Source organism: Rana temporaria, chromosome 1, assembly GCF_905171775.1.
Source record: "Rana temporaria chromosome 1, aRanTem1.1, whole genome shotgun sequence".
Taxonomy (NCBI): Eukaryota; Metazoa; Chordata; class Amphibia; order Anura; family Ranidae; genus Rana; species Rana temporaria.
This window is the reverse complement of record NC_053489.1, coordinates 451,282,225-451,400,691: the sequence shown is the minus strand read 5'-3', so window position 1 is coordinate 451,400,691 and position 118,467 is coordinate 451,282,225. Positions and strand designations below refer to the sequence as shown.

General features: G+C 42.0%; 2 protein-coding genes across 6 annotated transcripts; both read right to left on the bottom strand.

Annotated features, from left to right (window-relative positions):
• Nucleotides 1-6,573: 6,573 nt before the first annotated feature.
• On the bottom strand, nucleotides 6,574-52,341 carry LOC120916712 (transmembrane protease serine 11F-like). 5 transcript variants are annotated; one of them, XM_040327680.1, is made up of 12 exons: nucleotides 52,247-52,341; nucleotides 48,976-49,106; nucleotides 46,390-46,526; nucleotides 43,744-43,811; nucleotides 40,709-40,860; nucleotides 37,975-38,013; nucleotides 26,146-26,202; nucleotides 21,648-21,704; nucleotides 11,852-12,020; nucleotides 9,301-9,560; nucleotides 9,051-9,196; nucleotides 6,574-7,491 (listed from the first exon to the last, which is right to left on the bottom strand). In XM_040327680.1, exons 1-12 carry the CDS (start codon nucleotides 52,261-52,263, stop codon nucleotides 7,330-7,332), a joined length of 1,395 nt encoding a protein of 464 aa, XP_040183614.1. In that variant the 5' UTR covers nucleotides 52,264-52,341; the 3' UTR covers nucleotides 6,574-7,329. The 5 variants fall into 5 exon arrangements, with proteins under 5 accessions (XP_040183614.1, XP_040183615.1, XP_040183616.1 ...); XM_040327681.1 differs by having other exon boundaries at nucleotides 26,161-26,202; XM_040327682.1 differs by lacking the exon at nucleotides 21,648-21,704.
• A 17,987-nt stretch (nucleotides 52,342-70,328) lies between these two features.
• LOC120916696 (transmembrane protease serine 11D-like) lies at nucleotides 70,329-101,019 on the bottom strand. The gene is made up of 10 exons (XM_040327679.1): nucleotides 100,805-101,019; nucleotides 90,257-90,381; nucleotides 88,384-88,508; nucleotides 87,758-87,825; nucleotides 82,293-82,447; nucleotides 80,541-80,579; nucleotides 78,605-78,770; nucleotides 75,307-75,566; nucleotides 74,185-74,327; nucleotides 70,329-70,611 (listed from the first exon to the last, which is right to left on the bottom strand). The coding sequence occupies exons 2-10, from the start codon at nucleotides 90,378-90,380 to the stop codon at nucleotides 70,453-70,455; spliced, it is 1,239 nt and encodes a 412-aa protein (XP_040183613.1). The 5' UTR covers nucleotide 90,381; nucleotides 100,805-101,019; the 3' UTR covers nucleotides 70,329-70,452.
• Between the last annotated feature and the right edge of the window lie 17,448 nt (nucleotides 101,020-118,467).

The following is a 118,467-nucleotide window of genomic DNA, read 5'->3' as shown; positions in this document are numbered from 1 at the left end:
GATTACAAAGTACAGTATACAGAATGAAGTGATGTGGAATAGGGAATGTACAGTACAGAGTACAGAATGATGCGATATGGAATAGGGAATGTACAGTACAGCGTACAGAATGAGGTTATGTGGAACAGGGAATGTACAGTACATCGTACAGAATGAGGTTATGTGAAAGAGATTCTTGAAGGAAGAGTGTCAGGTCCTTTCAATTTCCCTCCCTTTGCAAATTTCAGGGTTTCCCCGTTGGGGATTGTCCCTAAAAAAGACAAAATTTCCTTCAGGTTGATTCACCACTTGTCCTTCCCCAAAGGCCAATCTCTCAATGACCAAATTGATAGCAGTCTTTCCTCGGTGTGTTATTTTTCCTTTGAGGATGCATTAGCCAAACTTAGAACATTGGGTAAAGGGACCCTTATGGCAAAAGCAGACATAAAATCCGCTTTCCGTTTGCTACCTGTACATCCAGTTTGTTTTAATTCCCTGGGTTTTTTCTTTAATGACCAGTTTTATTTTGACAAGTGTTTACCCATGGGCTGTTCCCTATCTTGTTTTTTTTTCAAGTCTTTTTCATCTTTTTTAGAATGGGTGGTTAGTAGGGAAGCCAATTCAGGATTTTTGTTGCATTATCTAGATGATTTCTTATTTTTAGGCCCTTCAGGTTTCTTGGGGTGCTCTTTTTTATTGGATACTTTTTTCAAAGTGTGCAGTCATTTCGGCATTCCGCTTGCTATGGAAAAAACAGCCTGGCCCTCGACTTGTATTGAATTTCTAGGTATCACCATTGACTCTGAGCTATTGGAGTTTCGTTTACCGGAAGAAAAAATACTCAAGATTAGATCTTCACTATTGTCTGTGTTGAGAATGAAAAAAGTGTGTGTAAAAGACATGCAGTCTCTACTTGGGTTGTTGGCTTTTGCTTCCAGAATCATGCCGGTTGGTAAGGTTTTCTCCCGGAGACTGTACCTCGCTATCTCCGGTTTAAAATCCCCCTATTCGCATGTGAGGGTTACTCAGGACATGAAGGAAGATTTGTTAGTATGGCTACAATTTCTCACACATTTTAACGGTAGGACGGTTTTGCAGGAGGACTTTGTCTTAGACAAAGACTTCCTTCTATTCACTGATGCTGCTGGGTCCTGCGGTTTTTCTGCTATTTGGCAGTCTCAATGGTGTGCGAACCATTGGAGTTCCAATTGGCGTGCAAAAGGTTTTCTGAAGAATATTGTTTTACTGGAATTATTTCCAATCATGGTAGCCTTGGAGATATGGGGCCCCTTCTTTCAGAAAAAACTAATTTTGGTAAGAACTGACAATAAAGGGGTTATGTTTGCTATTAACTGTCTAACTTCAAAATCTCCGCCTGTCATTATCCTTTTGCGCCACATGATTTTTAAATGTTTGAGTCTTAATATTTGCTTTATGGGACTTAAATTGATGCCCGTTTCTGAATATATTGAACATTCTGTTGCTCCTTCAACCATGGCTGGATACCAACGGCCTGGTTCATGTGGCTGTCATTTATGGCCTCTACCCGAGAACCTATTGGTTCCTTTTCTGAACATTTAGTGTTGTTATTTTTACAGTCTTTGTTCATTAAACAGTATTCATGGTCTTATGTCCAGAAGACTCTAGCAGGCGTTTCATTTTTTCTAAAATTACACAATCAACCTTCTTGTTTTCAATTCTTTTCTGTTCAGCAGGCTCTGAAAGGGTATAAGAGGGATCATTTTCACAAAGATAGGCGTTTGCCCATCACCCCCCTTATTCTGGAGAAGCTTTGTTCAGTCGTTTCGGTTATTTGTTTTTCTAGTTTTGAGGCTATACTTTTTTGGGCGGTTTTTTCTTTGGCATTTTTTGTGGCTCTTAGGGTTTCAGAACTGAATATCATTCAAGCTTCTGATGTTTTCCTTTCAGCTACAATGGTTAGGATTTTTATTCGTCGTTCTAAAACTGATCAGTGTGGTAAGGGTGCGTGGATAAAGTTATTCTCCTGTTCTAATTCAGCTATTTGCCCGGTAGGTTTGCTACATTGTTATTCTCAGGTTAGGCCTTTAGGTTATAATAATTTCTTTATCCACGAATCTGGTGCCCCACTGACAAAATATCAATTCATTTGTGTTTTTAAAAAATGTTTGAAAAGCCTTAGATCTACAAGATTATCATCTTACATCGCATTCTTTCAGAATCGATGCTGCTACTGAAGCAGTTAAATTAGGATTAGACACTGATTTTATTAAAAAAGTGGGTAGATGGAAGTCGAACAGCTATCTTTTATATGTTCGCCCTAACCATTCTTTTTGATTCTTTATAGGTCATGCCAGAACGATATGGATCATTGGCCATTCTTTTGTTTATTGGGCACAACAAAGAGCTGCTGTCAGGAGTTATTCTTGTAATTTAGGTTTGGATCCCCTGCATTTTAAAGTTTTGTGGTTTGGTAAAAGGGGTATGGTGTGGTCTGCTTTGCTGCCAGAAGTTGGTAGGCTTCTTCAAAAGTTTTCCCCTCCTGATGAATTGATTATCCATCTAGGGGGTAACGATATAGGAAAATTCAAAATGTTGGACATTATTTTTACAATCAGGGATGATCTTCTTAGGCTTCAGTTATCTTTTTCTAACACAGTGATAATCTTTTCTGAAGTGGTGCAAAGGATGTGTTGGCTTTCCTTGCCTGTCAAGCACCCTTTTGAGAAGATTAGGCGCCGTATCAATAGAGCAGTTGCTAGGTTGCTGACTCCTTTGAATATTCTATCTTTTAGGCATTCTGAGTTGGAGGGCTTCGTTGGAGGTCTTTATAAGAAAGATGGGGTTCATTTATCCGGCATTGGTCTGGATATTTTTAATGCTAATTTGGGCACTTGCGTGGAAATGGCCAATCACCTGTCTTTTGGGTTATTTTGAAATCTGAAGTTTATACAGCCTGAGCCGTAGTGGCTGGGTTTGTTTAAGTGTTAATAAATGAATTTTATGAATTATATTGTCTTTAAACCAATAATAAAGCAGCTGCGACCTATTCATTCCATGCAAGTGTCAGTTTGTTATTCTTTTAAAGTTATTTATTAATTGTTAAGGGGTCCTGCCTGCTGTCCCATGATAGAAAAGGGGGAGAAGTTTCAATCCCCCCTTTTCCCATGGGAGAGCGGCAGGGCAGGTAGTTTCAAGGCTCCCCTTGAAGAGGCCTGCTCTGGATCTGCAAGGGTTGCCTGTCACGAGGCTTGGGAGAGCAGAAAACGTGACTTTCCCGGGCTTTCCTTGAAACATCTGGTGTCCACGAGGCCTGCACGTGATTTTCCGGGGCTTTTAGGGTTCTTTGGGCCCAGTACCGGTTCTAGCCAGTTAGGTCCAATGATAATTAGGGCTATAAAAGAGAGGGTTCCATGCAGCTGATCAGTCGCCTCAGAGAACAGGATTGTGGTGTCCCCCTCCCCCTTCCATGTGTATTATTTTTGTCGCGGCTGCAATTATGTGGTATTGTCACCTTTAAAAATATATATATATATATATATATATATTATAATAATACAAAGTATATTGGGCCAAATTCCCAAAAACGTAGCCTAACTTAAATTTCAGCAGTTAAGTTACACGGCCTTAAAATTTCTACCTAAGTGCCCGATCCACAAAGCACTTACCTAGAAATTACACGCCGTGTAAATTAAGTGCCTCCATCGCAAGGCGGTCCTCCTCTCCGGGGGGCGATTACTATTTAAATGAGGCGCGCTCCCGCGCCGGCCGTACTGCGCATGCGTGTGACGTAATTTTCCCGACGTGCAGCGCGCGAACGTAATTTACGCCGGGCTTTGTGGATTGCGACGGGACAATAAAGTTGCGCCGGGTGAAAAAAAAAATACGCGCCGGGAAAACAAAAAAAAAAAAGAAAAATTGACAGCGTCGCTCGGCATGCATTCCTGAGAGGGAGAACTCCATGCCAATTTTCAAAGAAAAAACCGGCATGGGTTCCCCCCCCAGGAGCATACCAGGCCCTTAGGTCTGGTATGGGTTGTAAGGAGACCCCCCCTACGCCGAAAATTCGACGTAGGGGGTCCCCCTACAATCCATACCAGACCCGTATCCAAAGCACGCTACCCGGCCGGTCAGGAAAGGGAGTGGGGACGAGCGAGCGCCTCCCCCCCCTCCTGAGCCGTGCCAGGCCGCATGCCCTCAACATGGGGGGGTTGGGTGCTCTGGGGCAGGGGGGCGCACTGCGGGCCCCCCCACCCCAGAGCACCCTGTCCCCATGTTGATGAGGACAGGACCTCTTCCCGACAACCCTTGCCGTTGGTTGTCGGGGTCTGCGGGCGGGGGCTTATCGGAATATGGGAGTCCCCTCAAATAAGGGGGCCCCCAGATACCGGCCCCCCACCCTAAGTGAATGGATATGGGGTACATCGTACCCCTACCCATTCACCTGGAAGCAAAGTGATAGTTATTAAACACACAACACAAGGGTTTTTAAAATCATTTATTAGTCTGCTCCGGAGGCCCCCCTGTCTTCTTTAGCTCTAATACCAGGGAGGGCTTCTTCTTCCGCTCTCCGGGGGGTCTTCTCCACTCTCTGGGGGGGCTTCTTCTTCCACTCTCCGGGGGGGGTCTTCTCCGCTCTCCGGGGGTCTTCTTCTATCTTCGCCACTCTCCGCTGTTGACTCGGCGCACCCCGGTTCTTCTGCAGCTGTCCGGTGCCTTCTCCTTCAGCGCTGGCTGCCTGCTATCTTCGTGTGTTAGCTCAATTACTAGCAGGCAGCCAGCGCGGTCTTCTGTGACGTCATGTTCTTCTCTTCTGTTCTTCTCCCCTCTTCCGATGTTGACACGACGCCTCTTCTCACTGCAATGATGGAAGCGCGCCTTGCATCCCATTTATATAGGCATCACCGTCCCATCATGCTCCGGTAGGTACCCACGTGGTGGGTGCACGTGGGTAGGCAGGCACCGGACAGCTGCAGAAGAACCGGGGTGCGCCGAGTCAACAGCGGAGAGCGGCGAAGATAGAAGAAGACCCCCGGAGAGCGGAGAAGACCCCCCCCGGAGAGTGGAAGAAGAAGCCCCCCCCGGAGAGCGGAGAAGACCCCCGGAGAGCGGAAGAAGAAGCCCTCCCTGGTATTAGAGCTAAAGAAGACAGGGGGGCCTCCGGAGCAGACTAATAAATGATTTTAAAAACCCTTGTGTTGTGTGTTTAATAACTATCACTTTGCCTCCAGGTGAATGGGTAGGGGTACGATGTACCCCGTATCCATTCACTTAGGGTGGGGGGCCGGTATCTGGGGGCCCCCTTATTTGAGGGGACTCCCAGATTCCAATAAGCCCCCGCCCGCAGACCCCGACAACCAACGACAAGGGTTGTCGGGAAGAGGTCCTGTCCTCATCAACATGGGGACAGGGTGCTCTGGGGTGGGGGGGCCCGCAGTGCGCCCCCCTGCCCCAGAGCACCCAACCCCCCCATGTTGAGGGCATGCGGCCTGGCACGGCTCAGGAGGGGGGGCGCTCGCTCGTCCCCACTCCCTTTCCTGACCGGCCGGGTAGCGTGCTTTGGATACGGGTCTGGTATGGATTGTAGGGGGACCCCCTACGTCGATTTTTCGGCGTAGGGGGGGTCTCCTTACAACCCATACCAGACCTAAGGGCCTGGTATGCTCCTGGGGGGGAACCCATGCCGGTTTTGATTTTACAAATTGCCGTGGAGTTCTCCCTCGGGAATGCATACCAAATGCCGTCGCTTGAATGGGCTTTTACATGGTGTGGCTAACTTTCCACATTGTAAAACCAGCCCTAGTTTTGCGCAAGCAAATCGGAACTTACGCAGAAATCACAATGCTGAAAAGCTTTGTGGATCTGCTTAAGTCCTCATTTGCATACTCAAAGCGGCATTTCAATGAGAAATGCCCCCAGCGGCGGATGCGGTACTGCATCCTAAGATCTGACAGTGTAAGTGTCTTACACATGTCAGATCTTCTGCCTAACTTTGGAAAAAGCCTTTTGAGGAAAAGTTAGGCACAGAGATAGGCAGGCTGAACAGCAGTTCCGCCTGCGTATCTCTTTTGAGAATTTGGCCCTATATGTCTGAAGGTGGACAAAATTTGTTATGACTCTATCTATTTGTTATGGTTTATTTTGAAATCTGAAGTTTATACAGCCTGAGCCGTAGTGGCTGGATTTGTTTAAGTGTTAATAAATGAATTTTATGAATTATATTGTCTTTAAACCAATAATAAAGCAGCTGCAGCCTATTCATTCAATGCAAGTGTCAGTTTGTTATTCTTTTAAAGTTATTTATTAATTGTTAAGGGGTCCTGCCTGCTGTCCCATGAGGTGATGTGGAATAGGGATGTACAGTACAGAGTACAGAATGAGGGTATGTGGAATAGAGAATGTACAGAACAGAGTACAGAATGAGGTGATGTGGAATAGAGAATGTACAGTACAGAGTACAGAATGAGGTGATGTGGAATAGGGATGTACAGTACAGAGTACAGAATGAGGTGATGTGGAATAGAGAATGTACAGAACAGTTTACAGAATGAGGCGAAATGGACTAGGGTATAGACTTTTCAGCAGTTTTACCAAAAACACAAATACAGCAGCATAACAATTTGCAATCAAATAATTTATTTTGGTAACAGAAATTTTACAAGCTGCCTGATTGCATGTATCCAGCTTCTAATGCAAGCCCAGTGTTACCCTAATAACCAATTGATGATATCAGTATTTTAGTGCAATGAAATCATAGTGCAGAAAAACATGACAGGGTCTTCTGCCCTCCCCACACTGAATACTTTATGTCCACTGAGACCTTACACAGCTATAAACATTTACTAACAAACTCCACGTTATGCACTAAGGTAATTGATATGTTCTTCTATTTTTGTTCAGCTTTTGGCCTGATACTGTTATTAGTTGATTAATTTTCTTATACCACAAGGTATAATAATAAATAAATATTTTGCATGTACAACATGAAATGTATAATTTGTAAGAAATCATCTGGTCTGGTCAACATCACACAATTAAAATGCTCTTTTATAGCAACTTTTCAAGTTATTTACATATGTAATGCAAGGGGAATTAAATAATGTAAACTAAGGCTATCAGTGAATAAAATTACAGAGTCACTAGTGCCAGGTATGGTAAAACACATGCCAAACTGAAATGTGATTCGACTTCATTGACTATTTCTTGTTTAAAAAGTTCAGTATCCAAACGTTGTGTCCTGAGTACTCAAGTTTAACTCCATGGTCACTCCTGTGACCTTGATGACACATATGTTTTGTTTGGCATGCTCATAAGGAAATAAGTTCTCTGTGAATCAGTTACAAAATTTAATTCGGCTAAAATTGGCAAGATTTATATCCCAGATTTCTGTGCAATCCAGTTGCGGAAATATGTGACCCTGGTGTAAACACCTGGTTTGTTTGCTATGGCGCAGCCGTATCCAAAGCTTACAATTCCAATGAGGGACCACCGGTTATTAGACTGTAGTGCCACAAGGGGGCCTCCAGAGTCTCCCTGCATTTAGGGAATAAAAGAGTAAAATTCATTAGTGCTTGTTATGCTTCAGTTTCAACGTGGAAAATGCTAAAGGCAAACTACACAAGTCCAAGGCAACACAAATAAAATCCATAAACACATGACAAATGTCTATATCAAACAATCTAGCCAGTGACTCTTAATAAGAGCTTAATTTACATTCAACTGAAGTGTTATAAGTGGGGATAAATAATGTAAATTTGTTATGTAGAATAAACCAGTACGGAAAATTCAAACTGAGCATATGATGAGATGCATAAGCAGAAGTATCCAAAGTGATCAGTAGGTTTAGAGTAGCCGTTTTCAACCAAAATTCGGTGAAACCCTGGGGTTTTTCCAGAGGTTTTCAGAGGTTGCTTGAGCAATTTGTGCCTTTAAAGCCTCGTACACACGCACGGTTTTCTCGGCAAGAAAGCTCTGCCATCAGTTTTCTTGCTGATTCTTGCCGAGTAAACTGTGCGTGTGTACGAGCCTTTGAGGTTTCTCATCAAGAAAACTGCTCAGAATCTAGACGAGAAAAATAGAGAACCTGCTCTCGTCGTGAGATTCTTGGCAGTGTTTTCCTGTGTATACTTACCTCTCCATGGAAACCCGCACATGCTCGAAATGACTTTGATGCATGCGCGGTAGCTTCCTAGGCATAGGTAGGGTGAAGCAAGATGGCGGCGACGGCATCGAATGTGACGAGCGCAAGCTCGTCGTAGTAGATGACGTTACCACGTTCGTGCCATTCAAAAGAACGGCGGTTCTTTTGAATGGTGTCTGTACACTCGGCTGGCAAGAGATTCTTGCCAGGAATCTCGTCAGGAAAAATAACCTTTTTTTCCTGACGAGAATCTGGACCGTGTGTCCAGGGCTTCAGAAAAAAAAATCCACATGATTATATGTAAAAAAATGTAAAACCATTTATCATTTTCCTTCCACTTTTTCACAATTATGTGCCACTTTGTGTTGGTCTATCACATAATCCTAATAAAATACTGAAGTCCGAAGATATAGACTGAAGGGGCTAACTAATCTGCTAACAAAGGAAGTTACCATTAGACACAGGATATCTTTTCGATTTCTGTCAAGATCAACGGGTAGTTTTTCACATAGATGTAGAAATATACTTTAATGGTTTCATGGATTTGGTATCAATGGTATGTTTAACCAACCAAATGGGTGCAAAATAAAAAGAAGTTAATTGCCAGGGTATAAATAAATTGTAACCATTTTGATTTGGTGGCCCTAAGTGACCCTATATTGTTTTCTGTCAATTTTCTAGTATTTGAGGCCCCCGAAAAATATGTTTCTTAGTAAAGCTTTTAATAAATGTTTTACCAATACGAAGACAATAATAGGGCTCCTATATGACCTAAAAATGCAGACAGAGCTTGAATTTGCTGTTGAGAAAGGAAAAGTCAGGAATGACCTCCTTTACTGTTGACTCATGAACCCAAGTAGGGTAAGAAAATTGACAGTGGCAATGGTGATGATTATCAAATCTTTATTCCTTTTACAAATATCTTAAGATGAACAAAATGCATGAAACTTACCTGACAAGAATCAATTTTCCCTTCAATATATCCAGCACATATCATTGATGGTTTTATTATGGCTCCATACATCTGAGAACTGCTGCATAAACTTGTACTTATTATCATCAGCTGAGCCTGTTGCAGAATAGAGGGCAAGCTTCCGCCTTTAAAAAAAACAAAAAAAAAAACACATTGTTTTCCAGCAAATATCCTAATATTGGTAGCAAGTAAAGGATAGATAATAATATGATATGTCAGTAGTACCAACCTCCATCTGTCAGTGTTCCCCATCCAGTGACATAACAGGAAGAATTGTCAGGAACGGCAGTCAGAGTATCTGCCAGACACACAGGTTGGATGTACTGAGTAAAGTACACTGGAGATGACAATTCTATCAAAGCAATATCATTAAATACTATTCCACTGGTGTAATTCTCATGGATAACTATAGTTCTGATGCTTAATCCAGATCCGGAGGTTAAATGATTTGTTCCTAAAATGACAGTCCATGCATTCACATCTTTGTTCCTGTGGAAATATACGTTTTACATTATATATTTTAAACTGTTTCTTAAATATGTTATTATTATGTTGATGTTATAAATATTACAACTTATAAAAAATAAAGTCTTATCAACCTTTATGTTAACACAAATATATTATTCAACGAGTAAGTGCAAAGATCCATAAGCCATAGAAGCCAACCAGATAACAGTTTGCTGCAATCAAACTAGTGGAGGAACTACTCATCTCAGTATGGTACATCTACATAGTTCCCAACTGTCCCTGATTTCGAGGAACTGTCCCTGATTCGGAGCAATGTCCCTCTTTCCCCCTCATTAGTCCCTCAATTTGGTCTGATCTACAGTATATAGATGTATATAAAATGCACTTTTTATCTATCAAAAAGTGTTTTCCAGTGCTAAACCTTTCATCCAATTTCTTAATTGCTATATTTGTAAATTCCAAGAGCTAATATAAAAGAGTAGTAGTAGTAAAAAAAGCTCTTGTGGGTTTAACCAATATCTTGTTTTTCTGTACAATTGTCCTTTAAGGGGGCATGGCAAGGGGTGTGTCCTATGCCTGCATACTTTTGCTGGTATGTGTTCCTCTTTCCCATCTCGAAAAGTTGGGAGGTATGCATCTAATCAGAGCAGGATTAAAGTCAAGTCTAGGTGAATGCAAAATCAGCTTGAAGAAGATGAAATGCAGGACAGAAGAATTTCAACTGCATGTTTCAATTAACTCTGCACCTTTTAATGAATTCTAAATGATCTCAGAAGTTCTCAATCTGATATCACAAAACAAAACAGAGGGTGCACCGGCCTAGTACATTATCCTCAACAGTAATCTTTAATTTGTAAAAAAATAGATAAGTATTATACTCACAAACTAAAGCCTCGTACACACGACCGAGGAACACGACGGGCGAAACACATAGTTTTGCTCGTCGAGTTCCTTGTTAGGCTGTCGAAAATGTCTCCATTGCCGTCGAGGAAAAAGAAGACATGCTCTCTTTTTGGCTCGACGAGATCCTCGACAGTTTCCTCGTCGAAAAATGTATACACGACCGGTTTCCTCGGCAAAAAAAAAACCCAGCAAGTTTCTTGCTGGTTTTTGCCGAGAAACTCGGTCGTGTGTACGAGGCTTCATAGATGTATCACAGTCTTTCATAAGACTTCATGCTTTTTGCAAAGTCCTTCCAGCATGTGACTCCTGCCTTACAACTAGCTGCATGGCCAGAAGGATGGTGGACTTGGCCATGCAGCTAGTTGTAAGGCTCTCCTGGAGGCAGGAGTCACGTGGGGGCAGGTCATCTATAATCTGTTAATCTGTAATGTGATATGTTATATCGTGAACCTAAAGCTACTGTTTTTATGAAAGACTGTAACACATCTGTCAGTTTGAGAGTATTTTAAATATTTTTACATATTAAAGATTACTATTGAGGATAATGCACTAGGCTGGTGCGCCCTCTGTTTTGTTTTATGATTGCAGTGCTCTTAGACTTCCCCAGTCTTGTGAGGGCAACAAGGCATAGCGCATCCAGGCAAGGCGGGACAGGAATATAGACAACTTACATTTTGTCAGGAAATGTCCTGCAGAAGGAATCTTGCTGCTGGTGCACGGCTGCGAGCGCCGGTGTGCATGCGTGCAAGTTTTGGTGCCAGATGTCCCATTTACAAACCTATTGTAAACAGTCAGTGCTGTCTGATCTGCAGCTTCCTGTGACCCCTGCTACCTGTAACCTGCTTTGAGATCCTGTTCCTGTGTTCTGAGCTGGCTTGTCTTTGACTATTCCTGCCTGCTGCCTGTACAAGACCCCGGCGTGTCCCTGACCTTGATCTTGCCTGCTCCTCTTGTTACTACGCTGTCCGCTTGTTGCCAACCAAGCTTGTACTCTGCCCTATCTCTGCCGCTGATCCTGTCCTGACTTGTCAAACCTGTGTGTGCCTGTGCCTATCTGTGCTCCAAACCCCTGAGAACTGATCCGCCATGCACTGCCTGCCATGCTGACCCAGCTCCTCTACTACCTGCTGTGCTGACCCAGCTCGTCTACTGCCTCCTGTGCTGACATCAAATCCCACTAGTCCTCATTCCTGTGGCATCAGGAACTCCGGAGCAACTCTCCTGACTACCTACCTACCATTCGGTACTCTCAGGTCCCCTGTCTGCTCTATTAGGGGCCACAAGTCAGATAAGCAAAATGTTATAATCTGTACAGAAATGTTTCTGTTTTAAATATCAATGCATCATGTTATTTGACCAGTTCAGAAGCAATTAGTAGCAAAGTAGTAGCACAGGATTTCATAACTTACGATTTAAAACAGTGAGCAGCGGTTGTTAGCCAGGTGTTGCTAATGAGAGACGCTCCACATACATGATTCCCATTTAAGTGCAGACTAGCCTGCCAGGGCCATGTACCCAAAGCTGCATCTGTTCCTCCGACTATTTTACTTGCTATTAAAGGGCCACCAACTCCGCAATCTGTTCATAAAGTGAAAAAAAAAATTGTAAGCAATATGTTTTTACAGTGATTACTAGCTTACACTGCCAACAAATTCTTGACACAAGTAGGGGTAACTATGGGCAAAATGAAAAATGACATCCATGATGCAGTCTGTCACTAGTAGCTGTGAGCCAAGTTTTTGGCTGAATTCAGCTCAGACTAAACTTGTGGGAAGCTGTCACGTGATAGCAGGCTACCCACCCAATCAGCTGTGGCCATGGAATTCCCCTGCATCTGCAGATAACATAAGGTCAGGGCTACTGGTGACATTGTTGACCTAATAAGGCCATATTTTTATAATGTCAATAACCAAGTATGGCCATGTGGCCATATTAAGTTAATTATGTCACCAGCATTCCACCCCGCTGCCGGCCAGCTATCATGTGCCATTTTCCTACAGATTCAGGCTGAACTGAGTTTAGCCAAACCTTTAGCTCATCCTTAGTCACCAGCACTTCACCTATTCATTTTTCCAGTGGATCCATTATTGTTCTACTCCTGACAAATACAGGCTATCACTAATTGTTTATTGCATAATTATCACCTGATTATAATATAACTGGCAACTTCTATACTGACCCCCAACAATATAACATTTAACAATGGATCTCTTTTCTGGTTTAACAACCTTGTCTAGGATATCAGAGATTAAAGTACCTAGAAGCTGTCAAACAGTGGGGTTCCCAAGTCCAGAAATTCTGTAGCCAAAAGTGTGAAATATTTGAAAAGAGGGTTAAAACATCTATCGGACTATTTTGCAGCCTTTATGCCTACTTGGGAAATTAACCCCCTTTAGTTGTCCTATTGACCATGGTCACTGACACAAAACGTGATTGGAAATTCAGACTATACTGTTGTCTTCGAAAAGGAGATGAGGGTAAATGTTTTAATAAGGACAAGGTTTAAGAGGCTTTTTCACCTCTCTTTAAAGACCTCTGTCTTTTCGTTGTATCTTTAAGACAAGAAGAAAAGGGAAATCCCTTCCCAATTGGACACAAATGTTACTTTTTTTTTTTTTTTTAGTCTTTTTTTAAGGTAAGCAGAGTGTACAAAATAGTATGATATCACATATATCAACCAACATCATATAATGATAGGCAAAAGTTATAACTTGTCAAAAAGGTCTATGTACATTAATGAGATAACCGGCAAGGTTCCTTTACAGTGGTATGAAAGAGCCCGAGATTGTGTTTCAAAGACTCCACAACAGCTACATTCTGCAATTCAACCTGAATAATGGAGGGAACTTCCAAACCAGGAAGAGGGTTAGTTTAATAGGACATATGTATACCATTAAATGAGATTGATAGGGAAAAAGTAAGATAATAACCTAAAGGGTAAAGCAAACGTAATCCCCATCGGCAGGTACCGAGCAATTGTAATTTAATGGACTATGCCTAAATAGTGTGTCCCTTATAGGGTGTGGCTCTCGGTCCTGGTTTCTCCCTACTCGATATACAATTGAAAAAACAGTTTTTGCTTTAGATACACGTTAAACATGTCTTTACTTCACACACATTTTCACTTTATACATTTGTCTGTCTCTTTTGGTCACTATCTTGCTGCTTTATGAACCATTTACAAATGATGTGAAACCAAAAGTGCAGCACCCAAGTGATCAAGAATGAATATAACAATCTTATAATCAAAAACCAAAGTGTAAATAATATACTTATAACAAAAATTACCAACAAAAGGGTGACTTTAAAATGTGCACGTGACTCTTCTTAGTGGTAAAAATAACTCCAACAGTTGTCCATGTGTATTATTCATCCAACTGTGCAAATATATCATCACATGTTGCTCCAAACCACCACCTTTGCACACTCCCCAGCTATTAAGCTGCATCAGAAAGGAAGCCAGGTTTGTTAGCACTGATAGGGCATCACAGTATGGCAATCCATCTGCATTGTAATCCTCTACTTGCACAGGGAGCTGCCAGCACCACCAATGTATCAAGCCTATGAGGAACGCTCACCACACCGGAGCAGTAGAAAAAGGTATATATAGTGTAGTAATTTATTTTTAAGTCAGCTTCTATCCATCCATTAAATCCATACACCAAAGTTTACAGATATAGCAGAGTGTAAACCCACCATGTGGAGACATTCATTTATTAAGATGACCACCGGTCTCAAAAATGGAAGCGGCAGCGTAATGTCAGCACGTAGCTCCTTCCAAAGCATTCTGTGCACATGCATGTCTTTAGGTGATAGAAGAGTCACATGTGTGTGGGACTTTCTATGAACATTTTAAAGTTACTTTTTTGTTGGTCATTTTTGTCATAAGTATTTACACTCTGGTTTTTGATTATAAGATTGTTATTCTTGATCACCTAGGCCAGGGGTGTCAAACTCAGTTTCATTGTGGGCCACATCAGCATTATGGTTGCCCTCAAAGGGCTGGCCGTATCTGTAAGACTAGATGTCCACCCCCCTTACATCAGATTTCTAGAGCACCCCATCCCATCATCACAAGTCAAAAGCCCCTGACCCTCACTTATATGACAGTGCACCCCCTCTTACCTGGTGCTGCTGCCAGGAAGAAGCTGGGGCCGAGAGGGGAAGCAGACAGTGCATGGTCTGGAGTAGCAATAAGGTGGGGGCAGAAACGGGGGGTCGAGGGGGTTCAAGAGCGGTGTGAGGGCCACATGAAATGGCCTGGAATGCCGGATTTGGCCCGTGGGCCTTGCGTTTGACACATGTGACCTAGGTGCTGCACTTTTGGTTTCACATTTCATTTTGGGGCTTGTATACTTACCTTACTTGCTAGCTGCCTAAGTATTGCACTTATATGATTTCATTTTTTGGGGGCTTTGCAAATGTCTAAACTCCCATTAAAGCGGTGTTCTGTCTGGGCAAAAAAATAAATACAAGTCAGCAGCTACAATATTGTAGCTGCTGACTTTTAATATATAGTCACTTAACTGTCCAGGGAGTCCACGATATCAGCACCCCAGCCGATTTTTGGATCAGCTGTCGGTGCTGCCACCGGCCATTCTTCGTAAGGGAAACCAGCAGTGAAGCCTTTCAGCTTCACAGCTGGATCCCTACTGCAAATGCACGAAATGCGCTACACTTAATTGGCCTGGCGGCGGAGGAAGGGGGACAATTTCCGACGGACGGCGCCACGACAAGACGGGAAGGGAAACTGTCAAAACCAGGTTACCCTGTTCTCCCCTACCCCCTGAAAGATGCCAAATGTGGCAACAGAGGGGGGAGGAGGAAGCAGATCAGTGGAAATTCCATGTTTGGGTGGAACTCCTCTTTAACTGCTTTAGTGTAAACAAGAAAGCTCTTGATAGGGACGGCTATGCAAAGAAATGAGGGTTGCCTCTTTAAATCCTCACTATTCAACCTAATCAAAGTCCTAAAATAGTCACAAGACTCATAGCTGTCATTAAAGAGTTATACGTCTAGAAATGGTAAAGATATTCAAATAACATGCTACTCTGAGAATCAAGATTGCAGTTTAACATTGAGCTTAAAAGGGAATTACTTTCAGCATTGCAGAAGAATTTTGTATGCAGAGTTACTTGTATACAGATAGTGATGTAATAAAAAGCATAGTCTGCTTCATACATATGAGTTTAGTTGTCAGTAGCATGGACCAGCTAGACATGTGCATTCGTTTTCGTCCGAATGCATTTTCGTCTGAATTTCAGGTATTTTCGTTATCGTTTCAACAAACAAAAACGAACGCACAGAATACGAAAACCAAAAGATCCGACATAAACAAATGCTTTATTTTCCTTTTCGTCGGTCGAATGTGCCTATTAGTTCAAGATTATTCTACATAGAGAGAAAAGATTTGACATTATAGAGAGAAAAGATTCGACATAGAGAGAAAAGATTCGACATAGAGAGAAAAGATTCGACATTATAGAGAGAAAAGATTCGACATTATAGAGAGAAAAGATTCGACATTATAGAGAGAAAAGATCGCTGCTGGAATTGGGTGGGGGAAGTAAAATAAAAATAATGATGATGATGAATGTTATTGGCTGATTGTAACCAAAGAGGAGGAGCAGTAAAATAGCTAGAACTAACTTGACATTTCAACATGAACAACGAAGATTTCGACAAAGCATCGAAAAACGTTGAATCTGTCATTGAAGGCTTATGGTGTCTGTTGATAGTTCTAAGAATATTTGACGGAGCAGCTAAACTGTACGACGCTGCAATCATACATTTCCGGTCAAATGCTCGGCCCATAGGCTATAGAAAAATTCTATTGTTGGCTGACTAGTAATAATAATTAATAAATATAATTATTACTAGTCATACAACATTAGAATTCTACTATAGCTTGTAGGGGGACCATTGGACCGGAAAAGTATGATTAAAGCGTCGTACAGTTTCGCTGCTCCGTCGAATCTTCTTTGAACATTCGACAGACAGTCAGACACCATAAGCCTTCAATGACAGATTCAACCTTAATTCGTTCTGATTTTCGGACTAATGCAATTTCCAATGAAAAACAAAATAAATAAAAAAAAATCTGGGGTAACTAAATAAATGTATTTTTCGGACGAAAACGAAAATCCGAAACAAAATTGTTCAGTGTGCACATGTCTACTTACAGCAAGATTTTCCCCAACTTTCCCTGCAAATGTATATCTTCTGTATAGTACATATTAGTGTTCTTGTTTTTTATTTTAAATGGTCAGCTGCACAGCTGCACAGCTGCACCTGTGTGGGGGGTCTTTTTATAAAAAACACTGGCTCCTTGATCCATCTATGTCCTTCCATAACGAGCTGCATATAAGAATTGTGCACCCTCTGGTGGCCAATCCAAGCAGTTCAAATTGAAAACATGTAGTGCACTCTTCCCTGCTCTAGCTGAAATCAATAGCAGCCAATCCAGGCCTTTCAAACTTTACGTGTACACAGTGTGCTTTCTCCAACTCTAGCTGGAGTGTGCAAAAATGCGAGTTACACATGTTTTCAGGCGTTTTTAAGGCCCTCACATTGAAACCTATGGTGGCTAAAAATGTACACCTCAAAGAAACTCATGTACTTTTTTGAGCTCTGGGTATCAAGCTTGCAGCAACAAGATGCTCACATGTCACTGGGCACGATTAAATATACTGGAAATCCTGTTGATGGGTTTCAAAGCCCGTTGGAAAATGTGCTTCAAAACACTCAGCTGTGAACCTATTACAACAGTAAAAGTATTTTGTAAATAATAGCAGCGTAAGTACCTGAATTTGACATGGTATCAGCCTCTAATGCCCCGTACACACGATCCGTTTTTTTCCTGGCCAAACTAACATCGGTATTCCGACTGAATGGAACTCGGATGGAACTCCGATGGAATTCCTCAGAAAAAAAGTCCGATGGGGGCATACACACGGTCGGAATTTCCAATGGAAAAAGTCTGTCTGACTTTTTCCATCGGAAATTCCGATCGTGTATACAGGGCTTTACTTTCCCTGCAATTCCATATGCTGTACAGCATAGCTGGAGTGTGAGAGTAGAAAGTAGCACAAGGAGCCAATCAGTTAATGTGATGACAAGAGTCATTCTGTATATTCATAAGCTCGATTTAAAGAAAGTGGGTTGAGCAATGCTGGCAATCAGTCTGATAACATCTAGCGTCAGAAAAAAAGTACTGCGGGGAAAATCTCTGCATTAGAAAATCTCTGCATTAGAGATGAGAAAATCTCTGCATTATTTTCTAATTGGCCCGGCGGCGGAGGAAGGGGGACAATTTCCGAGGGACGGCGCAACGGCAAGACGGGAAGGGTAACTGTCAAAAACAGGTTTCCCTGTTCTCCCCTCCCCCCTGAAAGATGCCAAATGTGGCAACCGAGGGGGAAGGAGGAAGCAGATCAGTGGAAGATACGCTGCTATTATTTGAGTGTTTTGAAGCTATTCATTTTTTATCTTGTTATTTTTGTCTGGAGTTCTGTTTTAAGAGTGTGACAGGAGCTGCAAAGTAAGTAGTGTATTTGAGATATGCAAACATTAAGAGATTTTTGCAGAATTTGTTTTCTTATTTATGATAATTACCTATCGCAATGAGTGGAATACACTAAAGCTGGCCATACAGAGCTACGTTTTTTCATTCATCCAGCCAGCTGAATGAAAAAAATTGAACCAATGTCCCTGCCACACATTTGAAGTGGATGAGGGAATCCCCCCTCTATGTCATTGTATTCTGACAGTGGGACTTCCGCCATAAGACACTGATCAGCACTAGTGCCTATAGACTGTATGCGTCGATCAAGCAAAAATATGCCAACAAGCCTGTTCAAATATTGACTTCTCATGAACAGAAACAACAATACATGGATTGAAATTTGTCCGGTTCCTACTGAACTGGCCAACTTCCAATCCATTTGTAGCCGACCTAACACTTCAGGCTTTACTCTCAGGTTTTAGCCACTCTGGTGTGAATTGGAAATCTATAAAATTAGTCTACAGTTCCGCTTCTAAATAATATGTGCCCATTCTAACTAATCTCTAATAGACCTGCTTTCCATATCAATATACATAATATCATCACTTAAATCTGATCTCCATTTTTCGAAATGTGTGAAATTTCAATAATAATTTGAACAAAGCTGGTCCAAATGAACTATTTATGCAGTCTCAGCTACATACAGTATACAGTGCTGTGTTCCGGCAGTGAGACAGGAAATTACCATCCCAATCCCAAAACAAGATCGAGTCAGCTGAGCACTACTCAGCCATTTACAGACGCTTTATAGTCTATGAATGAATACAAAGCTTTCTCTAATTGGCTGTGATGGAGAGGTGAGCGAATGACATTACGAATGCAGTTAGAGGAAGATTTGTATTCATTCATATAATACAAAGCTTGTTGTAAATGGCTAAGCTACCCTCAGCGTGAATCAATTTTGTTCCTGGAGTGGGGTGGGAGGTCCCCGTCCTGCTACCAGAACACAGAGCTGTATATTAAATGTAGCTGAGGCTACTTACAGTTTTTTTAGCGCTGACAGTAGCTCCATCTGTTGGCGAAGTAAATAGTTTAATTGGATCAGCTTGGTCCAAACAAATTTCACTAAACATGGTGATATGGAAATTGCATATTTCATATTTCCTTATTATTAGTTGTCTAGTTGCCTCACAAATATCTAATAAAGCTTCTAATATCTTGGTTATTCTAGTAACTTTTAGCTGACTCATGTCATTGGAATGTGATTGTAAGCTGACTCTATGGACAAGCCAGCCCCCTGTTCTTCAGGAGTTTATCATTTTCCTTAGAAGGTCATTTAGCTCTTAAGGTGGGCTTGACCTTTTTCTATATACAATATGCTAGATAGAACTTGTAGGGTTAGTCTCACACCAGAGCTTACAATCATACAATTGTCTGATCTGATCATCTGGCCATGCTGCATGTGCAGGAGGGACCCATGGCAGAAACAGCATCTTTAGTAAAGTATTCTTGTCATATATTCTTTATCTGTGTCTGTCAGTACTTTTAATAAATGTTATATTTATAAGTATTTGCACGATCTCTCTTTGCACATATCGAACACAATCCCAAAAATGTGACAAAACACATTCAGCTTTAACCATTGTTGTCATTAATATCAATGTAATTATTATTATCCTTTCCCCAATTACTTCAATTATAATGGCCAGAAGTTGCACTATAATTACTGTATACTTACCATTATAGTAGATCACCATATCACTGCAAAGTTGCCCAAAATGCTCTTCTGTACTAACATAAATACATGCTAATTAATCCTAAATGTGTACATTACTGGATATGCATATGATCTAAAAATGCTAGTTGCTTGACCAACATGGTCACCCATAGGCTTCCAATCACTGACGTGGACCAAATATGCAGATCTGGAATTGTGACTTCTCTTTCTGCATTGCTCCAGGCCATTGACTGACTGTACTAAAGCCACAGACAGCTAGACAACTACGTACAGGGAGTGCAGAATTATTAGGCAAGTTGTATTTTTGAGGATTAATTTTATTATTGAACAACAACCATGTTCTCAATGAACCCAAAAAACTCATTAATATCAAAGCTGAATATTTTTGGAAGTAGTTTTTAGTTTGTTTTTCGTTTTAGCTATTTTAGGGGGATATCTGTGTGTGCAGGTGACTATTACTGTGCATAATTATTAGGCAACTTAACAAAAAAAAATATATACCCATTTCAATTATTTATTTTTACCAGTGAAACCAATATAACATCTCAACATTCACAAATATACATTTCTGACATTCAAAAACAAAACAAAAACAAATCAGTGACCAATATAGCGACCTTTCTTTGCAAGGACACTCAAAAGCCTGCCATCCATGGATTCTGTCAGTGTTTTGATCTGTTCACCATCAACATTGCGTGCAGCAGCAACCACAGCCTCCCAGACACTGTTCAGAGAGGTGTATCGGTTTCCCTCCTTGTAAATCTCACATTTGATGATGGACCACAGGTTCTCAATGGGGTTCAGATCAGGTGAACAAGGAGGCCATGTCATTAGTTTTTCTTCTTTTATACCCTTTATTGCCAGCCACGCTGTGGAGTACTTGGACGCGTGTGATGGAGCATTGTCCTGCATGAAAATCATGTTTTTCTTGAAGGATGCAGACTTCTTCCTGTACCACTGCTTGAAGAAGGTGTCTTCCAGAAACTGGCAGTAGGACTGGGAGTTGAGCTTGACTCCTTCCTCAACCCGAAAAGGCCCCACAAGCTCATCTTTGATGATACCAGCCCAAACCAGTACTCCACCTCCACCTTGCTGGCGTCTGAGTCGGACTGGAGCTCTCTGCCCTTTACCAATCCAGCCACGGGTCCATCCATCTGACCCATCAAGACTCACTCTCATTTCATCAGTCCATAAAACCTTAGAAAAATCAGTCTTGAGATATTTCTTGGCCCAGTCTTGACGTTTCAGCTTGTGTGTCTTGTTCAGTGGTGGTCGTCTTTCAGCCTTTCTTACCTTGGCCATGTCTCTGAGTATTGCACACCTTGTGCTTTTGGGCACTCCAGTGATGTTGCAGCTCTGAAATATGGCCAAACTGGTGGCAAGTGGCATCTTGGCAGCTGCACGCTTGACTTTTCTCAGTTCGTGGGCAGTTATTTTGCGCCTTGGTTTTTTCACACGCTTCTTGCGACCCTGTTGACTATTTCGAATGAAAAGCTTGATTGTTCGATGATCACGCTTCAGAAGCTTTGCAATTTTAAGAGTGCTGCATCCCTCTGCAAGATATCTCACTATTTTTGACTTTTCTGAGCCTGTCAAGTCCTTCTTTTGACCCATTTTGCCAAAGGAAAGGAAGTTGACTAATAATTATGCACACCTGATATAGGGTGTTGATGTCATTAGACCACACCCCTTCTCATTACAGAGATGCACATCACCTAATATGCTTAATTGGTAGTAGGCTTTCGAGCCTATACAGCTTGGAGTAAGACAACATGCATAAAGAGGATGATGTGGTCAAAATACTCATTTGCCTAATAATTCTGCACTCCCTGTATGTCAGCCTGCATATTTCTCTCAGTACAAGTTTCAGTAACAGAGCCTTCACGTTTTGTGACATACATGAAAGCATTGGGTGTTGTTGACTTATAAAGAGGTTGTTCATTGTTTCATGTACTCAACCTACCTATTACAGTTTGGGAAGTGCTCTGTGCTGTAGTCCTAACATTTGTATAGCCTGGAACTGTAAATGAAAGTGGATAAAAGAAAACAAAATCAATACAATGTGGAGGCAGCCATTGCTGGCAAATCCTTCTGAAATTGCCAGTTGGCTGGTTGTCATGCTGATCCTATAACATCAAAACATTCTGAGTTGCTCATCTGGAACAAGCATGTAGACTGGAAGTGTCAACAACAGTCTGAATTTACTTGCCAGATGCATATTTCAGATCTATGATTTAGAAAGTACAAAAGTTTGTGGTGGCCAGGCAACTAGCATTTTTAGAAAGTCCAGATATAGCAGATCCAAATTTCTTTTAGTACATGCTTCCATAAAAAAAAAGCCAATAGGTACGGTATATTCCAGGTCTTTGACTCAATAAAGGGTAAGGCCCCATACACACGATAGAATCCATCCGCAGATAAATCCCAGCAAATGGGTTTCAGCGGATAGATCCTATGGTGTGTACACGCCAGCGGATCTGTTTCCGCGGAGAAATCTCCTCTGGGATGGATTCCAGCAGATCGGATATTTGCTGACATGCACAACAAATCCATCTGCTGGAATCCATTCCAACAGATGGATCCGCTCGTCTGTACAGACTTACCGGATCCATCCGTCCAAAGGGATTCCCCGCACGCGTCGTAATGATTTGACGCATGCGTGGAATTCCTTATATGACAGCGTCGCGCCGTCGCCGCGTCATAATCGCGGCGACGGCGCGACACGTCATCGCCAGAGGATTTCCGCGCGGATTTCAATGCGATGGTGTGTACACTCCATCGCATAGAAATCTGCGGAAATCTTTGAGAGGATTTATCCGTGGAAACGGTCCGCTGGACCGTATCCGCGGATAAATTCTCTCGTGTGTATGGGGCCTGAGTTGCAGCACAACACACTCATACATACACAGGCAAATAGCCACCATTAATAATACAAAATACAGTGCTGCACTACAAATTCTCAGAACAATATAATCAACAAATATTGGGGGTTATTTATGAAAGTTTCTGATGAAGTGGATGGCCCTGTTGGCCACCTCTCAACATTTCTTGATTGTAAAATTGAAGGAGTTAGCAGAAAATTGATGGCCCAACCGTGCCAAAATCAGATGCAGTTGTTTCTTTAGGTAACCCAGGGTGCTCTGTGAACCCTTTGTAAGGTAGAATATATATATAGTTTAAAATTGTTTAAAAATGTTCTGAAAAAAATGAGTTTCCTGTTTGTTTTATGTAGTTAACATACCTAATACAGTTTGACCAGTGCTCTTTGTTAAAGTACTAAAAATTGTATAGCTTGAAACTGTAAAACAAAATTAATTAAAAAAAAAAAAATTCTGTGCCATGTCTGTAAGGCTTCTTTCACACTATGGATTGTATGTCCGTTTTATAATATCCGTTACTACTGTTATTACACCTATTAACGGACGTTTATTAACGGATTTAATAACGGATACATACGGATAAATATTTTACCATTCTTCCTTTATTGAAAACGGATAATGTTTATCCGTATATATCCGTATACATCCGTTATATCATTCCTTTCTAACGTCCGTTAATAAAAACCATTTCACCCTTTCTTGAAGTCCAGCTCCAGAAGTCTTTACTGAGCATGCTCAGTAAAATTAACGTCCGTTAACATAACGGACATTTACGGAGACATTTACTAACGTCCGTGCGCCATAGACTTCAATGTTAAAATATAACGGACGTTAATATATCCGTTACTTGCAACGGAAAAAAAATTAGTGCAAGACCCGTCACATATTCCGTAATAACTAACGTCCGTACGTTATAACGAACTATTACGGATCTTTATGGAACATAAAATAATCCCATAGACTTTAATGATATGTTATAAAGGACGTATAACTTCCGTTTTTTAACATTATCTGACGGATTTTAATACGGATTATTAAAACGGATTTATTTTGTAGTGTGAAAAGGGCCTAACAGTATTTTCCTACTGATAATAAAAATAAAGGGCCCACCACTTTTTTTTTTTTTAAAACAAAATGACAGCTGAAAGATCAGATTTTAAGCGGTGTGCCAATAACAATAGTGAATAAAATACAATATGCTACATGTTAATATGTATTGAGTTAAAGCAGCCTATTGAATTGATTAAAAAACAAAAAAGCACCTAAAAAGGTGCATGATGCATTTTTGGCAGCACAGCACCCAGAAAAACATGTCTGTACACAATTGCAATGAGAAGGTGCCACCAGTCAAAAGTGACTCAATCCTTGTTAGACAGCTTAATCTAAAGTAAAAATCTGAAATCATGCACTGTCTATATAGGTAACACAGTGTGAAATTATATATATATATATATATATATATATATACACACACACACACACACTATATTGCCAAAGGGATTGGGATGCCTGCCTTTACACGCACATGAACTTTAATAGCATCCCAGTCTTATGCCGCGTACACACCATCACTTTATGTGATAAAAAAAAACGACACTTTCTGTGAAGTAAAAAATGACGTTTTTGAAACTTCAATTTTCAAAGACGAAGTTGCCTACACACCATCATTTTCTCACAATGTTCTTGCAAAGTGAGGTTACGTTCCACCACGTTTTTCCATTGAAGCTCGCTTCATAAGTAGCTTCTGGGCATGCGTGGATGAAAAAACGTCTTAGAAAACGACGTTTTTTGCTACACACGGTCAATTTCTGTGAAGTAAAAAGTGCACTTTTGAAAAACGACACATAAAATTGAAGCATGCTTCAATTTTTTTTGGTCGTTTTTTACAAGACATAAAACGACGTTTTCCCCCACACACAGTCAATTAAAGTGACGTTTTTAAAAACGTCATTTTTTTTCATCACATAAAGTGATGGTGTGTACGCGGCATTAGAGTTGGCCCACTCTTTGCAACTATAACAGCTTCAACTGTTCTGGGAAGGCTGTCCACAAGGTTTAGGAGTGTGTCTATGGGAAGCACATTTGTGAGGTCAGGCACTGATGTTGGACGAATAAACCTGGCTTGCAGTCTTTGCTCTAATTCATCCCAAAGCTATTCTATCGAGTTGAGGTCAGGACTCTGTACAGGCCAGTCAAGTTCCTCCACTGTCCTTATGGACCTTACTTTGTTTACTGGTCCAAATCATTTGGAGGGGGGGGGGGGGTTATGGTGTGTGGTTGTTTTTTTAGGGGTTGGGCTTGGCCCTTATTTCCATTGAAGGGAACACAATGGAAATCAGAATACTTCGGCCCCGTACACACCATAGAATCCATCCGCAGATAAATCCCAGCAGATGGGTTTCAGCGGATAGATCCTATGGTGTGTACACGCCAGCGGATCTTTTTCCGCGGATATATCTCCCCTGGGATGGATTCCAGCAGATCGGATATTTGCTGACATGCAGAACATATCCATCTGCTGGAGTCCATCCCAACAGATGGATCCGCTGGTCTGTACAGACTCACCGGTTCCATCCGTCCGAAGGGATCCCCCGCATGCGTCGTAATGATTCGACGCATGCGTGGAATTCCTTATATGACAGCGTCGCGCACGTCGCCGCGTCATAATCGCGGCGACGGCGCGACACGTCATCGCCAGAGGATTTCGGCGTGGATTTCAATGCGATGGTGAGTACACTCCATCGCAGAGAAATCTGCTGAAATCCTCGAGAGGATTTATCCGCGGAAACGGTCCGCTGGACCGTATCCGCGGATAAATCCTCCCGTGTGTATGGGGCCTAAGACATTTTGAACAATATCATTCTCCCAACTTTGTGGGAACAGTTTGGGGATGGCCCCTTCGGGTTCCAAAATGACTGCGCACCAGTGTGCAAAGCAAGGTCCATAAACACATGGAGGAGCGGGTTTGGGGTGGAGGAATTTGACTGGCCTGCAGTCCTGACTTTCACCCAATAGAACGCCTTTTGGATCAATTAGAGTGGAGACTGCAAGCCAGGCCATCTCATCCAACATCAGTGCCTGACCTCACAAATACGCTTCTGGAAAAATGGTCAAACATTCCCATAAACGCACTCCACATAACTCTGATCTAAATATCATTAAGTGTCTGGGATTACATGAAGAGACAGAAGGGTTTGAGACAGCCTACATCCACAGAAGATCTGTGGTTAGTTCTCCAAAATGTTTGGAACAACCTACCTGCTGAGTTCCTTCAAAAACTGTGTGCAAGTGCACCTAGAAGAATTTATGCTGTTTTGAAGGCCAAGGGTGGTCACACCAAATAATGATTTGATTTGGATTTCACTTTTGTTAATTGATACAATTAACTATTAAACACTTTTATTTCTAAAATAATTCTTAATTTACAGCATCTTTTCACGCCTGCTTAAAACTTTTACACAGTACTGTATATATACTGTATCTGAAACAATATTATATATCATTTTATAAACCAATATAAATTGGTTTATCAAACTGACTGAAAACCATTTAGTTTCCCTTTATTTCATGTATTCAACCTACCTAATACAGACTGACCTGTGCTCTGTGTTGAAGTACTAAAATGTGTATAGCTTGAAACTGTAAAAGAAAGTAATTGAAAAGGTAATCAATCCTGTGCCATGTCTGCAATGAAAAAAGAAAAGACAACAGTATTTCCTGCATCTACTTTCTATCATTTGTCAGTCTGGCAGTTACTGTAATGAAGGGCCCAGCATGAAAATTGAGTTTGGTTCTCAACAAAATAACGGGTTACGCAATTATCAAGCATGAATGTAAAGGTCAAATTTTAATTAAAGAAGTAGCGACTGGCTAGGGTTGATTTACCAAAAGAGTAGAGAGTTTTCAGTTAGTTCATATAGCTTAGTGAATATGGGGAAGTTTTGTCTACTTTGAATGCCCAGAACTGTCCAGAGACAGGAGGTGTCAACCAGATGTCAGAGGTGCCCCAGCCAATATCCAGGAGACAGGAGGTCTCATCCCAGGAATTAGGTCAGCTCCTATCGGTGTGTCAGGAGAATCCCTATCCAAAGGCCAGGAGTGGGCTGTGCAGCAGGGCGCTGTGACTAAAGGCTTAGTGAGCCAACAGAACCAGGAGAGTTGGTAACACAGTCAGATGAATTGATAAAGGGAGCAACTGTGCTGCTGACATGGAAGCCAGGTGGCTTGACACTTTCAGTTGACTTTTCTAGCCGATGGTGGGAACTCCTGCATCATTTATTTGCGAAATGATCCATTCTTTCAAAAAAAATGGGGGTTGCCCTAAAATGCAGTTGGAACTGGTGCAACTCATTGGAAAAGCACCTACCACATGAGTATAATCAGTGCCAGGACACAGTTATCTAGATCCCAGGGTAAACATGCCAAACTGCGCCCCCCTCCCCAAGGTATATGAGCATTATGTGTCCAAAAAAATCAAGCACTACTCTGCATGCTGACCCTTTAACCAAAAATTCCCTTTGCCAACCAAAATCTTCGACCCCCCTCTCCCCCTCAAATAATTTCTCTCCCCAAATCTCTTCTCATAGCACAAATGTCCCCCATCACACTTCCTGGCACAAATCCTTTGCCCCTCAGAATTTCCCTCCGAGCACAATACTTCTCCAAGCACAAATCCCCCCCCCCCTCCTAGCACAATCCCACCTTATATATCCCCATGAGCACAAATCCTCCTCCTTGGTGCAAATCCCACCAAATCCCCTCAGCACAAATCCCCCTAATCACCTCTACTAGCACAATCCCCCCAAATCTCCCACGTAACACACCCCCCCCCCAAAAAAAATGCCCTGCCTAGCACAAAGCCCCTCCCTCAAATTTCCCATGATCATAAATCCTTCCTGCAACACAAATACCCACTAATCCCCCCTCCTAACACAAATTCCCCCTCAATTTTCCTTTATAGTACAGATTCCCCCCCGAATCCCCCTTCCTAACACAAATACCCCCTCTATTTTTTTTTTCAAACTAGCACAAATCCTCCTCCTCCCTCCAAAATCTCCTCTCCCAGCACAAATCCCCCCAAATTGCCCTTCCTAGCACCCCCATCACCTCCCCAGTGCAAATCCTCCCCCTTTAATCCCCCCTACTAGCACAAATTCACCCCCCCCAAATGTCCCACCTTTAGGCCTGTGATTTGCCGCACTGAGCTGACAGGAGTATTGATGCTGCTGTCACTACTCCTGTCAGCTTGTAGCAGCAGGAACTCTCCATGCGGAGCCCTCACCACCTCACATGATACCAGTACTCGAGGAAGTTGCCCCTCTTGCCCCCCTTGTCCCAGGCTAGAGTATAATCCTCCCAATACCACAACTAGTAAATGTAAAAGAACATTAATAAAGGAAAAGATTATTTTTTAATCTGCTTAGTGATATTTTGTAGCTCGAAACCATGCTTAAAAGAAACATCTAAGCCCTGCTTATCAAAATGTCATTTGGTATGACATCCTTACAACGCAGTACTGACACAGTTCTGACTTTAGGTGAGATGTGTATATTTGTTTATAATAAATAAAAAGTTTGCATAAAACCGTCTTAGATTTAGCCCAAGTACAACTAGTGGTATAAACCTGTCATAGTGTTAATACATCGGCAAGCTAGTCCAGATTTCCACTTTCCCATCTTTGGCCAATTTTTTTGTGTCACTCTCCTGTGATTTTAATCAACTGGTTAGCCTTATTTCACACACAAAAGGTCAGATATCATAGCCACACACGGCACACTGCTGGGGGCAAAAAGGCTGAAAGAGATAGCTAACACATGGTGCATCAATACACCTAGAACTTTGGGAGGGTAGGGCAAGATGTTGATGTTCATTTTAAAGGGCTGCCTAATGAACCAAAATGCCACAAAGGTTCAGCAGCACAGGGCACAGCATGTTAATGTGTTGAGGAAGTGTCATTTAGAATTAGTGGTACCACATTGCACCAATGCGCTTTACTGTGGTGCAATAGTTTGAGAAGTCCCTTACTAATAGTGACTCTAGATAAGACTACATACCACCCTTAGCAGCCCTGCCATCCTAGCTTGTGGTTTAGTTTGGATAAACAGGAATCAGGCCTGGTAAAAAGAAATGCTCATATGATAATGTACAGTAGGTTTTAGTAACAAATCAGATTGGATTTGTCCTTTGTTTTGTCTCATTAAGTGCATCTAAACCCCAAAACAGGCTTTCTTTCCTTAATTTTCACCTGGTGACCCTGCAAATAACACACATTCTGTTCCAGGGTGGCTACGTTCACCCACTCCACTGTATCTATGGAGGAGCCAAGATTGTCACCATAGGCTGCTCTTTTTCTGCTCTTTATCTCTATTACACGGCTAGTGGGAGAATTTGCACTTTACAGAAGATACTTTAGAAGGAAGATAATGTTTGTTGGTGATTTCAATTCAATTTAAAAAGCACATAATTTCTGACAAGTTCAACCGGTATTATTATCTTTTACTTTTACCTGGTGATCTTGACAGTAACACACTTCTTGTCTTAGGCCTCGTACACACGACCGTTTTCCATGGCAGAATCCATCAAGAGTTTTTTTTGCCGAGGAAACCGGTCGTGTGTACATTTTTCATCGAGGAAACTGTCGAGGAACTCGACGAGCCAAAAAGAGAGCAAGTTCTCTATCTCCTCGACGGGAGTCTCAACTTAGACGTCGAGTTCCTCATCGGGCTGGTTTCCGACGAGAAACCCGAGCGTGTGTATGCTAAGAAACCCGCGCTTGCTCAGAATAAAGTATGAGACGGGAGTAAAAGTAGCATTTGTAATGGAGATAACACATTTTTAAAGCTGTAACAGACTGAAAAGTGCAAATCGTCTCTTACCAAACTTTTACTTAACACGCAACTTTTACTTAACACGCAGAGGAGATTTTGTCTTGACCGTGTGTACGCAAAGAAAGCTTGTCAAGTTTCTCGACAAGCCTAACAAAGACCTCGACGAGGAAAATTATGTGTTTCGCCCGACGAGTTACTCGGTCGTGTGTACGAGGCCTGAGGGTGGAAACACTCACTCACTGTACTGTATATATAGAGAAGCAACATTGTCATCCTAGGTTGCTCTCCTGATTTGGACTACAAATTCCTCTCCCTCCCCTCATTTTTTAATTACATAAGAAATATGGGTTTTGTAGTTCACAGAAGATAGATGGGAAAGCTGATAACATTGTTTAAGATTTCAGTTTGGTACACAGAAAGTTGCAAGGATAATAGATTTCTGGCTAGATAAACAGATTTGTTGTACATGCAAAAATATGTACTGAGAAAAAGGAAAGAAATCCAGCTACCACATCCAAGAACTGATAAGCTGCAACATACTGCATTTTTCTCTTGGGTTTAGATATACTTTAACAAACTCATGTGACTTATTCATCTCCACCTGTCTGTAAATTAGTGTTATTTTTAGAACTGGTTCTTAGGTAAGAACATAGATCAGTGAAAATAAGCTAAAAAATACAAAACAATGTGCCATCAGTGAATCACCTAAATAAGTGAGAACGTATATGACAAACCCAAAGCATGCAGAATACATTACAAATAAACATCAAAACAAAATGTGAGTATGAAAAAAAAAAAATATATATATATATATATATATATATATATATATATATATATATATATATATATATATATATACACACACTGCTCAAAAAAATTAAAGAAACACTTTTGAATCAGAACTCCTGGGATATTGATCTGGTCAGTTAAGTAGCAGAGGTGGAGGGGCGTATACAGAGGGGGTTGTTATTCAGTTTCAGCTGCTTTGCTGTTAATTGAAATTAACAACAGGTGCACTAGATGGGCAACAATGAGACGACCTCCAAAACAGGAAAGTTTTTTTTAGGTGGAGGTGTCTGGCATTTTTTTCCTTACTCATCTTTTCTGACTGTTTTTCACTAGTTTTGTATTTGGCTAGGATCAGTGTCACTACTGGTAGCACGAGGCGATACTTAAAGCTACTCTAAAGGTTGCACAGGCAGTCCACATCAATACATGTCATTGCCCGAAGGTTTACTGTGTCTCCCAGCACAAGAGCATGGAGGAGATTCCAGGAGACAGGCAGTTACTCTAGGAGAGCTGGACAGAGACCTGTAGAAGGTCCTTAACCCATCAGTAGGACCGGTATCTGCTCCTTTGTGCAAGGAGGAACAGGATGAGCACTGCCAGAGCCCTACAAAATGACCTCCAGCAGACCACTGGTGTGAATGTCTCTGACCAAACAACCAGAAACAGACCTCATGGGGGTGGCCTGAGGGCCCTACATCCTCTAGTGTGCTCTGTGCTCACTGCCGGACACTGTAGAGCTCGATTGGCATTTTTCATTGAACACCAGAATTGGCAGGTCCGCCACTGGTGCCCCATGCTTTTCACAGATAAGAGCATAAATATATACAGTCCAGAACCTTTGATTGTGTTAAAGTTCAATTCCATGATTGACACTCTTTAAGTGAATCATAGCTCCTTTTTAGGACCAATGTGGGTGAAAAAAACCTCCTCCTACCACAAACCACCATGTGCTAGTGTATTATGCGCTCACCCCTTTATAGATCTCCAAACTATAAAATTAACAGAAAAGAAACTTTGAGCGACAGACATGGACCTCCACTCCTTCTCCTGTCAGCAGGTCCAGCTACTTTACACCCAAATGACTGAAGGCCGCTCCCCTTTCTTCCACCACAGTTTTTTCTCCACCACAGATTTTTCTACACTCCTCCATAGTCTAACCATACATTATACAATTTTCTTGTACAATTTAATATGAGGTCAAACCTAATCACTTTCAATTTGTATGCAATCAGGCAGGCCTTTGCACTACATAGTTGAAGGTACTTCTAAAGGAAATTGAATAAGAACATTGTATAATGTATGGCCAGCTTGAGAGACAAGGAAGCAACTGGTTTCCTCAGTTCACAGACGTTTACAGTGTGTTGTTAAAACATGGCCCTGTCCCAACCTTTTCGAGACATGTTGCTGCCATCAATTTCAAAATTACTGTATTTATTGGCGTATAACACTCACCTGTTTACCCTGAAAATAGAGGGTAAACTGTTCCTGCGTGTTATACGCAGGGGGCTGTGGAACGTTTTTTTTCCCTGAAACTTCCCTATTAAAGTTAGGGTACGTGTTATACGCCTGTGCGTGTTGTACGCCGATAAATACGGAACTTAATTTTTTTCTTAAAATGGTACATTTTCTCAGTTTAAACATTTAATATATTTTCTATTTTCTATTGTGAATACAATACATGCTTATGAATGCAATTGCTGTCAAAAGCTTGTAGACTTCACCTTCGTAACATCTCTAAAACACACCCCTTTTTAACCACCAAGCTACACGTTCACTCCCTTGTTGTCTCTCGCCTTGACAATTGCAACTCCCTTCTCCATAGGCTGTTCCCCTCTTCAGTCTATCATGAATGCTGCTTCCAGATTCATCTACCTTATCAACCGCTCAGTGTCTACCACCCCTCTCTGACAATCCCTCCAACCAGGGCCGCTGATAGGGCAGTACAGCCAGCCCTGTTGTACCGGGCCCGGCCCCCATCAGCTCCACAGGGGGGCCCGGGCAACAGTTAATTTATGCATATATAAAAATTTCTAAACCATACCCCGCTACTACTTGCTTAGTGAAGGGTGGGTTGCAATAACATTTTCCTGAGCCCCATCGGGTCTACAGAGGGGCCCAGGAGATAAGCGCAGTGTTTGGACTATTTCTCCTTTTTCGGGCGCATTTACACAAAGCCGTGCCACACTTTGCTCTGCTAGCTAATTAGTCCCGGCTGCCGCTGCCTACTGCCTCCCAGGCGGAGTGATAATACGAGCCTCGCTTAGCTCCGCCTCCCGTTTTCAGGTGCCGAATGCCGAGACTCAGGCGAGGCGACAGGCGGCTCAGTGGATGAGAGATAGCAAGAACATGGAGAACAGCGACGCGTGGCTGCACATGCACTGCACACAGTGAGTGTTGCACAATAGATAGAATCCTTTACTGTGTCTCACTTAAGCTACACACAGCATAGCAGGTCAGAATTATCAGCATTGTAATACTCACGCAGGCAGCACAGTCGGCATATGTTCTGTCATGATCTGTTAGTGTGTCCTATTGCTGTTTGGTGCTGACTTGTTATGGCTGTACTGGGTTATAGTTTGTAACACACAATACAGCCATAAGTTAACAAAGTCAGCACCCAAAAGCCAAGTGACACTGTGAGATCCGTGACAGAGCACATGCTGACTGTGCTGCCTGTGCAATTTTCATAATGCTAATAATTGTAAGATGCAGTGAGATGCTACTCTACACTTGTGTTTGGGGGGTGGGGGGCAGTAAACATGTCCCCCCCCCAACCACCCCCTTTAACATCTTCCTGTCCAGCAACATACTGGTACATTGCTGGATTAGAAGGGTGATATCTTGGTCATCGCCGCAGCAATGATCAAAATATAATTTTTTAGCCCCAACTAGTCTGCACAGAGTAAAAGTAATCCTAGTGGCTAAGAAGTCCCTGCATTACTTTTACAGGCAGTGGAAGGGGGTTCCACCACCGTTCCTCCGTCACCTTTACTGAGCTCTCCCATGCAATCAGGGGTCCCATTAAATATGTGAGCAGCAGCATCTAGTTCCTGGGACACAGTATGCGTGCATATGTAAACAGTGACAAATCTGCAGAGGTTGGTCAGGGGAGGAGCCTGGGGTGGGGTTGAGGGCGGGGTTAAAGGGGGCCCTGTCGGGTAAGCTGTACGGGGCCCCATGATTTCTAACAGCGGCCCTGCCTCCAACTGTCTTTCGAATGCCCAACAAATTAGATTTAAAATACTAACAACATACAATGCAATTCAAAACTCTGCCCCGAGCTACATCTTGTTTTCAAATATCACCCAAACCGTCCTCTGCACTCCTCTCAAGACCTCCTGCTCTCAAGCTCCCTTGTCTTCTCCTTCCATGCTCATCTATTGGACTTCTGTAGAGCCTCTGCCATTCTTTGGAACTCTCTACCTCAGTCTGTCCAGCTATCTGCTACTCTAGCTGCCTTTAGGCGATCCCTGAAAACTCATCTCTTCGGGGAAGCCTAATGTATCACATCTCCAACTAACTGAACTTGTATCATTTCCATCACTATATACATTGTAAACTCTTATGAGCAGGGCCCTCTTAACCCTTTTGTATATTATTGTATTGTAACTGTACTGTATCCCTTTAAATTGTAAAGCAACGTGCAAACTGATGGCGCTATATAAATCATGTGCAATAATAATGATAGTAATAATAATAAAAATAATTATGAGATAAGCAAATCATTGCATTCTGGTTTTATGTCGATTTTATGCAACGTCCCAACTTCTTTGAAGTTCGGTTGTACTGAATATACTGTATATATTTTAACACACACACATTTTGTTTTGATTTTTTTTTATATATATTGAGAATGTCCAATAGGACGAAACGCGTCTGGAGGCAGCGTCAGTGACGTCACCACGCCTAGGAGGGCGGCTCTGTAAGCCGGCCGGCTTTTTTACTTATTTGTACACGCTGTGTTTATACTGCCTAAGTGTAAGTACATTACTTTTTTAATAAATCTGTTATACCTACGATATCACGCTATTGCGTCCCTTTCTATCTTCCTGCCTGCATGTGAGCCGGATTGGGTTACGCTTGTCGTTTTACTGTGGTTATTGATGAGTTGCGTTGCGTCCCAAACCGCAAACACGCACCACCTTTAACATCAAGGCTGCCATTCGATTGGGAATTTTGAAACATCCTAGCCCAGGGGATTCAAAGGCCGTGGCTGGGCTATAGCCAACTGCACTAAAGGCTTGCTATCTGGTAAGCTGATATACAATTCCGGTGGTGGGATCTCACACACTGTATGCATGTCACCTGGTGCATTGAAAAGCTAACATCTCTACATGCAAATCAGCCTCTGATCAATACAGTGATTCTGTCTTTGCTGGAGAACCAATCTAAAATCCACTACTACTTATACCATCTGTGGACTGTTTAAAGCGGGAGTTCACCCATTTCTAAATTTTTTTTTTTTCTTCCCCTAGATTCCTGCTCGTTCGGTCTAGGGGAATCGGCTATTTGTATTAAAATAGGTGCAGTACTTACCCGTTTTCGAGCTGCATCTTCTTCCGTCGCTTCCGGGTATGGTCTTCGGGAGCGGGCGTTCCTTCTTGAGTGACATTCTTCCGAGAGGCTTCCGACGGTCGCATCCATCGCGTCACTCGTAGCCGAAAGAAGCCGAACGTCGGTGCGGCTCTATACTGCGCCTGCGCACCGACGTTCGGCTTCTTTCGGAAAATCGTGACGCGATGGATGCGACCGTCGGAAGCCTCTCGGAAACCTGTCAATCAAGAAGGAACGCCCATTCCCGAAGCCCATACCCGGAAGCGACGGAGAGGATGCGTCTCGTAAACGGGTAAGTACTGCACATATTTTAAAATAAATAGCCGATTCCCCTAGTAATAACGAGCAGGAAGCGAAGGGGGAAAAGTGCCCTCTAGGGGTGAACCCCCGCTTTAATTACTATATTCATTTGTTTTTGATATCTGGCGCGGCTTTTTATATTGTTTTATTTTCTTGTCATCACACGCTAGCCGCTGCCTGAATTTACGGTGTTGTGATAGCGCGGTTTTTTGGTGTATATATATATATATATATGTATTCTGCATGTTTTGGATTTGTCATATGACTTTTCACTGATTTTAGGTGATTCACTGATGGTAAAATAAATAAAAAATAAATAGATAGTCTTATTTTTGGAATGCAGCACATTTTTTGTATTTATTGGAGTGAATCTCGTTGTGCTAGCTGCTTAGTTATCTGAAAGTTTCATCTAAGTCATTGAGCATTGACCCTGTTTTATTTGTGTATTTGCTCAGTGGAAAAATGCTGTTAGACTACATTTCTTAAAGGCATCATATTTGATGTGTGGATAAGCCAGTGCTCAGAAAAAACAACTGACATTTAAAGAGCTTAGATGAAATGTGGTTCACACCTTCAATGTCTTGCTGTCTTTGCAGCTGCACTGTACAGCCACTGTATAATATTTGTTGCTCACAGTCTAATTTTTGTTGCAAGATAAACCCTGTCTTGTCTCTTTCCTATAGCTTTTAAATCTGTTATGACTGCCACCATTCAACTCAGACATTTTTTATTCAGGCTGAAATAAAGCAGAATGGGGATCTGCTGCCAAGCAATAATGTAAAAGTAAAAAAAAAATCAACTACACATCCAAAATATATGATGCTAAAATAGGGTGACCAGACATCCCCAGTTTCAGGGGACAGTCCCATGATTGAGGACACTGTCCCCGGACCAAGTCTGTCCCTGGTTTTGTCCCTAGATTGGATTTAATAGGGGGCAGGGGCAATTTCAAAGAAAGTCAGTGCAGAATTATAATAAAAAAATTAGAATTACACCCCTCCGCTCCGCCGTGCCTACTAGCATAGGGAGGTTGTATTTTTTTCCATTATCTGTGCCCCTTTCTGATGATCATGTGCTGGTCGGAGCGGAGGGAATATTTCTTCAGTTTCGGGCACATGCCCATTCAGCTTCGCTCGCATGTTCTTCTACCATGGCTCAAGTCCTGGCCAGCTGCCTGCTTATCTCCTTGCCTTCCCTGGCGGAGTGATCTTCCTCCGCTCCCCACCCAGTATTAGCCGAAGAGTAAGACTTGACAGGCTGTGAGGCGGGCGGAGGCGAAGGCTGTGAGGCGGGCGGAGGCGAAGGCTGTGAGGCGGGCGGAGGCGACGGGCAGAGAGTTGCTGATTGTTGCCATTACTAGTAAAGAAAAAATATGTCCTCGGATTTCATTTTAAAAATCTGGTCACCTTATGCTAAAACCACATACAGCTTAAAGGCATCTCAATTGAAACAATTGGTGTTTTTCTTATGTGGTCCTTGATTTTGCATTAAAACATGTATTACTGTGTTAATTTTCCCCTATGCCAGTGCCTCGGTCCCCATACCCCCCTTTTGACAAAAGCTTGCCTAGACTTCGGGGGGTTCAATGCAAAGTTCAGCTTTTGCAGATTTCACGCAGGTTTCAATGAACCCAGGCATAATTGCTCATACTTTTTATTTTAGCCTGTGTTCACTACAAAACAATCCTGAAAGGGTTCCCACTTTATGAGCCCATTTGTTGCTGTTTTCTTATGTAACAAGTTATGAGTTAGCTAAGTAGAATATTGGCATTGCACACATTCTTGGAAATGGCTTGGAGCAAGTGGTTGCTCTAGCAATTACCAGCTGTCAACACAAGTCAAAGCATACATTATATCGCCAGCACATCTTATGCCGCGTACACACGATCGGTTTGTCTGATGAAAACGATCTGTTGGACCGTTTTCATCAGACCAAACCGATCGTGTGTGGGCCCCATTGGTTATTTATCCATCGGTTTAAAAAAATGGAACTTGTTTTAAAATTATCTGATGGATACCTAACTGATAGATAAAAAACGATCGTCTGTAGGCACGTCCATCGGTTAAAAATCCATGCATGCTCAGAATCAAGTCGACGCATGCTTGGAAGCATTGAATTTTTTTCAGCACGTTGTTGTGTTTTACATCACCGTGTTCTGACACGATCGTTTTTTTAACCTATGGTGTGTAGGCACGACTGACCATCAGTCAGCTTCATCGGATAACTGATGGAAAAATCAATCATATCCGTTTTCATCGGATTGACCGATCGTGTGTACAGTGCATTAGAGAAGGGGGAGGCAACCTCGGCACTCCAGCTGTTTTGAAACTACAATTCCCATCATGCCTCTTCCTCTAGGAGACATACCTGTGATTATCAGGGTCTTGCAATGTCTCATGGGACTTGTCGTTTCACCACAGCTGGAGGGCCGAGGTTGTCTACCCCTGTCTTAGAGGCTCAAAATAGCATCCAAAAATGCAAAAAGAGACCATATCACAGCAGTAAATAAAGTTTCAGGGCCACGCAAGACCCTTTGCTTAGGTATGTGATAAGTACAAGATGTAAAGCGCAGTAAAATTACATTCAACGCACAATTCAATAATCAAATTTGAGGCTAGGCCTTGTGGTTAACATCCACCTACAATTTAGCCAGTCTTATGATGTATGAGTAACACTAATAATAAGACAGAAATATGAAGTGAATCTATACTTGGATGTTACCATACCATGAACATGTTGGCTGGGAATGGCAGGGCTTTATTGTGACTTTAACAAAAGTAAAGGTCCCATGTGCAGACGGTGCCTAGGATCCAAGGGATGCAGAACCCAGGGATTACCCAAGGGTGGGTCAGAATTTAATCAGATTTGTTTAATACAGCTAGAGTTGAACATTTACTGTAAAAGTGTTACCCAAAACGTAAAAAAAGATTGTACTTACTACTGTTAAGGAGGTTCTGTGCCACGTCATATGTAATTTCTAAAAGAAAAAACAATAAATGATTACTACTTTATTAGGAAATGTGTAATCATTACCCATTAAAGCCTTTTTAGTTAAAAAATAAATTATATATATATATATATATATATATATATATATATATATATATATATATATATATATATATATATGTATATATATATATATATATATATATATATATATATATATATATATATATATGTATATATATATATATATATATATATATATATATATATACCACACACAAGTTGAGTTTGCCAAGCAAAGAAGAATCAATAAGCCAAAAGCAGAAGAGGAGATAAGTAGACCATAACCCCCCCCCCCCCCCTTCCTCCCATCACCACCGTATTGGAAGAAAAAAGCAGAGTCTGGGGCAAGGCCCGCCATCTGAGGCTTGGTTCAACCTATGTGTGTGGTTCAGCCTGCATTTGCGTGGGCACAGCAGCCCATTCATTTGAAATGCAGGAAAAAATGTCCATGCTTTATTTTCAAAGCTTCAGTCGCAGGGAAATTGTATAGCGGTTATGCATCATGCAATTTCCCGCACTCACAAACAAACTGCATGTGCAGGAGGGCCATTAAGAATGTAATAGAGCAGCAGATTTTGGCTGCGATTCCCACACCCACAACCACCCCTACAAATGTGAACCTAGAGCAGAGACAGCACAAAGAGGCCTTGACTCTCCACGATTGCAACACTGCACCACAGACCCTTACAAAAGCAAGAACTCCAATAGGTCAGTGGCACTGAGATTGTGGGGCGGATTTACTAAAACTGGAGTGTGTAAAATCTGGTGCAGCTCTGCATAGAAACCAATCAGCGTCCAGATTGCATTATTAAAGCTTAATTGAAGAAGCTCAAGTTAGAAGCTGATTGGCTACCATGCACAGCTGCAGCAGATTTTACACTTAGTTTTAGTAAATCAACCATGTAAATCAATCATGTGTTTGGTCCCCAGACTCTGCCTGCTGTTGCAGTGAATTGAACTGCTCACTGCAAAGCAGCAGAGCAGGTCATGTTGTGTATTGGGAAGTCCCAGGAGAATTGTATGATCCTTCTGTACTGTTTATGTGATTGGGGAGAGAGGCTTTCAGTAACCTTGCTTTGCTGGTCGCCTAACTCCTGCAGTGCTGGCATGGCAGCTTGGAGGGGGTTTTCCTACTTTCTAGAAAACTGAAGCATCTTTTCAACAAATGCATGTACATGTTTCTGACACATACATGAATCTGTTGCACGCACCACCGTTTGTCATGCTGGTGTGTGACACACTTCTAAAGAGTGCTAGAATTTTTTTTTTATTGCTGGCCATGCCTTTCTGTCCGGGTGACAAAAGCACCTACCATTTCTAATATGGACATTACAGGAACACAAAGCAAGGGTTTTAAAACATTTAGGGGCAGATCCACAGAGATCTGCACCCGCGCAGCGTATCAGAGATACGCTACGCCGCCGTAACTTTTCCGGCTTTGTTTCGAATCCTGAAAGATTGCGCACCGAAAGTTACGGCGGCGTAGTCTATCTCTGGCGGCGTAACGGCGCGTAATTCAAATCTCCGATTAGGGGGCGTGTTTCATTTAAATGAAGCGCGTCCCCGCGCCGAATGAACTGCGCAACGACGTCATTTTTTTTAACTTAGACGTGATTTATGTCCATCCCGATTCACGGATGATTTACGCAAAAAAAAAAACGACGGCCATACTTAACATGGCAAGTCTATCTATACACCGCGAAATCTCAGCTTTAACTATACGCCAGAAAAAGCCTAATAGAGACGCCATAAAAAAATGCGCTGGCCGCTCGTACGTTCGTGGATCGTCGGAAATAGCTAATTTGCATACCCGACGCGGAAAACGACGTGAACGCCACCCAGCGGAGGCCGAAGTATTGCATCTTAGATCCGAAGGACGAAGGACGAGGACGTACACCTGTCGGATCTAACCCAGATGCCGTCGTATCTTGGTTTGAGGATTCAAACCAAAGATACGACGCGGGTATTTTGAAAGTACGCCGGCGTATCAGTAGATACGCCGGCGTACTCGCTCTGTGGATCTGCCCCATACATTCTATTTTGGATAGAGTAGGGAATGGTTATAACTGCTGTCTATTTCTTATTTTTGCTACCAGTGTCCTATTCAAAATTTTCCCCTTTACTTCCTAACCATTAGACACAACAGCCCCCCCCCCCCCCCCCACCAAAAAAAAAAAAACTTAGGTATATCCTCTTTTAGACACACTTTACGGATCTGCTTAATAGTGTAGCATTTCTTACCAGTCACATTTGCGAATACATCCGCAGTCCTATTACATGCCCCAGCAGGTGTTTCCGTAATGAGCTGTGAGAGGCAACCCCATTGCAACCAACCAAGGCTGCCGAGTCCTGCAGCTAATCGCTCATGCAGAGATCACATGCGAACCATTGGTCCTGAACACATACAGTCTGCATCCATGGCCGATCACCCACATGTGATTGTCGCATGAGTTACATTAAGTGCAAGGGGAAACAAATAGCTGCAGGAACTGGCAGCCTCCCAATCAGACTGCTAAGTGTGAGAATTATTATTAAAATCTCATATTATAACTTTTCATGGTTAAAGAAGCCCTGCTCTTGTTCTCAAATATCTACTCAGAAGAAAGAAAGAATAAAGGAAGAAACCTATCTTCTAAAGGAGCAGGAGTTGCCCTACTTGCCTGTTAGTTGCAGTGAATTCTTGTCAATGTTGAATTGCGCTGTGTTGGTATTTCTCATGCTCTCTGAGAATATCCCCTGAACTGACACATTTTTGCTCATTGAACTATCAAAATTTAAAGTCACCACAAATCCTGGTATAACGCTTCCAGGGCTGAGGAAAAAACAAAACGTGTTTAGTACAGTAAATACACATCAAATACACTTAAGTCCCATACACACTATTAAGCCTTGTACATACGATCTGACTTCCATCTGACTTTTCTGTGGATTTTTGTCCGAAGGGCATTGTCCGTGAACTTGTTCTGCATACACACGGCAGAACATTTTCAGCCAATATGTATCAGAACATTTTCAGCCAATATGTACCAAACTACGTTGTTTTTCAGCTCTTTACCGCCACCCTTTGGGCAACTTCTGCTATTGTTGTCTGATGTTTAGCATTGGTTTGGAGCATGCGTGTTTGTACTATCGGATTTTAGTCCGATGGATTTGTGTACACACGATCGGATAATCCGACGGAACACATGTTTTGTTGGAAAATTTAAGAGCATGCACAGCCAACATTTGTTGTTGGAAATTCCAACAACAATTGTCTGATGGAGCATACAGATTGTCCGACAAAACACGTCCGTCGGACCATTGTTGTCGGAAAATCTGATCCTGTGTATGTTCCTTAAGATTTTCTGCAGATTTTTGTCTTCAGATTTACCAAAACCATGTAGTGCAAGGGCCTGCCTGATTGCATACAAGTTGAAACTCAAGGTTTGACCTCATATTATATGGTTTTGGTAAATCTGAAGAAAATCTAATGGTGTGTATGGGGTCTAAAGGCCCATCCACACAATCGGATTTTCTGACAGAAATTGTGTGATGGCAGGCTGTTGTCAGAAAATCCGACCGTTTGTATGCTCTGTCGAACAATTGTCGTCAGATTTTCCTCCAACAAATGTTGGATAGCATGCTTTAAAATTTGTGCTGTTTGGCAAAACTCCAAAGTACAAACACGCATTCTCAGAAGCAATGCTAACCATAATACAACATTAGCAGAAGTTGCCCAAAGGGTGGCGCTAAGGAGCTGAAAAACTACGTAGTTTCGGGTTTGTTGCCCGACCATTCTTTGCCATTTGTATGCAAGACAAGTTCATGGCCAACACCCTTCAGACAAAAATCCTATGCTTTGTTTGCGGAAAATCCAGGCTTAACATGTAGACATGTGCATTCATTTTCGTCCAAATGCATTTTCGTCCGAATTTCAGGTATTTTCGTTATCGTTTTAACAAACAAAAACGAACGCACAGAATACGAAAACCGAAAGATCCGACATAAACAAATGCTTTATTTTAGTTTTCATTGGTCGAATGTGCCTAACCTTAACTCTATTAGTCCAAGATTATTCTACATAAAGAGAAAAGATTTGACATTATAGAGAGAAAAGATTCGACATTATAGAGAGAAAAAAAAAGACATAGAGAGAAAAGATTTGACATTATAGAGAGAAAAGATTTGACATTATAGAGAGAAAAGATTTGACATTATAGAGAGAAAAGAGATTTGACATTATAGAGAGAAAAGATTTGACATTATAGAGAGAAAAGAGATTTGACATTATAGAGAGAAAAGATTTGACATTATAGAGAGAAAAGATTTGACATTATAGAGAGAAAAGATCGCTGCTGGAATTTGGTGGGGGAAGTAAAATAAAAATAATGATGATGATGAATGTTATTGGCTGATTGTAACCAAAGAGGAGAAGCAGTAAAATAGCTAGAACTAACTTGACAATTCAACATGAACGACGAAGATTCGACAAAGCATCGAAAAACATACAAAGCGTTGAATCTGTCATTGAAGGCTTATGGTGTCTGTTGATAGTTCTAAGAAAATTTGACGGAGCAGCTAAACTGTACGCCGCTACAATCATACATTTCCGGTCAAATGCTCGGCCCATAGGCTATAGAAAAATTCTAATGTTGGTTGACTAGTAATAATAATTAATAAATATAATTATTACTAGTCATACAACATCAGAATTCTACTATAGCTTGTAGGCGGAACATTCGACCGGAAAAGTATGATTGCAGCGTCGTACAGTTTCGCTGCTCAGTCGAATCTTCCTTGAACATTCGACAGACAACATAAGCCTTCAATGACAGATTCAACCTTAATTTGTTTGGATTTTCGGACGAAAAACAAAATAAATAAAAACGAATTTCAGGAGTAACTAAATAAATGTATTTTTCGGACGAAAACGAAATTCCGAAATGAAATATTTCAGTGTGCACATGTCTATGAACATGTACACTCCAATCTAACATGAAAATTAACAAAAGAAAAAGAAACAGCGCTTATAAATTTGTGTGATATATATGAAAAATATGAAAAATGCCATGTGCTTAGAACACTCTAAAGTGCCATGTGCAATAAATAAACAGCAAAAAATTTGCAATATTCCAGTGCAAAAACATAATAAAGTGCTGCAACTGCCCTACTGTGCTTATGCTAAGAACATAAAAACCTTATAAGTTGTGCAAATTAAGTCCATGAACATTAATAAAATTAGATTAATCATTAGACATTCATTCAATAAAAAAATGGTGATTATGTGGACTATATTTTTTTAATGGACACTTATTGATTTTGATCACATTTTTTTTTTTTTTATTGATTTTAATTTTCTGTTAAAACTTATGTCCAAATACATGTTATATTCTCTTTGGAGAATCAACCACAGTAATCAAGCTTCAGACACTTCCATTCCTGTTGGGATAAGCCCAGGCTACCACATTGTGGGTAGCCCTATCGGCAGCCTCAAACGCAAATTTGTTTGATTGAAAAAAATCAAAGGAGTCAGGTGGAAAATTGTTGGTTGAACATTGCCTGTCTATAGCACAGATGAAGGAATCTGTTGGATTTTTTCATTAAGTTCACAGGCTAAACGATAAAATTCGATGTGTTTATGGCCAGATTTACACTACAGAAGAAACATTATTCATGAGTTTGATTCAATTGACTTTTAAAATCATCAGCTACATACCTTAGACTAACAACTTGCACCTTCTTGTACTCACTTCTTAGCTCTGAATAATTAAATATTAAATAAATCTGCAATAAATACAAAAGCAATCAACATTAGTAGTACATCATAATGGTATTATACAAAGCAAAATTGATATAATAAAACATGAGTTAATTCTGTTCAATACTTATTTTAAGCATGTTTACAATCTTATTTACCTCTTTACATTTTTACATGTATAAGCTATCATGGGAAAATGGAAAAGTAACTGCATATTCTGAAATTCGGGATATGAAGTCACAAAACAGACACATGGTTTATTACAGTCCCAGACTTTGATTAGAGTGATATCTACAATATATTAGGATTTCACAGTACTGATCATATAGTTTAAAGTGAAAGGATCGCAAATAGATTATACAATGCCGGGGGACCTCTAGATCAGTTTGCCAGTCATACACGACTGTAGATATAGAGATTGCCATTAAATAGTAAAAACCTGTCAGCATTCATTTACTGCCTAATTAGTTTTTGCTGATCCTTGGCTCACGCTAAGCACTAATTTATGCAAAGCTGCAGAGCCTGGTAACATGTCAAAGCAATGGACTGTACTGGTTGATTTGGTTGGTTTAAGATGCATAGAGACATGAATTATGTGGCTCCTATTCTAGCAAAAAATTATGGGAACAAATATCCCATGATTGTGGTACCTCCAGGCAGTGACAATTTGTCATGCCTACATTCTGTTTGCATATGAACAGCTGGACAGGAAGCCATGTCAGCTTGATATTGCAGGGTAGTTAATACCAGGCATCACCCCCACCACCAACATAGGGTTTGCTAGTGTGTGCCCTGCATTACTCTTCTTTTTTCCTGACGTGGTTGGGATGTGTCTTAATGTGTGACTAATCTGTCCAAGGATGACATTAGCTTGTGAGCTTCCAAAGCTAAGGGGAGGGGGTGCTTGTTATCCGACTCTCAGTATGTAAGAAAGGGTTATGGCTGGGAGAGTTTTTCATTTAGTTTCACTCATAGGCAGTGGGTGGGGTTAGCAAAAGAAAGAGTGAAGAAGGCAAGATAAAAGAGAGGGCTGACCTCTACTGAGGGGTGCACGAGGTAGGCCTATGGTGTGGGAGGAACCATGACTTTGGGACATACTGGCATATGGCAACCCCGTTCTCTATCACTACCCTGGGATGGGACCAGTTACAAAATGCAAGCTCTTCCTCCATAACTGTGGTTATACTGTACTAGTTGAACAGTATTATGTTCTGAAACTTGTACCATGTTCTTGCTGTTTATGAAGAAACTCTACACAGTGGAAGAGTTAAAGAAATCCATTTTCCCTTTGTGTTATACTGAATGTAAGTAAGTGTAGACAGCGTTGATGCAATTGCTTGAAGGTTGCAGGCTTTTGGGCACACAGGAATGCCCCACAATGATTCACCACCACAAGGCTCAGGCCTCGTACACACGACAGTTTTCCTCGACAGAATCCATGTAGAAACTTGGTGGCAGAGCTTTTTTGCCGAAGGAAAACGGTCGTGTGTATGCTTTTCATCGAGAAAACTCTCAAGGAACTCGACGAGGAAAAAAGAGAACAAGTTCTCTTTTTCCTCGACGAGAGTCTCAATTTCCTCGTCGTGTTCCTCGTCGAGCTGGTTTTCGACGAGAAACACGATCTTGTGTATGCTAAGAAACCCGCGCATGCTCAGAATAAAGTATGAGACGGGAGCGCCCCTTCGGTAAAAGTAGCGTTTGTAATGGAGATAACACATTTTTCAAGCTGTAACAGTCTGAAAAGTGCAAATTGTCTCTTACCAAACTTTTACTTAACACGCAGTAACATGAGATTAGCAAAAGCAGCCCCAAGGGTTGTGCCAGTGGAATCAAACTTCCCCTGCCATTGTATGTGTTCTACGTCACCGCGTTTGAGAACGAGGAGATTTGGTCTTGATCGTGTGTACGCAAAGAAAGCTTGTCAAGTTCCTCGACAAGCCTAACAAGGAACTCGTCGAGGAAAACGATGTTTCATTTCCGACGAGTTCCTTGGTCATGTACACGAGGCCTGAGGGAATCCTGTGAGCAGATGATTTGGAGATATGAGTGGTGGTGATCAATTACACAGGTGAGTTGGAAGGCGTGACTGGGTAGGTTCCCCAGAATACTGGTTAAAACACCTGGGTTGCTTTGGTCCCGGTTGTAGTTGTGAGCAAATGTTAATTGCACCACCATAGTAAAGAGATATCTGTAGAAAGTGTGTAGTTCTGGTATCCACGCTTAATGCCTGCAAAGAGAACTGATAAGTGACTGTACTGGAAACCAATTGGATATGCAGGTACTTGGGCACGATGTCCTTGCAAAGCTGCTGAACAGGAAACTGACTTCACAACCCACACACTAGTGGGCCTTCCTACATACCGTATACAGTAGGTGTTTGAAAACGTAGCTAATATTGTAAAATGCATTCTGATATGTATGTCTTGTGACCTCTAAAAACTTGCATAGCAGACATTGACAGATAAACTGTGGCTTAGCAAGTGTGTCCATGGACAATTGTTTCAGCACTCCCTTTGTCCTAGAAAAAAATGTTCTCCTATTTTACCCATACAGTATATGAAAGGACATTTTCACATTTCTCTAAAGCTATTAAAAACTACTTACAAATCCTTCCATTTGAACAGCCATTGACTGAAATTCAAGGCTGCTGCTTCTCTTATAATCTTCTGTATAGTTTAAATTTAAAACCCTAAAAGAACCGCTATAATACACAAGGCTGGATCCTGATTTGCTGCTTGTACCTATAAAAAAAGCAAAGTTTGCCTATTAATATATTTATTTTTGCCATATGCCTTTAAAACCATCATAAACATAAGTCCATTTGTCAGTTTCCTTATTTATTTAGCTTGGTATGTTGTACTTGATATCACAGATATAAAAAAAATTGCTGTCCCTTTGGAGTTTAATTCATTTTAAGTATAATATTTTACCATTTTAAGTATACAGTAAAACCTTGGTTTGCGAGCATAATTCGTTCCAGAAACATGCTTGTAATCCAAAGCACTTGTATATCAAAGCATTTTTTTTTACAGGGTATAAAAAGAGAAGAGAGGCACCTCTAAGGCCCCGTAAACACGACCGAGTTTCTCGGCAGAATTTAGCCAGAAACTCGATCGGAGCTGGATTCTACCGAGAAACTCGGTCGTGTGTACACTTTTCAGCGAGAAAGCCGACGAGGGCCAAATAGAGAACATGTTCTCTATTTCCTCGTTGTTCAATGAGGAAAGTCGGCCCGCCGAGATCCTCGGCGGCTTCAACACTGAACTCGACGAGGAACTCGATGTGTTTGGCACGTCGAGTTCCTCGGATGTGTGTACGGGGCCTGAGACCTCGTACACACGACCGAACATGTCTGCTGAAACTGGTCTGGTCCAGTTTCCGCGGACATGTTCGGTCGTCTGTATGGCCGACCGGACAATTTTCTGGCGGATCGGACAGGTTTCCAGCGGACAAAAATTTCTTAGCATGCTAAGAAACATGTCCGCTGGAAGCCTGTCCGTCGGACATGTTCGGTCGTCTGTACGACTCACCGGACATGTCCGCTCGGCCGAAAGCCCTCGCATGCGTCGAAGTGATTTGACGCATGCGTGGAAGCATTTAACTTCTGGGTTCGCGCACGTCACCGCGTCATCGTCGCCGTCACGTCGCCTTCACGTCGTCGTCACGTCACCGCGTATTCTGTCCGCGTGGATTTTGGTTTGATGGTGTGTACAACCATCAGACCAAAATCTCCGAGCGGACATGTCCGATGAAAACGGTCCGCGGACCGTTTTCATCGGACATGTCCCGTCGTGTGTACGAGGCCTAAGTGTAGCAATAAGTTGCTAAATGTTGTACCTTCATTAAATGTAACCATATCGCTACACTTAGAGGCTCCTCTCTTCTATTTCATACTCAGTTGTGACATGACGCTACTCTTATATCAAGATATCGCTTGTATATCAAGGCAGAATGCATTAAAACATTTTGCTTGTCTTCCAAACCGCTCTCAAACCAAGTTACTCTCAAACCAAGGTTTTACTGTAATGTATTTGAAGATGAAAATATGTGTGACCCTAACAAGGATTGCTTCCTTACACAGGCCCTCCCTGGCTTACACTTCACCTGCAACACAGGACGCAACTTGCGTCACGCAAGGATGCCATGTTTCAGAGGCAAGTTGGCACAAAAGTCCTTCTCTGTACCAGGTAGTTTCCAGGTTACAAGACCAAACCTAAGCTGACCTCTCTCCACAGGTTCCTTTTCCTATGCTGAACATAGCTTTCCCCTCACCAGCATTTGTCTCACCAAGTCTGTCCCTATCTAATTTTCCTACACTTCAGGGTGCACAAAAACAGTAAGACCCCTTTCACACTGGGGCGTTTTTCGGGCGTTTTTTAGGCGCTTTGGCGTTTAAAAAAAAGCCTGTAAAGCGCCTGAAAGAAGCCTCATCTGCAATCCCAATGTGAAAGCCCAAGTGCTTTCAGAGGCCTTTCACACTGCCAGCGCCCGAAAAACGCTGGTAAAGCGCTGCTAAGACCCCTTTCACACTGAGGCGCTTTTCAGGCGCTTTGGCGTTAAAAAAAGCTTCCTCAATGGGAAGGGGGCTTTAGGAGCGGTGTATTAACCGCTCCTAAAGCGCTGCAAAGAAGCTGCATGCAGGACTTTTTTTGACGCCCTGCCAGCTCAGCGCCTCAGTGTGAAAGCACTCAGGCTTTCACATTGGGATTGCAGATGCAGCTTCTTTCAGGCGCTTTTTTTAACGCTAAGACCACTTTCACACTGGGGTATTTTTCAGGCGCTTTAGTGTGAAAGCACTCGAGCTTTCACATTGGGATTGCAGATGCAGCTTCTTTCAGGCGTTTTACAGGCGCTTTTTTTAACGCTAAAGCGCTTGAAAAATGCCCCAGTGTGAAAGGGCCCTTACTTATAGCCTCTCCCGATAAAGATGGCTGCCCAAAATAACGAAAAAGCTCTGTGTCCAGTCAGACACAGGCTCCCCCAGGATGGCCATCAAAACCCCAGTGCAGAGGGAAGTTCTCTGCAAGGTTTCCCTTGCATCAGAGGTAAGCAGTGATCATGTGACCATTGCTGACACCCACTCAAGCAGCAACAGCAGGATGGCAGTGACTGTCAGCAACATCCTCATACGCGCCCTTAATTTATTTCCCTACTGATAAACATTTTTAAAAAGTAACGCCATGAACTTACCACGAATAACAGAAATTACAATAGCTGAAACCACAGCAGCAATAATTATCAAAAGAAAAATGATTATGGAAACTGCTATTACGATGTTGCGATGCTTAGAGGCTTTCATTGGAAGACCAGATCTAGGAGATCTAAATGAAAACAATGTTAAAAACACTGAATTAGTTCATATGTTATAGAAAGGTAAAATACAACTAGCAAAATACGATTTTATGGAGATTAGTAGTTTATACTGATATAAATACATCTGTTGTTTTATTATTTTGAGCAAAGGTGTTACTAAAAAAGCTGAAGAAAAGTAGTGAAATCCCAACCAAACCTTCAGTTTAAATCAAATGCATTTCAGGTAAAAGTTGGGAAAAGTGCTAAGTTGGGTTTACACTTGCACAGTGCGTTAACTTGCGCAGCGCGACCCAGTCCGAAGCTCCGTGACCACTGCCGCGAAACCTGCGGACCCGATCAGCGCGTCCCATGATCGGGTCACAGGAGCTGAAGAACGGGGAGACGTGAGTGTAAACAAACCTTCCCCGTTCTTCTCTGTGGCAGTGTCAGTGATCGTCTGTTCCCTGATATAGGGAACGACGATCACTGACGTCACACGTCCAGCCCCGCCCCCCCACAGTAAGAAAAACACATTAGGTCACACTCAACCCCTACAGCGCCCCCTAGTGGTTAACCCCTTCATTGCCAGTGTCATTTTCACAGTAATCAGTGCATTTTTATAGCACTTTTTGCTGTGAAAATGACAATGGTCCCAAAAATGTGTCAAAAGTGTCCGATGTGTCCGCCATAATGTCCCAGTCACGAAAAAAAAATCGCTGGTCGCCACTAAAAGTGGTGAAAAAAAATATTAATAAAAATGCCATAAAACTATTTTGTAAACGCTATACATTTTGCGCAAAAGGTTATCGATAAACGCTTATTGCGATTTTTTTTGCCAAAAATATGTAGAAGAATACGTATAGGCCTAAACTGAGGAAAAAAAATGTTTTTATATCTTTTTGGGGGATATTTATTATAGCAAAAAGTAAAAAATATTGAATTTTTTTCAAAATTGTCGCTCTATTATTGTTTATAGCTCAAAAAATAAAAACCGCATAGGTGATCAAATACCACCAAAAGAAAGCTCTATTTGTGGGAAAAAAATTACGCCAATTTTGTTTGGGAGCCACGTCGCACGGCCGCGCAATTGTCAGTTAAATCGACGCAGTGCCGAATCGCAAAAAGCGGCAAGGTCCTTAACCTGCATAATGGTCCGGGTCTTAATCGGTTAAAATGTAGTGTACCTCAACAATCTAATTTTTGTATACTGCAATGCAGTATAGTGATTCCCTTCAGAATCTTTTTTTTTTTTTTTTAGAAAGCAGACAGCCTGAGTATTGTTCTCTGTCAGTTTATTGTAGAGAAGGTCTTTTATATCCAATCATGAGTTTGCTGATTACAAAAAAGTCAGAATATGTTGGAAGTGTATATATATATATATATATATATACAGTGGGGGAAATAATTATTTGACCCCCTTACCCCACTTACAAAGAAATGAAGGGTCTATCATTTATATAATATGTGTATTTCCGTGTTTCCCCGAAAATAAGCCCGGGTCTTATATTAATTATGCCAACAAAAGACACAGTAGGGCTTATTTTCAGGGTAGGTCTTACCATATAATGTGCTGTCTTCTCTCCCCCTCTCCCTTCCTGCCTGTCAGGAATCCCCAGTGTGAACTGAGTTAAAATGCTTGTACAATCCTATAATCCACTCTAGTACAGTAGTATATAATGTACAATGTGTGCGTTTCTGTAATATAATTGTGCCAAATACATTTGTTATAGCGCCGCTCTGCACTTCTGTTACCCGCCGGAGCTCTCTTCCCCGCAATTATATTACAGAAACACACACATTGTACATTATAAACTACTGTAATATAGTGGATTATAGGATTTTACAAGCATTTTTAACTAGGGCTTATTTTCGGGGTAGGGCTTATATTGCAGCCCTCCTGAAAAATAACGCTAGGTCTTATTTTCAGGGTAGGTCTTATTTTTGGGGAAACAGGGTAACCACTTAAGCCTCGGACCATTATGCAGCTAACGGACCTGTCCCCTTTTTGCGATTCGTGCGACGTGGCTCCCAAACAAAATTGGCGTCCTTTTTGTTTCCACAAATAGAGCTTTCTTTTGGTGGTATCTGATCACCTCTGCGGTTTTTATTTTTTGCGCTATAAACAAAAATAGAGCGACAATTTTGAAAAAAATTCAATATTTTTACTTTTTGCTTAAATATGCCCAAAAAATATTTAAAAAAACATTTTGTTCCCTCAGTTTAGGCCGATACGTATTCTTCTACATATTTTTGGTAAAAAAATTGCAATAAGCGTTTATTGATTGATGTGAGCAAAATTTTTAGCGTCTACCAAATAGGGGATCGTTTTCTACCAAGTCAGGTCCTCCGATCAACAAATCAGAACCTCCTCCACATCCCCAAATCTCGCTACAAAATGAAAGGAGAACCAAGGACCTCGGTTATGGAACGCTCTACCCGCAGACATTCGGTTGGAGGAAAATCATCGGGCCTTCAGGAAAAAACTTAAGACCCATCTTTTCTGAAGCTTGGTTGGACGATCATATTGGCTACAGCGCCTTGCGGCAATTTAGTTTGCATTTGTAGCTCTATATAAGTTTCTCACTCACTCAGTGAGAGAGTGTTGTCTTCCTAGGACAGGATGTGCGTACAGGTTTACCAGGTGCAAATGAAGATAAAAAAGCACTGGTAAGCTACAGTATATTACAATTTCATTCTTCGGTTTAAATACAATTGAACCAGTGGCCGCCCCCCCTATCCATGGGTCTGGCTCCTAATCTACATGCGGGGCGTCGGACACATGGATTCGAATGGGAGATTTTTTTTTAAAGCACGTGATTAGGGCCAGAGGAGGAGGAGGGAGGAGTACCAGGGGAAGCCATAGCACCGTGAAGCCGAGGAAGGAGGAGACACCGCCCTCTGCCCAGAGGACCTAGATGGGGGTAAGTGTGAGGGCATATTGACCGACCCGGGGGGGGGGGGGGGGGGAGACTAGGCTAACCGCCAGAGGGGGGGTGGGAGTGGATGGGCAGATTGCCCCCCCCCCCCAAGAAATATACCACCTGCCACTGCCTTGAACTTTTCTTATTTGCTCTTATAGTTTGTTCCAAACCTTTACTACTCTATCTAAAAAATGTTTTATACATTTGGGGTTTAGATACATTTTAAATATTCACAGCTTTATGCTCACCTGCTCGTGGATAGCATTATTCTTCTTTTATACACTTAATATATTCTTTTTTCGATTTTCAATTTCTTGTATGTAATTTAGCATATATTTGAACATTACCTAAAAATGTCAAAAATATATTATTACTTTAGTAAATTACTAAACTAAAAAAATATTTAAACCAAATAACAGCTCCTAACATTGGAAAAAAATGCAAAATCAAGCTAATTAATAAATTCCATGTATTTTTCTATTACTCACATACATCAAGAAAAAAAAATCTCAAGCTGGGTTCACACTATTGTGAATTGGAATCCGCATCCAATTCGCATAGCAGGAGATTGTGACCGGCTCTCTGTGTCTTTTGATCTGTTTCAGGCCCCGTACACATGACCGAGTTTCTCAGCAGAATTCAGCCAGAAACTCGATCGGAGCCGTATTCTGCCGAGAAACCCGGTCGTGTGTACACTTTTGGCCGAGGAAACTGACGAGGAACTCGTCGAGCCAAATAGAGAACATGTTCTCTATTTCCTCGTTAGTCAATGAGGAAATTTGGCTCGCCGAGATCCTCGGCGGCTTCACAAGGAACTCGACGAGCAAAACGATGTGTTTTGCCCGTCGAGTTTCTCGGACGTGTGTACGGGGCCTCAGGTCTGAATTCAGACCCAAATTTGGGCTGAAATCGGACTTAAAATGGTGATTGGAGAAGCACCGGACTCCTGCTGTGAGCCGCTACGTTCTCCAATGTGAACCCAGCCTAAAAAGTGAATATAGCTGCTTAATTAGATTATTAAGGGCCTGTCGTTCTGAATAAGATGACAACATCACTCCGAGTTAATAATTACAACGAAACAGAAAGACAAAGCAATAAAATGCATTCTAGGCACCCAATGTTCTAAGGGGTGCCGTAAGGCTAGAAAGTAAATTATTTACAGCTGTTCCATGAGAATGAACATTGTTTCATAGGAACAAGAGTTATATCTATACACTTGAAACCAGATGCAACCAAGTGATGACTACTTTTAAAGCCCAAGTGTACTTTTTTTTGTAAACACAAATAGCCCACCATCTGCATACATAAAAGATGTTTCTGCATTACTAACATTCTCTTTGGCGCAGTCCTCCACATACACCTGCTCTGGGTTGGTGGACACTCAGGGGTCCTTCAGCCTAGTTACAGGAGTACAGGGCATCATGGACCCACCATGGCACTCTGCACTCATAGCATAAGGATGCAGAAAACATCAATGACATAATTTTGTCATCAATACTCTCTGCATCATCGAGGCATGCTTATTGCTGAAAAAGGAAGAGGACCGTACATGTCACATGACTGGTCACAAGCCTTTTAATTAAACAGGGTTATGAAACCAAAAAATTATAAAAAAAGTATGCAGAGGGGGAAACTCAGGAGGAAGGGGAGGGGGAGAAGGAGGAGGGGGGAGATTTTCGATCTTGCGTAGCATACATGGAGTAGGTCATGATACCTCCAAGCATTTCGCCTTTTAAGTGATTCTTAAATATATTTTACATATTGATCCTTAACTGACATAAATGTAAATGCTTATGCCGCGTACAGACGGTAGTTTTTTGTGATGAAAAAAACCTGACGTTTTAAATCATGAAATAAAACGACGTTTTTGAAACTTCATTTTCAAAAACGACGTTGCCTACACACCATCGTTTTTTCAAAATGCTCTAGCAAAGCGCGGTTACGTTCAGCACTCTTTTCCATTGAAGCTAGCTTCATAACTTGCTTCTGAGCATGCGCGGGTTTGAAAACGTCGTTTTGAAACATCGTTTTGCCCACACACAAAAAACGACGTTTTGAAAAACGACACAAAAATTTCGAGTATGTTAGAAAAAATTTGTTGCCGTTTTTCAGAAGACATAAAACAACGTTTTCCCGACACACTGTCATTTTAAATGACGTTTTCAAAAACTTCGTTTTTTTTCATCACAAAAAACGACCGTCTGTACGCGGCATAAGAGTAGCAAATTGATGATACTGAACTTTGACTAAGTGATGCTTTGGTACTTGAAATGTATTTTATCAATACTGTACTGATAGTGTCCCTATGGGGCACTTGGGTTATATATAGGCTGCCTCCGTGCACCGAAGGACTACCATAGGAACCCCTGAATGTGAAGTGTTTAATTCTAAAAATTGAAGCCACACTTGAGTATTGGGGTCCAAAATTAGATTTTAACAAGCTGCTGAATATCACTGAGTTTATTTTTACAGGAAACTTTACAATAAGGCTCAAAGTGAATTTTCATTTTGTAAAGTGGATGCTAGAGAAAGAAAATAAAAATTGATATTTCTCTCACACATAATTTGTGATGTATCCAATGTACTGTATATAGAATATAGGCTATTGATCATATCTATACTGATATTTCTACTTGAAGTATATTCCCCTGCTTCTTGACTTTATTGTGATAGGTGGGGTTTCCAGTTCTATACAAAGATCTAGCCAGGTGCTATCTGTAATGACAAACTCCTTCCAATATACCTCTCGTGCAGGAGGTGTACTTGCTGAGATAACTTTAAATATAGTAATACATCCAGCTGTTTACACACAGATCAACAAACCTTCTTAGGTGTGGGTACCTTCAAGACTATGGCCAGCACTTTCTGGCTGAGCCGAGGCTTGGTAAGCCAAATGGTATAAACACCTTTCATTTGTAGATAACTTTAGTTATCTACAGGAATGTAGATAATTTCAATCAAAGCCAAGGACTGGTACAATACCAAGTCAACTGACTATTATCAGCCACCACTTGTATGTTCGTAGGAGCTAAACTATGTGTCTGAACACCATAACACTTAAAGGGCCAGATCCACAGACATGAGCGTATTTGTGCGGGCGTAGCGTATCTTCTTTACGCTACGCCGCCGCAACTTAGAGAGGCAAGTGCCGTATTCTCAAAGCACTTTCGTCCTAAGTTACGGCGGCGTAGCGTAAATGGGCCGGCGTAAGCGTGCGTATTTCCAAGTAGGCAGATAGGGGGCATGTTGTATTTAAATTAAGCGTGACCCCATGTAGATGCATGGCCGAATGAACGGCGCATGCGTCGTCCGTGGACGTATCCCAGTGCGCATGCGTCGGATATAATGCCTAAGATACGTCGAACACTGCCTATGACGTGAACGTAACTTACGCACAGCCCTATTCGCGTACGACTTACGCAAACGACGTAACAAACGAAGCTGTTTCGACGTCCATACGTTAACATGACTTACCCCTGCTTTATGAGGGGTAAAGTTTCGCCGGTCGTACGCCTTACGTAAACAGCGTATATTGATACGCCGGGCGCAAGTACGTTCGTGAATCGGCGTATGTAGCTCATTTGCATATTCGATGCGGAAATTTACGGAAGCGCCCCTAGCGGCACACGTAAATATGCAGCCTAGATACGACGGCGTACTAAGACTTACGTCGGTCCGATCTAGCCAACATTCAGGCGTATCTGGCTTTGAGGATACGGAAAAAACGTACGACGGCGCTTCTTTTAAATTACGCGGCGTATCAATAGATACGCCAGCGTAAATTGTTTGTGGATCTGGCCCAAAGATTTTGTTGGGCAAGAATTTATTTTAAATAATTCTTTGTCACTATGATTCAGGTCTATAAAAACATATAACAAAACAGATCCCCATGCTATGTAAAATCTTCTGATCTTTAACATGACTTCTATTCACAACCCAGTACTAGAGTTTTTTCAACTACCTAATAATTTAATATACCATTTGTCAGAGGCTTTCTCATACAAAAATGATTGCAAATCAAAAAATTTAAACATGTGTAAAACAGTTAACCTAGGCCATTAAAAGAATGCAACTATCAATTTCCTATATTTTATTTAGACAAAAATCTGATAAAACATGCCAAATGCATTTTGTATGTGGAAGAATAAGCCTACATAAACCTAAGTACATAACTGCATTGGTTGGTGAACAACATTTTTTTCCAGAAAGGGAAGTTTATATATACAGTATATATGTGTATATATATATATATATATATATATATATATATATATATATATATAAAACTCAACTTGTGTGTGTGTGTATGTATGTATGTATGTATGTATGTATGTTCCAGCATCACGTCCAAACGGCTAAAGATATTAACATGAAACTTGGCACACATGTTACTTATATGTCAGCAACAAACATGGGATAGGTGGTTTAACCCTTACCCACCCCCATTTGCCATGGTCGGGGTTTTCCTTTAAAGTCCCATTCAACTCTATGGGAAATACATGTTACTTCATAACTTCCAAACGGCTGTAGATATTTCGATAACACTTGGTCACATGTTACTTATATGTCCACTTAAACTATAGGATAGTTAATTTATCCCTTAACTACCCCCATTTGTGAGGGTCAGGGTTTTTGTTTAAAGTCCCATGCAAATTAATGGGAAATGTATGTTCCCACATAACTTCTGTATGCCTGGAGATATTTCAATAATACCTGGTACACATATTACTTATATGCCAAATAAAAATATATGACAGTTAAATTAACCCTTACCTACACCCTTATATAAAAGATGGGTATATTTATATTACTATGATTTTCCTCCCCAAAAGGTTAAGATAGGAAGACCGGGCAACGCCGGGTATTCAGCTAGTATATATATACAGATAGAAAGTAGATATGCACAAACGTCTATAACGTTGTAACAATCATGAGGATATTTCAAACCTTCAATCCTTTAAGTAAAATGGCTAGAAGCAATGTCACTGGTTGGGCTAGGCTTACCTTTGAAAATGTTCCTTGTCAGCCGTGCTTAGTAGATGACTTGGTCTCTGAATGATTTCGACAAAGATCTGAGAACAGTCCTGGGTGCTCAGAGGTTGACAGGGTCTAAGAAAGCAAGTGATGTCAGAAAAACGAGTTCAACAAGCCTAAAGCAACAAGTGAGATTCCAATGGCAGGTAAACAGACTATAAAGGAAGTCACACTTGCATCTAATACACAGTAATTCATTGGAGTCAAAATATGAAGGTACTTCCTTAGTTGCTTCATTTTGTAGAGTATAGGAAATAACAAAATGACATAAGGAATTACATCAAAGGCATTCATCTCTGTACACATTTACTCATAAAGGGACACAGCAAGCTTTTTGTATTATTTTAAAATAATAACTATGGTTATCTTTATTAAACTCAATGAGGTGTTGCGAGATTGGTAATATAACTTGTCTACTGTTGATATATGTGTCTTAAATAAGCAAATCCTAGTTTATATCTAATTCATAATCTTAATATACGGTATATCTCAGAGATAATGTATCGTACTCTGGACATTTTTCTTTGTATAATCCTAGTTTTCTGGAGTTATTATGTTACAATAACATTTATATTGTATTATTCCAGTATCTTGTATCACTGAACCCGTGGTTGCAGGAAAGAAATTTGTATGGCCGGTCGTAATCAATTGAATTTTTTTGTGTTTAAATCATTGCAACCATAAGTAAAGCTAATCCACACATTTCATAGCACTTATACATCCCAGAAAACTTTTATTAGGCTACATTCACATTTATTAAAAGGCAGTAGAATTTAGCACCAACAAACTTTAAACTTCCCAGATCACTTTCTCCTGTGTTTACATGTGTTTCATCGTGTTCAGCGTAATTTGTCCATTGATGCACAGAATTCTATTTTCTCTAAACGCAATTAAAACGGTGGAACTTCTGCTTTAAGGCCCCTCCACGGCTCCTGTTTGTGAAACAGAGCTTTTGGGGAGGGGGCAGGTACCCGGTTTTGACAGGTACCTGCTTCCACTACCGTTCCGGTCGCCTAGGCAATCAGAAGCTCTCCCTCCCGAATGTCACATGACAGGTCCTAGAAGGCTTCTGGACCAGTCACGGAGTGCAGCGCCACTCGCACATGCGCAGTAGACACCTACAGCCAGGTGCCCATAGTAGTGATGCCGGCGCCGCAGAGGGAGGACATGGAGAGAACACAGCGCGGGTGAGTGCACCGTGGGACAGGTGAGTGCACCGTGGGACAGGTGAGTGACTGTTTATTAAAAGTCAGCAGCTACACTTTTTGTAGCTGCTGACATTTAATAAACAAAAATATGACTGGAACTCCACTTTAAACAAAATGCACCTAAACACAGGTAAAAGCAGAGTGGGAATAACACCATTTAAAATTATCACATGCCATTACAAATGTTCTAAAAAAATGCATATAACCACATGTATGTCATTTTATTGCCCATTTGTATGAGGCCTTCACCCTCTATATTTGCCCTGTTTACCATTATCACTGAAAGTGAAAGTAAAAGAAAATTCCACATTTAGGGCCAACCAGAATAGTAATAGAAGGGAAATCTTCCAATGGGGCATTAGTTCTGGTGAGACTGGTGACAACCCGGAATTCCCTCACTTTGGAGGAATGTCCTCTCACTTTCTGTTTTGGATATGGGGCAGGACACCCCCAGACCCGATAGAGGTAAATAGTGCCATGCCACAACTATGCTGCAATGGATATGGTTGTGGCATAGTTAAGGGGGATTTCAGTGTGAAATCTCTCTTAAAACAGGCATGCAGGAGGCGTCATGTCCTCTCCATATTGCCTAAAAACCATGTGCCAGCCTCTGCTGACAATGCAATCCACTGCAGAGTCAGCAGCTGGATCCATTGACACATCAATAGTAAATGTATATCTAATTTAATAAAGAAGAGTGATAACAGAGAATACTAACCCTGAGGCCCCGTACACACGAGTTTCTCGGCAGAATTCAGCCAGAAACTCGATCGGAGCCGTATTCTGCCGAGAAACCCGGCCGTGTGTATACTTTCGGCCGAGGAAACCGACGAGGATCTCGTCGGGCCAAATAGAGAACATGTTCTCAATTTCCTCGTTAGTCAACGTGGAAACTTGGCTCGCCGAGATCCTCGGCGGCTTCACAAGGAACTCGACGAGCAAAACGATGTGTTTTGCCCGTTGAGTTCCTCGGACGTGTGTACGGGGCCTAAGGGCTTGCTTGCTTTGGCTTCAACAAGGCTTCGGAAAACTTTGTTAAAGCTCTCTGAAAGCCAGTCAAAGCTCTTGTCACTAAATAAAATGGTTAGCTATACAGTCCTTTTTACACCTTGCTTTTGTTTTGCTTAAAAAATTATACCATGTGTGAGTGGTGCTTCAAAGCATCTTCAAAGCCTCCATAGAAGTCTATGGCAAAGATCGCTTGAAGCCCCACCAAAGCCTCATTGAAGACCCACGAAAACCTCACTGAAGCCCAATTGCAGCTCCACCGAAGCCCCCCCGAAGCCTCATCGAAGCCCGAAGAAGCCTTACCGAAGCCTCAACGAAGCCCCATCCAAGCCCCACCAAAACCTCATTAAAGCCCCACCAAAGCCTCATCGGAGCACTAAGCAAAAGCAAGGTGTAAACAGGACTGTAAGCTGACCATTTTATTTAGTACCAGGAGCTTTGACTGGCATTCAGAGAGCTTTAACAAATCATGTCCAAAGCCATGTTTTGAAGCAAGTGTAAACTAGCCCTTAAACATATTACATTTAGTCCAGGTTCACACTGATGCGGGTTAGAAACCGTGCGAGTTCAGCTGAACCTGCGCAATTTCTAACCGGCAATGCAGTCCGACTTCAGGGGCGAATTGACAGACTTTTGTGCAGGTTCCTGCACAGATGTCTATTCAAATCGCCCCCCGAAGTCACCAAAAGTAGTGCAGGAACTACTTTTGGGAATCAGTGCGGCGCCGCAAAGTTGGCCCAATGTGAACATGGGCTCATTTATATTTTATAGCTTACTGATTTACCATACATGAAAAGGACACAGACCTGCAAAAGTGTTATTACTGAGTATTAGGTTGATTTACTAAAACTGGAGAGTGCAAAATATGGCAAAGCTCTGCATAGAAACCAATCAGCTTTCAGTTTTTATTGTTAAAGCTTAATTAAACAAGTTGACGTTAGAAGCTGATTGGCTATCATGGAAGAGCTGCACCAGATTTTGCACGCTCTAGTTTTAGTAAATCAAGCCAGTATCACTAAAGGGCTAGACTAATTTTGTGTAGACAATCAATTAAGACAATCAACATGGGAGCAGTAGACCCCCTTAGGTAGTTTCATTGCTAAAAGAGGAAATTAGTCATGGCAATAGGTGTATCAACATATAAAAGAAGACACGCACAACATCTTCCTTTTGTAAAAAATGCAAATTTTTGGTCTCCAGCTACAGTTTTTTTCATTCAAAAGAAATGTTGTACGATGACAATCGACATGACACTTAATTGTTCACCTATTCAGTAATGCACAAGAGGTTACACATGTCTTATTTCACAAGTCTGTAACATTTCCTTTTCCTGACATTTTCCCAACAACCTTCCTGCTTGTCAAAACTTGAAATGAGTGGTTAGACCCCATTGTAATTTCTCCTTCATGATATGCACATACACTTCTCAGTAAACATTATGTCATACAAACCCCATTTGTGTTATCGATACAGATGAATAGAAAGAGGAATGACACTTTACAACCAATCACATATCTGGTAATGGATATACTGATCCCCTAATCTGGTCATTTACCCACTTTGCACGGTGCAGTCCTTGCACCGTGGTTGCAGCATGGAACAAACTGTGTACAGTGGAACCTTGGAATACGAGCATAATCCGTTCCAGGAGAATGAATAAGGTTGGGGTAGTAGGTGGTGGCGCCTCCTGTTAAATACGTGGAGGCGCCACCACCTACTACTCCAACCTTATTCATTTTTCACATTCCATCAAGGTGGAATTTCACGTAGGGGCTGCTCCTTGGGAATATTAGATCCGTAGCGCGGGTTCTACTACCCCTCTTTTATGTTCCAGGAGAATGCTTGTAATCCAAAGCACTCGCATATCAAATTGAGTTTCCCCATAGAAGTCAATGGAAACTAAGATAATTTGTTCCACAATGACTTCAATGGCATGCAATACCGCATGTGGCCAGAGATGGGGGGGCACCAGCGAGCCTCAGAAATAGTCGGGGAGAGCTTGGCTAATCTCGGAAACCCTTGGAAAGGTTGGGGTCGAATTCTAACTAAGCCTAAACCTTCTCTCACCCCCATTCTAAGACTATTATATCTACCCTGTAAGCCACAGTTCACACCAGTGCAACTTGTCATGCAATTTGACAGTTTAAAATCACATCAAACGTTTTTGCGTTTTTTTTATCCATTGAAAAAAAAAAAAAGCTACACTGAAAAACGCTGATTAACCACTTGCTTACTGGGCACATAAACCCCCTTCGTTCCCAGGCGAAATTTCAGCTTCCGGCACTGCGTCGCTTTAACTGACATTTGCGCGGTCGTGCGACGTGGCTCCCAAACAAAATTGACGTCCTTTTTTCCCCACAAATAGAGCTTTCTTTTGGTGGTATTTGATCACCTCTGCGGTTTTTATTTGTTGCGCTATAAACAAAAAAAGAGCGACAATTTAAAAAAAATACATTTTTTTTTTACTTGTTGCTATAATAAATATCCCAATTTTTTTTTAAAAAAAAAATATTTTTTTTCTCAGTTAAGGCCGATACGTATTTTTCGACGTATTTTTGTTAAAAAAAAAAAAAAACGCAATAAGCGACTGGTTTGCGCAAAAGTTATAGCGCCTACAAAATAGGGGACAGAATTATGATTTTTTTTTTATTATTTTTTTTTTTACTATTAATGGCGGCGATCTGCGATTTTTATTGGGACTGCGATATTGCGACGGACGTATCGGACACTTTTGACACAAATTTGGCGCCATTCACATTTATACAGCGATCAGTGCTATAAAAATGCACTAATTACTGTATAAATGTGACTGGCAGTGAAGGGGTTAACTAGGGGTGAGGAAGGGGTTAAATGTGTAGCCTGGGTGTGTTCTAGTTGTGTGGGGGGAGGGGGGTGACTGGGGGAGGTGACCGATGCTGTGTCTCTATGTACAAGAGACACAGATCGGTCTCCTCTCCTCTGACAGCACGTGGAGCTCTGTGTTTACACACAGAGCTCCACGTCCCTGCTGTCTTACCGACGATCGCGTGTACCCGGCGGACATCGCGGCCGCCAGGTACACGCATCGGGTCCCCAGCTATGCGCCGGGACAGTGTTTACCCGCTGCGCGCCCCCCAGTGGCGCGCGCGGGTAATGCTTTCAAATGACGTCCAAAGACGTCCAGTTGGCACCTGAGAACCGCGCTGTTGACGTCTTTTGTCAATAGCGCGGGTCTCAAGTGGTTAAAGCTATTGCAAAAACGCTAAAACACTTTGAAAGGCTCCCTTCAAAGCTACTGGCTTTTTTTTACAGCTTTTTTTAGCTTCAGTGTGCATGGAGCCTTAAGACACCAGTACATCAGTATTGTCAATCTGGGGGGAGAGTAGTGTTAGGTGCAATGGCAGATTTAGATGGATTTGACTAACAAATTGAAGCTAGAATCCAGCTAACATTTATTAACCACTTCAGCCCAGGAAGGATTTGCTCCCTTAATGACCAGAGCATTTATAGCGATACGGCACTGCGTCAGTTTAACTCACAATTGCGAGGTCGTGCGATGTTGTACCCAAGCAAAATTAATGTCCTTTTTTTCCCCACAAATAGAGCTTTCTTTTGGTGGTATTCGATCACCACAGAGGTTTTTATTTTTCACGCTATAAACAAAAAAAGATCAACAATTTAAAAAAAAATACGTATTTTTTTTAAAATTTCTGCTATAATACATAATCCAAAAAGAAATATATATATATAAAACTAATTTATTCTTCAATTTAGGCCGAAATATTATCTTCTACATAATTTTGGTAAAAAAAGGCTTATATTGATTGGTTTGCACAAAAGTTATAGCGTCTACAAACTACGGGATAGATTTAGGGACTTTTATTTATTTTTATTGTTTTTACTGGTAATGACGGTGATCTGCAATTTTTCTTCAGGACTGCGACATTACGGCGGACAAATCTGACCCCAAACTACACTTTTTGGGGACCAGTGACATTATTGCATTGATCAGTTCTATAAAAATGCACCGATGAATGTAAAAATGACACTGGCAGGGAAGGGGTTAACACTTGGGGGGCAATCAAAGGGTTAAGTGTGTTCCCTCAGCGTGTTCTAACTGTAGGGGGGATGGGCTTACTGAAACATGACAGAGATCGCTGTTCCCGATCACTGGAAACAGTAGATATCTGTCATGTCACTAGGCAGAACTGGGAAATGCCTTGTTTACATACGCAGTTCCCCGTTCTGCCTCTCCACATAGCGATTGCAGGCTGCCGGTGGACAAGGAGTCCGGGGCCCGCGCCCGCTATCTGCATTTGCAGACTGTTCGTGCAGGAGAGCCGACCTGTCGCAGTGTATCTGCGTGAGCAGTTTGGCAAGTGGTTAAAGAGGAACAAACATCTTTGCCTTTCTGAAGCTTCCCCCCAACCACTTTGCATATTATTTTATATATATACTGTGATTCTGTACTTGCCAAATATGCTGCAGAAATCTCCCTCTACTGAGTCTGGCTGCAGCCATTTTAACTGTGGACAGCTGAAGCTGCTGCCTGTTCACTTCCTGGATTTACACAGACACACAGAGGCACACCTCCAGCTCTACAGCCCTGCAGCTCTCATTTGAACTCTTATGACTCACCCCCCTCCCTTCTTGGCAAACTCTCAGGAGAGTGAGAGAGAGAGAGCTGTGCATGATGTCATAAGCATAGGCTTTTTACCAGACAAGAAACAGGAAGTGGGCTGTATAAGGTATTTACTGGCAGAAAAAAAATGTTTTACTATCCAAAGTTAAAACAACAACAAGGGCAGAAGATTTAATAGATGGAAAGATGAAAAAATTACTGAAGGTCCACTTTAAGCCCTTACAGCAACAGTTTTTTTTTCTTTTGGGTTAAAGGTTTTACATTACTAACTAAAAGCTGATTATTGTACACACTCCTGTCAGTGTTATATGGTTTGTCTCAACCCCTAAGGCCTCGTACACACGACCGAGGAACTCGTCGTAAAAGACACATCGTTTTCCTCGACGAGTTCCTTGTTAGGCAAGACAAAATGCCTAACAAGACAAAATCTCCTCGTTCTCAAACGCGGTGACCTACAACACATACAATGGCGGGGGAAGTTCGATTCCACTGGCTAAACTCTTGGGGCTGCTTTTGCTAATCTCATGTTACTGCGTGTTAAGTAAAAGTTTGGTAAGAGACGATTTGCACTTTTCAGTCTGTTACAGCTTGAAAAATGTGTTATCTCCATTACAAATGCTACTTTTACTCCCGCCTCATACTTTATTCTGAGCAAGGGCCGGTTTCTTAGCATACACACGCTCGAGTTTCTCGTCGAAAACCAGCCTGACGAGGAACACGACGAGCCAATTTGAGACTCCCGTTGAGGAAAAAGAGAACGTGCTCTCTTTTTTGCTCGTCGAGTTCCTCGACAGTTTCCTCGATTAAAAATGTACAAACGACCGGTTTCCTCTGCAAAAAAAGCTTTCCCACCAAGTTTCTTGATGGATTCTGCCGAGGAAACCGGTCGTGTGTACGAGGCTTCACTGCAATTTTTCTGGACAGCTTGGTCTGTCAAGGGAAGTAGAAAACAACAGATTTACTGGTCAGATCACCAGGCAAAAATAAAGGAAAAAATACTAAAAAAGAAAACAACATCTAAGGCCTAGTACACACGAGAGGATTTATCCGCGGATACGGTCCACCGGACCGTATCCGCGGATAAATCCTCTCGAGGATTTCCACGGATTTGGATCCGATGGAGTGTACTCACCATCGGATCGAAATCCGCGCCGAAATCCCCTCGCGATGACGTGTCGCGCCGTCGCCACGATGATGACGCGGCGACGTGCGCGACGCTGTCATAAAAGGAATTCCACGCATGCGTCGAATCATTACGACGCATGCGGGGGATCCCTTCGGACGGATCGATCCGGTGAGTCTGTACAGACCACCGGATCGATCCGCGGGAGCCAATTCAAGCGGATAGATTTGTAGACATGTCTACAAATTTTTATCTGCTGGAATTGGGAAATTTCCGCGGATAAATATCCGCAGGAATGTACACACCATAGAATCTATCCGCTGAAACCGATCCGCTGAGATTTTTCAGCGGATGGATTCTATCGTGTGTACGGGGCCTCAGGCTTCATGCACACTGCTAAAAAAAAAGCTATAAAAAAAGCCAGTAGCTTTGCATGGAGCCTTTCAACGTTTTTTATCGTTTTTGCAAAAGCGTTTATTAGCGTTTTTCAGTTTAGCATGCTTTAGCTTTTTTTTTTCAATGGATAAAAAAAACGTTAAAAAACGCTGGCGACCTGCGCTTTTGAGTGTTTATTAGCGTTTATCAGCGTTTATTGGCGTTTTGCGTTTTTTAGCATCTTTTCGGGCGTTCAGAAAAAAGGCAAAAAACTCCACTGCTCATTAAGACCCGGTTCACACTGGGGCGACTCGTCAGGCGACGCAGCCGCCTGACAAGTCGCGTCCCATTCTAGTGAATAGAACCGTTCTAATAGGAGCGACGCTAGTCGCTCCAACTTAGAAAAAGGTTCTTGTACGACTTCAGGGGCGACTTGCATTGACTTCTATACAGAAGTGATTTTGCAAGTCGCCTTAGAAGTCGTCTTCAGGTCGCCTGGCCGAGTCGCCCCCGAAGTCGTGCCGCCCCTGTGTGAACCCGCTCTAACGCTAAAAACGCCCATGTGTGCATGGGCACATAGGCTAACATAGAGTTCAGTTTATGGGCTTTGTAAAAAAATGCCAAAACGCCAATAAACTACAGTTTATCAGCTTCAGTGTACATGGAGCCTAAGAATTACATTGAAATAATAATAATAAAAAAAAAACTCACTAACCTTCAGCTTTAAAGAGGAGCTCCAGTCTGGGCAAAAAAAAAAATGAAAAGTCAGTAGCTACAAGTACTTCAACAGCTGACTTTTAATGTAAGGACACTTACCTGTCCAGGGATCCAGTGATGTTGGCACCCTGAGCCAGTTCTTCAATCGCTTTGGGTGCAGGCCCGGCATCTTCACTAAGGAAAACTGGTTCCTACTGCGCACATGCGTGTTTCGCTGCACTTTCTGAACGGTCCCGCCGTGTTCTGGGACCTGTGTGTGTCCCAGAAGGCAGCAGGTGAAGGAAGAGGAAGGTCTGGACATACTCGGAGATCACTGTGGCGATCTTACCCAGAAGTGGGAACTGGTACCTTTAAAAACAAGGAAGAGCTTCCCTTTTGGGTGGAGCTCCGCTTTAAGGTTACAACACTGCTCTGTCATCTGTCATAGGCATAGCTGCCAACTGTCCCTGATTTTGAGGGACTGTCCCTGATTTGGAGAAATGTCCCTCTGTCCTTCTTTCCTCCTCATTTGTCCCTCATTTTGGTCTGATCTATATAGATGTATATAAAATGCACTTTTTATCTTTCAAAAGGTGTTTCCCAGTACTAAACCTTCCATCCAAATTATAAATGGCTCCATCTGTAAATTTAAGAAGGCAATATAAAGGAATAGTAGTGGTAAAAAAAAGTCCCTTGTGGATTTATTTAACCTTTTTTTGGGTTAATGCTCCTTTAAGGGGGTGTGGCAGGGGGCGTTTCCAATGCCTACATACATTTGCTAGTAGGTGTCCCTCATTCCCATCTCAAAATGTTGGGAGCCAGTATGCATAGGTACAGTACAGGGTGTGAGCCTTGATACCCAAGGACAGGAAGTATGTTATTGGCAGGATTACAAGGTGAAAATAAGGGATACAATTGAATAAACTTTGCAGTCACCACATCTAAGGATTGGTTAGCTGCAATACATTCGATTTTTGGGGGATTTAGATAAGCTTACTTAACCTTCTGAATCTTTAAAATATCACTTAAACTAATCCTAACACATACATTTAACTAACCCGGGGGTCAACAACCTGTCGATCGTGGCCTGACAGGTAGACCGGGAAAAGGTCTGCGATGCTGACCCCCGCCTCCTACTGCTAGCTGCTGGTCTTCACCTTCAGACTCCTCCGCCGAGCCTTTGGTCCTCCTCTCTCCCTCCCTAATCCACCACTGTCAATGAACAGCGGAGAGTGAGAGGCAGCACAGAACAGAGGGCGGGCGGAGGAGCTGGCCAAGTAAACTTTTCTAGTTAACCCGTAGGTGATTGGTTGCTTGGTCCCAAGCAACCAATCACCAGCTTGTTAATATGAAAAGTCACTTGGTCAGCTCCTGCTCCCACCCCCTGTTCAGGACTGTGCTGCGTCTCGGTCTCACAAGTATGATGCTATGGGGGGGAGAGGACAATATTTTTTTTTTATACTAGTGAGTCTATAATAAAAACAGAGAGGGGTTTTATTAAACAGTGTACTAAATAAAGGCTTTCACTGTCCATAGATAAAAATGTAACAATTGTAAAATGTGTCCTAGGCATCCAGGCTTCAATGTCCTTTAGTCCGAAAAGCAGTTAATCAAAGTACAGTAGAAAAGTAAAAAAAACATGATAGCAATAAAAGAAAATACTTAACCACTTCCATACCAGGCACTTACGCACCTTCCCGCCCAAGCCAATTTTCAGCTTTCAGCACTGTCGCACTTTGAATGGCAATTGCGCGGTCATGCGACGTGGCTCCCAAACAAAATTGGCGTCCTTTTTCCCCACAAATAGAGCTTTCTTTTGGTGGTATTTGATCACCTCTGCGATTTTTTTTTTTTGCGCAACAACTAAAAAAAGACTGAACATTTTGAAAAAAATTAAGTTTTTATTTTTTTCTGTTAATTTTTTTGTAAATACGTTTTCTCTTTCAATTTCGGGCACTGATATGGTGGCACTGATGGGCACCGATGAGATGGCACTGATGGACATCGATGAGGTAGTACTGATGGGCACAGATGAGGTGGCACTGATTGGCGGCGCTGGTATGCGGCACTGATGGGCACACATAGGCGGCACTGATGGGCACACATGGGCGGCACTGATGGGCACACATAGGCGGCACTGATGGGCACACATAGGAGGCACTCATGGGCGGCACTCATGGGCACATGGGCGGCACTGGGCACTCATAGGCGGCACAGATGGGCACTCATGAGCGGCACTTATGGGTGGCACTGATGGATACTTATGGGTGGCACAGATGGGCACTGATAGGTGGGCACTGGGCATGGATGGGCACTGTGGGGTGGCACTGATGGACACTGTGGGGTGGCACTGATGGACACTGTGGGGTGGCACTGATGGACACTTGGGGTGGCACTGATGGACATTGTGGGGCAGCACTGATCTACCCATGTTGCCAGTCAGATTGGCATCTTTTTTTTTAAAAAAAAAGTTTTTTTGTTTTTTTTAAGACTTTTTTTTTTTTTTTTTTCATGCTTTTTTTTTTTGTTTGGCCCACCCTGGTGGTCCAGGGTGGGCTTTCCTGGTGGTCCATGTGGCGATCCGAGGGGGTGCTGCTCTGATAAACAATCGGCTCCTATACTCGCGTCTGTCAGACACGAGTGAGGAAGAGCCATCAACGGCTCTTCCTGTTTACATCGTGATCAGCCGTGATTGGACACGGCTGATCACGTGGTAAAGAGTCTCCGCCGGAGGCTCTTTATCGAGATCGGAGATGCAGGGTGTCAGACTGACACCCCGCATCACCAATCGCCGCGCTGAGTGCCCCCACGGGCGCGGGCGGCATGAAATCCTGCAGGACACCCATGGACGTCCTGTCAGGATTTCAAAACCACTTCCCGGTCGTAAATCGGCCATAGGCCGGGCGGGAAGTGGTTAAAGCTCATCTGGCTGTACTTCTCTAATGGATCACAGGAGTGCAATTTGTTTTGCACTCCTCCTGTGACCCGTTTTCAGCAGAGAGAGGTCTGAAGTCCGCTGTCAGCTGATATCGTCGATTTCAGTCCAGGCATCGCGCCATCTTGACCACGGAGTTTGGATCCGCCAAGTGCCTGGACTAGCACCCCGCCCAGCCTTTCATTGAGGCACTGAAAGCCTGAGACGGCTGCTCCGCCCCCTCCACAGCTCAGCGCTTCAATGAGCAAGGAGGGGGCAGGGTAATTACTACATTCATGGTCCATTCACTCTTCCTCCAGTTCTCCAGCAGAAAGCCTTTCGTCAGTACCGGCAGAGAGCTGGAGGAAGAGGCTGTAGAAACCTGGCATTGCACCCACAATCCACTGATTGCTGATGCAATGCTTTGCTCCTATGAAAGAAAATAAAAATAACTGCAGATTTTTTTGCCGGAAAATATGAGTGCATTTATTATTTTTTTTCTAAAAAGTGAACTTACTCTTAAAGCCCTTTACCAACATACATAAATACACCTTATTTTGTAGTTACATGTACTGTAGTGCAACTGTTATTACAAGAAAGAAACAGGGAGTGGTATTTATTTCAGTTTTATTCAATCAGAATATGATTACAAAAATAATTTATTTATTAAATATAGCAAAAAAAGGATTTTAAATACAATATAATATTATGTAATTATAGGCAGCAATTCTTTTCTGTACTTGCGTACATGACTTTTGCACATAAGTCTAAAAAAATATGAATACACGTCACATTTACAAAAAATAATGACTTATGCACAATCCTGTATAACAGGAAAATATATAAAACATTCCAATGAATGAGCAGATTATTTCTTTGACTCACAAAGTTCTAAATGTCATTATTATAAATATATTTTCTCCATGCAATAATAACCTTTAAAATAAAATAAGTCACATACTGTGATTATAAGTAAGTCTTATACAGTAAAATCCATCTATGAGCAACGTGATGTCTGGTTGACTGTGTGTCTCCACAGGGCCGATCCTAGGGTCACAGGCGCCTGGGTGCAGAAATATTTTTGGCGCCCCCACATAGGTGTTGTCATTTTACTAACTCCTCCCCTTTACAAATGTTGCTATGGCAACGACTCAACCACAAAGATGCTCCCCCATGAAGTCTTCATTAACCTGGGATCCTTACATGATCTCTTAACAATAAACAAAATACAGGAAGAGAAGCAGAGTACTTTATTGGGACCTGGAGGGGGGCCTCTGTGATGGACACAGAGAGGGCTTCTGTTAGAGAGTCTGTTAGATGTTCGGCGCCCCCACCTCTGCAGGCGCCTGGGTGCAATGCACCCTGTGCACCCTGCCTAGGATCGGCCCTGTGTCTCCACTAGCAGTCTTCCAATGTCAGTGTTTTTTCCAGGCCATTAAAGTTCCTCCACGCCACATTTCTTCTTCTCCTGGGCATTATACTCCAGACTGCTGGGTAATCCAGTTGCGCAGCGATGTAACTCTGGTGTAGATTCCAGGTCTGTTAGGTAATGCACACTCATCACCAGTACTAACAATTCCAACAAGGAACCACTTTGTATTTTGCATAGAGACCAAAGGACCACCAGAATCACCCTAGAGTGAGACAAGAGCAATACATTCGTTTAATATGTCAAATATTTGCTAACTAATAATATCATACAGTTTCTACTCTGCTGTGTTTCGATTGTACACAGTCGTTTTGACTTAGCGGTATATTATAGCTCCAAAAAAAATGCTTTCCTAAGTAATGCTGAAGGTAATACACAATTTAAAGGGGTTGTAAAGGAAAACATGTTTTTCCCTAAATAGCTTCCTTTCCCTTAGTGCAGTCTTACTTCACTTACCTCATCCTTCGATTTTGCTTTTAAATGTCCTTATTTCTTCTGAGAAATCCTCACTTCCTGTTCTTCTGTCTGTAACTACACACAGTAATGCGAGGCTCTCTCCCTGGTGACCCTTGGCACCTGTTTCCACCTCTTTGCCTGTAGTATAGACTGGGTGTCCCACACCATGTTGTTGACCCTCCTTATTGTGCCCTGATCACCCCATTCTGCCTAGTCTGAGTTCCTCTTGTCAGTGCATTTTAATTAGCACAATAAATACATATAGTTTTATACATACTTTGAACTGGTTTCTATCTAGCTTGTTTGAATTACAGACAGAGAGCCCCCTCCTGGTTCACTGGCTGCATCACTCACTTAGTCAGAGTAGTGACTTATTAATAAGTATTGGGCTACTGTATACATTGTCTATTTATTCATCATTCACTTATTAATTAATGTATTTATCCTAGAAATTATTAATCTATTCATTGATTTTTCATCAGCATTCAATAATATATATTATATATATATATATATATATATATATATATATATATATATTTCCAGGTGGTGTTTATTACCAACTGGTTTGTGATATTGGTCTGTCCTTATCTTTATCCTTCCTGCCCAAGCCAATTTTCAGAATTCAGCACTGGGGGGAATGGGGGGGGACCATCCCTGGTGGTCTAGGTTGCCACCTGGTGGTTCATGGGGGTTGCCATCCCTGGTGGTCCATTCCGGCATCCTGGTGGTCCTGGGCGGGCATCCGAAGGGGGGCTGTGCTAATAAACAATCAGCACAGACCTCCCCTGTCAGGAGAGCAGCCGATCGGCTCTCCTCTGCATGAGGAAAAGCTGATCAACGGCTCTTCCTGTTTACATCGTGATCAGCCGCGATTGGACACGACTGATCACGTGGCAAAGAGCCTCCGATGGAAACTTTTTACCGAGATCGGTGTAGCGGTGTGTCAGACTGACACACCGCACCATCGATCGCCGCAATGCGCGCCCCCACGGACGCGTGGTGGCTGTTATCCTGCTAGACGTCATATGATGTCCAGTAAGAATAACGCAACCACCGCCAGGCAGAAAGTTTGAAAGTTAAGTAATACCCTTTCTTGGCTTACCAAACGTAGTTCTAAATGCAACAGTTTTTTTCAGTAATGCATTTTCTGCATTAAAGTAAAAAAGCTTCCACTAGCTATTCCCCTTTATCTCTAAACCCTTACCGGAGTCCTCTATCGATCCAGTGCTGTGCCTGGCTGCAGTTATTTTCCCCTCTCTTCCTCTTCTTACAGGAGTTTCCTAGAGCAGCAGGAGCCATTGGGTCCTGCTGCAGTCAGTGAAATCCTGTGAGGAGGGCATGGGGGTACAGGGCCGGGCTTGCTGTGGGAGATTTCAGAAGAGGAGGAGCTGACACGGCATCTTCCAAAAAGAAGAGGTAAAGGACTTCTCTTTACAATATTCTTGTGTCGTGCAGGTAAATATAACATATTTATTATTTTATTTAAAAAATGTGAGACTTCAATATCACTTTAAGTTATATAAAAATGCAAGGTTTTAGGATGCTTTAGATGGAAAATTGGAAAGAAACTGCACTAAATACTAAACAAACAAGAAAGAAAGAAAGAAAAACTGCAATGAAATCACAGTCTATTCAATCCGAGAGCTGCGATTACCATGTAAACAATAGATACAAAAAACAAACAGTGAGAAAAAATATAAATCGCGCTACCTCTAAACCGTGTGAAACAAATGTTTGAATCACAAAACACACAAAACTATGTGATATGTATTGATATAAATCATAAACTATGTGATATATGATGGTATATATAAATCACTAATATACCAAAAATAAAATAAAACATCTGGTATATTAGTGATATATATATACCATCATATACCACATAGTTTATGATTTATATCAATATATATCACATAGTTTTGTGATGCAAACATTTGTTTTACACGGTTTAGAGGTAGCGCGATTTAAATTTTTCTCAGGATGCTTTAGATGCCTTGTTCAGGTTTTATACAATTCTTATATTTTCAATAACCTGTAGTGTTACTAAACCCACAACTGTAAAATCAGTTTGTATATGCAGGAAAGCATGCTTGTTATACTCACTGTGGAACCTAAAGGGTAAATCCTGCTCATTGTGTAAAAAGGCTGTATGATGCTGTCTTCTCTGATCCCCCCCCTTCTACTCCCCAACCCATCTGCTGATAGTACAGAGCCTTGGAGGCACTCTGCGCATGCTCAGTTTAGTATGTATTGCTAGAGAGTTTTTTGTTTTGTTTTTGGGAGGGTGCATGTTATCAACATAGGGCCAATCAGCGAGAGAAATAACCACTTAGAAGTCTTCAAAGAACCTCCTCACTGGAACCAAACCATGGGTGCCGGCAATGCAATAGTGATGCAAAAATACGAAGGAAACTTGGACAGCTGTACTCCAAAAATGTTCTTTTAATTAAAATCGATCACAAAATAAACATGCCACAGCAAATTGGAACAAAGGCTAAAGTTTTGCACTGTAGCTTCAGTGCTTAGTCATAGCTGGTATAGGGCCAATCAGCACTGTCCAGGCAGAGGGTCAGGAGTCATGTAGCCTGATAGGACAGTCAGAGTAAAATGAAAACTCCTCCTATAAGCTTTAACCAGTGGTTGGCCAGACACTGATAGAAGTCACAAGACTGTTAGGCCCCGTACACACGAGGAGACATGTCCGATGAAAACGGTCCGCGGACCATTTTCATCGGACATGTCTCCTGGGAGCTTTTGGTCTGATGTGTGTACACACCATCAGACCAAAATCCCAGCGGACAGAGAACGCGGTGACGTAGAAGACACCGACGTTCTCAAACACGGAAGAGCAATGCTTCCACGCATGCGTCGAATCAATTCGACGCATGCGCGGGATTTCGGGACGCTGGTTACACGTCATAACCAGCGGACATGTCCGATTAGGTGTACTAACCATCGGACATGTCCGACGGACATGTTTCCAGCGGACAAGATTCTTAGCTTGCTGGAAACATTTCCGCTAGGCCGTACACACGGTCGGACATGTCCGCGGAGACTGGTCCGCGGACCAGTTTCAGCGGACATGTTCGACCGTGTGTACGCGGCCTTATATGCAGTTGATGAAGGTATTCAGCAGTTTATATTTACTAAAATAATTGCATTTCCATGTTCTGTGTACTATAATGAATGCAGGTCCTGGGTTTAGTAACACGCCAAAAAGGGATGCGGTCACAGTAAAATACTCTGCATTAATTAATTAGAAATTGCAACACAAATTCGATTTAACACATTTAGGACAAATGCTGTCCTAACTCACCTGGCAAGCATCTTTTCCCCCACTCTCATATCCAGCACATAGCATTGATGGTTGTATTTGACTTCCATACATCAGAGGACTAGCACACTTATCTGAATTGATTATCTTCACTTCAACTTGTCGTAGAATAGGTGATGTACGGCCTGTAAATGTAAAACATTTTTATAGATTTTTATAGATTTACTATGCATACTATGCAGTACTGTTTAAGCTTAAGTTTAATTGCTGTATACATAAAGACAAATGCACAGTACTTTTACATTTCCAGGTGTGTGATGGGTATATTTAAATGTGCCTGTGTATGTTTCACTGTAAAGCTAAGCCTTTATTATCTACTAATTTCATATATTCTCCTCAAAACATGTTTAATTTGGATGTAATGAGCCAACGTTTTTCTGTTCGCCAAAACCTAGTGTGTTTGTATTGTACGATACATTGTTTTTTAAAGCTGTTACTCTTATGATCCACACACCTTTGGCACACTGCGTATTCAGGAGGGTGACACTAATTTCTCTATTAGAGTTATGTAATACAGTGATGTTGTCTCCCCAGTGAAAGAGTAGCAACACATGGATTTGTCTGCTGGAGATGCTTAGGCTGCATTCACACCTGAGCTTTGCGTTTTTGAGCGTTTTTTGGGCGTTGATATGCACTTTTTTTAGCATTTTTGTACAGCATTTTTGAGTTTTGGCATTTTTTTATTGGCCAATGGAGATAAAAAATATTGTGTTTTTTTTTTATTTGTCATTCTTTTTTTGTTTATAGCGCAAAAAAAAAAACGCAGAGGTGACCAAATACCGCCAAAAGAAATCACTATTTGTGGGGAAAAAAGGACGTCAATTTTGTTTGGGAGACACGTCACACACATAATTGTCAGTTAAAGCGACACAGTGCCGAATCAAAAAGTGCTCTGGTCTTTGGGCAGCCAAGTGGTCTGGGGCTTAGGTGGTTAAAACATTCCCCTAAGCTCAACGAGCAAGTAACTCTTGCAATTTTTGGCACAACCCCATTTCAAGGGATAATTTTCCTGGAATTGGGCTTTAAATAACTAAGTGTAATACAAGAAGAAAACAATCAGTTATACAGACTACAATATGCTGATATACATGATATCTTACTAACCACGATATTCAACTGCTCCCCACCCGGTGACATAGCATGATGAATCATCAGGAAAGTTGTCAGATGCCTTTGGTAGACATACAGTGCGGATGTTTTGTTGAAGAGTGACAGGATCGGACAGCTCAAGAAGTGCAATGTCATTTCCATTTCCTGTAAAGCTAAAAGACTCATGCACTATGATCCTCCGGAGCTTTAGCCCATTTCCAGGGCTTGATAATGTAGTACCCAACACTACTGTCCACGAATTTACATCCGTACTTCTGCAGAAAAAACAAGACATGGACATTCAAAATCACAAGCTGAAATGTACATATTAAGCAAATATACCCTCATAGTTGATATTTTTAGAACCAACATTAAATATATGTTTACTCTGTAGAAATATAAGTACCAATTAGCCAAATAAAGTAAGAACAATGTGATGGTAAATATTTAAAAAAAATATATAACTGAAGAATCTCTGGCTTCGTGCTTATGAAATGTAAATAATGCAGCAGACATCCAGTTTGACAATGAAGAGGCTCAGTAAGAGCCACATCACAAGAAGCCGATTGTGGACCAAGGAAATGCCGTTTACACACGATCATTTTTCGGGTTGTAAAAAAACGTTTTTCAGGCCTTGGAAAAAACTAAGTTTTTTTCAACTTCATCATTAAAATGGTCTTGCCTACACACGATCGTGAAAAAAAAAATGCTCTAGCAAAGCGCGGTGACGTACAACACGTACGACGGCACTATAAAGGGGAAGTTCCATTCGGATGACGCCACCCTTGGGCTGCTTTAGCTGATTTCCTGTTAGTAAAAGACGATTCACGCTTTTCTGTCTGTTACAGCGTGATGAATGTGCTTACTCTATTAAGAATGGTAGTTATACCAGAACAAGCGCTCCCGTCTCATAACTTCCTTCTGAGCATGCATGGATTTTTCACGTCGTTGAAGCCCACACAAAAAATTTTTTACAACCCGAAAAACGACAATGTTAAAAATGTTGTGAAAAAATAGAGCATCTTCGAAAAAAATGTGCCCGTTTTTCAGAACCCGAAAAATGCTCTGAAGCCCACACGATCGTTTTTAATGACATTAAAAAAAACATCATTTTTTAGAACCCGAAAAAAAGGTTGTGTGTACGCGGCATAAGACTTAGTTGAAAAGAAAAAAAAACAGGACAGTGCTACATGTTGAAAGTTCAAGCACCTCTACCTGACGCAGCTTCTACAAGCCTGGGAATACAGCTGAATGCTAAGCCATTCTCACCGGCAAAGCTCCAACAATTCAACACATACTTATTGGTCCAACACTATGTCAGGTTGCTTCACTGGCCAACAAGGTAAGGGCCTTGCATTCTGTTGTATCTGCAGTCTTTTTATAGATGCTGAAGGGATGTGTATGTACCTCCTACTACATGCATTTTAGTTCACATATGTCAAACACAAGGCCGTGGCCTGTCCACACCTTGTCATGTGACCCTTGCCACCTCTGGCTCTCACCCTCCAGTCCCTGCCTTCACTTGTAAACACAGAAGCCTTCTGTGTTTACAATGGACAGCTTTTCACTCAGCAGCTTCTCCATGTAAGGCGAGGCAAAGCCACCTACGCAGGGCGGTACTTAAGTCAGGCCAGGTAGGAGAGAGATATGTAAGGAAGCGGGGGATTGGGGTTGCACACTGTACTTAGCACTGTACACTGTACACAGCACACACCTAAACCCTGCACTCTGTACAGGGTGCATATCTAAACCCTGCACTCTGTACATTGTGCATATCTAAACCCTGCACTCTGTACACTGTGCACACCTGAACCCTGCACTCTGTATGTAACACTCTGCTGAACCCTGCATTTTGTAAATAACCCAGATACAATCGGCCCTGGCAATCATATTGCTGAGGCAGCCCGAGTTTGAGTGCTAGCAATTACAAAAGGTTGATAGTAAAATATATGTAAAACCATATTTATTACATTTTTGTATAGAGCTAGGAATGGTTAGAAACCCTATAAAGTTTTTGTTTCTGTCTGTTTTCCTGTTGGGGGTAATTCCCCCTTTTTATTGTTCTAGTAACCATTGCCATTGATTTGCCTACCTCGCCACTGATTTAAAGGGATTGTCCCTATATTAAAACCAAATCCCTCTGTCCTTCTTTAACTGTCAAATACCCCTCTACCTGCTTTTTTTTGTACTGATTACTGTCCTGCTAAAACCAAACAAATAAGTGGGAAAAACTAAAAAGAAAAAAGAACAGAATTATTCTGTATTGTTCTGGAATCTGTACTGTTTATTTAAAATTTGTTAAAGCATTAAAAAAAAATCCCTCTTTCTGGTCTGAGGTCATAGGCGTGTGCACGGGGTGTGCCAGAGCACACCCTAACCACCCTGTGTGCACAGGGCTTCTGTATTTAGAAGTGACAGCACTCCTCTCTGAGCGGCTGCACCAAACCAATCCCCGGGCACAGCTGCTGTAATATATGGGAAAGAGAGGGGAAGGCGCCAAAGGCATTACTAGTGCTGGGCATCCAGGATTCCTTGGTGGCATTTGTACAGCAAGGGGATGAGGAGGATTGAGGTGGCAGGAGAAAATGATTTACAGTGGACGTAGCACACTCCTGAACCCTGCACTCTGTACATAGTGCACCCCTGAACTCTGCAGGTAGCGCACTTTGTAATGCACTCCAGAACCCTGCACTCTGTACAAAGCCTATTCCTGAACTCTGCACTCTATGAGGAAGGGCACTCCTGAGCGCTTCATTCTGTATGTAGTACACTCCTGGTATTTAATGTCCCTTTAGAACCCTCCCAGTGTTTGTGCAGTTTGGCCACACCCACCATTTGCTGCGGCATGCTCTCCCACCCCCGCTCAGGGAAAAATGGAAGGCGTGGTTGAGTTCCTGCACCCATTCTCTTTAAAAAAATATATATATATACATATACACAAACACATACGCACATGTTTGCTTTAGCTTTGGGGTGCACACGGGGTGCACACCATGTCTGAGGTGCAGACTTTCCTAAAATAAATGCACTATTTACCTACAATTTTTTTTATACTGTACTAGACTAGGATATCATTTATTTGGGGTTATTATGTGTGAGTTTAACCTGTTATTTTTTTGAATATTCATTCTTTATTCTCTGTGTAACTGCGGGGTTGCAGAGAGTGTGCCCCTTGCCTATATACTTTATTTTAAAAATGTCCCTCTCTGCCATTTCAGAAGGTTGGACGGCATCAGACCTGTTACTGTTCTTGCAAATGAGAGTAAAGAGAAAGAATAGAACCTTCAGCTTTGATACACAGACGATCACTTACAATTCAAAACAGTGAGCAGCAGAAGTTAGCCAGGTGTTGCTGATGAGAGTGGCTCCACACTTGTGTATCCCATTCAAACGCAGACTGGCCTGCCAGGGCCATGATCTTGAAGGTGCCGGACTCCCTCCTACTATCCTACTTGTTTCAGGACCTCCAACACCGCAATCTGTTCAGAATGCAAATAACAGAATATGATTAACTGTAGCCTATTTCACAAATTGGCCTACAAAGTCAGATGAAAGTTTCACACCACTCCAAAATATTTCAAGGGGATGTTATTATGCAACCCAGTAATTTTCTAAATTGTGTGATTCATTTGTATTATTTTTTTTTTTTTTTTGCATTATTGTGCTGCATTTACTGTCCACATGGGGGCACTGCAGGTCAAGTTTCCTTTCTGCAGGCACATTTAGGCCTCGTACACACGACCGAGTTTCTCAGCAAAAACCAGCAAGAAACTTGCTGGGAGATATTTTTTTGCCGAGGAAACTGGTCTTGTGTACATTTTCGTCGAGGAAACTGTCGAGAAACTCGACGAGCCAAAAAGAAAGCATGTTCTCTATTTCCTTGACGGGAATGGAGAAAATTGGCTTGTCGAGTTCCTCGACGGCGTCACAAGGAACTCGACGAGGAAAACGATGTGTTTCGCCCGTCGAGTTTCTCGGTCGTGTGTACGAGGCCTAAGATGTATAATTTGTCTGGTTATGATGAGATGTCTTAAAATGTCGTGAAAGGCATAACTGACACCTTAAATCACGTACCGTTTGTTATAATTCCATTAAAAACCCAAGGACACTGAAATGGTGCAGTATGTAGCACATTAACGTACATACAGTATAGAATTAGGAGTAATTAAGTAAGGGGCAGAGGGAAAATTTAAGAGCAATAATTATTAAGGACTCAGTAACATATCGACTAATTTAATATTGTATTCGTTACTTTGTTATTATAGTTCCTAAATTGCTATGTTTCATAAATGATGGCACCCAAGGCAAAAAGACTAAACTGTATCCCTTTCCCTAGAAAAATATTGTCATATTTCTGAAATGCCCAAATATCAAGATAATAAAACTCAATGCAAATATCTCATGCATGTAGTGCATGTGATAATAAGGACATCCCTGGAAAAGAGTAGTGTTCTTCAATTGAATTGCATATGTATTTAAGTATACCTACACCCACGAACATTAAGTCTCCATTCACATCTAGGTGACAAAACGCCTGACGCCGGACGCTTGTGCCGCTAGAGGGGGAAATTCCCATTGCTGTCTATGGAGATGGTTCACATCTCATAGACGCCGTACGCCTGTCGCCTGAAAAAAAGTCCCGGACCCTTTTTTTCAGGCGACATTGGCGTTCGCCCATTGACAGCAATGGGAAGAATTAAAAAAAAAAAAAAAAGATACACTATCCGCGGCAAAATACGCCGCGTACGCGGCGTTGCTTGTCGCGGAGATGTGAATGGAGCCTAAAACACAATATATTGCAGGTAACAAGTCCTTAGATATGGTAGCTGTATTAGTTTTTGTTGGCAGGCTAAAACACATTCAGAGGAATTTACTAAAGTAATGATGCCTTTTCTGGCAGTAGTTTCCTTTAGAACTACCTGCATCAAATTCAGGCAAGCATTTGCACCAATTTTGGAAACATTGCTATGGCAACAACAGATTCTTAAAGAACTACCATCAGTTCAACTGAAAGACTAGCTCCTTCTGAATGCCTAGGAACAGTGGTTCTGCCACCCTCTGAAAAGTGAATTCACAGCGAGTTGCTTTTCAGAACTGGGTAAGAACTGCATGTCTTTATGAACCTAGCCTAAGAGCCCAATGCCACTTTGCTTCACTGGCTAACCCCAATTCCACATAATGAAAGCAGTGTTTCATTTTTATATCGTACACTTTAGGTTTATAAAGTACAACAGGTGTCAAGATCTTACCGCCATAAAGGAGATTCCCTGCTTCAGCAACTGAGATTTCTAGAAAAAAAAAATATACATAATTACTATAAATAAATAAAAAATCTCCTAGGTCATGTACACAAGTGCATTCAAGTCTGGCTTTGTGAAAAGGCAGCAAATGCTGGGGCCTCTGGACGTTTTCTTTTACAGATTGTATATAAAACTGATGGAAGGAACTAAGAAAGTTATATTCTACTAGATACATATGACACTTATTTATATTAGCAGAAGCCTGTACAGACGATCTGACATTCCGACAACAAAACCGTGGATAAATTTAAGACGGATGTTGGCTCAAACTTGTCTTGCATACACACAGTCACACAAATGTTGTCGGAAATTCCGTACGTCAAGAACGCGGTGACGTACAACATGTACGACGGCACTAGAAAAGGGAAGTTCAATTTCAGTCGTGTTAGTAGAAGTTTGGTGAGAGACGATTCACGCTTTTCAGCCCCATGCTTTTCAGTCCGTTACAGCGTGACGAATGTGCTATCTCCATTACGAACTCTAGTTTTACCAGACCGAGCACTTCCTCCCCATACTTGATTCAGAGCATGTGTTGAATTTTGTGCAGTGGAATTGTCCACACACGATGGGATTGTTGTTGGAAAATTTGAGAACCAGCTCTCAAATTTTTTGTTGTCGGAAATTCCGACAACAAATGTCTGATGGGGCCTACACACGGTCGGAATTTCCGACCAAAAGTTCCCATCGAACATTTATTGTCGGAAATTCCGACCGTGTGTACGCGGCATAAGAGTAAGGCCCCGTACACACGACCGGTTTTCTCGGCAGAATTCAGCAAGAAACTCGATGGGAGACGTATTCTGCCGAGAAAACCGGTCATGTGTACACTTTTCGCCGAGAAACCCGTCGGGAAACTCGTCGAGCCAAAAAGAGAGCATGTTCTCTATTTCCTCGTTGGGCAATGGGAACATTTGGCTCAACGAGTTTTTTGACAGCCGAACAAGGAACTCGACGAGCAAAACGATGTGTTTTGCCCGTCTAATTTCTCGGCCGTGTGTACGCGGCCTTACAGTTTTAAAAAAAAAACCTTTGTCTTGAGGTTTATGTGTGTCTGTGCGACTATCACTTGTAACACAATGATTAAGGAGCAATTTGTGGATGCAGGGTATGTAGCAGTATATACAGCAAGCAGCCTCAGGCTCTATTTAACCATATCCTTTAGGCCACTTCCAATATATTTGGAGCAATGTGGCCTCATGCAGCTTTTGCATGCCACATTGGGCACAGTGCAATTTACTTTAAGGTCTGTCTCTCTGTAAAGCTACACACCCCAAAGCTGCCCTGAAGGACCCAACCTCCTGCTAAGACAAATAATATTGTATTCTGAGGGTGGTCATTATTCCGAACATGGTGTAAAGCCCAATTTCTGTAAACCATTTCAAACAAATTGACCACACCCCTTTTTGCTTCCGTGGTGCTCCGCTCATGGCGCATATATTCTCCACCCCAAAGTGTCCCTCTTTCTCTAGTTTTAAAGTTGGGTGGGTGGGGCATCAGTGCTACTTTTGATTTAGTTTTAGTCATAGGCTTTTGACTAAAATGCCATTTTTGTTTCAGTCGTATTTTAGTCAACTGAATTTTTTTTTTTTTTCGTTTTAGTATTTTTATCAGAGAAATTAACACTGGGGGGTATATGTATCTCCATTTTACAAAGGGAAAAGCGAGTTTGCCATATACAAAGAAAGTTGGCCATATACTTGCCTCTCAATTGCACAGAGTCCTTATCGATGTTAAAACTTGACCTAGATGCAATTTCTCGAAATATATTTTGAATAGGAATGGAGGAAAAGTTTTTCATTTCTGCAGGTAAAACTTGGAATAAGATCACTAATCTTGGTTGAACATTCTCAGTGGACCTGAAAAAAAAAGAAAAGATATGTGTTATAACCTATGAAGCATTTCAAATCATGCTGTCATATACTTTTTTTATTACCGTATTTATTGGCGTATGACTCCTAACTTTAAGAGGAAAGTTTCAGGAAAAAAACGTCCACGTATAACACGCAGGCACAGTTTACCCTCTATTTTCAGGGTAAAAAAGTGAGTGTTATACGCCAATAAATACAGTAACTTAGTGATATAAACAAATAATGTAATTTATGCAATTTGAAGCAGTTACAGGGGAAGCTACTTGGATGAGCAGCGAAACATCTTTAACAATACAGGACACACCTATATGAATGTGATCAACCACCACTAGCTGTTAGGAGATTTGTTATGACCTCTATATGAATTATATATTCCAGTATATATTCAAAGTACAATATTCAAGATATTAAAGTAATATTAAAGTCACACATTTATAAATTAATAAATAAAATAAAAAAGCAGTTTATACTTACCTGCTCTGTGCAATAGTATTGCACAGAGTGGGGGCTCACCTCCTCTTCTAGGGTCCCCCGCTGGGGCTGCCTGCTCCTCCTCTTCTCCAAGTGCCCCCATAGCAAGCCATGTACTATTGGGGCACTCACATGGCCCACTCCCGAGCCAGGCTGTGTGTGACACACATAGCAAGGCTCAGACTCTTTAAGGAGTCTAAAGCCTCGTACACACGACCAAGGAACTCGACGGGCGAAACACATTGCTTTCCTCGTCGAGTTCCTTGTTAGGCTGTCGAGGAACTCGACAAGGCAAGTTTCTCCATTCCTGTCAAGGAAATAGAGAACATGCTCTCTTTTTGGCTCGTCGAGTTTCTCGACAGTTTCCTCGACGAAAATGTACACACGACCGGTTTCCTCGGCAAAAAAAATAGCTCCCAGCAAGTTTATTGCTGGTTTTTGCCGAGAAACTCGGTCGTGTGTACGAGGCCTAAGTCCATCAAGTTGTGTATGTATACGGTATGTGAGTGTGATTTTTTTTGGGGGAGGGATGGGGATCCTGCACCATAGCCCCTCTCCCCAAGGATACATTGTATATGTCACCACAGCTCCAGGAAGAGACACTACAAGCAGCCTCCATTTCCCATGTCCCATATACAGTTGATATATGTGAGTAACGTTGTTTCCCTCACCTATATTTCCTTCTCAATGGGAGGTTACATCCATTGATTAAATTGACACATGTATGTTTTTTCCTGTAAATGAGTGATGCATCTTCCCCTGATGAAGTGAAATGTATCCACAGAAACGCATCAACCCTTTATAGAGATGCAATATGTCTGTTAGACTGCTTTATATGCCCTTTCATTTTATTCAGCATATATTCTACTATTCAATTTTTTAAGCAATCTTGTTAAATAGAGGCTGGCCTCCCACATTTACAATGGAATATGCCATGCTTTTGGTTATATGCATTTATGGGTTGTTACCTGCTATTGTTATGGTTTTCCATTTCATATATGTATTTATTTTATTACATCATGTTATGCATGGTTTCATGAGAATAAACACAATGGGCCGGATTCACAAAGAGTTACGCTGGCGTATCACTAGATACGCCGACGTAATTCGGAATCTAAGCCCGTCGTAAGTTTAAGTGTATGCTCAAACTGAGATACACTTAAACCTAGCTAAGATACGACGGTCTGCGCCGTCGTATCTTAGGGTGTAATTTTTTAGCTGGCCGCTAGGTGGCGCTTCCGTTGACTTTGGCGCAGAATATGCAAATCATTAGATACGCCGATTCACGAACGTACGCTTGCCCGTCGCAGTAAAGATACGCCATTTCCGTAAGAGATAAGCCATGTAAAGATAAACCTGCCCCCTAGGTGGCGTAGCCAATGTTAAGTATGGCCATCGTTCCCGTGGCGAAATTTGAAAATTTTACGTCGTTTGCATAAGTCGTCCGTGAATGGGGCTGGACGTAATTTACGTTCACGTCGAAACCAATGATTATTAAAATATCAAAAAGAAGCAGGTGTATTTTCTTTTTTTCTAATAATTACCTAATTAATATTGCTATCTTCTAGCATATAGAGAATTCAGTTGCAGAGTATTCATATTATATCATGGTCATATCAGTATCATATACAAAATACATATTCAGGGAGAACAGTAAATGCCAATATAAAGCAGTACAAAGTTATTTTTAGTAGCAATTAATTACACTAATGTGCATAGTGAAGCTGTGTTTTTGCTCGGCAAGGTATTCGAGGAGAGTTTCAAGCAAAGAGCAAAGGGATTTTACCCTATCTATTATCATCCTTATTTGCTGAGTTATGCCTCGTAGGCCTCGTACACACGACCGAGAATCTCGTCATAAAAGAAACGTTGTTTTCCTCGATAAGGTTCTTGTCAAGCTTGACGAGATTCTTGTCAAGCTTTCCTTGCATACACACTGTCGAGACAAAATCTTGTCGTTCTGAAACGCGGTGACGTACAACACGTACGACGGCACTATAAAGGGGAAGTTCGATTCCACTGGCACCACCCTTGGGGCTGCTTCTGCTAATCTCATGTTACTGCGTGTTAAGTAAAACTTTGGTGAGGGACTATTCACGGTTTTCAGTCTGTTACAGCGTGACGAATGTGCTATCTCCATTACGAACGCTACTTTTACCAAAGGTGCGCTCCCGTCTCATACTTTATTCTGAGCATGCGCGGTTTTCTAAGCATACACACGAACGTGTTTCTTGTCGTTAACCAGTCCGACGAGGAACACGACGAGGAAATTAAGACTCCTGACGAGAAAAAAGAGAGCATGTTCTCTTTTTTTTCTCGTCGAGATCCACACAACCGTTTTCCTCTGCAAAAAAAGCTCTGCCAGCATTTTTCTTGATGGTTTTTGCCGAGGAAAATGGTTGTGTGTACGAGGCATAACCCAAGTAGTTTCTCTAGAGGAGACCTAACACTTTGGCGGTGTTCCACAGCACAGTTTTTTTTTCTTTGTCTGAATTTCTCACTTCCTGTTTCTCCTCAGTAAGCTTGCCCCCATCATCCGAGCCGTTCTGGCCTGGGGTTAGTCAGCCAGAAAAGCTTACTGAGGAGGAACAGTAAATATGTTTTGGAAAGGAGACTAAGCAGGAAAAAAGGAGCAATGACATTGGCTCATTTAAATGGAACCAGTTAATAGAATCCCTTGTAAAATTTAATTTTGGAACTTTCTTAACTGCTTGCTGACCAGCCGCCGTATAGCTATACGCCGTACAGCTATACGGCGGCAGGTCGGCTCTGCTGGGCGAGATCACGTAGGTGATCATGCCAACGCACATGCTCGGTGGGCGCGATCACCGCCGGACACCCGCGATCGCTCGTTACAGAGCGAGAACCGGGAGCTGTGTGTGTAAACACAAGGTTTCCGGTCCTGTCAGGGGGAGAAATGCCTGATCGTCTGTTCATACAATGTATGAACAGCGATCAGTCATTTCCCCAAGTCAGTGCCCCCCCGCCTTCAGTTAAAACACACCTAGGGAACTTAATTAACCCCTTCCTCGCCCCCTAGTGTTAACCCCTTCCCTGCCAGTGTCATTTTTATAGTAATCAATGCATTTTTATAGCACTAATCGCTATAAAAATGCCAATGGTCCCAAAAATGTGTCAAAAGTGTCCGAATTGTCCGCCATAATGTCACAGTACCGATTAAAAAATCGCTGATCACCGCCATTACTAGTAAAAATAAAATATTAATAAAAATGGCATAAAACTCCCCTATTTTGTAAATGCTATAACTTTTTTTTATGAAAAATATGTAGAAGAATACGTATCGGCCTAAACTGAGGAAAAAAATTGTTTTTTTATACATTTTTGGGGGATATTTAATATAGCAAAAAGTTAAAAATATTAATTTTTTAAAATTGACGCTCTATTTTTGTTTATAGCGCAAAAACTAAAAACCGCAGAGGTGATCAAATACCACCAAAAGAAAGCTCTATTTGTGGGAAAAAAGGACGCCAATTTTGTTTGGGAGCCACATCGCACGACCGCGCAATTGTCAGTTAAATTGACGCAGTGCCGAATCGCAAAAAGTGGCCCGGTCATTGACCAGCAATATGGTCCGGGGCTTAAGTGGTTAAAGTAACACAGACATGAAGTGATTGCTAGATCCAGTAGGATGAGAAGATACTCACCTCATGCCTATGGTTATTTTTAAAAACATGTAACTCTTTACCTTAAAAATTATATTTGGACCACTGTATCTAAAACAGCATCTTGATTTTTTTAAATGTTTTATATTTTATGATAAATGCATCTTCTGCTAGCAGTCATAATAATAGGTAAATGCATAAAAAAGCGTTTCTTATGCACAGATGTAAGACTGACATTATAGCAAGAATGGGGTAGATTCAGAGAGAAAATACGACGGCGTATCTCCTGATACGCCGTTGTATCTTTGAGTCCGGCCGGTCGTATCTATGCGCCTGATTCATAGAATCAAATACGCCTAGATTTGACTAAGATCCGACCGACGTAAGTCTCTTACGTCGTCGGATCTTAACTGCATATTTACACTGGCCTCTAAGGGCGTGTACGCTGATTTACGCCTAGAATATGTAAATCAGCTAGATACACGAATTCACGAATGTGCGCCCAGCCGACGCAGTACATTTACGACGTTTCCATAAGGCTTTTCCCGGCGTATAGTTACCCCTGCTATATGAGGCGTATCCTATGTTAAGTATGGTCGTCGTTCCCGCGTCGAATTTTAAAAAGTTATGTCGTTTGCGTAAGTCGTCCGTGAATGGGGCTGGACGTCATTTACGTTCACGTCGAATCCAATGGCGTCCTTGCAAAGCAATGCACACTGGGAAATTCCACGGACGGCGCAAGAGCCGTTCGGGAAAAACGTCAATCACGTCAGGTCAAGCCTGATTTAAATAACACACACCCACCTCTTCAGAATTTGAATTAGGTGGGCTTACGCCGGGCTATTTATGCTACGCCGCCGCAACTTTCTTTTAAGAATACGGCACTTGCCTGTAAAAGTTGCGGCAGCGTAACGTAAATAGGATACCTTACGCCCGCACAAAGAAGCGCCATTCTACCTGAATCTACCCCAATATGTATATTGGCTGTGGAACTAAATATTGCCAATTTTTCCAATATAAACACGCCTCATTTGTGAAATACTTGTAACAATTGTGGTTACATCTTAGCAGAGTCATGACTTTGTTGGTTTACCAAGCCTGCTACTTTATTTATTACATCATGAAAACTGATCATCAGAAATGCTACCCATCTCTAAGCATCGCCTATACTCTTTGAAAGCACAAAATGGGAATAGTGACTTACCCCAAGCTGATCACTTTGGCCATACTGAATAGACCTTTGAGGACTGAACCTTCAAATGTTTCTTTTGTCTATAAGCAGAAAATATAGAGACAATATGTCAATTTTACTGTAGACCAAAACCAAGAGGTCAATGCAGGCCAATAACAGATCCACAGTGCATAAAGTAAGTTGCAAAGGTGCCTAAGGGGTTGCCATAAATGCCTGATTTGGCTCTTATGTGAAAATCTTCCCTAGGAGATGAGGGCTGACCATTCCCAGTTACAACAAAAAAAAGGTTTTCTGTTTTTGCTCTATTTCTATTGTCCCAGTCTTTAGTTAGCCCAATGAATGAATATGTATGCCTATGCAATCATTTAAAAATAGTTGTAGATAGCTGTTGACAGATTGTACTTGCGTAATAGCAAAATGAAGAATACTATCCAATTGGCACAACGCTTGATATCATCCATAGATGAATATATGTAATATAATATTTCACAGCCCTCTCTTACAATATTGGTAAATAAAGTAGAGTTACATTTAAAGTTCGTGCTTACACTATATATATTTATTCAGAGAAGTTAAATGAAAAAAAAAACAAATAGCAATAATTGTTTTTTAGGAATAAAAAATGAATCTATACTTACAAGCCTTTCAATCTGAACTGACAATGCTTTAAATTCAGCACTATTGGCGTCTCTATTAGAAATCGTGGAGCTCATTCTAAACGATCCATCATAGTAGCGCGGCTCAGGCCCAGCATTTTTGTTACCTGGAAAAAAGAAACAGCAATAATTAAACAATAACTCTTGTCCAAACATAAACATGATTTAGATATTTAAGTATAACCTACAATTACTAATATAATATTAAAATTTTGTCTCTATCGTGAATTTGAGAGACTTGCCCATATACAAATAAGCTGACCTCCTAAATTAGAAATAATTTCCCTTGATCTTTCCTGAAGGAGTATTGAATATGATTAAACAAATGTAGCCATAAAAGCTACATTTATTTAACTTTTTTCCGACCATGTAACAAAATATATGCAGCAAAAGGACAACACACATATGCATCCATGGCGCTCTGAGGTTGTGTGTGTAGAATGTGTTTACTGCCGATTCCCAGTAAGGATGTGGTAATAAATGCTTTAAGATCTAAACTTTAAGACCTTTAAGACAAAAACTTTTCTTGGGGCCCTTTCACACGGCGCGGATCAGTAATGATCCGCCTCTGTGTGTCCGTAAGCTCAGCGGGGATCGCTCCGTATATCCCCGCTGAGCCGGCGGCTGACAGGTCGGTCCCCGCACACTGTGCAGGGACCGGCCTGTCTTTTCTCTGCTCTGCCCTATGGGGGGATTGGATGAACACGGACCGTGTGTCTGTGTTCATCCGATCCGTAGACGGAAGAAAAAATAGGGTTTTCTTCTGTCCGCAAAATCGGATCTTTGCGCAGACGGGTGATTACGGGTGTCAGCGGATGTTTATCCGCTGACACCCGCAATCACATAGGGACCAAAGTATGTCCCTTTTTCATCCGCAAACGGATGGATGAAAAAGCGGACATACAGTCCGCACATGTGAAAGGGGCCTTAGATTGTTGTTTGCTACATTACCATGGCTTGTGGCCCACAGATGTCCATTTAGGATGTCGATTTAGGAATAAATGTGAATCAAAAATCAAAAACATGGTATATCCTCCTGTCCACAACCATATGACAAAATCTTAATACCACTCAGTTTTGAAGGGGGCTATCCTCCATTTGTTCTTGTTTTTTTCCATTTTGAATATAGTAAGGGAAGGTTATAACGCCTGTCAGATTTTTTTCACCGTCTGTCCCATTTTGCTTCACTCCTGTTCCATAGCAATACAGGAAATGAGAGGAAATCCCTAAAAATTAAGGGAATTCATTGGGGACCCCCAGGTCAGAAGATTTCTCTTTTCTGGGGACAACCCAAAATGTGGGATTTTCTTTACTTTCACTTTCAATGGTAAACAGGACAAATAGAGAGGATGAATATCCTTAATGGGGGCACAAAGACAGCAGTAAAAACTGTCAGGTGTTCTAATCCATCTCTAATTTATACAAGACTAAAACAAAAAGTGTTGCCTTCAGTTATACCTTAATCTTTAAATGTATTGATTTGGTGAGGATTGGGCTGTGAGAACATCAGGGTTACCCGTGACATTATGTGATCAAGGGTACTCATATGTTCCATTCATCAATATTCTCAGTTAGCTAGAAAAGACCTGTGTTGGCAGGCTTCTGTTTGCCCTAGAACTACTTCTCTACCTATACACCTCATGCTAACATAATAACAATTTGAAGCAGGTTCATGCAGCTTAGAAGAGGTCAACTCTATATAATAATAAATTCAGCGGCAGCTCAAATGCACCTGTCAATTAACTTGAATGGTTCTACACAAGCTCAAAGTTGGCTTTCATGGCACTGAACAGTATTAGAATAGGCAAAAACAAATCTTATATATAAAGGGTTGTGTTATTTTATAAAGTCTTACCAAGGACGGTTGTTATAACAATGGAAGCAATAACAGCTGCTACAATAATGAAGATGGTCACACTGATGACAATTATCGTAATCTTGCCTTGTCTGGATTTCAGCAGTGCCCCCGCCTCAAGCATTCTGTACAAGAAAAGGTACTAAAATCAGGTTACAGGGAATGTATAAACAGTAATGATTTTTTAAATGTAGCACAAAGAAGGACATCTTGGTGTAAATAAAGTAAGTGAGTGTTAAATTCTTTGGGCCAGATCCACAGCCAGCCGCCGTAACTTAAATATTCCCATTTAAGTTACACTGCCGGAAAATTTCTACCTAAGTGCCCGATCCACAAAGCACTTACCTAGAAATTTTCGGCTGTGTAACTTAAATCCGGCCGGCGCAAGGCGTTCCTATTCAAATGGGGCGAGTCCCATTTAAATTAGGCGCGCTCCCGCGCCGGCCGTACTGCGCATGCTCACGATGTCATTTTTCCGACGTGCATTGCGCGGTTTTACGTTGCGCCGGGTTTTGAGAATCGCGACGGGCGTAAAAAAAAAAAAACGAGTTGCGAAGGAAAAAAAAAAATTTGAAAAAAAAAAGACGGCGACGCGGGATAGAAGGGTCTACTTTTACAAGGCCTAAACAGGTTAGGCCTTGTAAAAGCAGCCCTAATTTTACGATTGCAAACTAATACTTACGGAGAAAAAACGAAGCTTCGTAAGTGCTAATTTGCATACCCGAAGCGGCATTTCGACTCGAAATGCCCCCAGCGGCGGATGCAGTGCTGCATCCTAAGATCCGACAATGTAAGGCCCCGTACACACCATAGAATCCATCCGCAGATAAATCCCAGCAAATGGGTTTCAGCGGATAGATCCTATGGTGTGTACACGCCAGCGGATCTTTTTCCGCGGATAAATCTCCCCTGGGATGGATTCCAGCAGATCGGATATTTGCTGACATGCACAACAAATCCATCTGCTGAAGTCCATCCCAACGGATGGATCCGCTCGTCTGTACAGACTCACCGGATCCATCCGTCCAAAGGGATTCCCCGCACGCGTCGTAATGATTTGACGCATGCGTGGAATTCCTTATATGACAGCGTCGCGCCCGTCGCCGCGTCATAATCGCGGCGACGGCGCGACACGTCATCGCCAGAGGATTTCCGTGCGGATTTCAATGGGATGGTGAGTACACTCCATCACATAGAAATCTGCGGAAATCTTTGAGAGGATTTATCCGTGGAAACGGTCCGCTGGACCGTATCCGCGGATAAATTCTCTCGTGTGTATGGGGCCTAAGTCCCTTACACATGTCGGATCTTCTGCCTATCTATTGGAAACTGATTCTGTGGATCAGTTCCAAAGATAGAAACAGGGATACGGCGGCGTATCAGTAGATACGCCGTCGTATCCCTTTTGTGGATCTGGCCCTTTGTTTCTATGGTAAGTTTGTAATTACACGTGCACATGGGAACAGCCATTTGTGCATAACGTACCCAAACTCCAGATGGCTGACAGTGCTACACAGGGTTTGCTTTACTGCTGCTTTTTAAAATGTAAGTCTATGGCGGCGTACACACGGTCAAACATGTCCGCTGAAACTGGTCCGTGTGTACGGCCTAGCGGACAGGTTTCCAGCGGACAAAAGTTTCTTAGCATGCTAAGAAACTTGTCCGCTGGAAACATGTCCGTCGGACATGTCCGATGGTTAGTACACCTAATCGGATATGTCCGCTGGTTATGACGTGTAACCAGCGTCCCGAAATCCTGCGCATGTGTCGAATTGATTCGACGCATGCGTGGAAGCATTGCACTTCCGTGTTTGAGAACGTCGGTGTCTTCTACGTCACTGTGTTCTCTGTCCGCAGGGATTTTGGTCTGATGGTGTGTACACGGACCGCGGACCGTTTTCATCGGACATGTCTCCTCGTGTGTACGGGGCCTAAGAGTCAGTCAACTCACTGCAGACAATACAATCCCTATGTTACAGATATCTTATCTCAACAGTAGTTAAGCATGAAATGTGTCTATTTAAACAAATAAAATATAGACCAAAAGTCATATGAAAAAAATTACTAAGTAAACCCTGCAAAAATAACTCAAAATATGTTATCACTATACAAACACCTTATCTTATATAAAAAAAATGTGGGTACATTAATGCACACAAGAAAAATAGCCTAACCCCTTATGTTAATTATAGAGCCTTACAACGTCATTAATTTAACCTCATTCTTAAATGCAGTAACCCCAAGCAACTGATAGACGAATCACTTTATTTCTCCAGAACAGTAATCTGCCCAAAGGTAAAAAAAAAGCAGTTTCCATTGGAGGCTTCTCACACAGGTATTTTTTTCTTTAGGATAAAATCTTATATACATCTATTCTTTTGGAGGACCAAGCATTTACAGTTTGGTACTCGGGTATTTTTTGTAGTTTGACCATAGGCATGCACACAGGGTATGCCAGGTGTGTCTGGGCACACCCTAATCACCCCATGTGATTACCCCTGTTTGGCCCCCTGATATTTCACCAAGACTCCTAACATGTCTCCTAAAACAAAAATTGTAAAAAAAATATTAACAATAAATAAAATAAAAACTACTGACACTGTTCACTGCCCTACTGACACCAATCCTTGTCCTACTGAAAACTGTCAGTATTTACTGTATACACATGCACACACATATGTGTTTGAGCTTTGGGGTGCACACCCAAAGGAAAAAGGTTGTGCACACCAATGAGTTTGACTTATATCTTGCAAACTGGCCATATAATTATTATTATTTTTATTTTTTTGTAACGGACCAGAAACAAACTTCCTGCGAACGTCAGAAAGTATTCAAAATTCCTTATATGCATTTTCAGGGTCAGTCTCCCAGAAGTCTTTGAAACCAAATCATTGGCTGATAGCTACGCAATGATCATTTTTAAAAAAAAAAAAGAGGTCAGCAGTCAAAATCTACATATTTCTCTCCTAAAAGGCTTTATTACATGCATTTTGGATAACCCACTTTGCTGTATTTTAGACTTTATGAAAACTTTTTTATTCCTTTACAGATTTCTGCTATTGGCAATTAGAATTCTCTTTAATATATGCTATGTGACCTTCACACATTATATTCAAATATACCGTAGACTTCTAGGTACGTGCTGATTATGTATGACCTAATCATTTAAACTAGAAAACGCATGCTATCTATGAACACTGTCATTTTGGGAGTGAGTGCATTTTGTTATTGGGTAATGATTAATGTAAGAAATATATCTTGTTTGTAAACATTTTTCTTTATATTACTGGATAGCATTCCAGGAGAATGATCATAGAGGAAAAAAATGGGTATGCAAGGATGGTACTAGAGCAATGATTACGGAGGGAAGTAAAGTTGGCATGGATGGAAAAAAAGGAAAATGGTCAGCAAGGAAACCCAGACTGGAAGTAAATGGAGCAGTACGATCAAAGAGGTAAAGAGGACGAAATTGGATAGAATAGGAACAGGAACAAATGTAAATGGAGAAAAAGAATAGTGGGCATGTGTGGAATTGGAGGATAATTATCACAGTTGAAAGAGTGGGCATGAATAGAGGTAAGCGAAAATGACTAGAGAGGAGAGCACTAACATATAATTAGATATGATCACAGAGAGTAAGGAATGGGCTTTAAAAATGTGGATACACACTGGCACATTTACAAAAACTGCTTGTGCCACTTATTCTGGGTAAGAACTATATTGCAGTGGTTGGCGCTCGACTAACAGGCCATCTGTTTTACGCCATGGACATTACATTGTCACCTGATCAAGGCAAAAACTTCCAGTACAAAAAAATTGTAAACTGGCCACGGACTAACATGCATACAGCACTCAGTGCCCTCTCTCCCTACATCTGTTAGGCTTCATTTCCATGGACGTTTTTGGACGTTTTTACAGCCACTTTTCTGAGCTTTTTTTGCAGCTTAAAAACGGCTCTCCATGTTAGTCTATGGCCTCATGCCCACCATGACATTTTTGAGCTGTAGATGGCTGAGCCGTTTTTAAGCTGCAAAAAAAAACCAGGACCAGCGCGTTCTGAAGCTCCAGCCTTAGAGCTGTAAAAACGCCAGACTTTAAAAAACGCTCAAAAACGCTCAAAAACGCACAAACCGTTAAAAACCGCTACCGCTGCGTTTTTGAGCTCCAGCTCAAAAAAAAAAAAAAAAAAAAAAACATGGACAGGCGTTTTTAAGCTGTAAAAAAGGCTAAAAAAAGTGTCTGTAAAAACGTCCATGGAAATGAAGCCTTATAAGTCAGAGTCCTCTTGTCAGAATATGGTGTGTCGGCATGGGAGATTCCATCAACCACCTCACTTGTGTGGATAAAGGAATCCGCTTATTTTTAAAGAACAACCCATCTACAGTATAACTAGCTTAAGAGAATTGGGGATATAATATGAGATAGAAGAAGGGGTTTCAGAAATTATAAAAGTGCACAGCAGGACAGAGCTAGGAGGGAGATGGAGTCACAATGATGGAGTAGACCAGGGGTCTCCAAACTTTCTAAACAAAGGGCCAGATTATTGTCCTTCAGACATTAGACGGACAGGACTGTGGTCCCCTGAGATTAGCAAATGCCCAGCGGCAGCAGAAGTAAACAATGCTTCTGACTTTGTGCTCAGTGGGATTAAAAAAGAAAAAGACATAGCACCTCTCGTCAGTAGGAGTGGGAATAGTGCCCTGTCATTGGTATTGGAAGAATAGTGCCCCATCCTTGGTGTCATTGGGAGGAATAGTTCCCATTGTTGGTGTCATTGGGAGGAATAGTTCCCAATTTTTGGTGTCATTGGGAGGAATAGTTCCTCGTTGTTGGTGTCATTGGGAGGGAGAGTGCCCCATTGCTGGTATCAGTGGGAAAAATGGTGCCCCGAGTGCCAGATAAAGGCAACACATTGCTTGGGTAAGAGAGATCCACAGTAGAGGAATAAAATAATGCTGATGACAGCACATAGGCTGTAGTACAGAGTTTGGGGTATGTCACCACAGTGAAGGCGTAAAACAATGTAGATAACAGCACAACCTGCATTGCAGAGCCAGGGATAGAAAGAGCCACAGTAGAGGAAAGGCATATTCCAAATGACAGCACAGAGCTCAGGGGATTTAGCAACAGTGGGGGAGTGAAACAGTGTAGGTGATAGAACAGTGCCAAGGGGTGAAGGAGCCACAGTGAAGAGTGGAATAGTGCAGATTGTAGCACACAGTTTGTAGCCTAGATCTAGGGGAGCAGGAGACATAGTTGAATGCCATAGAAGTCTTAGAAGGGAAACAGAGAGGGGGAAGTGAAGTAACGAGGAAGAGAACAGACAGGGAGGTGGTACTTACTACCTGACAATAAAGTTGAGCGTGTACCCTCCAATTCTGCTGACAAGGCAGGGCAGGAGATAACCATCTCGTTTCAACTATGCAACACTAAATCGTTAGTGAAATAATTTAACATTGAGCCCAGGTTCACACTGGGCTGCGGGAGTCAAGCCGTGCGAGTTCAGCTGAACTTGCACGATTTCACTCCTGCAGGCAGTCCCGATTTCGGCTGCGATTTCAGAGACATCTGTGCAGGTTTCTGCACAGATGTCAATGTAAATTGCGGCCAGAAATCGCAAAAAGTAGTACAGGAACTACTTTTTGAAATCAGTGCAGCGCCGCAGATGCGGCGTTGCACCGATTAGGACGGTGCCATTGCCGGCAAATATGAAAAGTAGATGAAAGATGGATAGCCGCACTCCAAAAAAAAAACGTGCAGGTTGTCTTTTATTTAAATGAACAGCAAATACATCACCAAATCATAAAACAGGAACAGGGGAACAGCCGACGTTTCGCACAAGACTAGTGCTTATTCATGGCTCAGCCATGTGTACTGCCCTGCATACCACTGACCCTTGTACACTGCCCTGCATACTTCTGACCCCTGTGCACTGTCCTGCATACTACTGACCCTTGCACACTGTGCTACATCCTACAGACCTCTGTACACTGCCCTATATCCTACTGATACAAAGACAAATCTCCTGCGCTCCGGTATTTTTAGGGAAGATGTTTGAAGAAAAGGTGAAACTCAATAGCAACTCAATAAAAAGGTATCTTCTAAAGTCTTGCAGCCCTCCTCTGAATCGTTGGAATTCATAAAACTAAAGGAAACAAAAGAGGAAAAACGGAGGGCGCACCGACCTAGTGTGATACTGATTGGTGGATTTTATTAAATAAATAACAACAAATCATAATACTCACAAAAGGAGTGTTAAAAACAGGCCTTGAATCACAATGCAGCAAAGAACCAACACCATCGGCATAGCACGATATTGTTTCGATCCGTGACCGTGGCTAGGGCTGACGCGTTTCAGGGGAGAACCCCTTTCCTCAGAGCTAAAAGGTCTGCAGTCTATATCCTACTGACCTCTGTACACTGCCCTACATTCTAATGACCCCTGTACACTGCCCTACATTATAATGACCCCTGTGCACTTCCCTACAATCTAATGACCCCTGTGCACTGCCCTGCATACTACTGACCTGTGTATATTACTCTATCTACTACTTCCCTCAGTACACTGCTCTATTTACTACTGACCTCTGTACACTACTCTATTTACTACTGACCTCACTACATTGATCTATTTACTACTGACCTCAGTACACTGCTCTATTTACTACTGACCTCTGTACACTACTCTATTTACTACTGACCTCAGTACATTGATCTATTTACTACTGACCTCAGTACACTGCTCTATTTACTACTGACCTCTGTACACTGCTCTATTTACTACTGACCTCAGTACACTGCTCTATTTACTACTGACCTCTGTACACTACTCTATTTACTACTGACCTCAGTACACTGCTCTATTTACTACTGACCTCTGTACACTACTCTATTTACTACTGACCTCTGTACACTGCTCTATTTACTACTGACCTCTGTACACTGCTCTATTTACTACTGACCTATGTACACTGCTCTATTTACTACTGACCTCTGTACACTGCTCTATTTACTACTGACCTCTGTACACTGCTCTATTTACTACTGACCTCTGTACACTGCTCTATTTACTACTGACCTCTGTACACTGCTCTATTTACTACTGACCTCAGTACACTGTTCTATTTACTACTGACCTCTGTACACTACTCTATTTACTACTGACCTCTGTACACTGCTCTATTTACTACTGACCTCTGTACACTGCTCTATTTACTACTGACCTCAGTACACTGCTCTATTTACTACTGACCTCTGTACACTACTCTATTTACTACTGACCTCTGTACACTGCTCTATTTACTACTGACCTCTGTACACTGCTCTATTTACTACTGACCTCTGTACTCTTCAGGAGTTGCAGTACTCAATGGTGTCAAATGATGCTTTCAGAGTTTTTGATGCAAAATGTGTTTGCAGTGTAAATGGTGTTTATCCCTGTATTCGCTGCAAGGGCTGTTTGGTTGGCGCACTTTAGCATTGTAAATAAACAAATACACCAATTATTTTACAAATGAACAAGACGTTTTTGGCTGTATTTTTGTCCTTATTATGACAATTTTTCCTGCATATACAGTATTTTAAAATTAAATTGTTACATATAATATGCAAAGCACTGTGAAAATCATGGGCTCTATATATATGTCTGTAACAAAGAAAATAATAGGCTAAAAATATGCTTCTTGTACAATCATGCCCATTTTAAAATGAATGTCCAACCCCTAATTAAAGTACATACTCCTCCTAAAATGTCTTGCTAGACACACAGCAAAAAAGGTGTCCTCTGGAACCTTTTTTGAAATGTTGTCAACTGAGATGCTTGCAACAGTTTTGTTCGAGTTACCACAGAATCATATACACCTTGAATTCATGAATTCTAGGAACTGAGGGCCAGATTCACGTAGAACTGCGGCGGCATAACGTATCGTAGATACATTACACCACCGCAAGTTTTCATCGCAAGTGCCTGATTCACCAAGCACTTGTGATGAAAACCTACACCGGCGGCCTCCGGCGCAAGGCAGGCCTATTCAAATGGGCGTGTGCCATTTAAATTAGGCGCGTTCCCGCGCCGGACCTACTGCGCATGCTCCGTTCCGTAATTCCCGTCGTGCTTTGCGCGCCGTAATTTTTTCGAACGGCGACGCGCGTTGCGTAATTCCGTATTCCCAGACGGCTTACGCAAACAACGTTATTTTTTAAATTTCGCGGGAACGACGGCCATACTTTATACAGCAATACGATTGCTGCATAAAGTTAAGGCACCAAAAAAACCGACTAACTTTGCGATGGGAAACTAGACTAGAAAATCCGTCGGGAATCGCCGTAACTCCTAATTTACATACCCGACGCTGGTTTACGACGCAAACTCCCCCCAGCGGCGGCCACGGTATTGCATCCTAAGATCCGACAGTGTAAAACAATTACACCTGTCGGATCTTCTGGCTATCTATGCGTAACTGATTCTATGAATCAGTCGCATAGATAGAAACAGAGATGCGACGGCGTATCAGCAGATACGCCGTTGTATCTCTTTTGTGAATCTGGCCCTATGTTTTGATATATGCATGGTGTATGAAGCTTTTATGGCCGAAATTCCTTAGATCATAAGAACAGCCCCTAGGCAATATTGCCATCCTAAAAGTAACACGTGGTGTGTACAGGTGACAGAAAATTTATTAATACTTTCACTGAAATTTAAATGCTAATGTTGTTTTAAATGTTTATGAGTAAGCTGCTCTGCCCTGCCATCCTGCCCAAGTAATTAACAATAAACTAAAATATTTCATGGTGACTCATTATTAAACATTCAACTAGGAGAGCAAGTACTGTGATAATCAACAATAATTAGAATACATTTGTAGACCTGTAGTGCTTAACTTGCATGTAAGAAAAAGACAAGCAATCCCAAATCCCTGGAGAGAATGTGTGTGTGAGAAGGGTCTAGTCTTGGCCCGCCAAGCCTGCTGTTTGTGGAGGGTGTGAGTCTAGAGCATTTTACTTCTCAGGCCTGCTGTTGGAGGAAAGAAGCTAAAGCTGAAGAAGACTCCTGTTAAGTCAACCGCCTGTCCCAGGTTAAAAATTCATAAGTTGCCTGTCTGGGCCTAAAGTCTGCAACTAGCCTATAAGGGGAGCTGAAGATACATAAGGGCTGCTGCCAGTCTGGTCTACCAAATTTGCATTAGTCTGAAGTAGAAGTTAAAAATATTGGAAAATACTACTGTGCAGAGGGAATTATTGCTGTTTTGGGGGACGCCAAACAACTGACGCAAAAAAAAATAGCAAAAAGAATATATATGGAATTAAGGTGTGACTATTTGTTGCCATCAGTGGGTCAGTAAACGCTGGGTGCAGCTACAGGCCAATTGACCAGGCTAGGAGAGCACGTAAAAATCCAGTGGCTCCTTCAGGGGTCAGTGCTCCGAGGGGGACCCAATAAGTATTTCTGGGCATGCATGACCAATTTTTGCAACTCTCATGCTACTAAAATTGTCTGTTATAAATTGTCTACATCTAGGAAACAGTGGAGTGTAGCATTAAGTAACAGTGACAGCTCAGTGCTCCAATCTTTCAGATCAATCACTACTACATTCAAATGCATGTGCAGCAATTGCTAGAGATTAATCACTGGAGATTTTAGTAGTGGTATCGCACTAAGGAAAATCTTCTTTATACACTCAGTTTTAGGGGCTATGTATACTTGTATGTTTTTAGAAACAATAGAACTCATGTTCAGTATTCAAGAAACTGTAATGCAATTTGTATATAATTATGCATTGTAGATTCAGATGTTCAAGCATAGAATGATACTACCCTGTTTCCCCGAAAATAAAACCTACCCCTAAAATAAGACCTAGCGAAATTTTCCAGGAGGACTGCAATATAAGCCCTACCCCAAAAATAAGCCCTAGTTTAAAATCCTATAACCCACTCTATTACAGTAGTACACAATGTACAATGTGTGTGTTTCTGTAACATAAATGCAGGGAAGAGAGCTCCGGCAGGTCAAAAAAGCGCAGAGCGGTGCTATAATGAAGGTATTTGGCACAATTATATTACATAAATACACACATTGTACATTATATACTACAGTAATAGAGTGGATTACAAGATTTTACAAGCATTTTAACTAAGTTCACACTGGAGATTTCTAACAGGTCGAAAGAGGGGAAGAGAAGACAGCACATTACATGGTAAGACCTACCCCAAAAATAAGCCCTACTGTGTCTTTTGTTGCCAAAATTAATATAAGACCCGGGCTCATTTTCGGGGAAACACGGTATTTACCTAACCACAAATCCTTTCAAATAAAGTAATTCAAACTTATTGGTTAAGTAGAAAATATTAATTGTGACCCTAAATAAAAATCAAGGGTTATTTTTGATCCCAAACTTTAACTGGTCTCTCAAAGCTCTACCATAGACTAATCATTTATTTGAACATCCTGATAAGCTATAAGAAGTTTATAATAGTAGCTTTAGCTCTATTATTTTTAATACATTTTCAGCAAAAAATAAATAACAAATTAAGGAGTAACAGCAAACTTACCTTGGAGTCTTAGTTGGTTCACCTTTCTTTCTTTCCAAACAGTGTTGATCTTGCAGCTCTGATTATATTATCAGCCCTAATATATCCAATGTCATGCCCAAGAGGTTGGACAATTCAAAAAGTAAATAGACTTAAAAACAAATGAAAACTCGTTGGACAGGTCCTGATCCGCAGCTGACTTTTGCAAGGTAAGAGAGTGTGTAAAATGTAATCAGTTGTTGCATTAATAGGTATATATACTTCCGCTACTAAATTGATTACAACAGCAGAAACCAGTGGAAAGGGCGTGTTAGGATATGTTAATGAGTCATGAGCACGTAAGCCACTGGCATTGTATTAATATTTTCACTTTATTAATATGGTAAATAATCATATTGCGTAGCTGAACATGTGCATCACACATGGGTCTAAAAAATCAAATCACAAATAAGGATTGTCAGACCATATCAACTATTACTTCATGAAATGTAAAATTATTCTTAATATTCTTAGATATTAAATATGAATAAATAATATTATGTTATAAATATAAGGGGGATAATTGTTATTTTCTTGCCTTAGGGCCATTTTATTGATTTGGGATTACTAAGCAATCAGCTTAGTCCTATAGAGCAGCGGTCCCCAACCTTTTTGGCACCGGGTCTGGTAAGAGGAAATATAGAGGAAAAGGTAGCTTAATATGCTGATGATGTTATTTTAATTTAATCAAATCTTTGGTCCTCTGTGCCAGTGGTTATGAGCTATATGGATGAGTTTGCATAGTTGTCAGGGCTTGCTATGAATTGGGAAAAGTCTGTGCTTCTGCCGCTGGATCCACTCCCGAAGGATTTGCCATTAATATGCCCACAACTTCTAATTACTTCCTCTTTAAAATATCTGGGAGTAACCGTGACCGCATCCCCTCTGTCATATGTAGCGGATAATATCGCTCCATTATTGACAAGATTTTAAATTCAAAGTCAGGCCTCGTACACACGACCAGTTTCCTCGGCAGAATTCAGCTTCCGACCGAGTTTCTGGCTGAATTCTGCCGAGGAAACTGGTCGTGTGTACACTTTCGGCCGAGGAAGCCGACGAGGAGCTCGGCGAGGAAATAGAGAACATGTTCTCTATTTCCTCGTTGTTCAATGGGAGCTCTCGCCCCGCCGAGCTCCTCGGCGGCTTCAGGGCTGAACTGGCCGAGGAACTCGATGTGTTTGGCACGTCGAGTTCCTCGGCCGTGTGTACGAGGCTTAAGATTTGGTATAAACTTCCCCTTTCAGTAATAGGCCTCATAAATTTAATTAAGATGGTCTGGATACCGCAACTTTTATATTTTTTACATAATTCCCCAGTTTCGATCCTTCTGAAGAACTTTATTAAGATTAAGAGGATATTTAGAAATTTGATTTGGGTAAATAAGACACCCGTATCAAACTATATATATTCTACAATATCCAAAGGAGGCTTGGGGGTTAGCAACCCCAAACCCAAGGATTTATTTTCTTGCTGCTCAATTGCAGCATCTAGTACAGTGAGAATCGGAGGCCTCAACCGCTCCTTCATTTCACTTAGTTTCTTTTGGTTTCCAAGGACGCCAGCGCTATTAGCCCTGCAGGGGGCATCAGGGTGCTCCTCCTTTTCTAATATTCCCACCCTGGGAAATATATATAAGGTGTGGGAATCTGTTAAAATGATACTGGGGGTTTCCTCCCTAACTAAATATACCCATATTTGGGGCAATGAAGGGCTGCCTGAAATATTGACCCTCCAGGGCTTTCAGCAATGGGAACGAGCAGGGATTATTACCCTCTCTCAACTTTATGAGAGGGGTGTATTTAAATCTATTGATCAGTTGGTACATGAATTTTCTGTGAACTCTAGATGGTTCTTCCAATTTTTGCAGCTGCAACATGGCTTATTTTCTTCTTCTCCTGTCTTGTTTCCCCCGGTCTCAGTTTTGGAAAGAGTGGTTCAGGCAACCACTACTAAAGGCCTAATATCTGCTACGTATAAGTCTCTATTACAGTGGACTTCTAATAAATGTCATTGTCCATCTAGAGAGAAATGGGAGTGCAATAATTGCTCTATCTCTGACTATGTCTGGGATAAGATTCTTCAAGCTCTTCCCCTTGTATCCCTTTCACCCTCATTTAGATTAACACAATTTTATATATTGCATAGGGCGTATAGGACCCCACAATTTTTGTTTATTGTTGACTTAACATCTGACTCAGCTTGCTCAAGATGTGGTAATTTGGGGTCATTGATACATTTACTATGGTGATGCCCGAAACTTCAGAGGTATTGGGCAGAGGTTGTGGTAACACTTAATGGGCTCTTATGCCGCGTACACACGGTCGTTTTTTGTGATGAAATAAAACGATGTTTTTAAAAACGTAATTTAAAATGATCGTGTGTGAGCTTCACATTATTTTTTGTCTTAAAAAAAACGACCAAAAAAAATTCGAACATGCTTCAATTTTTTATGTTGTTTTTCAAAATGTCGTTTTTTGTGTCATAAAAAATGATCGTGTGTGGGCTAAAACAACGTTTTAAACTACGTTTTAAACCTGCGCATGCTCAGAAGCAAGTTATGAGACGGGAGCTTGAATGGAACAGAGTGCCGTCGTACGTGCTGTACGTAACCACGCTTTGCTAGAGCATTTTGAAAAAACGATGGTGTGTGGGCAACGTCGTTTTTTAAAAAGTTTGAAAAACTTTGTTTTTTTTTCATGATAAAAAACATATTTTTTTTCCAAGACAAAAAACGGCCGTGTGTACGTGGCATAAGATTTGAATCTTTCAGTGGATCCTTTAATATGTCTACTGGGCTATCTTGATAGCTCAGTGCTTAAACCACCAAGGTGGTTTACTGTTGCACGAACGCTCTTTATGGCTAGGAGACAAACTACCATTGGGTGGACCTCCCCTCACCCTCTGACTATATCTGATTGGATATTTGATCTGAATAGATCCATCATCTACGAGAGGCATGTTAACTTTATAAGCAATTTATCTAAGAGGTTTGATACTTTTTGGAAGCTGTGACTTGACCATATGGATACTGGACTGAGTTAGGAGTTACCTTTCCCAAAATATAGCTGTATGGAAAAAGTAAAACTGTTTATTTATTTATGGGATAAAAGGATTGTGTATTGACTTGACAGTGAAAGGAGTGGGAAAAGGGGTGAGTTAAAAAAGTGCTGCCCCCCCCCCCCCTTTTTTTTGGCTTTGTGTATGTTTTTTGTGTTTTGATTTCAATGTTATGTTTGTGTATATGTTGTTGTGGTATAAAAAATAAATAAAGATAAAATCTGATAAAAAAAATATGAATACATAATATTATGTTATAAATATAAGGGGGGTATTTGTTATTTTATTGCCTTAGTTCCATTTTATATATTTGGGATTACTAAGCAATCTGCTTAGTCCTATAAAGTAGCGGGTACCGGCATTATGGAAGAAAATTGTTGCCAAGGCCCAGGTGGGGGGGTAAGTTTGTCTTTTCGCGGGCAATTTTTTTGTGGAAATGGCTGGTGTTGGTGCTTTAATCATCACAGCACCAGGGTTGATATGGTGTCAAGATGATTAAAGTGCATTATTTCTATTATTACATTGTAATATAGAATGAAATAGTTCAACTCACCATAATGCAGAATGTGCCACCAGATGCAGAGTGTTACTTGCTACGTCGCCTGCCACCAGATGAGGATTGTCACTTGCTACGTCGCCTGCCACCAGCTGCGGATTGTCACTTGCCATGTCGCCTGCCTTCAGATGCAGTTTTTCACTTGCCACGTTGCCTGCCACCAGATGCGTTTTGTCTCTTGCCATGTCGCCTGCCACCAGACGCGTTTTGTGCCTTGCCACATCACCTACCACCAGATGCGGATTGTCACTTGCAACGTCGCCTGCCACCAGATTTGTATTGTCCCTTGCCATGTCGCCTGCCACCAGATGCGGTTTGTCACTTACCATATCACTTGCCACAAGATACGAATTGTCCCTTTCCATGTCGCCTGCTCTCTCGCCTCATCTCTAATAGTGTAGTGGCCCCACTGTGAGGACAGAACATCGGTGATGTGGACGGGTGGGTGGTGAGAGAAGATGTCATCTCTCTGCTCGCTGCGCCACCGAACATCAGACAGTGCAGCCTTCACAGCCCGGCTGCAAAAAGGCCACAGCCCGGTAGTGGGCCGCAGCCTGGGGGTTGATGACCCCTGCTATAGAGTGTCTGCATGTGACCTTCCAAGGTAAATTCAGGTGCATTCTTTCGTGGCACAGAGAGGAAGGTTTTTGTAAGGCTCACAGCACAGGCAGAGAGATATTTGTACACACTGTGCAGCTGCTGGGACTTACGGGTGTAATTTATTTAGATGTGGGTAAAATGGGTGTTGGAACCCCTTCAACTATTATCTAGACTTGGACACTGCTTCACTTTAATCTTCCTATCATTTAATACACAGTGATTAGGTATTTTTACTAGGCCAGCATAGAAATGGGGGGCTCAAAAACTGGTTTTGCATATGGGCCCCCTTGTGACTTATAGGTGAGTATTTAGAACTGGCGTTAAGTGTGTATTAAAGGGGTGGTTCCCCTAAAAATAAACTTTTAACATTGCAGTACCGTTTGCTATATACGTTCTCACCGCCACTTCCGGGTACGATGCTGGGGCTGGGCGTTCCTAATTGATGGACAGGCATCCGACCGACGCATACATCGCGTCACGAGATGCCGAAAAAAGCCGAACGTCGGTGCGGCTTTATACGGCGCATGCGCACCGACGTTCGGCTTCTTACGGCATCTCGTGACGCGATGTATGCGTCGGTCGGAAACATGTCCATCAATTAGGAACGCCCAGCCCCAGCATCGTACCCGGAAGTGGCGGTGAGAACGTATATAGCAAACGGTACGTACGGACGTTTTTTTTTTATAAAACCAGCCGATTTTAATTGTGATTAATGTGGGAAATGCAATGTTAAAAGTTTATTTTTAGGGGAACCACCCCTTTAAGTTGGCTTTACACTTATTTCATTTTTCTGGTTCCCTAAGTACCCTGCCAAAATTTGTGGGTGGTCCCCATCGGTATTTAGGTGGAGTGCAGTGTGGTGTGGTGGCAATTATTCACACAATTATAAGGGTGCAATGGAAAACTTTTATTGATATTATGCAGCTAAATTTCACAACAAATGCAGTGGCAAGGCTGCCAAACCAGGTACACTCATGGTTTCCAGTAATGTGAAGAGAATCAGTGGGACTGACAGTGTCTGTTTAGTGAATAGAATGCGGCTTGTCCGTCTCATGCCCAAAGGAGTTGCAGCCCTATGCTTTCCCTCCTTGTCAGAAACCTTTCCCTAATGCTAATGCCGTCCCTAACAGGCAGGGTACCTCTCCCTACTTTACTAACTTTCAAATGTGCAAAAACCTGAGAGCCTTAAATAGGCTCTCCCTGACCCAAGATGGCCACTGGAGTCACATGGGGCAGCAGCATCCAATAAGATAGCTTCCCCAGTGACCCAAGAAACCATAGAAGAACCTTGTTCCTCTTGACTTCTTCTCCAACTCCAGTGCAGCTGTGGAAGAGCACCACCTGTAGTGGAGAAAGTAGACTGCACCTGCCTACAGGCACCCTCCCATCTGACATAATTCATTAACAAATCTGGAACACTGGATAGAAAATCTTCAGCTGAACAGGGGCTGCATTTAATTACATGCAGCCACTTGCCCAGATATTGCAACAGTTGGCTGTCAGAATACCATAGCTGCACTGGCTGATTTGTCCATCTGTGCTGTATAGAATCTGTAGGAATCTGTTAAAAATTGTTTGTTCAGACTGCAGACTGAGTCAAATAAAAGTCTATGTGTGTATAGCCAACTTTAGAGATTGCTGCAGCTGAGGGTGAAGTCATAACTTCTGCTATGCATTCACGTGCCCATGTGACCAATGACTCAGAACACAAAGAAACAAATAAATCAGCAAGGAAGTTAAGCTTCTAGGATTTCCAATCAGTAGAGTCATCAGTGGCAGCCAGTAGGTAGAGGCAGAGGTCAAAAGGGGCATCCACCTGTCTGTCTCAACTTACTGGCTGCCACTGATGATTCTACTTATCTTAGATGCTTAACTTCCGTGCTAAATTTTTCTTTGTGTCATTGGTCACCTGGGCACAAGAATGCATAGCAGAAGTTATGACTTCACCCTCATTTCACTTGCTGTGTTCCAGATCATTGACTCAGAAAAAAGTTGAAACTATTTGGTCACCTTTTCTCTCAGCACACTTATCTTTCATAGACAACCATGCTGAATGTATTTTGAGATGTACAGTAAGTACCATCTTACGATAATGATTTTGCTATTGCTACCAGTGATCACTTACAGCTTCCATGGTATTACTTGGAATGAGTTGAATGAGCAAAGCGTTATGCTCCACCATTGCTCCCCCACTGAAGCTGGCCTTAGACAGTTCTGCCGCATACAGACGGTCGCTTTTTTGTGATGAAAAAAAAACAACGTTTTTAAAAACGTAATTTAAAATGACCGTGTGTGGGGAAAACGTCGTTTTATGACTTCTGAAAAACAACCAAAAAAAAAATCGAGCATGCTTCAATTTTCTATGTCGTTTTTCAAAACGTTGTTTTTTGTGTCATTTAAAATGATAGGGCTAGATTCTCCAAGATCCCGCGTTGGCGTAGTGTAAGCCATTTACACTACACCACCGCAACTTACTGGAGCAAGTGCCGTATTCTCCAAGCACTTGCTCCGTAATTTGCAGCGGCGTAGTGTGTATGGCCGCGTAATTCAAAGGGGGCGGCTTGTATTTAAATTAAGCGCGCCCCCGTGCCGATTGAACTGCGCATGCGCCGGGCTGAAAAATAGCCCAGTGCTCATGCTCCAGCTCACGACGGAAAACGTCAATGACGCCGACGTGAGCGTCATTGACGTAAAGTCGTATTCAAGAACGACTTAGTAAAACAACGTAACCGACGGAAAAAGCTGACGCGGACCCGACGCCATACTTAACATGGCATACGGCGGACTGGCGTAAGGTTACCCCTCATATAGCAGGGGTAACCTTACTGTATGCTTACGGAAACGACGTACGCGACGACTACGCGGCGCAAATTCGTTCGGGAATCGGCGTATCAGGCTCATTTGCATAGTCAAATGAGACCTGAACGTAAACGCCACCTAGCGGTCAGCGTTGTATTGCATTTAGGATCCGACGGTGTAAGTGACTTACACCAGTCGGATCCTAGCCTAATTCCTGCGTATCTTGTTTTGTGAATACAAAACAATGATACGCCGGCGGGAATTTCGAATTACGCCGGTGTATCAGTAGATACACCGGCGTAACTCTTTTGAGAATCTGGCCCATAGTGTGTGGGTAAAACGACGTTTAAAACTACGTTTTTTAAACCCGCGCATGTTCAGAAGCAAGTTATGACGCAAGCTTAAATGGAACAGAGTGCCGTCGTACGTGCTGAACGTAACCGCGCTTTGTTAGAGCATTTTGAAAAAACGATGGTGTGTAGGCAACGTCGTTCTTTAAAATGAAGTTTGAAAAACGTTGTTTTGTTTCATGATAAAAAACGTTGTTTTATTTCATCACAAAAAACTACTGTGTGTACGCGGCATTCGAATCTCGGCTTAAGAGAGCAAGACACTGCAATGTTTCAGCCAGCAAAGAATTGTAGATGCAGGTAACATGAATGAAAAAAAAAGGAATGAAAGGAACTACATACAATTTATTTTTTTATTTGAAGCTACAATCACAAACGAGCTCAAATTACTTCCTTTTTTTTTTTTTTACACATGGTTAGAAGAAACAGCAAAAAATAAATAAATATGTAGGTAAGAAGGGACTGAGTTAATTATTGCTAATTAGAGTTTATTAATGGTTAATAAAGGGATGATTTTTTTTTCCGTTAGAGCAGAACCAGCGCGGGTAAACTGCATCTGATCATCAGAGCTCTGTGAAAGATGGGTACTGTCGTCTGTTTATAAAGTGTACACAACATGGGGACAAGGTGGTTTGGGGAGGGGCAAAGCCCCCTAAAGCACCCCCCATGTTGAGGGCATGTGGCTTGTTATGGTTCAAGAAGGGGATCGCTTTCTCGTCCCCCCCCCCCCCTTTCCTAACCTGCCGGGTTGCATGCTCAGATAAGGGTCTTGTATGGATTCTGAGGGGAAACCCACACCATTTAAAAAAAAAAAGTAATTGCCGGTGTGTTATTTTTACATTCTGCTGTCAGCGGGGAACCTGCTGACAGCTGATAAATCATTTGTTGTTAAGAGCGTGGCGGCCGGTTTCCTTGGCCCTACTTATCAACCAGCTTTTGGGGGGGGACCCCACACTGTTTCTGACAAATACCATATGTGATACCGCCAGTAAAACCCTCTCATTTTGCGGTAAATGCTGCATAATCGTTATTTTGTTTATGTGAATTGGACTTTATTTACCGCATGCAAAAAATTATGCAGATGAGTCAAGTGACCGTGTTATCGCAAGCGGTAAATGTTAGTGAATTGACCGCTTTATACCATAAGTGCTGTTTGTTTATACCTGAAACTATGCTATACTAGTAAAATTTTGTATTTTCATTTTAAGAATGTTCAATCTTTGTAATCATTATCCAATTAATGGTTTTCTAAACATTAATGGGGTCAAATGATGTTTCGTTTTTGACCATAGCAACAAGAACATTCAAGGAGCAAAATGTTTTCTCAAAAAACAAGTTTGGAATAGTGTACCCCCCCCCTCTCTCCTGCCACTTGTCTATCGCCATAGATAGATGCATTGCATGAATATATCTAGAGTCGCCGCTGCCACCCCCTATTCAGGTGTCAGGCCCCTTTTCGGGGGGCCGGGCACCTGAATTAAAGCGACAGGTTATTATTTGGAAGCACATAGGCTCTAATAGGCGTCCAAAAAGGTGAGGTGGGCGCTTGCTGTTCACTCAGTGTTGTGTTAGCAAAGCGAATGAATATTCGCTTTCCTAACACTGAACCACCTCTCAGTCAATCAGGTGTCTGCAATTGATGGGCACAGTGTCAGCAATTGATGGGCACAGTGTCAGGAACTGATGGGCACACTGGCAGCAATTGATGGGCACAGTAGCAGCAATTTATGAGCACACTGGCAGCAATTTATGGGCACAGTAGCGGCAATTTATGGGTACAGTGGCTGCGTTTAATGGGCACAGTGGCTGCATTTGTTGGCACAGTGGTGGCAATTGATGGCACAGTGGCTGCGTTTGTTGGGCACAGTGGCTGCGTTTGATGGCACAGTGACTGCGTTTGATGGCACAGTGGCTGCGTTTGATGCCACAGTGCCTGCGTTTGATTGCACAATGGCTGCGCTTGATGGCACAGTGGCAGCCATTGATGGGCACAGTAGCTGCGTTTGATGGGCACAGTGGCTGCAATTGATGAGTTATTTTCAGTTTGTTTGCGCCCCCCCCAAAAAAAGAAAAGAGCACCAGCCGCCACTGGTATGTGGGAAATTACATTCCTCCCAAAATCAGTCATTAAGTGTACACAGAATTGACATACACATATTTGTATAAATATATTCTTACAAAATGTTATTTTAAATCTATTGTGTATGGCCAACATTATGTCATATTGAGCCCAGGTTCACACTGGGTGCGATTTCATTCGATTTGAGATGCGATTTCACATGTGAAATCGCATCTCAAATGCCTCCAATTGTCGGCAATGGCGCCGTCCTAATTGGTGCGACGCCGCATTTGCGGCGCTGCACCGATTTCAAAAAGTAGTTCTTGTACTACTTTTTGCGATTTCGGGCCGCGATTTACATAGACATCTGTGCAGAAACCTGCACAGATGTCTCTTAAATCGCGGCCGAAATCGGGACTGCCCGCAGCCCAGTGTGAACCAGGGCTGAAAGTGAGAACTAAACCCATCCCACTGCAAAAGCACTAAAGCGCTCAAAGGGGACCCTTCTATGTTATATGGCACAATTAAATCATAAATAATGGGGTCAAACATTGCGGTTGTTGTGGGTCCGTTGGACAAGTGTACATTAAAGACCAGACAACAAAATCAAAAGTTGTAATGCAATTTTATTGTACTAGTTGATATTGTATGACAAGATAAAAAGTCCAAGCTAAAATATATACGTAACTGTGTTAGCTTGTTCTAACAAAGTTATTGTTCTGGAATTAGTCAGTAGTTGAAACTCCCTTGGTAAACATGTGAAGTTTACTTCCTTAAAACTTGGGCTCAGGACAAAGCTCTGAACTTTCTGTCCTTTTTTTACCTGGTGATCTAGCCAGTAACACACTTCCTGTTCTAGGGTGGTTCCACTCCAGGGGATGAGCAACAGGGCCACCTTTGGACAGCGTCTTTCAGCCTGGCCAGAGGGTAGTGTTAAGCCTCGTACACATGATCGGACTTCCAGTGGACTTTTCCGTGGATTTTGGTCCGATTGGCGTTGGCCGTGAACTTGTTCTGCATACACACGGCCCAACATTTTCAGCCAACATTCACCAAACCATGTGGTTTTTCAGCTCTTTACCGCCACCCTTTGGGCAACTTAGGTTCCGAGGATGCGTGTTTGTACTTTGGATTCAAGTTGGACGGACTTGGGTACACACGATCGGAGAAACTGACGTAACAGATTTATTGCCAGACAGTTGGCGAGCATGAACAACCAACATTTGTTGTCGTAAATTCAGCCAACAATTGTCTGATGGAGCATACACACTGTCGGATTATTCCGACACAACACCTCCATCAGACAATTATGGGCATAAAATTGGATCGTGTATCCGTATACACGATCCAATTTTATGCCCATAATTTTTAGGTTGATTTGACTAACAACATAAAGTCGAACTCCAGCTAACACTTTTTAAGCAGTTACAGCAAAACTGACACTTTTACTGGACAGCTTGGTCTGTTAAAGGAGAGGCTGGATTGACAGGTGAAAAAGAAAAAAAAGCTTAAAAAGGGAAACTAATGCAGCCCCCAATTCTAAGGAATTGTTAAAAAAAATACCAGTATTTATATTTTGCTTTGTAGTCTTGGGACCTTTCCTGATATCACTTCACCTATCTAAAGCTATAAGTAATTTCTTTCCAGGTTCTTTCCAGAAGTTGGGGTTACTTAAAGCGGAAGTCCGCCTAAAAAAAATATTAAAAGCCAGCAGCTACAAATACTACAGCTGCTGACTTTTCATAAATGGACACTTACCTGTCTAGGGTGCCCCCGATATCGGCAGCCGAAGCCGATCAATCGCTCGGCTGCCCCTGCCGCCATTCTCGGTGAGAGAATCAGGAAGTGAAGCGTTGCGGTTTCACTTCCTGGTTCCCTACTGCACATGCGCGAGTCGCGGTGCATGTCCTCACTGGTCCATGCTGTCTTCTGGGACCTGTATGTTTCCCAAAAGACAGAGGGGGGAGTGGCGTGACCCCAGCGGGGGTTTATGACCGGAAGTGGGTGCAAATACCCTTATTATACAGGTATCTGCACCCCCTTCCCCCTGAAAGGTGCCAAAGGTGACACTGGAGGGGGGAGGGTTCCGAAAAGCTGAGGTTTCATTTTTGTTTGGACCTCCACTTTAAGTGGGAGCACTTCCCACTCTGCACTTCATCGATTGCACAAAGCGCAAGTACACAGGAAAATATTTTGAGAAACACCAAGAAGACCAAATGTGACCTTGTTTACCTCTTCAGCTCTCCATCCACTCTGTAACATGTGCTCTCTAGCACTCCTTCTAACAGCTGTGTCCTCTATCCTTAACCACTAGCTAACCAGCTCACGCAGATATACTGCGGCAGGTCGGCTCTCCTGCGCAAACCAGTGTACCTGTAAGTCGGTCCATGCAAGGAGGATAGCGGGCTTGCTATCGCGGTTAAGAGAGGCAGAATAAGGAACTGCCTATGTAAAAAAAGGCGATTCCCCATTCTGCCTAGTCACATGACAGAGATCTACTGTTCCCAGTTATCTCTATCCTGTTCCAGTAAGCCCACCCCCCCTACAGTTAGAATACACCCAGGGAACACACTTAACCCCAGTGTCATTTTTACATTGATAGGTGCAATTTTATAGCACTGATCAATGTAATAATGTCCTTGGTCCCCAAAAAGTGTAATTTGGGGTCAGATTTGTCCGCCACAATGTTGTAGTTCCATTAAAAAGTCCCTAAATCTATTCCGTAGTTTGTAGACACAATAACTTTTGCGCAAACTAATCAATATATGCCTATTGCGATTTTTTACCAAAAATATGTAGTAGAATATATATCAGCCTAAACTGATGAAAACTTTTTGAGGCATGTCCCTTCATTTTAATTGCACGCCCATAATACCTCCCTTGCCCTTCTGCTTCTCCTAACCTCTGGAGATATGTCCCCAAACCCTTGGCCTCCATCATTTAACTGTACGCAATGCACCCATCACCCTGCACCCTCTGGCAGCAGCCACAATCCAAACAATTTTGTTTCCATTTCCCTTTTTCCCCAAGACTAGGCTCCCATTCTCTTGTACACTTTGGTACGTCTGCTCTGTCTGTAACAAACTCACCTCTCTCCATGACCTCTTTATCGCTAATCCATTTAATCTACTTGCCATTACTGAAACCTGGATTCATGAATCCGACACTGCTTCTCCTGCTGCCCTCTCCCATGGTGGCCTTCCCTGGGCTCACTCCCCCAGACCAGTGGATGCAAGGGAAGGGGAGTGGGAATTCTAGCCCATAGTAACTTTCAGGTACTTCACCCACCTCCCTCTCTGTCACTCTCTCATTTGAGGCACATTGCATTCATCTTTTCTCCCCAGTTTTTCTAACGATAGCTATGATCTACCTATCCCCTGGCCCAGTATCAGCTTTTCTTGACTTCTCTGCCTGGCTACCCTACTTTCTGTCTTCTGAATTTCCCACAATCATTCTGGGTGACTTCAACATTCCTGTTAATACTAACACCCCTGCTTCTTTTAAACTTCTCAGTCTAACCTCCTTCTTTGATCTGAAGCAATGGATACATGTTTCTACTCACTCTAACAGCAACACTCTTGACCTTGTTTTCTCCCACCTATGCATGCCGTGCTACCTCTCCAAAAATCCTTTCCCTCTCTCTGATCACTACCTTATTAGTTTAACTCTTCCCCCCTCTTCCACATTCTCTCCCCCAACAGCCTAACAATTACCCGTATAAACCTTACCACCTTAACCCTTCTCTTCTCTACTGACCACAACTGTGACAAAATATTACCCCTGTTCTGCCCCAACCTACTCACTTCTGTCTACAACACCTCACTGTCATCCTCCCTGGACACACTGGCCCACTCCACTAGGAATAAGGCACTGACCCTACAACCTTGGCAAACAGATGATACCAGAATTCTGAAAAAAACATAGCCGTGCTCTTGAGCGCCTGTGCTGTAAAACTACGTTTTAGAAATATTTCAACCAATATAAATCTGCCTTTCAAAAAAATGCAATTGCTGCCTCCTCACTGCCAAGCAGACCAGTTTTATCACTCCCATTAACAACCTATTATACCGTCCCCATCAAATCTTCTGTACCTTTAACTCTCTACTTCGTCCTTCACTACCTCCGCCCCCTCTACCCACAAACTCACTCACTGCCCAGAAGATTGCCAATTACTAAAATAAGATTGATAACATTTGTGCAGAGATCTCCGCTGTACAGATACATTCCCCACCTAACACTCATGTCCATAGGTACAATCTTTACTTCCCTCATTCAACACCGCCACTATAGACAAGGTTGCTAAAGTTTTTTCTAACGTCCACCTAACCACCTGCACCCTGGTTCTCGTTCTCTCAAAAATTCTATGGTCACCCTCTGGCTCTATCCTATACTCTCTATCTCACATCTTCTGGCATCTTCCCCAACTTGCTAAAACATGCACTAGTCACCTCCATACCTAAAAAGCCCTCACTGGACCCCACCAATCTTAACAACCATCTCTTTGTTCCCTTTTTATCTAAAACTCCTTGAAGGTCTAATCTACAATCAACTGAGCGACCTCCCTACTGAGAATAGCCTTCTTGATCCCCTTCAGTCTGGATTTCCTCAACACTCCATTGAAACTGCTCTTCTAAACTCACAAACGATATCCTAGCGGCTAAATCCAATGAACACTATTCTGTACTCCTACTCCTGGACCTCACTGCGGCTTTTGAGATGGTGTACCACCCCCTCCTCCTCAAAAAACTCCAAGCGTTTGGTCTCTGTGACTGTATTCTTTGCTAGTTCCCATCCTACTTCTCCAACCGCACCTTTAGCGTTACTTAAAATTCTACATTGTCCTTTCTTCCTCCTTTCTCTGTCAGGGTCCCCAAGGTTCTGTTCTTGGACTTCTCCTATTTTCCATCTACACCTCCTCCCTGGGTCAAGTAATAGCCTCCCATAGCTTCCAACACCATCTCTACACCGACAACACCCACATTTATTTCTCTTCAGTCTCCTTACTAATTTACTAACAGACATATCAGCCATGACGTCACACCACTTCAAGCTCATTATATTTCCTCCCCCACGTCCTTTTTTTCCCACAAATAGAGCTTTCTGGTGGTATTTGATCACTTCTGCGGTTTTTATTTTACTGCCGCAGCCCAGCGCAATAATGCGCCGCTGTACGTGGATCTACCCCAGTATGTGCAATATGATAACAAGTAATTTTGTTCGATCTATACAGCCTCTGTTTTATCCAGAAATTGTCAAGAGTTCCTTAAAGTGGAGGTTCACCCTATAAAAAATGTCTAACACTACATCCTGCCCAGTTCTGCATATAAAATGACACTGACCTATTTTTTTTTTTTTTTGCCGTAGATAGTGTTTAGCTTTAAAATTCACCGCGGCTTCCGGGTAGGGAATCCCGCGGGAGTGGGCGTTCCTATTGGGTCGGCTCGGCTCTATTCGGCGCCGGTGCGCAGGCGCCGAATAGAGCCGACCCGAGCTTCCTTCGGGAAGTCGTGACGCGCTGTGTGCGCCGTCGTTTAGCATGTCAATCAATTGGCATGTCAATAGGAACGCCCACTCCCGCGGGATTCCCTACCCGGAAGCCGCTGTGAATTCTAAAGCTAAACGCTATCTACGAAAAAAAAAAAAAAAAAAGGTCAGTGTCATTTTATATGCAGAACTGGGCTGGATGTCGTGTTAGAAATTTTTTATAGGGTGAACCTCCACTTTAAAGAGGAGCTCTTTGCTCCTTTTGGGTGGAGCTCTGCTTTAAAGCAATTGTAAACTCCCATGGTAAAAAAACACACTGGCAGGCAGGGTTTTTTTTAACAGAAAAAAACCCTAGTGGTCTCTTCTATCATAAATGCTTCAACCAGACCATCAGCAGTAATGTAATCTGAGCTGTGCATGCGCAGCTCAGACCACATTTACGGCACCCACTGTGTGTCATTGCGAAGTGACTCCCTTGTACATATGTAGGAGTGATGTCATTGAGACTTAGCCATTCAAGCGGCTAGAGAGCACAAATCCAGAAGGAAGTCCTGGCGAAGATGGAAGCGGCCAGGACCTGCTAAAAAGCTTACAGAGTAGTGCTGGAGGGGAGCATTTGACAGGTATGTCTGCCATGAATATGTGGTGCATACTAGCACATTATGACATAAACCTGCAGGAGCCCATTTTAAAATATATATATTTTTTTTAAATCTTTATTAAGGTATGCGGCTCACACAAAGTGGCATAAAATCACATACATTGACCTACAACAGCAAATGACAGGCTTTAACAGTAACCCTTCCAAAAATGCTAAATACATTAATGACAGAACAGTCAAGGTTCCAATACAGTGCCATGGTAATTCAGGAAACTGTGGTCTAAAGACTCCACAACAGATATATCCTGTACGTCACTCTGAACTTCGGTGATAACCACCCCAACTGAAAAGAGGGTTAAAGTTATGTGGCTATATACCATTAAATAGGTACCATAGGGTATAAGAATGACAACCTGAGAGGCAGAACACTCCTATCTCTGGCTAACAGGTAATGAGCCACTGCAATCCCGGTGGCCAAAACCGAACCCTCCACCTGATGTAGAGCGGAACTCTCATTCCCGGATTCGCAGGGGTGGCACCAGTGGAAAATCGCAAACCATGAAAATTTTCTCTTTTTTAAGGAAGGAAAGTGGACGACACCAGAGGTGTCAATGAGGGAACAAAAGATAAGAAAGGCTAAAAAGAGGGATAGTAAAAAAGAAGTAAGGGGGAGGGGAGGGTAAAAAGTTCCGGCAGAGTCGACGGCCCAAGGCCCTCAGGTCCTCTTAAAGCAAGCGGGTCACTCAGAAGTAGGACTTGCATTCATCTGAGAATCGTAACAGATCCCAGGGTGTCCAGCGAGTATTGTGTTCCTCCTCTCTATCCGACAGGGCAGCTGTCAGATGCTCCATCCGCTGTATATCTCAAACCCTGGCAAACCAATGTGACACCACCGGTGGAGACTGTTGCCTTCACCCACTTGGTATACATGCCCTAGCTGCATTCAGGAGATGTTTCAATAAGGATTTGCGATATCGCTTACAAGACATGGGCGTCAGGTTTAGAAGTACAGCTCCTGGGTTATCCTCAAGAGAGAAGTTGGTAATCTTGTGAATAATCTGTATAACTTGTCTCCAGAACAGGGACAGCTCAGGACATTCCCAGAGGATGTGAAGTAGAGTACCGGTTTGGGTACCACATCTCCAACATTGGGCACTATGTTCTGGGAATATTGAAGCTAACACCGATGGGGTCCTGTACCAGCGTGTTCGAATCTTGTAGGTGATCTCCTGATACTTGCTACACAAGGACGACCTATGTGCAAAGAAAAGGATGCGATTCTTTTGATCCTCAGTAAACATAATGTTGAGATCTCTCTACCATTTTTTCAAATATGGGGGGTCATGTTGAGATGTGTGAGCAAGTAAAATGTTGTAAGAGTAAGAAAGGGATTTCCGTATGGGTTCATCTTCCAAGCACAGGTCTTCAAAGGATGTAGGCTGTCTACGGAAACCCCTGGATTCAGGGAGGGATTGGAGGAAGTGGGAAAGTTGTGAGATCTTCCACCTGCCCAAAATGGAGGAATTAAGGACAAGATATAGGCCCGAGGGGTCAACCCACCCAGAGGGGCCGAGTAAAATAATTTTTTAATCAAGTTTACTGCTGCTTTAGGTAGGGGCAGAAATTATGGTGCCTCCATAGTTGAGGGGGCCATTGTCACTCACCAGAAGCAACTATTCGGGACCAGTGGAGCCCCTTTTCTTATCTTCTAGATAAGTGATACCTTTTTTTATTTTTTTAGTTGTCTTTAGTGGCTTAACAGAGGGAAGCTGTGATCCTCCCCTGGTACCTCCACTTACAGGGTGCTACCAGGCACATACTCTGTTAGGCCTGGATGGGGGAACACATTACAGTTGCAATGCAACAACACACCAGGCTTCCACCCTTCACCTTGGTCTCTGTTTTTACTATGCAACATCGGAAGCAACATTCCACCCCAACTTCAGTCCACAGAGAGAAAGAGGGACAAGGCAGCTCTTATACAGCCTGTAACACATGGAAGATGTTTTTATAGAGCCATGGCAGTGAGGGACACAAATTCAAAATGAACACATAGGTTCTAATGCTGCAGTTAAGCTGAGTCAGCACAATGACATACATCTGGAAGGGCTACTGGCTTGGATTCTTCTTCTCCCTATG

Bases quoted from the DNA above. Each gene is read 5' to 3' on its own strand.
- LOC120916712 (XM_040327680.1), bottom strand. The intron at 40,861-43,743 runs GTATGTAGCTGA...TTTTTTCCTCAG, and splicing joins GTGCAAGTTGTTAGTCTAAG to CCCTGGAAGCGTTATACCAG. The intron at 21,705-26,145 runs GTAGGTTGAATA...TTTCATTTACAG, and splicing joins CACAGGTCAGTCTGTATTAG to TTCCAGGCTATACAAATGTT.
- LOC120916696 (XM_040327679.1), bottom strand. From the start codon at position 90,380: ATGCTTGAGGCGGGGGCACTGCTGAAATCCAGACAAGGCAAGATTACG. The intron at 88,509-90,256 runs GTAAGACTTTAT...TCTTTTTTCCAG, and splicing joins TGTTATAACAACCGTCCTTG to GTAACAAAAATGCTGGGCCT. The intron at 70,612-74,184 runs GTGAGTTAGGAC...GTCTCACTCTAG, and splicing joins GGGGAAAAGATGCTTGCCAG to GGTGATTCTGGTGGTCCTTT.